This window comes from Eschrichtius robustus, chromosome 10, assembly GCF_028021215.1.
Source record: "Eschrichtius robustus isolate mEscRob2 chromosome 10, mEscRob2.pri, whole genome shotgun sequence".
NCBI lineage: Eukaryota > Metazoa > Chordata > Mammalia > Artiodactyla > Eschrichtiidae > Eschrichtius > Eschrichtius robustus.
The window spans coordinates 60225458-60369636 of record NC_090833.1 but is presented as its reverse complement, the minus strand read 5'-3'; positions in this window follow the sequence as shown (position 1 = coordinate 60369636).

Genomic DNA, 144179 nt, shown 5'->3' with positions numbered 1-144179 from the left:
GAGAAAATGGTGTCAGGGTTTGTGTTCAGAGGGATGTCTCTAACTTCAGTCTTTCCTTTCTATATCTGACAGTCAAAAGGATTCCCATTCTTCTGGGAACCTTTTAATCTGTTTGTAATGCAAGGACCATAGATATAATTAAAAGTCCTCAGTAATCCTGATTGTTACCAAGCACAAACTTTATTGAAACAGAAAGCCATCTCGGGCTAAATTGTTTTTATGCTTTATTCATTTGCCATCCAGTGAAGATTTTAAAACATATACACAGAGATGGCCATCAGCCCGGCAGCAGTAAAAAAATAGATAAAGTCTTGGCTATTTGACAAGCTGGAATAAGTTGGCCCAACTATTAAACAAATATATCTCATTATGTAATTCATATTGTTTATCACCAGGGGAAAGATTCAAAACACTATTAAGCACATTTCGGTAAATCAAAGCCTTACATTATTACTTTTGGATTTTAAATAACTGATTTTATGTTTGGTTACTTATTTTTGCATTTATATAACCCACAAATGATTTACCAGCTTATAGCATGCATCGATTTATAAATGATATAACATAAATAATTGACTATTTAGAATGAGGTGGGGGTGTGGATTGTTATGACTGTGAGTTAGACGTGTTCTCAGCAGACATTATTATGTTATTATGATTACTTAGGACTTTTTTTTTTTTTTTTTTTTTGCTGAGACAAGATGCTTTCTTTAACATTAAAGTCAAATGGCAACATTGTATTATCTTCAACATAATTACATTTCTATAGCTATGTAATTAGGATTAATTTCCCTTATTTCATGTTTTGTTTTTTTTTTCCTTCCGCATTTTTCTTTGGAAAAAAGCCAAATTGCTGGCAAGGGTGGTATTCTGTTTTATAGAGTTATCGTGGACTTCTTTCCTGAGTGAAGAATGGTTTCTCAATGTGAGAGAATAATGAGCCTGTTTCATTCCTTGTGAAAATTACAGGGTTTGCCTTTTAATATATATGTAAAGCCCTATACTCAAGGAGTATTTACCCTTCTTTTTCTCTTCAGTGTATTAATTCAGTGAGCTTCTCTTTTTATAGAAGTCCACTTACGGGGCCTGATACTACCCAAGCAAATGGCACTCTTTGAGAGATTTTTCTTTCTTTGTCCAACAGATTGTTCTTGAAACAGTCAAAGCCTCTAGACTTGATATGTAAAGCTGGGTGATGCAACTGAATTATAATTCAACACTTTGAATTCAGATACCAGTATTATGTTTAAATTGGAAGACAATGATTGGTGTTTCGTTTTATGTGTTGAAAGAGTTGGTTGGTTGCATTTCCCTGAGCATCAGAGCACCTCATGGTTATCTTCAATGTGTCTGGGCAAGTTAGCTGCTATCTGCCTTGTTTTCTTTATCAAGAATCAGAACTCTTTGCATTTGATCCCATAAGAAGGACCCCAAAGTCCTGGCACTGTGGTAGTTGCTCATGGAAATACTCTTCTCTTGACCTTAGGGGGAAGACCTTCGTATGTGTGTTTGTCGTTTTTGTTCACCATCATATGCGAACCTTGCTCAGAGTAAGGATGGATCATCCCTTTCTTTCTGGGTAGCAGAAAATGAAAAATTTCATTAAATCTAGCTGTGACTCTCTATATCTACATGAGATCTATACATTTAGGAGAAAAAGATGCTTCAGCTCAGTAACTAGATTTAAAAAAAAAAATCAAATTCAGGAATGTATTCAATTATCCTATTTTTAGTAATTTATTTTTTCAAAAGAAAACCTGGTGACTGTGCTGGTTATTTATTTCTGTACAACAAAGCACCCGCCAAACGGTGGCTTAGAACAATAATGATTGCTCATTTGTATCTCTCATCATCATGGGGGTGACTGGACTCAGCTTGATGGTTCTTCCTCAGGTTATCTCATGAAAATGGACTGGTGTTATTTCAAAGTCTTTATCACTCACATGTCAGGCAGTTGATGGTGGCTCTTGACTAGAATTTAGCTGGAGGTTTTGGCTGGAATGTGCACACATACTCTACATATATATGACTGGTACTTTCTTACAACCTGGTGACTGGATTCTAACAGCAAGGGTAGAAAGAGAGAAAGAGACAGAGACAGAGGAAGACAAAGTCAGAGACGGAATCAGAGTGACACGGAAACAGAGAGAGGCAGACACACGATCATCCTTTTATGATCTAACCTTGTAAGTCATATAACTTCATTTCCATCAAGTTCTATTGGTTGTGACTGTCACAAAGTTTCACCCAGCTTCAAGAAAAGAGGACAGAGACTCAACCTCTTGATGGAGTAGCGCAAGGTCACATTGTGAGATGAGCGAGTGGTTTATTGTAACGGCCGTTTTAGGAAAATATAATCTGCCAAAGTAACTCCCTAAGGGTCAAAGAGTGAACCCCTAGTAATATTAGATAACATTTATTGTAAACTTACCGTGTGCTCTGTGATGTTCTACATGATGTACATGTATTGACATTCAGATCTCACAACATCTATTCATTTAATATGGATACTATTTTTGCCCCATTTTAAAGGTTAGAGAACAGAGTTAAATAACTTGTTCAAGGTCACACAGCTTGAACTGAAGATACAGAAGACACTAGGTTCTTAACCTCTATCCTATACTGCTTCTCAATAGACAACAGAAATAGATTGGGAAACGTATAATATCTTAATTTAGAGGACCTACTCTTTAACCACATGATCCTGATTTACTTACTTTACATCTGTGCACCTTAGACACTCATGTCTAAAAATTCGAATTAGATATGCTGGACTTTTAGTGTGATTGTCAAGGTTAATTTATACTGTGCTGGAAAAAGTGCCTAGCATTATGTTAGCCACATAATTATTACCCAAAATAGCATGTTTTTAACATTATTTCAACAATTTTTTTTTTACTTAGTTATTTTTTAAATGTTTTTCTTTGAGTTTCAATTCATTTGATACAAATATATGAACAGTACTAAACTCTTCATCTTGTTCAAGGTCTCCTATGTAGTCCTACTAATTGAATTGTTGTTTTATTGATAGATATCATATATAATTATATAAACATTTACATTTCTGGCAAATAAAAAATGTTTTTTAGCACTAAATTGCAGTATATTGTTTTATAATCTGACATTTTTTCAGGAAGGGTATGAGTTTATAAATGGTCAAACATTTTTTGTCTCTTTAAATACTATATATAATTAAATATTTTAATATATAATGTATAATTATGTGTAATAATTGTATGATATATATACATACAGACACACACATAATATACACATAAACAATTTCTTCTTTGACTCTTTTTAAATTCTTGGAACATATGCTCAAGGGAAGTAAACCAGCATATAGCTTATGGTTGCCTGGCAGGCTCTAAGTGACATGAAGATGAAGAATTCTTTTCCCTTTGACTTAGATTTTGTTTTCTCCTGTGTAACTAGAATGTTGTATGTTCAGTAACTGTTGATGGATCAAAGGATTTTAGGACTGAGATTAAGTTTAAAGAGGGATTATTTCTTAATTGTCTCTTGCTAAATATCATTTTGAGAAAAGCTTGAAAGTAACCAAGCTCCATTTGAGGCTCCAATTTTGATCTGATGATAATCTAAACCTTATAAAAACTTTCTAGGCCCTTTGGCTTTACAAAATTTGGTTCCAGAACATCTTGTCTTGGCAGGAGCCCAAAAATATAAAAACTGTTCAGATGACTTATAAAATTATTGAGGTTAATTTAAAATTTGGTTATATAAATGAATGAGGGGTCATACAACATACATGGCATATATTTTATTACCTAAAACTTGAAACTTGAAGGAAATTACTTGCTTTTTCACTTTTTTATAGTCTCAGAATCTTCATAGAATCTTTGTAGAGTCAGAATCTTCATTTCCCATCTCTTCGTGTAAATGCTTTAGAACAATAAATTTTCACTTTATGCTGTGCCAAAGCTATCATAATCCTCAGATAATACATACTAAGTACTTTCATTCAAATAGAGTTTGACAAGTGCAGTAACTAGAATAAAAACCCAGGTTTGTTTTTCTTTTTTTCCCCAGCAATATTCTTTTTAGACAAATATATGAAATATTTAGATATGGCCATTTTTTCTGACAATACACATTAATAATCAAAATAAACATTTTTTCTGAATTTCCAAATGTAAGCCTATGTCTCTAATTGTGTTTAAAGGGAAATATTTAAGCATTTATTTTTTTCAAGTGTGGCAACCAATTTCCATAGTTTATTGTAGGCCATATCATCTATAGATTTTGCTGCTAATACCTAAACTTACATGAATCTGTAAGTGGCTAACTATAATATTTGTTACCAGTCTCTAAACTACAAGAAAACAGCGTTTATGGTAGCACTATTTAAATATTGCCTAACTGTAGAAGCAAAAGTCCTTCATTTTAGTACTTATAAAACAAACAAATGGGAAACTATGTTTGAAATAATGTGATGAAAATTTAAAAATAAAATGTTAATTTCTACATCTGGTCATGAATTAGATTTTAGGTAAGTTCCTCTACCTACTTTGTAAGTAGCCAAACGTCCAACTTTCAAGAGGCCTTTTCTCTTGACAGATGGAGTAATTACCTAGACAGCTTGTTCTTCCCTAATGGTGTCAAACCAGCCACAAGAAAAGGACATTTTGAGGTCCAGTCTTGGCTATCACCAGGTCAAAATTTCAACTCTTTCTCATGGCTCCTGCGGGTCTTGGAACAAAAGAAAATCTGAGAGTTACCATAAGTGTTAGTCACAGAAAAAAATCGAGTATGATCATGTCTTTTTTGTTGTAAAGAGCATATGCTGACCAAAACAGGAAAAGAGAACTAGTTTACTTTTCACAAGGGGGACAATCGCTTGATCTTTTCTTCAGGGACTAATAGCTGTAAAGTTTCCCCATGCTACTCACAGAGCAAACATTGCAAGGGAGATAAAAGTAGAGATGTCTTGAAATAGCTTTTAATCACTTATCTGGTGGTGAATATTTTCAAATGCAGGTTGAATTTGCTGACTTCAGATTTGTAAGATTTACAGAAGTAACATCTTGACTTGAAAAAGAAGGCACACAAAAGCAGTAGGGATGCGTTACATGATTCAGTGGACCAAGTTTCTAGGCTACCACACATTACTACCCCCTTAGGAGTATAAATTTCCTGTAATAGACTACAAAATTGAACTTGAGTGGAAATTGTCAGTATTGCTAAAGAAGATCATACACTTCTCATGAATAAAGGTCATGTTTTAGTCATGTTTTTTATCCCCTGACATAAGATTTCTGACCTAACCCAGACTCTCCAAAACCATCTCACTCCATGGGAGAGGTACATGCCCTTAGTTTAATGAAATGTCTAAGAGCATATTCCAGAGAACTCAGGCCCCTCAGGAAATCCCATGGAGATTTAGAGTGCCTCAATTCTTATCCGAAAACGATGCTCTTCAATCTGATTTGTTAGGGCAGTCTCTTTTTCTCTTTTTGTTCCTTTTGTTTTAGTTTTTTTGGATTTTTTTCTATAAGCTTCTCTTCGAAGCTATATAAAACTAATGATAATCGTGACCCACACTGGAAAAATAGAATTTCTTGCTTTGGTGAGCAGCTCATTTTTGCACAATTCCCTACATTTTTTCCCAAGGAGTTCTTCAATCCGTGCTTTGTCTGCCCAACTTAGGGTTAGTAATATCCCAACTTCATGCCAGAGGCTGTAGTAGGTTATGAGCTTAATTTTCTATCTATGTTCCTAAGTGTGGGACAGAATTGTTTAAAAATTACCTAGGACCACCCCAGAAAACACTGACTCAGAGCCTCAGTCCCCTCTCTGCCTCCTCTTGACACTATTAACCCTTACTGTTTGTCTCCACTCTCTACCACTCCCCATCACTTCCTAGAGTTTTATGTGGTTGCTGTATCCCTTCCTCTGTTGTCTGGAACACAATCCTCTTCGTTCTCTTGCCCTATTCTCCCTCTCCTCTGGCTTCCAGGGAAAGCATCCAAGACAGAATACAAATAAATACGAAAAACAGTGAGATATGTGAATTTTTTAATTTCTGCAAGCCTATAAACCAACATTAAATGCACAAATAATGTTAGGTCATTTAGGGGGAAACATCTGTGGAAATGACACAAATGTGACAGCAACTATAACTGGGAATAATGCTAAATCCATGAAACGTTGCCTCATAAAATGTTCACAGTACATGGTAATGTGTGTGTAAATTATGCAAATAAACATTTTGCTAAAACATTGCTTAAACGTTACTCTAAAGAAATAGATGTTGTGCCCAACTTATTACTGTTTGGGGATTAACTTTTCAGGGAATTAATAGAGTTTTAATAGGGATCTTATTATTTTAATTTATCTAGGAGGAAAATATGCATGGCATTCCTTTCAATTTTCTAAAACATGGATCTTAATCAGAAATGATTAAGTTCAAGTTGCAACTTCATGAAGTCTAACTCAGAAAATACCATTTAGGCATGGAAATTTGAGATGCTATTGTCCCTCTAGGTATATAGGTTTCTCATTAATAAGACCAATTAACAATAATGACTAATGAAACTACTTTTAATTTCTGTAACACCTTTTAATCAAAGATGAAAAATGTTTAATCTTCTAATAAAGTTTCAGTTACATTCTATGCATGCAAAAAAATCTTTCCCCTTAGTACAGTTTTAGGTGTCTACAGAGTATCCCTTAAGTTAATGAGTATTTATTTTGTGCTCACAGTACATCTACCAGTATTAACTGTCTAAAGGTATATATCTTAAATAGTTCTTGGAACTTCCCTGGTGGTCCAGTGATTAAGACTCCGCACTTCCACTGCAGGGGGTGCAGGTTTGATCCCTGGTTGGGGAGCTAAGATCCCGCATGCTGCACCGTGCTGCCAAAAAAATTAAAAAAAAAACAAAAAAAACCCACCTCTAATTCTTTCAGAGTGCAACTAAATAACCTACAGCAGAAATATTGTTAAATGATGATGATAGAGACGAAGAAGAAAATGAAAAGTAGCTACACTTTCTTGAGGTTTAAGTCTGTGCCTGTTATTATTTATGCATTTTGCAGAAGATCCTTTAAACAATCAAGTCAGTTTAAATGTTAATCTTCCACTTTATAGATAAGGAGACTTATGCTTAGAAAGACTAAATAAACTTCCAAAGCGTATATACCTAGTGATTTGCATAGTTGTGTTTCAAACTTAGGTTATTCTTTTAACTACTACTGTGGCCACATGATTGTTCATAGATTTAGAGGACAGGATCCGTGAGAAAGATGCTCACTAGACCAAAGGAAATATAAAATAGGGAGTATCCATTTCCTAACGTGGTTCATATTGCTTTAATGTTCAACGCTTGCTTTATGATAGAAAGTGTTGTATCACTGAATTGGCTTGTAATATCTATTAAAATTTAATTCTTCAAAATATCTCATTCTTGAAGCCTTTTTTGATTTTCTGACTTGATCTTATCTCTGCCTTATTTGAGTTCACTTAACTTTGGATCCTTTATATACTGCCTCATCTACTTGATCAATCTCACGGGCTCATCCAAGTCCCTGCCACACCCCACATCCCTCCTCAACACACACACACACACACACCCCACCAGATTAAATGCCTTGGTAGAAGGACTATTTCTTTTCTTTTTTTTTTTTACTTTTTATTTTATATTGGAGTATAGCCGATTAACAATGTTGTGATAGTTTCAGGTGCACAGCAAAGGGACTCAGCCATACATATACATGTATCCATTCTCCCCCAAACTCCCCTCCCATCCAGGCTGCCACATAACATTGAGAAGAGTTCCCTGTGCTATACAGTAGGTCCTTGTTGGTTATCCATTTTAAATATGGCAGTGTGTACACGTCGATCCCAAACTCCCTAATTATCCCTTCCCCCCACTCTTCCCCCCCCAATAACCATAAGTTCGTTCTCTGAGTCTGTGAGTCTGTTTCTGTTTTGTAAATAAGTTCATTTAGAAGGACTATCTCTTACTCCATGTTTTGTTTATCTCATCGTTCATGCATTCATTCACACATCTAACAAAACTGTACTAACCACATACCTTTAGAAAACAAGCCACTCTGGGCTTCCCTGGTGGCGCAGTGGTTGAGAATCCGCCTGCCAATGCAGGGGACACGGGTTCGAGCCCTGGTCTGGGAAGATCTCACATGCCGCGGAGCAACTAGGCCCGTGAGCCACGACTACTGAGCCTGCGCGTCTGGAGCCTGTGCTCCGCAACGGGAGAGGCCGCGATGGTGAGAGGCCCGCGCACCGCGATGAGGAGTGGCCCCCACTTGCCGCAACTAGAGGAAGCCCTCGCACAGAAACGAAGACCCAACACAGCCAAAAATAAATAACTAAATAAAATTTAAAAAAACAAAAAAAAACAAGCCACTCCTTTTTCTATCAAAGTGTGTAATGCAAGAAAAGAGCTAGTATATATATATATATATATATATATATATATATATATATATATATATATATATATATATATATATGTATATATATATATATATATATATATAGTTCAGTGTCTGTGAGGTCACCTAGCTTATCTTACACATACTAGGCTATTAGTGAATATTAACTGAGCAGGCAGTTATGCTCTTTGTAAGGAATAATTTTACTGAAAGTATTATTATGATTATATTTAGGAAATCATAGGTAACATGATTGTTTAAATATTTCAAATTATTCATTATTTTGATTATCCTATTAAATATGTACCGTATGACTTTACATCAAAACCTCAAGTTATCTGTACTTAAAGGGATATATATTTATTATCGTTAATGATATCTCTGCTGAACACAGGGTTCTACAACATACAACTAATGTATCCTAGGAGGAAAACTGGTCCAGAATTTATAGGAATCTATTTTTTTCTCAGCTGGGTTATGATGGAATCCCATTTTATTTTTCACTATGTTTAGGGTAGTATGTTTTTCAATAAAGTGGAAAACGTCAAACCTTAAATTAGGACATAATTATAAATAACATTTCTTTGGACAGTCAGGTATACTGTGTTAATGTTCTAACAGGCTTTCATTGATAAATTGTTTCACTTTTATTATTAATTATTAAGAAATAGGAGGATGAGAAGAGTTTCCCAATATACTGATAATCAAAACAAATTGTGTAATGAACTGTCAAGCAGACTTATAGCACATGTCTGGAGTCTAAAAGATTATGCCTTGGGCTTAGACAAGTCAATATAGAATCACCTAGAAAGCAGAATGCTTATAAAAGTAGAGCCCTGATAAGAGGGGAAAGCATTCTAAAATCATTGTGCAATTTAGACGCAGCAAACAGTTTTTCTCCCTGTTTTAAACATTGTTTGAACTTCTATCACTTCCACTAACCTTATCCATATGGACCACTGCATTTTCAACAGAGGCTCTACAGTTTGAACTAGTTTGAAACAAACTTTTAATTTTTCCTTTTGATGGGATGATTCGTTATTCATATCCAGAATTCAAGGGGGATTTTTATTCCTGTTCAATCTCATAACCAGCTTTGGTTTGAAAAAGAAAATCTATATTGACCATAAACTCAGATCTCTGTGCTCATATCTCTTTAACGTCCACAGAAACTTGCTCGGCTGTCCTCTCTTGCCATGCACATCACTGTATTTGTAAAGATGCATCCAGAATCCTGTATCTAAAAATATTTATTAACTACTTACTGTGTACAGGGCATGGTGATGGGCACAGGGATGCAGAATTGCATTAATCAATATCTCTGCTCTGAGGGAGATCACAGCTTAATGAGGATGCTTTGAAACAAATATGAGAGCTCATTGAAGGCACAGTGGACATGAAAGATTGATGTACTTTGAGAATGCAAGAATAGAATGACTAACCCTCTAAGGAGGGCCAAGTAGTGATTCACAGAGAGGTTGCTCTTCATCGAGAGCTCAAAGTGTGAATGGGATACCAAGATCGCAACAATGAAAAAAAGTCGTTAGTAGTAAATGATGATTGAGGGCTCTCTGTATGTCAGAAATTAGTGGTGGGGACCAGATTGTGAAGGGTTTATATGCCAGGTATTTGTAGTTATTACTACTACTATGTGTATGTGCATTGATGAAGAAAATATATATATCTTTTTTTTTTTTTGGTACCTTACGGGATTTCTGAAGGGAATTGTGGTGGCAGCAGTCTGAAGAGTAGATCTTACAGGGAAGAGAGTAGAGAGTGTTGGTTGAAAATCAGTTAAGTGGAGCTATTGAAATTGTACAGGTGGGAGGATATTGTTGAGGACTCAAATTAAAACAGTAAACCTAAGTCTGGGCTATTATGGAATATGAGATCTGACTAATAAAATGCATTTTATGATCAAACCTCCACAGCCAAGAGTAGATTTTGTGATACACTAAGTAAACAAAGTAATAAACATAAAAACATTACCATTTAACATGAAAAGAAAATTAAACTTGTCTCAAAAGCACTAGCCATTACAGCTGTGGCCAAATGCTTATACAAGGCAGAATATAAATGTGGAAACCATTCAGTTTTCATAATCAAAGAAAACTATTATCCTCAAAGCAGTAACTTCAGGGAGAAATAAGCATGACGTTAAAGAAGATTCTCTTTGAATAACTTCCTTCCCAAGAGTGAATATCCTTGGGTTTTTGAAAGGTATCAGGCAAAACTGTTCATAAGGTATAAAGGGACAGTGGAAACTGAATTGCCTCAGGCTGTGAAAACAGAAGCCCTAGTTTAGAGTCAGAGATTTGTATCAACTATTAAACTTTACATTTTTGAAACATAACCATTTTCTGACTCTATTTTTTTAATCCAGCATAGACATGGTGACATTTTGCATATTCTGTCTATTTTCTGCTTGAGAAATGTTATGTCAGTCTGTTGATCACATCCAGAGAGAAGTAGCAACTTTATAAAATATGTAGTCATCAGCTCACCTAATTAGAGGTAAATTGTACTGTTTCTTCAATACCAGAGAGAAAAATATCCATTGATTCTATCCAAGCCGTAGAATTCTTCTTTTAAATCAGGTAAGTCCTCAAGCTGATTGATTGTACATAATACTAAAGAAGCAGCATGTTATAATCAGCAATACAAAGATAAATTTTGATTCAATTCCTATCACTAACATTCAAATAAAACTGCACTCATCATTATATCCTTGGATCTAGCATAGTGCCTGGCACATAGTAGGAACTCATATATTTCTGTTGCATGAATAAATGAATATTTTTTTGTAGATTTGATCCATCTAAATCACCATATCGTAATCTATTATGAGAATTGATTGATTATACAGAAATGTATCTCAAATGAGATACTGCTCTATTCTAATCTCTCACTAGGCCTAGTATAGTCAAATGGCTTCAGCATTTCAACCTAACGTTTTTGGCCAAGATGAAATTTTTTATGGGAGTTAAAAGAAATCAAGCAAATGAAGAGCAACACTTCTGTTTTTGAAAAGAGGATAGAGAATTAAAAATAATCCTGCTCCTTGCCCCAATTCCGCCACACCAGGCAGAGGGGATCTTTAAAAAAAAAAAAAGCAATTTGAAAGCTAATGATAGAACAATATTTATTATAAATCAATCATATTATTTTTAAACTGGCTCATGTTTTCAGATTTTCTCCTTCACAGATCGTAGTCCCAAGTCCAGAGCCTCATTTTTCCTCTCTCATTAGTTTCTTTAGTCTTACAGTTCAGTGCAAACGTGAAAACAGTGTTTAAATAAACTTTCAACAAGGTGAGTCAATTTGCAAATGAGAAATACAACCATGGTTTCATTCACCATTAGTTATGATAAATAGCTGACCTCTTACCAATTTACCTTCATAGATAATCAGTTTTATAGCTTTATTGTAGTATACTTGACACACAATAAAATGCCTCTATTTAAAGTGTACAGTTTGGATAAATTTTAACATATGTATTCACCTGTGAACCATGCACATTAAAATAATGAATATACCCATCATCCCCCAAAATTCCTTTGTGCTCTCTTATAATCTTACTTCCTCCCAAATTGTGGTTATCCGGCAAACACTGATCTGCCTTCTCTTACTATAAAGTAGTTGCATTTTCTAGAATTTTATGTGAATCAGAATATGCAGTATGCACTGCCTTTTTGCACAGCTACTTTTGCTCATCATCATTTTGAGGTATTCCTATGTTGTTGTATATAGAAAAGTCTGTTACTTTTTATTTTTGAGTAGTAGTCCATTATATAGGTATACTGTGATGTGCATAATTTTTGTTAGTTATCTCTGGGCATTTCATTTTTCATTCTTTCTTTAATTATATTGTTTTGTAGTTTCAATTCTGATTGTTCATTGCTAGCATAGAGAAATAAAGTTGATTTTTGTATATCAATCTCGTATCCTGAAACCTTTCTAAACTCACTTCCTAGATCTAGATTTCTTCTGTATTCTTTAGTTTCTTTTTTGTTTTTAATTTTTTTATGTAGATGATCATATTGTCTGCACATAAAGACAGTTTTATGTGTTCCTTTTCAATCTGTGTGTCTTCTACTTTCTTTTGCCTTATTACTTTGGCTGGGACACCAGTACAATGTTTAGTATAAGTAGTGAAAACAGACATCCTTCATTTGTTTTTGACCTTAGAGTGTAAAGATTTGTCTTTCTTTGTTAAGTATGCTGTTAAGTAAAGTTTTTTCATAGATTCCTTTTTGAGTTTGAGTTTCTTTGTTTATATTTTGCTGAGAGTTTTTATCATGAGTGGATTTTGAATTTTTGTTATACTTTTAATGCATCTTTTGAGACAATCATATTTCTTTTTTCTTTTTTTTCTGTTAACATGATGAATTATATTGGTAGATTTTTGCATGCCAAACCTATCTTAAATTCCATAAACCATAAACCCACCAGGTCATGTTTTATTATCTTTTTCACATTTTTTGTACTGTTATAGCATTGTTAAATGATATTGTTAATTTTATGTCTATTCTCATGAGAGATGTAGGTCTGTAGTTTACTTTTCTTGTATCATAGAGAAGCTAATTTCTTACCTACTTAACACCATAAATAATCTTTCATTATGTGCTCTTCTGTCGCAGCTTTTATTCTCTTCTTCTACACTTTTACATATTTACTCTCACATTTCTATCCTGGAGCTCTTGTTTTCATAGCATTTTAACTGTTATTTTCAACATTCTCTGGACTCAAAAGTCATCCCATTTCCTATGGACTCACACCACTAAAGTCTCAGCCATGATAATGCATAATAAGGTGTCCAAACTTTTATTACTATTCTGCTATAACAGCTATTCTCAACCCTACTAGAACTGATGCATTTTCTTTTTTTTTTTTTTTTTAACATCTTTATTGGAGTATAATTGCTTTACAATGGTGTGTTAGTTTCTGCTTTATAACAAAGTGAATCAGCTATACATATACCTATATCCCCATATCTCCTCCCTCTCGCATCTCCCTCCCACCCTCCCTATCCCACCCCTCTAGGTGGTCACAAAGCACCTAGCAGATCTCCCTGTGCTATGCGGCTGCTTCCCACTAGCTGTCTATTTTACAGTTGGTAGTATATATAAGTCCGTGCCACTCTCTCACTTCATCCCAGCTTACCCTTCCCCCTCCCCGTGTCCTCAAGTCCATTCTCTACATCTGCATCTTTATTCCTGTCCTGCCCCTAGGTTCTTCATAACCATTTTTTTTTTTTTAGATTGCATTTTATTTTTTAGCACATATTTTATAATTCTCTTTCACTATCTGGAAATGAAACATAAAATTACTACATGAATAGAATTCTACAATGATAACATAAAGGAGAAATAAAGGGTGAGAAATTTATAATAAAATAATTACGTTGATTTTATTTTATTAATGTTTGGGCTATGCTAGTATGACAACCTAATAAAATAATCAGATGCCTACATCTATGCATAGAATGTCTTTAATAAATACAGATTTATTTTATTGCAATTCAAACATCATGAGCAGATTCCCATGTAGGTAATGTGATTATGTCTAATGGAAAAAAATATTGGTTCAAAGAAAGCTTTCTTAAGTTTAATCTTTCCTTAATTTAGATAGAGATTACTTTGTGGAGATTCAGTGTGCAAAAATTCTTTATGCTTATATGCCAAAGAGTGTTAAGGTTTAGGCTCAAGTAACTATATATATTTTCTTCCTCTTGATGCCAGGCCAGAAGTTCAAAACCATACAGGATGTGACAGCCTTCTTTGTTGCGCAGGACTGTCCTACACATTGCAAGACTTCCCTGGCTCTCCCTACTAAAGTTCCTGTATTGCCCTAAATCATTCTGACAGAACAAAAACAAAAACAAAAACACACTGCCACCCAGATTTTCAAAATCCTCTGTAGGAGGATGTACTGCTTCTGTAGATAGTCACCAGAATAAAGTTTAAAGAATAATTACATTTGAACCTACACTACTGAATTATCCCATTTTAATTGTTCCTTCAAAGCTCACAATTCACACAGTAAGTTAGAAGAGTATTTCTAGATGTAAGATAGTTGGCTATATATTGTTATCCACTATTTTTAGATAATAATTTTTTTTCTACCTTCATATTAATCCCATAAATGTAAGTGAATTGGCCTCTTTGGGGATCCTGATGAATTTTTCTACATTTAAAGAAAAGTACACGTTTTTGATACTTAATGTTAAAACAACTCTGTGTCTCATGTGAAGTAATACAAAATTGCTCCACTGCCAGTTGTTCTTATTTGAGAATCAGAGACTAGATCTTAAAAATAGCAAAAGAGTACTTGGTTTCTTCCCTATAATTAATATACAACAATGTTGTAAGTGCATATTTTTAAAATATATTTTAAAAATCAAGCTTTTTTAATATGGTGAGCCCTCTTCAGAAATGTCTTAAGGTAAGATCTTTATTTATTTAGAAGTATTTTGTACTTAGAAGACTGGTCCCACATGCAAACTAAAATCATAATGGTAATGACATATCATTTCGCTTCCCCCCTTAATGGCAGTATGACTTTTCTTGGCTCTCTTTTGGATCTTTTTTTTAAATTTCTGGGTTGAAAAACAATTAAGTTTCTAATGATGAATGGTCTAGGCATTTGTTAGAGATTGACAATAGATTTTAAGACAAAATTAACATTAAAAATTGAAATACTGTACACAGCTACTGAATTATGTAATATTCTGACATAAAAATATATTTTGAAAAATATATATATATATTTTGACATATTTTTAACTAAAATGTGAAGGCTTATAACAAAATAGACATATTAAATACTTTTGAGAGATGTTACAGTTGAGCTTAAAGTATGGTAATAGATTTTCAATGTATCCTAAGTGCCTAAATCTTCCAAGTGCTAGATTTTGCAAGGAGGTCTACTATGTAGGAAATATGATAACTTAATATATGTTGTGTATGATTTTCAAAGTGAAATTCTAAGGGAAACCTAATAAACTGCAAATATAATAGAGTATGCTGGGAAAATGCAATTAAGAAAACTGTGGTAGTCAAATATGCAAATTATGTCCATCTGTTGAACAAACCCTTGGGATAACATGGAATTGATGGAGAGAAGTGAATGATTATTTTCCAAGCATTCCTGTCAGAAGCCATACATTTTAAATCTAGCTGTGAAGATAGGGACCCCTTCTAAAAATTCTTAGTAAGTCAGAATCTTTCCCAGGTCTGAATGACTTAGCAAGCCCAAAAGATAGACCAAGAACTAGAATACAGTCAGGCTGATTTGTTACATTAAATCTGCATCCAGCTGGAGCCAATTCAACCTCTCAAATGGCCTTGGCAATGACTTAGTTCCCTGGAATTCTTTGTAGAGTGCAGACATATCTATCTCCTAGATAGACAGAGGTGGGGACATAAAATGGGTTGCAGAAAGAAACCTCGGAGTTTTGAAAATGCTCTGTTTTAAAAATGACTTCCGGGCCTTCCCTGGTGGCGCAGTGGTTGAGAATCTGCCTGCCAATGCAGGGGACACGGGTTCGAGCCCCGGTCTGGGAAGATCCCATATGCCGCGGAGCAACTAGGCCCGTGAGCCACGATTACTGAGCCTGCGCGTCTGGAGCCTGTGCTCCGCAACGAGAGAGGCCGCGATGATGAGAGGCCCGCGCACCGCAATGAAGAGTGGCCCCCGCTCGCCGCAACTAGAGAAAGCCCTCGCACAGAAACGAAGACCCAACACACCCATAAATAATAAATAAATTAAAAAAAAAAAAAAAAAAAAAAGACTTCCAAGGCACTATTGGTGGTAAGAAAGTTTTCGTGATTGTTTAGTAGAAACTCACATTTAATTACAACACTCCTTTTCCAGTTCCAAGTAGACTATTTGCTGCAGCCATTATGCTTGAGAACAAATATAGACTCTGAGAGACTGGAATGCACTAGAATAATAAACATACTAGAATAATATCAAAGATATATGTCAGTCTACTAACATGAGGTTTAATCTACTTATCTTTTAAGTGGCCTTGCTGTGGTCATTTTCATATTAAATGTTCAAGAGCAATAACTCATTAATTATTTAGGTATGCATATATTGTTGGAAAGCATTTATTTTTATATAATCTACAAAGTGAAGTCACCTGTGGATATGAGAGTTTAATGACAATTTATTTTTCTCCCATGTAAGACATGTTATGAAACTAAGAGCTCATGAATGTTGGCTTTCAGACCAGCTGGTGTTTGTCTCATTTGGCAGTTCTGTATTGTGCCTGCATTTGTTTTCCTGCCGGAGTCCAGAAATAGGCTTAAGTGATATCACCAAGTGTCTTCTAATTTTAGTTTTCTCCACATGTACTGCTTAATGGTCAAATGGGTTTCCATAACCACCCGTTTTGCAATGAGCAGCAAGCTGTACTCATTAATGCACTGAATCTTTCTGCTGTGCAACATGGGGATTTTTGTTAGGAAATGGAGTCCAGTGATGATTGTTTATAAGTAGTCCTAGTACATTTTGGCTCACCCAAATTATTTCACACAGGACTTTTTGTTGCCTTGTACACTGCATTATTAAAGTAAGGTCATGGAAATTTAGAGGCTTTTTAAAAGAAAAATGCAATCTAGTGAAGTATAATGCTTAATAATAATCTACAATTAAATCAATTATCACACATATTTAAACTGTTTCCCATTGAAGTAACACATGTTCATTGTTAAATAAAGAAAACAAGAGAGAGAAAGCAAGGGATAGATAGAAAATTAGTCACTGATAATATAAAAGATATATTTAAAATAGTTTAATTATTAATTTAAATGTTTCTATACTTATATATATATACCCATATATCTATATCTATATACACACATAATAATGTATGTTGCCTTAAAATAGTTTTAATGAACTGACTCAACTATTATAATCTTGTTTTCACAAATTAGAAAAACACAGTAAAGGTCCTATATAATGAAACTTTCTGACTTTCCATAGTAAGTTATTGATCCTCCAAACTAGGAAATCTGTTGTGATAATTAATATGTATTTCAGTTTGACTCTTATTATTGCTGTGATATAAACATTAGTATTCACTCCTTCTCCACTCAACTACATCTTGATCCAAGAAATAAAAGATTTTGATCTTAAACAACAGTTAAGCACGTATTAAAACATTTATCAAAATATTCAGAAGAACTATTATTTCACAGCAAATACAGGTTTGAAATTCAGTGGTGCATTTCCAGCAGTTTTCATGTCTTCACTTAAATTTCTTGAGTGATTGTATTAAATATTAATTTTTCCTGCTTATATTTTTTTCTTAAATTTTTAGCAACTTTGATAATTTCTTAAACTGATTTTAGGTGTACATATAAACAATCCCTGCCTTCTAAGGACTTAATTCTCGAGATCGATGAACTAAAAATATATGTCACTTATAATCTGGAAGGTGGGAGAAGATATATATGTCAAGAAAAAGAAATCAAACTTGTACGCTTTGGGACCAGCAAATGCTATCGGATTATTCTTACAATATGTTCTTGATATCCCTAAATGTGTTCTTTATAGATTCTTTTAAAAAGTGGTTGTGTAAGATAATTATTCTAAGAGTGAGGGGGATCTTCATGTATTTTAGAGTTAATACCTGTTCTTAATGGAAACACGTACTGTCTTTAACAAAGACATGCAGAGCCAGATGTTAGCATTTAGAAGTTACCATTTGGTACTTTACTAGCAAGACACATCCCACTGTAGAGATTCAGTGAAGATTCCTAGCAAGGGAAAAGCTTCAGCTTTACGTGCAGTCTTTTTCCTCAAGAGAGTTACTCTTCCTTAGGTCTTTTAAAATAATGGTGCATACTTTCATTCAGCTTCTCTTAATTACTATGATTATTACTATCAAATAATTCAGCACCATATTTACTTTTGATTTCATCCATTCTTGTACATATAAATATTGAGAACCTTCTGTGTCTCAGAGCTACACTGGAGTATAGTTCTTAGCAAGATAGAAAAGACCATTATGCTACAGTGATTTTGCTTTTTTGTCCTGTGCTAACCTCTAGGTTTCAAATATTTGGTGCAAGTGGAAGCTGAGGGAACCTGATGGTAAAGGGTGCTAGGTGGGACACCTCAGTTATATTTGCCCATTTGATGCTGGTTTTACCTTATAGGTCCAGTCGACTTCATCAGCCTTAATTAACACACATGTACCAAGAATTATAATAATGTGTACCATCTTTTTTGCTTAGTCTAGACTAGTGCTTCTCCAAGTGAAGTCCCTGCAGCATCAACATCAACTGGGGATTTGCAAAATATTCAAAATTTTGAGGCCCCATTATAGACCTATTGAATCAGAAACCCTGGAGGTGGGGCCTCGTAATCTGGGTGTTAACAGTCTTCCAAGACAGATGATTCTGATGAATGCTAAAGTTTGAGAACCACTAGTCTATACTAACTATTAACATTGTCTTGACCACAGTGTATAATGAATGCTAATATCGCAGTGGATATTTCATAATTGTCCAATCAATTGAGTCTTGAGGCTCTAGAACACTTTCATTCCAATGAAGAAATTATGTTGCTGTCTACGTTATTTTTGCTGCACTGGTAATGATTGCATCAACAAAATCATGTAATATTAACCAGTACCTCTCACTCCTTAGGTACCGAGAAAGTGTTACGTTCACTCCCATCAAGCTTAGCTTAAATAATCTAAAAATTGTAAGTGGCAAAACTCTTGCTATATTCACACTGACATTAATAGGTAACCTTTAAGTACAAAATGACAATGTAAAAATAGATCATATTTTAATTAAATATTTTAATGCCTGATATAAACATTGAGCTTCATTCTGTGGAAGATAAGTGGTTAGATTAATTTAATAATTCAATAATTAAGCCCCTGCTATAAGCAGGTCTATACGCAAGAGCTGGAAAGTTGAGTGTACGGCATCATTAGTGTCCTCAAGAATTTTGAGTGTAGTAACAGATACGGAATATACAAGCGAAGTTCTATAATGTGGGGCAGGATATGATAAATTTCATAAGGGAAGTATATAAATTATGCTAATTCAAAGGCAGAAGAAACGTCTAATCAGGACCTTCTGAGATGCTTTATGGTGAAGGAGCCATTTGAACTAAGGTCATTAAGCCTAAAGACTGAATTATATTTTCAGAGGAATAACAGAGTGGAGAAGGGTTTTCAGGAAGAGGAAAGGGCAAAAGCAAAGGAAGAGAGAGAAGAAAGCCTGGCATCTTGTGTTTGGGGAGTATCAAGGAATGAGGCTCATTACAAATAGAAATATATGCCTTAAAACAGTTGGATATATGCCTCAACACTTGTCTTGAGGCCTTAGATAGCATGCTAAGGAATACAGTAGAAATGTATGTACTCTTGAGAGTTTTGAGAGGGAAAGCAAGTAAGACAATTAAATGTATAAATACACACATACTCACACAAACATCCGTTCTTCTTATATAGAATGGATTGGAAGAGAAGAAAGTTTGAGGTAGGTAAGATTCTTAGAAATTGTGTTTAATCCTGACCTAAGGAAGAAGAAATTAAACTCTGAGCAAGAGAAGGAAGGGGCCTGGGTAAGGGGACATGGAGGACAGCATGCCTGAAAGTCACTGAGGTAGCCTTCAAAGTTAAGGCAGATATTCAGAGCATCAAAAAATAATGAAGGAAGAGTGTTTATATTAAGTGATAGAAGGACAATGTTCAGGGTAGGAGAGATGCTAAATTTATTTGGAGACATACTGATGTGACTTTGTTAGAGGGACTAGCATGTCTGGTGCAGCTGACAAAGTGTAACTGGAACTTGGGAGAATGGTTAAAGCTAAAGGACATACGGGAACCACCTCCTTGGTGTCCATTAATGCTATGTGTTCAAAAATGGAAGCTCTTTCCAGGTCGGCTTTTAGTCATTAACCTATTCCTATATTCAACAACTATTTATTAAGTTCCCACTATATGCCGGGTACTATTCTAGGCACTGCTGATACAGCAGTGAAGAGAACATTACATCCTGCCTTCATGGTGCTTACATTCTAGATGGTTATTTATGAATAAAGAGAAATTTGAAGAATGCATATAGGCCTTATTTCAGTTAAAGGTAAAACATTTGATTTGTCCCTGAGACCTTTTTCTAGTACCACCCATTTTATCACCCATGATATTGCCAATATCACCCATGAGATATGGATTCAAATTGTGCCCTTCCTTAATTTTAAGGATTTAAAAATAGCCCATGTATTAGGTTTTCTACCACACTGATTCCCAGACTGAATTATGATATCATCTGAAAAGTTATCATAAGGTTTCCCAATGTTCTTTCACATTTATGACAGAACTAATAATGTCTATACCGAACTGTAGATTTTTATGGATAGCAAAATTCTTTTTGGCAAGTGAAATATAATAAGAAAAAAATCTGTCCATTTCTTGGTAAACTATTGCTCATAACTTGGCTTTCTTGAACAAAAATGTTCATATTTTATTTAATTTGATTTTTTAAAAAAAGAAGTGAAACCAAAAAGGAAAAGAGACAGAGATTTCAAGCTGTTGGGCTTTGAAATTTTGGCAGAGAATTATTTTCTCTGAAAAAAAATCGTTGGCTGGGAATTCAAAACATCCTCATCTTTAGCCCTATTCAGACACCCATAATGCTGCCTCAGAGGACACAAAACAGTGAAGGACCCATCTTATCCTACCGGGAAAATCATTTGAAATGTTGGCATGCAAGCAGAGAGAATTCTGTTGACCACTGTGTATATCCAAACCACTCACTTTCATTCCTAGACCTCAATCACTATCATTTCTATGAAACCAACAGAATTCTCGGCATTGATATGCAAATGAAGGCACCCACAGTAGCCACACTATTCATTTTCCTTGTGCTTTGCAAGCCAGAATTCTGAAAAGCTTCCAACAATTTAATACACAACACCTTCAATGAATTTGACTAAAAACAGTCAACCAGCTTCACATACACTAGAGTAGTCTGTAGAGACCTTGACATATTCCTGAGGACTGTTTTGTTTTAAGTTTGTTAAATGTCACTGAGGATTTTTTTTTAATGGATAAAATGATAGTGAGGCAGAATGGAATGTTTAAAGTCTTTGTTTCCATTTATGCTCTTTCAAATAACATACAACGTATGGCATACCTGACATTTGAGCTGTAAGATCAAATGGAAAAGGTTGGCCCTGTTCTGTGTGAACTGAATTTCTTTCTTAACAGAGCAATTAAATTGTCTCTCCACTACAGACGTCTCTCATTGCCTATTGTCCTGTTGTACTCTTCTGAAAGTAATGGAAATTGAAATGGGATACAGATTATGATAATGAAACTAAAAAGGAGGGGAAACAGAAGGAATTTATTCCTTTTTTTTCTATTTTCCTTTTCCTAATTCTTAAGGTAATTACAAGACACTGGAGATGTGAACATCTTTATTAACTCTGCAAAACGCCATCTGCTGGAAGCATATTTTGCAAACCTTCAGGGTTTGAATATGAGACAAACAGATTTAGTAAAAGTGATGCTTTGTTGTACTGTTTTACTCAAGTGCCAGACTTTTCTTTGGTGGCCCAGGAGCTCTGTTTCTAAGAAACTAAAAGGGAAATGGGAGACATCGAGAAAGAGATTTGATTTCATCCAGCCCCCAGTGTCATATTCTCTTTTTGCTAATGCTCTAGAGCAGAGTATTATTTCTGGATTAGTGGATCCTTCCAGATACCTCATTAAGAACATTTCTTCTAATGATTTGCAAATCAGAACAAAATAAATAACTATGAATTGCTAACCAAAGCTGACTCATTCAACAAGAATTTATTAAGCACTTCTGTATGTCAGGCAATTTGCCTAAAGGCTAAGGCTACAAAGAGGAAAATAGGCACACACGCATAAATGTACACGTCTGCATGTGCTCCCATCCACATGCACACACCAATTCTGCTCTCCAAGAAGAACTCACTACCTAGGTTAATAGAGAGTATATAATTCTCTAAATGTACAAGAGTGATATGTACAAGAGTGATAACACTTGAAATGTACAAGAGTGATAACAGGATTCCTTTTATATACTTAGCTTGATTTTTTAAGTAATTGGATTTTGCTCTTTCTACCTTACTCAACCTCCGTTTATTCAATAATTACCCCTTCCTATGAACTCTTCCATTTTTTTCTTTCTTCACTGAGTGTTTGTTCCTTCACAGGCTCTCTCTAGTCTACTTGCTATTAATCTTGCTTCCTTTCCTGCTTTCTTTTCCTTTATCCCTTCTTACCTCAACTTTATATTTTTTCCTTTTTCATCTTATGTGAGACCATTCATTTGTAAGTCACACTTGTAGGAAATCCAAAATTCAGTTTAGAGTCAACTGCTCTTTTGGTTTGTAATTTCTCTTCATCAGGGACTCTGGAACTTACCAGATTTAGCTTTTGAAGCTTCTCTGTCTCAGGTAGTGTCCTCCATCGTCTTCCACGGGCATTGTGTAAGGTACATGACCGGCAGCCCCAATGCCTCCTCATAATCATCCTAGGGAATCAAGGGCACCTCAAGCAGATAAGATCTCTTGATGATCTACCAAGATTTATGGTAGCCTAGAGTTATTATCATAAATATGTAAAGTAAGCTTTAATACTAGAATCACTCCAGGCTACACAGTCCTTTCCACACTGACTCAAATAAGTAACAATGCTAGGAAACTGAAAGTGTCTGTTACATTTTGATATCCATATTGAATATTACTTTTATATCATATTCTTAAACAAAATGAAACAAAACAAAGATGAACCTTTAAAGAACAACCAAAACAATTAACTTTGATTTCAAAAATGAAAATAATCTGGCTTAACTCGATGTTTAGGACATACTAGTAATGTAGAAAAGTTGAAACCTTAAGCCCCAAGGAACTACATATCTCTCTCAGATCCCAATGCTTCATGAAGGTTTAGATGAGTAGAACCATGTTACCATCAGGAAGGGCCAAGATCAGGGAGTTCGCAAAGTTACACATCATATTAGTTTGCTGGGTCTGCCATAACCAAGTATCACAAACTGAGCGTTGTAAACAATAGGAAATTTATTGTCACATAATTCTGGAAGCTAGAAGTCTGAGATCAAGGTGTTGGCAGGATTGCTTCCTTCTCATTACTATGAGGGAGAATCTGTTCCATTCTTACCTCCTAGCTCTGGTGGTTTGCTAGCATCTTTCACATTCCTTGGCATTACCTTGATTTCTGCCTTCATCTTCACATGGGGTCCTCTCTGTGTGCATACCTATGTCCAAATTTCCCCTTTTAAAATATCAGTCATATTGGATGACTTCAACTTAACTAATTACATCCACAGCAACTAAGTTTCAAATAAGGTCACACATCCTGAGGTACTAGAGGTTAGGACTTCACCATATGAATTTTGGAGGACATAATTCAAACCATGACACACATAGATCCCCCTACAATCATTAGAAAGTCCATCATGGTAGGCTTGAGTAACACTGAAGACTTAATCCCTTAGCGGAGAGTGAAGGAAGCTAAGGGCTTGTATCTGTAGCTGAAAACACTGACTATTCTCACCTGGAAAGTACCATTCATCAGGTCTTTGACTAATGCTTCAGTTTGTAAATGAAAGGTATTAGTATCAAGAGCATAATTTGAGAAATAAAATGCATTATTCAGGTACAAAATGGGTCACCAACCACAGGCAAACTCAAAATGTACATCAGGAAATTAATTAGACAATATTAAAGCTTGTGGAGTGCAATTAGGAATTATCTTTGTTTTTTCTGATATCACAATCATTGCTGGAAACTGGTTAGTAGTGATCTCATGTATCTGCAAAATATCAAGCTTTGTTCTTAGTCCTTCTGAAATATCAACTACTGAGGAGCTCTGTAAGAAACAATGTCTCTGTTAGTGTTCACATTCCTAGTTAGTCCCTCTTTTGTAATTACAATTTGAAAGTATTCTGATGTAAATATAAAGTTCATTTGAATTTTAAAAATATGTATATTTGAGGTTAAGTTTTATATATAATATAATATACACATCTGTGTAATATATGTATATGTATATTATGTATGTATATATATACATATAGTTCGATATGTGTTTATATATAGACAATATATCTATTATATCTCTTTATATATAACATATTTATACATACAATATATAAAATTTATAATGTATAACATGAATATATATGATACATAATATATAAAATATATAATATAGTTATATTTATATTATAATTTTATGAAAGTATATAATTTGTATAGAGATAATATATATTCTCTTTAGATTTATTTGCTTTTAATTTTTTAAAAAAATTGTATAGAGATAATACATATTCTCTTTAGTTTCATTTGCTTTTAATTGTTAAAAAATTGCCCCTTTTTTATCAAAAAGAAAACAGAATTAATTACATGGCAGATGAGAAATTCTACCTTTACTAAAATTGTGAAGAGTAGGTATGGAATGGCAAATATTTACTGTGCTCTGGGAGTAGCTCTGATAGATTTTCTTACATTGAAAAAGTCACTTTCTACCAAATATGGTTAGCTTCATGGTTAGAGCTAGTTACAGTTGTTGAAATTCTAGTATGTATTAGACATATTAATAAACACAGATGATACAGAAACTAGCAAGCAAACAAAGAACACAGATTCATCTTTTTCAGAAATTGTTGAGAGCTACGAGGAGGAGAGAGGTTGAAGATCATTTAACACCGGATTGCTAAATGAAGGCTGTGTAAAGGACTCCCAGGAAGCACTGGGAAGCAGCACTTACCTAGTCTGCATGTGGAGAAAGGTGGTTAGCCAATGTAAATAAGAGAAGGTGATATTTGAGCCAAGTCTCATATAGCTTTACCACTGAGAGATTGCATAGGAAAGTTAAAAGTTCATTGGGGAAAAGTATTTTTAAAATCATAAGATTAAAACAATTTTCATATAAATGTGAAATCGAACATAGAAATTATTTAAATTATTTCTGTCATGCTCTTCTGAGGAATATTTGACCATTGATTTGTGTATTTGTTTAATGCCTTTCAACCTGTTTTTAATCCAACATCGTTTTTGAGCTTTCCTTATTTCAGTGGCTTTGTAGAAACTGTAATTCTCTACTTATCATACTATTTTCTGTGGAGTGCTTCTAGACATGTGATTTCACTTCTTTTTGAATCATACTAGACCAGAGATGATGATAATAGTAAACTAAGTCTGAATAAGTGATTTCCACATGAAAACATATATGCAGGTATAATGAAAAATCTTTTTGAGAAGTTAAAATATTAGCTTCCATTTTATAACTTTTCCTGTGAACTGCATATGGTAGTCAACATTGAGCTTGATAACTTGAGAAAAAAAAATATATTTATACTTATATATTTATATAGATTTATCATTGCCTATTTGCTGATAGAAGAGAGTTTTGTTAGGTAGGCCAAAGGTATTTATATTTTATCAGTCTTCCAAAATAAACTCTATATTCTTTATATCTATTTCTTTTCCTAACTCCTTTATATTTACTCCAAAAAGATGAAATATAATGAGTATACTGTAAAATATCTTCATTAATTTTAGAAGTGGTAAATATATAGGAGCAATTAGACATAGTGAAAAAAACTAAAATTAGTACTGATTCCACCCTTATTCATACACAACCACACACACACACGCACACACGCGCATTTTTTCTCATGCTGACAAACAGGACTTTGGGCACTTTTTCCATCTGCACAATGGAAACTGGGCTGACTACATGGGCGTGTGAACAGTGTAGTCACACAAGGTCCTGTGCTTAGCATTTAGGATTTGATGATCTGTGGTTGTGATCTTGATATTCATAATAATTTTATCTTTGAATTTGTTTAGTAAGTAAAGTCTTAAGGGAAGCAAAGCATTCTCTGGGTGCTTAGAGCCTCACCCAGGCCCTGTTCCACCTCCCACTTCCTGTCTCCCTGGGATCTGCATGGCTTTTCATCTGCCTCCTCTCGACTCACCTTTTCCTTCTATGGACCCTACTATATGACTGCTGCCACCCTCCACCGGGGGTGACAGTTGCAGGGAGGTCCCTGTTCCACTACTGCCCTCTTTTCTCATTGGGGATCTAGGTATGGGTGCAGCGTGGGAGGGGATTGAACATGTGCTACATGGAGCCGGCAGAGCAGTGGCCATACCACACCTAGGCTGGCAGCAACACTCCACAGTCGGCAGATGATTTAACAGGGACCTCTCACCCACCCTCATCCAGGTAGTGAGTGCATTCCAATGAGAAGGTTGCAATCCCCTTGAGTCATCAGTCCACTGTGGATTGGAGTGGCAAGCCAGTGGGAAGGGGACATTGACTTTCCTTCCCCGGTTGGGGCCCTGCATCTTCATTTTGCACTAGAACCCACAAATTATAGAGCAGACCCTGAATGGAAATCATGCAAAACTTAAACTGTGGTAGGAATTGAGTAAGATACATGCACAGTACCTAGCATAATACCTGGCATAAAAGAGGTTCTCAGTGAAGTTGTTCTTCCCAATGACTCATTCCTTTTCTTATTTGCCTTCATTAACCGCATTATCCAGATCTGTGTTAAATAGGCATACATCTCTTATTCCATTCTACCCAAACTTATTTCCAGGTGCTACCTAAATTGAAAACCATGAATACTAGCTCTTAAAAGGGACATTACCTTATTTATTGGATTTAGTTAATACTTAAGAAATGTTCTTGCCAAAGAAGCATTTATCCTCAGTATTAATGTGACCATTAATGGATGGGATGGTGTTACTCTCAGACCATGTTTTTCACTGCTTTTAGACTCCCATTTTAAATAACTTTTGCAAAAGGGATAAGCAAAGAATTGAATCAAGTCTCAATGCAACCAGGCTTTTACTTCTTTCTCTCTGGCCAGGCATACAACCCTGACACTTCCTTTTCAACATGCAATGCCTCCCTCCCCCTCACAGCCCTGCCACCAGGATGGAACAACACTTTTTCACCTTTCTTGGAGCTTTTGCAAAATTTGGTGAATAGGAATCTAATGGAATTAAGTGCCCTTCCTTGTTTTTTTTTCTTTTCTTTTTTTCTTAAACTGCTTTATTGTCATTACAGAGTGCAAAATTACCAATTATTTTGTATATTTCAGAAGTACACCTACTAGGAACTGAATGAAGTCATTTTACTTTGTTCTTTTTCAACTCATGTCTCTTTTATGCCTCTTTTTGCCTCAGTGAGCCCTTTAGGCAAATCACTTGTGGTTTCTGTGCCTTGGGTTACTACAAAACAAATTAGAGGTATTGATACCGTTTTGGAAAGGATGATATGCCATAGTGAATAGGAAAAATATATTCTAAATCATAAGATGTTTTCAAATGTCCATTGGTATCGTTTCACTACATTAAACTGGCTTGACAGCCAGGTTTATTGAAATGAAAAGACTGATAACAAATACATAGAACGCTAAGAAAACTTAGGTAAAGTTGGCCAAAAATATTGTTTGGTTTGTTTTTGTTTTACAAATATGTGGGGAATTTCTAGTAATGTTCTGTTTCACAGAGATTAAGATTACTGCATTTTCATAATAAAAAAGGCTAATACAATAAAACAAGCGTATTAGCCTTGTATTAGCAAATACCCTTATACAAGAGTAATCCTGTATGATATCTGAACTTTCCATAGCAGAATAAGTTGTCAAAAATGAGAGGAAAAGGTCTGAGTTAAAAATGACTTCATAAAATTATTTTCTCATCTATTTAACTCTCAAAATATTAAATATCAGTAATAAGTGAAAAGTGGACAATTTTGCAGGCTGTGGTTTTATGCATTGTGATAATGGGTAATTTACACTGCTGTAACCTGAAAGTTTAGCAGGTATTTTTTTCCTCACAATTTTCTGTCTCTGCTATAAGTAATAAGTTTGGTCCATTAGAGAACGTTGTTTTTAACATCTCTAATTGTGTTTATTATAAGATTTTTCCAAGTTTAATAATTATAAGAAGAACATTTATACATCAAGATAATAGAAAACATTTATGGTCTTACAGCTCAATATTTGCTTTCAAAATAACTTGTTTTATAATACTAATATACCAGGTGGGAAGTGAGAGGAAAATAACTGTATAGTGACCATGAATACTGGTCTAATAACTTAGTTGCTTATATATTATAATATATTAATTAATTAATTAATTAATTAATTAATATTATAATATTTATATATTAGACAAATGTATTAAAAAGGACTATAGATGTACTTAATGCTTCTTAAAAATACATCTACATAAACATACCAGAAGGGAACAATCCCTTAACTCTTATGTAAAGAAATTGTATGCAGTATTAGTCTTAATGCATTCATAAAAATAAATACCTATACCTATGGGCTCAAGGACCATAAGGAATAGTGGATTATAAATAAATTTTTTATTACTATTTCAGAACTGTAGAGAACCTTTCAAACATTGTGTTCAACATATTCATTTTTACTGACACTGAGAATGAAAACCAGGAGCTTAAAAAATTCCCTAGATGAAAGGGTAGTTCTAGAATCCATGTTTTATAGATTTCTAGTCTTAATACTTTTTCCTACAATATAAAAATGATATTGAGTATACAGTACAATTCGTTCCTTTTCTTTGAATGTTTGTGAAATTTATATTCACGGGTCATGCATATAGTATGGGTTTACTAGGAAGAAATTAATTATTCTACCTGAGTACAAGAAACAGAAGTAATGGAGACTAAAATCGAAGAGACAAGAAGCACAATGCAAATAAATATAGAATACTGATATGGCTAAGATTGCTTTAAAAGCAGTAAATATAGAAGTTTCAAATATTACTGTCAACTCTCTTAAAAGGAAAAATTATTATTAAAATTTCCAATAAACTATATTATCAAAGTGATGAAGGTTTTTTCCATTAATTAATTTTTTTTTTTTTTATTGAAGTACAGTTGATTTACAATGTTGTGTTAGTTTCAGGTATACAGCAAAGTGATTCAGATATATATATTTCAGATATATATATTTCAGATTCTTTTCCATTATAGGTTATTATAAGATATTGAATATAGTTCCCTGTGCTATATACAATAGGTTGTTGTTGTTCATCTGTTTTATGTATAGTAGTGTGTATCTGTTAATACCAGCCTCCTAATTTATCTCTCCCCAGCCCCTTTTCCCTTTAGTAACCATAAGATTGTTTTCTATGTCTGTGAGTCTGTTTCTGTTTTGTAAATAAGTTCATTTGTATCATATTTTTAGATTCCACAAATAAGTGCTATCATATGGTATTTGTCTTTATCTGACTTACTTCATTTAGTATGATAATCTCTAGGTCCATCCATGTTGCTGGCAATGTCATCATTTCATTCATTTTTATGGCTAAGTAATATTCCATTGTGTGTGTGTGTGTGTGTGTGTGTGTGTGTGTGTATATATATATATGTATATGTATGTATATATATACACACCTCATCTTCTTTATCCATTCCTCTGTCCATGGACACTTAGGTTGCTTCCATGTCTTGGCTATTGTAAATAAGTGCTGCTATGAACACTGGGGTGCATGTAAAAATGATGAAGTTTTAAATGTAAACTTTATCATCGATGCCTAAGTCCCAAAAGTCTCTCAAATTTAAATGAATTAAAGCTTCCATAGAAATCATCTGACCATATATAGAAAAATCATCTTTAGAGAAAGACTGGAGTTGAAATATTTCCCTGCGATAAGAATAAACTTAAATATGGCTTTCAATACAATTTCAATAAATCTTATGTCACACAATTTTTAATTAGTTTACCTTAAAAAATGAGGAGAATATGAGGTGATTTGTGTTATTATAACTTTTTGGGTGATCTTTTGGGAGTTTCCCCATTTATTAATTTTATTTCAACAAAATATAGTCAGTACAAAACATAAAATAGGACAAACTGCTAGGAGCCTATAATAAAAAGGACTGAATCCCTCAAGGGATTCCCAATTCACAATCACAATGGATAAGAACTGGACTCTAGAGTCATATATATGTGTGTGTGTGTGTATGTATATGTATATATATGTGTATATTATGTATATGTATAAATGCATATGTGTATATGTATATTTTTATATATATCAGGTATGTATAAATATATATGTATACACACACACGCACATATATATATATACATATATGTATATGTATGTAGGTGTGTATGTGTGTGAGAGAGAGAGAGAGACCTCCCTTTCAGGCCCCAAATTCTGTGATTTATATCTGTACACCAATGAGTGGGAGAAAAAAAACAAAAACAAAGGAAAAGAGTATTCTTCAGAGTATGTTTGTGTCCCACAAAGGAAGGCAACGATAGGGAAATATTTTACCAATTTCTTTTCCTGGTGAGTTTGGGCTCTGTGATTGCAGAGGCTTCCGTATCTTACTGAATCAATGTGGAGGAGAAGAAAACAGCATCTTAGCAGCTCACGAAGACTCTTCTTATGTTTGGCATTGTTCCTGCTCTTCAGAGTGCCCTTCTGTGTACTTTTTTTTTTTCTCTCTTAATATGTTCAAGAAAGACATTGTTTTATTTATTTCTTTCTTTTGTCCACTCTTTCCTTGTTCTCTTGAACCTTCTCCCTCCTTTTCTGAGTGCTTACCGGTGCCTTCAAAATTATAAAAATCTAAATGCCCTTTTACTATTTCTGTATTCAGCAAGAAGGAAACTCAAAGCATCAGATAATAAATTAATACGTGCATATACACACACAAATAAATATAACTATACGTGTGTATATTCACACACATATGTAAATATAATTACATATGAGTGTATATATAACACATACTTATATATTACATAATAATGTATAAATTATATATTTAATAACAAGATAAATAAAAGTGTATTATACAAATATATATACACATATAATTTTTTAGAATGTATCATTATTGTTTCCATGAAGTTCTAGAATATTTTATATGTCTTAGGCAGATGAAAGATATATCCTCTTATATAAATTTTTTTTTAGAACTCTTTTTTGCTGTTTATTTATTTATTTTATTTATTTTTGGCTGTGTTGGGTCTTTGTTGCTGCACGTGGGCTTTTCTCTAGTTGCAGTGAGCAGGGGCTTCTCTTGTTGTGGAGCACGGGCTCTAGGCGCGCGGGCTTCAGTAGTTGTGGTGCGTGGACTCAGTAGTTGTGGCTCGCGGGCTCCAGAGCACAGGCTCAGTAGTTGTGGCACATGAGCTTAGTTGCTCCGCGGCATGTGGGATCTTCCTGGATCAGGGCTTGAACCCGTGTCCCCTGCATTGGCAGGCAGATTCTTAACCACTGTGCCATCAGGGAAGTCGAAAATTTTAAAATAATTATTGCAGGACAGTTGTCCATTAACATTTCTAGTCTGTAACCACAACTTGTGATTTGTTAATCATTTGGCCAAAATGTCAGTGTTTACATTTTGACAGTATAGTTCAGTGGATAAAGCTAAATTCTAGAGTCACACTGTCCGAGTGCTTTTTTCAGATTCTACCAATTACTACTTAAGTAAGCTTAGGTGAATGACTTAAAGTATTTGGCTCTTAATTTTTCTGTCTTTAAAATGGGCATAATTTCAGCAGGTAATTAGTGCTACACTGAGGGGTTCAGTTATTAACATATTTAAAATTAATAATCATTCTTGGTATGTAGTAAGCATTCAATAAATGCTAGTAATAATCATTTTTTTACTTAGAATGTGATAGTATACTATATTGTTGTATTGCAATTTATTATTCAGTCCGTTTATAAGTGGAAGAAATCATAAGGCTAATATTTAAATGAATGATTGTTAATGCTAAAGTGGTCGTTTTTCTTTAAATTGAGATACTATTTAAATAAATACAGGTCAATAAGGATGCATGTAGGTTTTCTAAAATCACATTCCAATCAAATGTCCAGTGGCTATGAACCTTTTTGCTTTGATTTTGATTTATTTCTCCTTTCTTCAATTTTTTAAACATTATAGAATACAACTAGAATAGGATTTTACAGTTAATGGAGAGAAATGTATTATATAATTGCAAGTGTCTTCGTAAGTATTGTTGATAGTATTCAATTCATGTGGCCAGTGGCTTTAAGTTACCTACACTGCAAAATCTGTAAAGTTTCCCTCAACTCTAGAATTGTGTGCTTTCTTTCAAATAATAGGAGGTGTGAAATCTTCAGGATCTAAAGCAAGATTACTGAATGCAAATATCTTCAAAGTCTAATGGGCAAAACAAAGAATAAGGAGAGTAAGAAAATAGAGAAAATGTGGCAAGGGATAACTAGAGAATGTAGGCAGGGTACATCATGCCTATCAGCGTGGAAACTATTCATGTGATGTTTTAGATGCCAGACACTGGCAGCCTAGAATTAGTAATTCTAAGTATGGAGAAAGTATGAAAGTACCATGTTATCTGTTCAAACCACAACAAAAATATTAGTTGTTCATATTTTGTTCAACTAAAACATTTTATTATGAATGATATGAAAAGTAAACATTCTAATGTATAAAAAACAGCTTTTCTATCTAAATAGAGATTAAAGAAAAATGTGGATCAAATAAAGATGAAATGCCCTTCAGCTTATCTTCACACATTTTTACTGATAATTCATTAAAAACCATTGGGAATTTTTCTGTTCTATGTGATATGTTTGATAATTATGGAAATCATTTATGATACTTTATAAGTAACCAGAAGGCTTTTACTATAAATCTAGTATATTGAATTCATACTCTTAAAAGGTTTTGCCTTGTTTTCTGTTTAGCACATTTTCAGTAGTAGTCATCCAATAATTTTTTTGGAAAAAGGCCAGATTTTTGTTTCTTTGAGTTCCTAATGGAGACCTGAAATGTATCAATAGGTATAATCCATAGTTATCCACAAAGCCTTCTAATTTTAGTGCATAGTTTTACCACACAGTTCCATCAAAGTTTAAGAAAAAATAAAAATGCTGCCAGAAGACTCAAATCTAATATTTTAAACTTAATCACTGCCAATATAGTATGGAGTAAAGTTGTAGTGATTTTATAGTGTCTAAACTAAGGTATCTAAATAGAAGAACCCAAGACATGGAAAATCCAAACAATATTAATTAGTTCATGAATGCTCTAGAATTGAGTGTGTTAAATCAAATTGTCCTATTTAGAATAAAGACATTTATGCTAAATGGTGTGTCCTGGAAAAAAATAGAAATAAAAATATGAATAATTGAATAAAAATATGAATAATTGAATAATTGAATAAAAATATGAATAATTCGAAGACTGTGTCGGCACTCCTAAAACGAATACCCAACTTAACTTTAGTAAATGTTAAATTAATTAATGTTGAACATTTCTGTGGATTTCTTTTTCCTCCTTTGAAATTGAATTGCTTTTGTATATTTCTTTTTTTTTTTTATTTATGGCTGTGTTGGGTCTTTGTTTCTGTGCGAGGACTTTCTCTAGTTGTGGCAAGCGGGGGCCACTCTTCATTGCGGTGCGCGGCGGGCCTCTCACTATCGCGGCCTCTCTTGTTGCGGAGCTCAGGCTCCAGACGCGCAGGCTCAGTAATTGTGGCTGACGGGCCCAGTTGCTCCGCGGCATGTGGGATCTTCCCAGACCAGGGCTCGAACCCGTGTTCCCTGCATTGGCAGGCAGATTCTCAACCACTGCGCCACCAGGGAAGCCCTGTATATTTCTTTTTTATTCTTTCAAGAAAAATAGTTTTGGATATCTTTTGGAAGACTTTTTCAACATGTGGTTTTAGAGACTAGATTGATTTGTGTTTCAAATTCTAAGGTGATAAACGTGTCACACTTCTTACATTTACTGTTGGAGTCTCATTTTAAATGCTGAAGTTTATTAACAGTGCACATCTCATCTGATTTGGAATAGTGACATTGTTGAGAAAATGGAGAAATGAACCTCAAGACTAATAACATATGGTCTTCCAGCCCTATAATGTTCTGCCTTGGGCCAACCTATACTAAAATACTAGGCCCTAGCAATGGCAATCTTGCTGCTGGTAAAGGATAACTTTTGAGTGATGGGGGTGAACCTAGCTAAAGAGAAGTCATTATAGTATGTCTAGCCTTCTGAGTCCTTGAAGTCAACCAAATATACTCGATTGATTAAGTGGTTATGCTGTTCATTCATTCATTCATTCATTCGTATATTCAGTTATTCTAGAAACATTGATTTAGTGCTTACTATGTGACCTTCCTTATGCTAAAATTAAGGATTCAGGGTGATAAATACAGTGCCTCCTCTCAAGGAGCTTAAAATCTGGTGTGGGAGATATATAGAAAAAAATTACAGAATGTTAAGTGCTTCTTCTAAGGCCCTGTGAGATCACAGTAAAGGAGAAGTTCAATTTTGAGGGTGGGTGAAGTGGCAAAAAGCAGGGTATGGGAAAACAAGATGGTGTTTGTAAAGCTTTCTAAGAGGAATTTAAATCTCTTAGAAAACTAGTAAATTGGCAAGGAGGACTTGCATAATATTATTAATCCTATTAGCCATTAGTCTCTTTATAATAATGTAATATATTGTGTCTTTTTCTATGCAGATCCAATCAACCATAAAATAAATAAACGTAAGTTCTTTCTGTGTAAATCCTAAGTAGTGGTGCCTACTTAGCTCATGGGGCATACTTCTACCCAGATTTTATATTAAGATAATGTTATTTTACCACATTCAAATGTCTCATTTTCTTTTTAATGAAAAAGAGCTTTCTGGTTTTGCTTACCATTTTGTCACTCCTGTGTGGCAGATAATTATTAGTCACAAAAGGATAAAACAAGAGAAGTAAAGTGTAATTTTTTAAAAGTCAATTTAATAAAAGTTCTCTAAAAAGTATATTAAGGACATTAAACTACTACTAGATAGAGATTTAGAATTACTTGTGATTTTTATATATGGAAAAACTAGAAGATTTTTAAATTAATTTTTATTGGAGTATAGTTAATTTATAATGTTGTGTTAGTTTCTGCTGTACAGCACAATGAATCAGTTATACATATATATATATATCCACCCTTTTTTAGATTCTATTCCCATATAGATCATTACAGAGTATTGAGCAGAGTTCCCTATGCTATACAGTAGGTTCTTATTAGTTATTTATTTTATATATAGTACTGTGTATATGTCAATGCCAATCTCCCAATTTATCCCTCCCCCCACTCTCCCCCTTGGTAACCGTAAGTTTGTTTTCTACATCAGTGACTCTATTTCTGTTTTTTAGATAGATTCATTTGTACCAATTTTTTTCTTAGATTTCACATATAAGCAATATCATATATTACTTTTTTTAATTAAAGTTTTAAAAATTCATCTGATTAATAAGAAATCTAGAACCGATTTAGGTTCTAAATCTTTACTAAAACTTGCTATACAATTTACAGACAACTTTTCTCCCAACTATTTACCCTGAAGGAATTAACTCTAGACAAATAGGCCTCTCATTCCTCCTGGAATTTAAGTTATATTCCTTTGCTGACACAGAAATCAGAAGGAGGTAAACCCAATTAATTCCAATGATTTCAGCATAAATACAAATTAGCTACCAAATCTGAGGCTGGGAAAAGTCTTCAGACACACCCATGTTTAAGGAATATTCCTGCAAGACCAGGCACCGAGAACTATTTACATACACGAACTCATAATGCTAATGCTAAAAAAAAATGTGCTGCAACATTGGAGATAGACTATTTGAAATAACTTTTCTTCTTAAATTACCTTAACTATGGATCTTTACACAATACTAAGAGTTTTATTTGTTGGAGAATTCACTTGGACAGCATAAATCAAGTTTTCTTACATCTCAGTCCATTTTTTTCACCTGAGAGATAAATGAAGATGCCTATTGGACCTCCCTTCACTTCTTTCTAATATATCATTATTTGGAAACATCTTTGATTAAGTAGTTTGACTCCTGGTACAGCTTTTAATTTGGGCTTTAATCTTTCATCTGGTGCACCAGTTTGTTATTCAGCACAAGGTTACTAGGAAAATGAAATGCAGCAATGATTTTTTTGTTTTATTTTTAATGTTCTCCCCGTATATAATTAACTGTGTCAAATGCAGTATTCTTACTATATTGTTTAACTTCAAGATTTGTCTGTTAACACATTTTATTTTATTTTGATTCAAGTAACAATCAATGTTTTAATAATGAATATATGATTATTGTTAAGCAATTCAAGCAATGTAGAAAAGAACAAGAAAAATGTTATAAATCTCCAAGAATCTTTATCCATATATAACCCTCATGTTTGATGAATATCATTCCAGACAATCCTGTATGCATATAGATAGATTAAACACTCTAATTATTATGTGAATGGATTCAGGTTAAATACTCTGGTGTGTTTCTAGTGATTCACTTCAATCCCAGGTTGTATAAACTATATCTCTAACATTGAAAGGTGATTGAGTGACCTTGTTTATGAAGCCCCTTAGATCTTGACATTTATAGTAAATAAAGTTTATCAAATTCACTGCCTAATTAAAAAAATAAAAGCTAGAAATTTAATAGTGAAAAATTAAATAGCTCCCCCAAGACACATACCACATTTTAAAATATTTTATCGTATAACCAAAATTTTTTAAAAATAGATGTAACAACTACTTCTTTCAAAATTCTTGAGTAGTGACAACTAAGAGAACAGTAGGTACAGGTTAAGATAGGGAGGTACAGAGAAGATATAGCTTACTGTTTGGGTTTTTGTTTATTTATTCATTTGTTTTAAATATCTATTAAATTGTTAGTATTTTTAAAAGTCAATTTTTACAAAGGTCTTATATATAAACAAGTGTCCAGAAATATGTAAAGGTTACTTTCAGAAGCACTAGCTCTCTGTTTTCCTTCTTGTTTAATGAAAAAAAAAAAAAAAAATTCTGGCCACAATAGAAGCTCCTTAATAAGTGTAATACCTCAATCACTAAATTTATGTTACAGTATCAAAAAATATAAGTAACCAAACAAAGAAACAATAAACCTTATAAACATGAGTGTCTATGAATAGAGTTGGTGTTTCAAACCACTTGACTACTGCTAGGGAACCATTTCTGCTAAGAAAGTTTCCAAAGGGCCAGTTAAGCATCTTAGAAGTTCTTTAAACTGCTCCACTTTCTTAGTCATAGCATTTTTGTACTATCAATATTTCCCTTGCATTTCTTTCTTAAATGAAGATCTATGTTGTCTAACCACCCACGGCCTGGACACATAATAGATCATGATTATATGCATGTGGTTTGATTTCCCACATTATGACTACTTAGGAAGATTTGACTTGATCTGACAGGGAGACTTAAGATGTTGCCACTTTTCTCATTGGTCAGAGGAGACAATTAGACTCATATATCAAATACCAATTCAGATGAATCGGTGGTGACCTCCTCTTGGTTTTTTTTTTTTTTTAAGAAATATTCTGATTTATGTTCGTGATTAAATGGAAAGCCTGCTGTGACCAATTCGCAATGTCTGCTTTGCTGAAAAAAGGTTAACTGATATATATTTACTTGACCTCTGTTTACATCCCTCTTCCACATCTTCAGCTTTGGGAGGCTCACACAACACTCACTAACCTGCTTTGAGGTTTGGAGGATGAGATTGGGTTGAGTTTCTAATTAGCTTTCAGATCTCAGAAGTTAACTTTTGTGGAGCGTGTGTGTGTGTGTATGTGCGGGCACACATGTGTGTTCACGTATATATGATGGCCTGCAATAGAACAGTGAAATACAGTGCCAACACCAGACATGTCAATAGCAGAGTATAACTTAAATCCAGCTTGTCTGCATTTTTTAAAAGGAAAAACAATTTGTATTGACATTTGGGATAAAGCAAAGAAAAATCTGGTGGAAAGCCAGTTTTAGTAATGAAAACTCTTTCAATGCCACTTGAGCATTTAATGGAAATAAGAAACAAGACAGTCAAGTAAATGAGAAGGAAAAAGGTTATACTTTGTTGTAACAGTTGTTTTTCTAATTGTAAGATTACAAGTTCATGGCCATTAATTATAAAGAAGAAATAATCATGTAATGAATATGTAGTTGATTTTCATTTTCTACCTAGTGGGGGAAAGAATGGAAAACAATTGCGTGAGTGAACATCCTCATGGAAGTCAGAAATGGATTAATGAAACACTTCTATCTCTCTAATGAACAAGGTAGTTGGAGAATTTTGATAATGAAATAGAGGAAGAGATAGAAATGTTACATTTGCATGTCGAGTCACTGCTTTCTAGCATTTAGGAATTAATAAACCACAGTTGGAGTAAATGCCTCCCTTATATTTCTAATTATAAGAAAAAATTCAAGGAAGCTCTGTTGTGTGCAGAAGTAAGTTGAATATTTGAATATATTTTATAAGCATTTACAACAGTTGTGCATTTAAAGGGGAAACATCATATGCCTTTATTTTAGTGTCCCCTTAATATTGACCCAAATAAATGTATATTTGATTTGTTAAATAGTAGTTTATACTAGTTAATGTATACATAATAAATAGCATATTTCTAACAATTGATATATAGATAATAAAGATTTGTCTTTATAGCATAACCAAATCTTTTAAATTTGTTTTAATTTTAATTATGCATGAAAAATAATGAATGTGAGCTCTATGTATAATTCAAAGAAAAATAATAAAACAAATCCTGTAACTATGACTCAGCTTGAGAAATAGAATATCAATATTTTTGAAGCTCTATATGCCCGTCCTTCTACCTGCACCCCTCCCCAGGGCTGGGACTAATGTGAAGCAAATGAGGCACATTCTTCAGGCCTAAAATTTAAGGAGGCACCAAAAAAACTCAGTAATCAAGATAAATATTTTTTTTTGCAGTATTTTAAATTAATAAAAATTGATGAAAAAAAATCCAAGATGAAATAGATACCAGGAGTTTAAAGACAGTATCTGTAAAAAGGAAAATTAAAAGGGAAAGATTGTAATGCTGATCCTTTATTTACAAGTTTTCCTGAAATTTGTATTAATTATGCTTTTCTTTAGCGGATTCTCAGTGTTGGTACTATTGACTTTTGGGCTGGAAAATTCTTTGTGGTAGGGGCTTGTAGGATGTTTAGCAGTATCCCTGACCTCTATCGCTTTTGAATCTTATATAAATAGGACCACAGTATATGTATTTTTTTTTCAATTTTCTCTTTATTACTTCAAATGATACTTTTTAAAGTCATGTTGTTGATATATGCAGTATAAAACATATATACCTCAATTCAATGAGACCCTCTAATATTGATGTACAATTAGATTGTCTCCAGTGTATACTATCAACAAGGCTACTTTGAACATTCTTACATGCCTCTTGATGCATATATGCAAAACCTCTCTAGGGTTTATACCTAGGTGTGTAGTTCCTGGGTAATAGTATGAGTCCATGTTGTAAATAGCAAATAATATCAAGTTATTTTCCAAAGCTGTTATTGCAGTTTTCATTCTCACCAGCACTATATGAATCACTTATTCTGTATTCTTGACTTAATGTTATCAGACTTTGCAAAAGTATGCCAATCTGGTGGATTTTAAAATGACTCTCAGTGGGTTAAGTTTACATTTCGGTGATATCTAATGAGGTTGAATATCTTTTCATATTTCAGTGCCCATCCCAGTTTCTTTTTCTGTGAACTATCTAATGTGATAAATGTTTAACTCATTTATTGAGTTTGTTGTTTAATTATTTTTTCATTAAGATTTTTGGCTTTTTTAAAAAAAAATACACCTTGTCAATTTTTATGGTTTCCTGTTCTTTTATCATATATTCTGACTGGGTTGGTTTGATTCTGTAGTTTTGTTTTGTTTTGCTTTTTCTCCTGACTCTTATTTGTGGTTCTCTATTTCCTCAACTGTTTTGTGATTTTTGATGATAATACTAACTCTCTTAGAGTTACTGTGAGGATAAAACGAGATGATTTATGTATAGACGATGACACTACATTTACATAGTAGATGCTCTCCTTCCATCCAACTTCCTCAATACTACCTCAAAAACATAGGCTTTCTATCATGAATATTGTACATACATACTTAAGACATTTAAAAAATGTCTATATTGTACAGATTTCTAGAAATCTCATTTGTATAATTTTTCACTGGATTTATTCTCTGTTTTAATGAATACAGATTACCTTTTATTTACTTATATGACATTGACAAATATCTGATTAAAGTTTCGGAAGAAAAGATGAGGTTAAAGTATAAAAGTTTCATACATAAGGGGATGTTTTTAGAAGTAATTTTTATTTATGGTGCATGCACTGTTTACATCTAAACCTTTAATGCAGATCTACATTGAAATTTTGAGGAAGAAAAGATTGTTGTTTTCAGAGGCAATAAACCATTTGGAGAAAGGGCAGGGCATTCCTTAACCTTAGAGTATGAAATCAGCTTCTTCTGACATGGTACAACTTAAGATTCCACCTGCCTGTCCAAAATATCTCATCCAGCACTTGGCCATTTTCCTACAGTGGCTGTAAGCTGAAATGTCCACAGATATTCCTGGGGTTAAATAACCAAATGGGAGTCCTCTTAGAGGGAGTCCTCTGACCAGGGACCTTTCGTGTTCAGTGTAAGAATATCTACACTAGTCTTGCCCCAGCAGCAAAAGACTCAATTTAATGTCTTAGCTAAATGTTGGCAAAGAGACTAATTGGAAAAGGGTAAGGAGGGAAATCTTGGTACAGAAATGCTGCATTTTGGCAGCTCCATCTGATTTGTGATTCTTCATAAAAGCTGCTTTGTTGCAGTAGAATTGAACTATGTTTTATAGGCTGGCTTTGTGTTAGGGAGCAATGTGTTATTGGAGAGCCACACCTACAGCCAATTTCCCTAATGGAAGAAAATTTTCCAATAAGAACTAATAGAGACTATTAGTTCTAAATGAGGGAGGTAGCAGGATGTCACTGATAACTGTTGATGGGACTTTCTGTATATTTCTAGCCTTTAACAGTATAATTAACCACTTAAATATAATGATTACATAAGTTAAAATAGAAATAAAAGCAAAGTATGCTAATAAAATTTCTTCACATTAAAAACACTTGAAGATAAAGTTTTGACTATATACATTTTAACAAAGAGGAAATGAAGTTATAAGAGATTATAAATACCATTCAACTTTTATTAGTAGTGGAGATTAAATTTGAAGTCAGTAGACACTAAACTCTGTTTTATCCCAAATTAATCGATTGAAGCCTCAAAATAATGTTAAATATTTTCTAAAGTATTACTTCTCTCCCCCTAAGGCTCTCTATTCTCCCTCACCTCTCACTAAGCTACCTTAACCTGTTAGGAAAGAAACAGTCAGCAACAGCAACAGTATTTTGAATCTCCCTTCTCTGATGGTGTTGTTAACCTTACAAGATGTATGCATATAGCTTTGCCCATTGAAGGTGTATTTGAAATTCTTTAAAAGATTGTCTTTAAAAGCTGAAGAAGGAAAGAATGACTATTTTAAAATATACCATACTCAGTCTCAGGAGTTGCAGTTTCAGAAGCTAATTTGGGACATCTTGGTTGTTTTGATGACATTTTTAAAGTCTACTTTCAAAGACAATTTTAGTGTTATATATTTTTCTAAGTACATAGAAACCTAAATTCTATTTTTTAATATCAGAAAGTATTGTTGAGAAGCTTATGGATTTAGAAGTACTTTGATAGTGCCATCTAGTGAATACAATACAGAAATCCAAGTAAAAATACATTTGTTTTGTTAAAAATGTGCAGTAGCATATTTCATGATGTTGAGAATTTACTGCTCTATGACACCAAAGGTGTATTATCACTTGGAAATACATGTAGCTTTAACATGCCTTTCTTTGTTATGCATTTAATAGATTTTTAATAGCCAAACAACAATATAAAGGGTACTATTATAAAATGGCGGTTGAGCTAACACTTTGTGGAAAATTTTAATAATAACTTCATTGCATTCCTGAGAGAGCTGTCTGAGATAAATAGCTCTGTCATACACATCTGTTGGCATTCCTTAATATTCTCAGACATGCAGTCACTCAAGCCATGTGGGAATGGAAGTGTAGGTTAGAAAAGTAGGCTTGGTGATACTGTGGGTGCAGCCTCATAAGACTATGGCAAGTTCAGCTGTGAAAGTACTGTCTGCCTCTTGACAAGAAGAAGATTGTAAAGTGCTTTGAACAGAGGCTATCAGTGGTGACCCAGATTATAGGGAAAGGACTACAGTACATATCCAGAGAATGATTAAGGGATTACAAATACTTATTTTGCATGCCATAATGAATACTAGTATGTCTAATTATTGTTTTTGATTAAAGATTTGAAGCGTTTAAGCTAAAGAAAATTATTTTTATTATCATGAGTAGTAAAACTCTCCTGGTGGAATTAGAGACTCCCTATAAAAAAATAAATAGCACAATCAGTTTAAATTTTATTTTTATTATTGTCTTAATACCAGTCTGCTCATGTGGAATGTATATATTTTGCTTTTTTTGGTCTAATGGCCATTTTTTTCATCATCATTTACTTCTCATATTAGACCTTTGGCCATACATTTATGCTCAGCTGTTACCAACTGATAAATTGAGATACCTTGATATCAATTTCCATGTGTTCTATTCTTTCATGGTCTCTTTCCCCAGCCTACTGTTGCATTTGCCTATGCAGACAAGTTACTGTTATATTAATCTACAAAGGCTACTTGATCAATCGCTTGACCATGTTAAGCGAGTATCAGGGCTGTCAAAACCTCTCAAGTTATCACTGAGTGAATAGTACCAGGTACAGATTTCACACTGGCTACTATGTTGAATAGAAAAGGTCATGCCATGGGTTACTATCCTTTAAATTGTATTTAGCCTTGCTTAGCAACATCTACTCCTTAAATTTTATCCTAAGATGCAAAAGTACATACCAAAGGTGGCCTGCTGCATCTTTAATGAGTTGGTCTGGTATGTTCTGCATCATCTCTATCAGTAGAGAGAGAGCAGCCAAAGATCTGATGGAGTTTTTCCTTTCAGCTTATTTATTGACACTTTTGACATTTGTCTATGTGATGCCTCTCTGCTTCGTCCAGGATCCTCTGCTCAAGAAATTCAGGCCCAGGTCAGCTCTACATGACCAACTGCATGTTTTGAATTTAGAAAACCATCTTTGAAAGACAGGTTTAGTCTAAGTCATGCATGAAATTTTTCATCATTATAGATTTGTCCTCTGATGCATTTGCCCTTGAAGATGCATTATTTTTCTTTGTTTGGGAAGTTTAGGTTTTTGCCTTCAAAGCACTCTTCAGGCACTTAATCAAAGGCTTTTATTTCTGTTACTCTGAACTTCTATTTCTTCCACAGACAGCAGTATAATAAAAATAAAAGAAATAAAGAAATTACTTACCCCAGGGCATCAGCCGTTTCCTGTTTTCACTTTTACTGTTCTAGCATTTTCCTTAGGTATATTAGGTATAAAGATAATTGTATTCATATAGTAACTACAAAATTGTCTTCTGTAGCTTTCAAATAAATTATATCATTAAATTTTGCCATGTGCACACTTCTTGTCATTTTTCTGTTTGCTGTGGACATAGAGATCAGTTTTATGGAATCATCTGCTTTGTTTAACATTAGCTCTGAACTTGTACGTATGGAAAAATGTATCACAACAACAGTTCAACAGTTCATATATATATGTGTATACATATATATGTATATATATATATATTTATATATATATAAAACTTTAGATTACCTGTTAAGATTCAGAGTCTCTAAATATCACCTTATTGTTACATGAGTAGCTCCACTGATACTCCTTAGATTTTGAAAATGAATGAAAAAAATACAGTAAGCCCTCCTTGGCATATTTTTCCCATTCTTCAAGAACTGGACAGTATTGATTTCATCTTCCAGCTGGTTGATAGAGTGTCTATAAAATGCTACCTTAATTTATGGATAATCAGTAGTTTGTTTCCAGAGATTCTGGATTCCTACTAAAATGCATCGCCCATATTTGTATATTATCTTTCTGTCTCTTCTCACTTTTATCTGAGCTCTTCAACTATTTTTTCCCCCTTCTCTGTATACCTTTGGGAAGCAACCTATATAGACGGGCTTTACCAATGGCTTTACCAATGGGTATCACTTTCTTAAATGGCAATTAATAAGTTCCCAATAATGTAAGTTGTAAAGCATATCCCATAGTGTCCACAATTATATTTTTAATGGCTGATGTAAAAATCATCTGAACAGGTAATTTATTTGAAATTTATTTAAATTTTTAGACACTGATACTGTTCCTTATTCTTTACTCTAGGTTTTGCATACTCTTTCACCTTTTGTGATTTGTTCTTTTGGTACATATTTACTGACTAAGGATTTGAATGGTACGTTGATTCTTGATACTGATGGTTGAATTGCTTTCCAGAGAAACTGTACTTATTTGTCTTAAAGAACCCAAAAGTGCCAGATTTACCTCAGCATTTCTGATCTTTAATATTCTTTAATTTGGAAGTAACAAACTTACAGATCATATTTTATTGATATTTTTATCACTTAGGTAGAAAACATTCTTTTTCATTTAGTTCCTAATTGCATTTCTGCATTTTTTGTTGTTGTCAGTTGCTTTTGAAGGACATTTATTTTGTTTTATTATTTTCTTTTAAGTAAGTAAAATAATTGAAATATATGAGATCAAGTACTCTGTGTACTACTGCAAAATTAAATCCAAATAAAATCACATAGTACAAAAAATACAAAAGTTATCACAACTTAAATATCTAAAAAAAGCTAAGGGTCAACCGTCAATGTTACTGAATTCATTTCTATGTGAGAGTGCAGGGGCACAAGGGGAAAAATAGTTTCAATTGATTAGACTAACTTAATGGCCCATTATCAAATTGCTGAAATGAAATTTGATTGCCGCTAATCTGAGCAGAAGTGGAAATTGAAAATGGAATGGATTGCTCATCACAGTGTCTCACAAGAAGCCTTTTAAATTTTATTTTCAAAAATTTAATTTTATATAAATTGAGTATAAACAGCTGATAAGTGGATCTGTATTTTCAGAGTTTCCTCTGTCTAGATCTTTTACTTTGTTTCTTAATACTGCCTATTATTCTGGACTCTTTGAAAAAGTAGACTCCATACTTAAAGCGGTGCTGCCTCTCTTCTTGGCATATTGTATACAACAGAATGTCATAAATAATGTTTTAGTCATACAGTTTCCAGTGGAAGGAAATACAATGAACGGGAACATCCTTAAAACTTTTAAACAGGAAAGTCAGATTATCCCTTAGGCAAGTAGGTAAAACCAAGTAATGTTCAAAGTTTGGAAAGCTGAAATCTTAGCTCTTCGTATTGTTTTGTTTTGACTTCTAGTGCACGAGGTGTCTGTTGCATAAGAAATAAATGGTCTGGTAAGATAAAAGCTGTCTACATTCTTCGCAGCTGGTGCGATGTGCCATGAAGCCTTGTCATCACCTGCCCACACTAATTAATAAGCATCTGTTTCATTTTTATATTTACTCAAGGTTGTAGCTTAATTTTGTATTCTTGATTTTCTACTTGTTTCTGGTAATAAAAGAATATTTTCTCTTTCCTATTCCTCCTCAAACAGCTTATATTGACAAAAATTCAAGGCATGTTTGTTAAACCAATATGGGGAAACAGACAATGCTAAAGAGATTTGCAGTTCTCGAAATTAAAAGATGAAATACCTTGTAGATAAAATAAGTTATATGGGTTGCATTTTAGCTGTTCACAGTTTCTGCTCCTGTTCAAGTAAGTGGTTTAGTTTTTGTTTTTTTTTTATTACACTAACAGGTGCAATATATATCTGTGGTAAATTATAAGATAACACAGTTGTTTCCCAGAGAAGACTTTAATAGCAAAAGCCCCCATTAGATAGGTTTTGTGGTTGTTACTCCTGGGAACCAGAGACTTGACAGCCTAGAGCTATATTTAAGTTAATAATTGACAAGTTCTGATTCTTTATTTATATTGTGTACGTGCAGGTCCAATAGGGTAAATGTTAATAATACAAAGTGTCTCCAAGGAAACAATTCCAAATGTGTGGAGATTGATGTAGTGTTGATTATAGCAACGTAGGTAAATTATTATTTTTTAAATGAATTTTTTTGTCTCCATACTAGAAATTACATATCCCTTTTGTTAATGTTTCCTATCTTTGGAATATTTTAAAATTTGTACCCACTCTTCTACAGTGGATTCAAGTAATTGTCAGTCATTAAATTAAGTACAAATTATTGTTATTACAGAGCAAAAAAAAAAGATATAAATGATAAGATGGTTGTTCTTTATCAAAAACTGAATTTGTAAAATGGTATTTTAAAACTACTACAAACATACATTATCCAGTAGTGTTTTAATTGAGCTAATACTTTTATTAGAGCACCATTACTATTTAGTTACAAAATGAACTTTTATGATATTGCTTATAGCTGAATAATATGAAACTCTGATAAAATTTTACATTCTTAAAATGTAATGACATGTTCCAGTCTGTACTTGTGGGAGTTTCCTGAGTTTCTAGTCTGTATTACCCTCAATCTGACTACTTTTTCTATCTCCATTATCTCATTCAACATCTATATATCAACTAATGACATAAAAGTCTATGTATCCAACTATAACTCTCTACTGTGACCAGGATCTGAACATACCAAACTACCTAGTAGATAATACTCTCTGGATATTACACACTACACTTAAACCTGTGCACCTAAAACTTGGATCATTATTTCTGCCTTATAAAATTTACTTTTGTCTCTGCCCTGGTTAATTGGTTTATAATTCTCCATGGCCCTGAACAAGAAAATTTAGAGCCATTCCTATAGCTTCACTTCCTTACCTGATACATCCAGTGGTTTTCCAAATTCTATTAATTTTTAACTTCAAAAACATGTTGTCTTCATTCTTTTCTTACTATTCTGTTCATTCTCATGAGGATTATTTCTGTAGCCTCAAACATAGATCTGGTCCTACTTCCTTCTAATCTGCTGTATGTGTTACCAATAGTGTAGTTTTCTAAAAGGTAAGTCTACTGTGAGGTGGATTTGCTTGAGAATTACAGATGACTACCCAGTGACTTCAGGATAAAAAAGGCAGATTTCTTAACATGTGGTATGAGACCAACATTTTATGTCTGGCATTTACTAATATCTCCTGTGCCCTTTCTTATTACTTGGCTTCCGTGAAACTTGAACCACTGAAAAAAACAAACCCCTTCCAGTTTCCCAAACATGCTGTGGTATTTCATTCCTCTTTGACTTCACATATGCTATTTCTCCTCCCAGGAGTGCTGCTGTCTCCTGTCTGCTTGCAAACATTTACTTTCTCTTTAAGCCACAGTTAAAGCTTTGTATGCCCTGTGATGCCCTCCCTGGTGTCTCTGAGTCACTAAAGCTTTTTTTTTTTTTTTCATAAAGATATTAGTGGAAGTGTTGATTTCTATACATATGACTTCCCTACTAGATTAGAAGCTCACTATGAGCAGGCCAGTATCTAATTCATCTTTGTTTTCCCAGTACTTAGGACAGGAAAGGCTCACGTAATTCAGTTGACACCGTTGAGTAAACAAAGGAAAGGATGGAACAGAACATGAATAATGCAATTAACCTTTTTTTATAAATTAAATAAATACATGTTACTTAAGAGTATTATAAAATAGTTTGTTTTAAAAATTCTAGATATGTACTGTTTCAAAATAAACACCAATGATTATATATAACCATAATTTGTGCTGAAACATGAGTTTTGTTTCACTTTTAAAAATGAAGCCAAAATGTGACCACAGAAAGTAATGTTTCACAATAGTAAACTATCTGAACTTTCTAATTCTCAGTGTTCACTTATACTACTTAAAGTTCTTACATTTTGAAATTTTAGAAAATAACTTTTGAAAAAAACAAAAAATTTTAAGGATAATTCCTAGGCCATAGAGGAGCAAAATTTAATATTAAAAAATGCTATAAATTTGATAAAAGTTGTAGTTACAGTTACAGAGGGTATAAATAAGTACCATAAAACATGAATAAATAAATATAGCATGTGGGTAATGGGCTCTGTTAAACAAGTACAAAACTTCTTGACAATAATGCAAAGCTTTGCAGAGCTTTTTAGAAGAAACATAATTGTGTCATTCAAAATAATGATTTATACCCAACTGTCCATTATTAAAAACATCATTCAGTAAAGGAACTACATTAGGGCTGGTACTTCACAAATTCCAGCTTTAATAACAAATAATTTTGAAGACAAGTCCTGGATTTGTCAAGTAATTGTATGCATTCACTACTTTGGGGAGAGAAAATAGTTTATTTGGTATCTATAGACTTGCTTATAATTTGATGATAGATTTTCTGATAAAATTAAATGTATTAAATGTTAGTTTTGCTGAATATACACTTTGTTCTTTCTTAGGTTGCAGAAATTTTTGCAGCCAATTCTTCCTCCAGTAAGACAGTCTTGAACAGTCATGTCTTTTAGGATATCATCAATCTTGCCTATGTCATAGTCATGCACAAGATTACTTGGTTGGGAAAAAAAAAATGAGTCTAAACTTATGAATCAGAACAAATGATATATTCTCTGTATTTATTGTACCAAAACTATCATCTCGATTTATCTGCTTATTAAACAAATACTAATGTTAGCTAGCTAGATGACAGACTCCAGTTGAGGCACTAGAAACAGCAGGGAATGAGATCCTTTCTCGAATGGAAATGATGAAACTTAATTTGTAATATCTGGCTTTTTTTCTAGTATTTTAAAGTGTCATGGGCAGGTTGGGATACTCTGAGACTGAGTTGACCAGGACTGGGTTGGTTCTGTAGAACATATGCAATGGGACAAGCAGTAAACCCAAACAGATGTTCACATAGAAGGAGAAATCACTACGTAGCTGTTGTATATTCTGGAAAAGAAGGGGAGATTCAGAAAAGCAGGGAAGAGCATTCCAATGTCATAGAGATCAAATCTTGCAAAATCAAGACATGGGAAGAGATTCAACAGCAATGGCACAAGCTGGCAAATTGTAAATATGCTTCCCCTAACCTAGAAAATGTTTTTGTTTCTTCACTATTTTATTGGGGGTTGGGGAAGGAAGGGGATGCATTTGGTTTCACAAATTTTGCCACCAAATTCACAACGTAGGCAGGGATAGAAATGATGGGATTCACTTCGACTTCACCCCCGTAAATTTGTTTTCTGTGCTCTTTATAATTTATGAGTTAGCAAAATAGCAGTGTGATCTAATAACTTAAGGTGAAAATATCTATTTTAATTATATGTTATTACCTGACTAGGCTGAGACATTTATAATATGGAACGGTTCTGTAATGTCATAGACATACACTGAAGCATTTATTTTTCCATTTTAAGTATGTACATACACTAAAGGTAATTGTTGATCCTAAGAGGCAGAATCTGTCCCCAGTTAGGGATATGTATTTTTAATATAATAGAATAAATGATAGAGTCATATTCATAGGGAATGTCTAGCTCCTTGTCTAGGAACAAATGGTTATCAATAAAAGTGGTTCTTAAATTGCAAAATTATAAGAATCATTGATAAAGTATATTAAAATATGGATGCCTTAACCTCTACATTGGAGTTTCTGTTTCAGAATGTAGTTGTGGCCTTTTCATCATTGATATTTTACCGAAACCTTTACCAAGTGTCCTGGTATATAGCCAGAGTTGACAGCCATAGCATGAAATACCTATAAAACTGGCATTAGCTGATGTTGGGTTCCTTTCTTTGTGAATTCCAGGAAAGCTAATTACTTTTAAGCAGCTTTCAATTTATTCATGAGTGATTTATTGAGTACTTCCTTTTGTGCTGGCCACCAAGCTATTAGTCAAAACCTAACAGTACACAGACTCTTCTTTCCAAAGCTCACAATCCACATATAGAAAAATGGAAGATTATAAATAGGAACTAGATTTCTCAGGAACTCATTTGGATTTGAATAAACAGTATCCTTCTACCCTGGTATATTAAGCAAATCATAAGTCACCATCCAAAATATGAAATATATATTGAGAGGTAAATGTACAGATTTCATTTCACGAGGTTGAAAACTATTGCTCTCTCTTTTAGGTTTTAGGTTAGATTGCCTGTGGAAGATTAAAATGTGTCATATATTAACATATAATTAACACATAGTAACTCTTCACTGGAGTGCACATATATCCATATTAATTCTTATAAGTAGACAGCCAGGTGCTATAGGATTTGAAGCACCCCTCAGTGTAGCCACTTTAACTCCCTAAATAACAATTTGAATCATGTAATCAAAGGATAAATTGAAAAAGTGTACATGTTGTAAAAAAGAAATATATCATCTTAGGAGCTAAATAAAAAGATGCTAAATTGTCTCTTCTTTTTAAAATTGCTATTTAGCATCATTTCTAAAGTCAGCACTGGAAGTGGAAAGGGGACCTTTGAGGTTACCTAGATTCAACTCCCACCCAAAGCTGGAATCTGTTTAATAACATGATTCACATATAGTCAGCAGCATCTGTTTGGAACTTCTGGTGGTAAGGAGGCTCCTACTTTCTAAGGAAGTTGAAGTTTATGTGGCTAGATTACTAGAACATTCTTTTTATAGTAAACCAAAGCTCTTTGTGTGAACTCTACATTTGGAGGCTGTGGTCTTGTCCTCGGAAGAGGCATATATTTCACGAAATTCCTTTGCATATAAAAACACTGCAGAAATTTGAAGACATTATTATTTTCCCCATGCATCTTCTCTTTCCAAGTCTAAACATTCTTCCTTTGTTTGGAAGAACATCTACTATCCTCACTGTCTTGGTTTCTCTCATCTGGGTGCTTATCTTTTGGTCAAAATCTGTCAGAAAACGTGCTGCCCAGAATATGAATTTCAGTATTGCTTCTTACTGGCTTCCACACTGAAGGAAAGCTATTTACTCTCCATGATTAAGTATTAAATAGTGTATTATCCACATCTGAACAGGGAGGAGAATACGATATTTATCTTCTAAGGTGGTTGTGAGAATCAAATGAGATGACCTGTGAAGAGACGCTACCTATTACCTGATACTTAGAGGCTCTCACTATTTCTATCCCCTGCATCCTGTCCGTGACTAAAAGATAAAATAATAATGGTTGGTGTCTAAAGCTTTCCTGACAGAACAGAGAACAGAGGTGGGCAAGATCATGAGTAATGTCAGACCTTCCTTAAACATTCATCTCTCAATGTTGATTGTTTATAAGGTTTTGCTATCATTATGTATAGATTGATTGTGAGGGGTGAGCATATTAAAAATCTGACTTACAGGTGATAAATATATTTTATGTTAGAAGCAACTAATTATATACTAAATACATTATGGTAAGAAATAGAGTGCCTGAGACTGTATGTTCGTTTTAACAAATATACTTGGAGATATGTATTTAATATAGGATAAATAAGAACCAGTTCAAATATAGCATACAGTGAGTAGTGCATCTGCCCTTAAGAAGTTCCAGAACCTGACCTCTGCTATAAAATGGAAGATTTGAAAGGCTAAAGGAAAAGGAAAAGGAAAAGAAGAAGTTGAAAATAATGGAAAAAAGGAAGTCTGCGTAGGTATCTTTTTTCAACATAATGGATTGTCTTCTCTTGACTCTGTGAACTTTATTTAGCTAAATTTGAACCAATCAAATTTCAGAGTGACAAATGTGAAGAATAGTGACCCTTAAGATTCTGCAACATTCATCTTTTTATTTCCAACTTATATACAATAATCAATTGAACATAAATCTCACATTGCATGTTGCATTTACAATTATAACATCCAAGCCAATTATGGAAAGAGACATATTGTCATAGGATAGAAGAAGTTGTCATTGGACATAATGAAGTCATATAATTTACTTTTGCTATCTCAACATCCATTTTTCTACTTTTGAGAACTAAAGACGCATATTAATCTACTGGAGAATAGATGTATTATTAAGTAGGCCTCTCCAGTTGTTTACCTGTTCCAAAGTTTTGATTAAGCACCATCAGTGAAAATGAAATTTCATTTTATCTTTTCAGTGTTTCCTTTGTCCTTGCCTCTAACAGTCCTGTAATGGATCCTGCCTGTCGTTTTTTCCAGTTATACCCATAATGTTAATGCCTTTAGGCATCAAATGTCCTGGAATGTTTTTTGACCCACCTCTTCAGGCAATCATTACAACTTTCAGCTGCTATTACTGTACTCCATTTGTTAGAGCCGATCATACTTGGCCATGGGTTGTAAGGGTCTGTTTAACTCTGTCTTCCTTTCAGGCACTATCATTCATGCCTGACCACTTATTCCTTTTGTTCACAGCATGTAATCCGATCAATCAGCATTACCATGCTCAAAATTATCATACTATACCTATTCTTTCCCTCAGCTATACAGTAATACATCCCTGGAAGATGCTTTCTTACTTTCATTAGTTCATTTTATTGGTTTTATCTACATAAAGTTAATTCTTTTAAATATTTTAATATTTAAGATATATATCAAGACAATATGAGGGTAAGTGATAATTTTAAAGTATGGATAGAGGTTACAAATAATTTCAAAAGATGAATTATCTATAGGTGGGGAATAAAAAAAATTCCAATCTTCAACGTTTTTTGAGGTTATGAAGCATGGCTTATATTTCATAGAAATGTTAAGTCCTATTTTATTGATACTCTGAGATGTCTTAAAGCTTCTCTGTATGTCTTTTTTTTTTTTTTTTTTTTTTGACCTTTGCTTATCTGTGTTCTTCTCTCCTCTCTATTGCTTCTCTATCCACTTTCTTTTCTATGCCTTCCTTACAGACCCATTCCTACCATGGCCCATTAGGACTCTGATGAAAAGTTATTCTCTATGTCTCAGCTTACTACTTGGTCTACCCCACAAACATTTAGAACTCTACTCCTTCTGAAGCTTCTCCCAAAGCAAAGACTATCTACTGGTGAAATGCATTCTTAGATCCCTGTATTTGTCTGTGTCTAATTGTGTCGTACAGAAAGATGATTAACCCTTTCAAGGGGCTGATATATTCAGTGTAACAACAAAGCCATAACATATCCCTTTTTCTTACAGAGATAAATGCCCCTTTAAGAAGTGGAACATGAACTTGTCTAGAGGAAAACTAGGATGAAATTATGGAGAAAGTAATGCCTCCTATGGAAATAATTGTTCAAACCAAGTTTTTAATGTCTTCTAAGGGAGAAGGATGCAATTCTGTTACAGGGAATAATCTCATGGTTCTTTTCTGTCAGAATCCATTCATATCCTCAATTTACACAGCTGCTATCATGTCTTAAACCTGATTTGATTCCCACTCAGTTTTTTCAATGACTAGATTTGTAATTAGATCCCTTGTTTTATCCAAAGTGAAAATAAGTCACCCAAGGTGGAATGTACCAAAGGAAATAAGGTCAGCCTAGACCAAATGGTGGTTATGGGGTAGGGGGAAGAGTGGCAGTCTTTCAACTTCAAACTCTTGGCTGTTTGGCAACACAACACAGGTTTTGTTTCTGTTCCTCTGTGTGTGTGTGTGTGCGCTTTCTTACATTTTAACCGTAATGTAAACGTGCCTCCCATAATGTGTTATATTCAGATTGTTGGGTTTAATTTTCTAATTTTTTAAATGTATTTTCCCCTAAGGGATTTAGTTTGTATGTAGTACAGGCTTAATACTAATATGTCACATTATTACCATGGGATTAACATTTTTATTCTTTTCTAATGGGAGATGATAAGACTTTAAAAGGTTACACAGAATCTATACAAAGAGGTACTAAATAAAATTTTGTATTTTGAGGAATGTTCAGGTCATGTAGGATTTAAGAGTGATAGTAGCAGCAACTAAAATAATGCTTGCTTTGTGTCAGGCATGCTCTAAGCATTTTACATATACTGACTAATTTAACTCTCAACATAGAACTTTATGAGTGAGCTGTTCTTATTAGCTCCACTTTCCTGTGAGGTCATTGAGGCACAGAAGGGTTAAAGTGCCTTTTCCAAGGTTCCAGGTTGTAAATGAGGGAGCCAGTGTGAATGAATGTTTCTAAAATGAATGTTTTCCAGAATCCTGAACAAAATAATGTGATTCTAATATGTGGATTTTTTTTTCTAAATTGTTACTAGAAGAAATGATAAATAGCATAAGTTCTCTACAGAAAGACTAAGTAAGGTATTAGCTTGTGAAAAAAATGATTTGGCAAAAAAAGTACATAGAAACTAGAATGAATTTACAAAGTGGTACCTGACAAAATTCATGTTGACAAGACCTAGCTGGCAATAAGAACTTTGAATGGCCCTTGAATAGATTAGTTTATATGTATTTTCTTGTGCACTCAAACAAAGGATGAAGCTCTCTAGAATTCTGAGTACATCTAAGTATATAATTTTAGACTCTGAGTGTTAATGAGTAGACTACTCAGGCATGAGTTAATCCTGCTTGAATGCTGTACCTGAAATTTGTAATCTATATACTGGTATTATGAAATAGTTTTTTAATTGCAAAATTACCAACCTGTAATATATGAAAACAAACTGTATTTAAGCAAAAAAAAAAAAAAAAAAAAGCAAAAAAAAAGTTTTACCACCTCATTTCATCCTTGCCCAGATTATTTATCTTAATATTACTTTTAAAGACATTGATGATTTTATAACTGATTATATTTTAATCTCTACACTGGGTTTACAGAATTCAGAGGCAAATTGTAATCCTCAGCTAACTAAGGCTACCCAATAGCTTATATAGCTTATGTATTTGTATGAGCCATGATTATTGAAGTATCATTTATATATAGTAAAATTGATCCTTTTTAGCTATATATTTCAATTATTTTTGATGAATGTTTACAGTCAAAAAACTACTACAATATAAAGATATTTTTGTCTCCCCATAGAGTTCTTTCTTGCCGTTCTGCAGTCAGTCTCCTTGCTCCACTCCCAGCCTTTGGCAACCACTGATCTGATTTCTATCACTGATATGCCTTTTCAAAAGTGTCATAAAAATGGAAGCATATGGTAGGGAGCCTTTTGTGTCTGGCTACTTTTATTTAACAGAGTGCTTTTAAGATTCATTCATGTTACTGCATGCATCAGTAGTTTGTCCCTTTTCATTTCTGAGGAGAATTTTTTGTGTAGAATCTACCTTAATTTTGATAAATAATTAGTCTTGGCTTCATCTTTTTTTCCTCTTTCCCCTTGGCTTTTTCACTGTTTTATCTTTTCTCTTTTTTGTACCATATCTATCTTTGCAAATGACAGATAGATATGGTTTTTGGTGCAAGGCAAAACATAGATGTTTGGTGATGGAGGGATAAATTAGAACTTACAGTAAAATTGACCTTGTAACAAGCATTTGCAACACGATGAATAAAAACTGAAGGGGACAAGTTACTGTGTGACCTTAGGCATGTTACTTAACATCTCTATGCCTTACTTTCCTCATTTGGAAAAGAAGGATAATAATTATGGCTACTTATTTATAGAATGCTTGTAGTTTTTCTTAATATCCTTTGTCTTCTCCCTTTCTGATAGAGCCCCCCAATTTTAATCAGTTAAATGGCCTTCCATAATGCAGATTGTATTTCCCAGCCCTTTGCTGCTGCATTTGTCCATGTGACTATTTTATGGCCAATGAAATGTGAGGAGTATCATATGCCAGCTTCTGGGAGCTTGGGTCTTTGACATCATACCATTCCTAGATCACCTACCCATATATTTACTTAAAAGAGAAATAATGTCCACATCGTAAAAGCCTGTTATTTCCATTCTTTGAGTCACTCACTACTGAACTTAATTCTAACTAATATGACACCTCATTAGAGTTGTGACTGTTGAGGGAAATGGTACATATAATGTGTGAAAGAATGGCTGCTGTACTGTAAGCCCTTAATAAGTGTCAGGTATTATTATCAATGGAACTGGAAAAAATTAAAATATAGAATACTTTAATGTTCTCTTTAATGTTCAAATTATTTTGAACATAATAGTCAATATAAAATATAATGGTGTAGAGAGTATTTTTAGAACTAGATTTACATAGGAGAAATGATTTATAATGCTTATTTTAAGATACGTGACGTGGCTGAAGTGGATATGAGTTGATTCACATGTTAACAGATTGAACCAGAATAAATTAGTCCAAGGGTATACCAGCTGCACAATTTTGACAAAGAATCTAGTATCTCTCAGCCTTAGTTTCCTGATCAATAATCAATTCTGATTTTGCAATGGTGCTATTGAAAATTACATAAATATTACATATATATATGTATATACACATACATACACACACACATACACACTTGTATCTCATTAACTGGTAGTTAATCTTGTTGCTGTGTATTGATTTATTTGATATTTTGAAAAATAGTGTAGATAGTTAACTAGGGAAAATTTTATAGCAGTCCAGAATAAAGAGGATAAATTGAGAAGCACTAGGAAGAGGCAACAATGACAATAACAGTGTGGAGAAATGATATCGATAGGGCTTTTATCCCTCCAAAATTATATTTTGGCTAAGCTCTTACTTTGAATACTGATTGTGTGTTGACATTTTGTTTTAGAGGTGTTTTGGAGAAAGAAGAAAAATTTTTAAAAATTAGGTGAATAGGAGAATATTCAGCTTGTTTGCCTTTCTTCTAAATTTGGGCACAGCAATAATTGGTCACTTTAACAATAATAATGAGAAATATTCTGGAGCATCTGATTAAGCATGTGATTCTATGACTTTTTAGTTTAATTTTTTAAATTTAGCTTTCTTTTCTTCTATAGTGCTTATAGTAGTGCCAAACTATTGATTATTTTAAAGTAGTAGAAAAAGATTTTTTTTGTCTAAAAAATTTCTATAAATTTTTCCCCAAATTTATTCAGATACCTTGTGTATTATCTAAAATAAGAGACTCTCTGCTACAAGAAGAAATACTAATAGAATTTTAAAAAGCAATCCTATATGAGATTTTTGGCATCCTGAAAAGGACTCTTTTCAAATGTATTCATAAACACAGTTTCTTGACATTTTAAAGCTGATAACAACCCCCATTCCCGTATCCTTTTACAAAATACTGCCAATAATCAAATGTGTCGATATTTTCCCCTGCTTTACATTTGTTTGCCTTACTATAATTATTATGTTCACATGGTAGTACTTTAGCTAATTTTCTACCTCTTTTTGGTAATCTCCAAGTATACAGATCCTACCCTACATCCCTCTTCCCAACCCCAATACATACATAGCCCTTATATTTTAGAAATAATCTAGGTGGGATGTTTGAGTGGATTTTTTCCACAGATCAAATTTTAAAAGGAGTAAGTGAAGTTAAAAATGTGGCCACCCAAATCGTATAAATTATGTCAGAGTTTTTAAAAAAATAAAATAGAGTCTCTGAAAAATGGAGATCATTTCCAGTGGAGGGGCTTAGTAGAGGAGGGAGTGAGAGATTAAAGAATATTTCTAAAAATAGCCAAAGCTATTTTTGGTGGAATATAACTTCTGAATAAGAAACAAAAACTGACCTATACTTGTAATGAGAGGAATTTGGATTTTATATAAGGAAAAGGGAAAGTGATACTAGAAAAGGGTTTTCATGATGCTTTTGGAGTCCAATTCCATGGAGCTCTTGAGAAATAAGGTAGACATCTCCCTGCTTAGGAAGGTTTAGGCTCTTATTCTTCCTGGAATCATAAGTGTAGACTTATACCTAATGTACCATTTTGCTCTCGTGATTCTGAAATCCTCTGTAACATTGCTTTCAGGCCAAGCTTATTTCTGTCTACAGGGATCCACAGAAAGTGGTTATCTCCCTGTAGCTTAGCTGTTTCTTCCCAAGCATGTGTTTTCATGATCTGAGAGCAAGGTTAAGATTTGGAAGCTGGTGAGAAGTAAAGAATACCAGGTTCAATGTCTCAGGTTGTTTTATGTAAATCTTACCTAGTTTGAAGCACATGTCATTTTAATAATACAGAAAATATTTTGCTCTAAGCAGTATTACTTTCTTCCTACTGAAACCATTAAGTTGTTGGTCTGTGCCTTTGTTGGTTTTGTATCATTATATGGGGAGGAAACATGGCTTATGTGATAATTTTTAAAAAAATTTTTTTCTAAATCATGACCTTGCCAACACCTTTATTTCATCCCAGTGATACTGATTTAAGTTCTAGCCCCCAGAACTGTGAAAGAATAAATTTCTTTTGTACTAAGCCATCTAGGTTGTGGTAAATTGTTACAGCAGCCATAAGAAACTAATACAGAGCGCGTATATAGTAACATTACAGGCAATTACATGAGCTGTGTTTATCCAATGAGACAGTCCATAAATCTTCAATTCCTTTCAGAATATATACCTACCTATTAAAAAACAAAGACAAAAACCGACTTAACCTAAAGATCATCATTACTCTTGATACTTTTCACAAAGCCTATCTTTAGCAAGAAACTGTCTTTCTTCTCAAATCCACAAAAGTTACAGTTATAATGAAATATGTATTACAAGACCTCACCTAGGTAAGATAATGGTTTAAGTTGTTTAAACACTCTTGCTTCTAGTATTCATTTTGTTACCCTCAAAATAATTTATACTAACTCAACAAAGAACTGACTAGCCTAACCGCCACCATCAGCACTGTGGACACATAGTTTAGTGTATCTTGGTTGACTTGCACTTGGATATTTTTACTAGAAAACAATTACAAGAAAGAATTTAAGAGTCTTGAGGAAGTCACGTTGAGTGAAAAAGCAAAGTAAGCAAATAGTTATAAAACGATGTGAAAAATGTTACTGCAGTTGTATATGAAAATGCTATGGGCACACTGAGGAAGCTTCTAAGGGCCTGGGGAAATCAGAGAAGGACTCTCAGAGGAAGTTCCATTGGAGGTAGAATTAGAAGGGTGACTAAGCATCCCTCCCATTAAGCACGTCGTTATGGGCGTTTCAGGGAGAGAGAGTACCTTGGGCAAGGTACAAAGATTTGTGAAAGTTGGCGTTGTGTAGGGAATTGTTTTCTTTTCCTGGAAAACTAGATCTTAAAGAGTGTGTAGCAGAAATGTAAGGAGGATTAGAAGTTGCCGGGGTTTTGGTTTTGGTTTTTGGTTTGTTTCACTGAGCTCAATTACCTTTATAATTACTTCTTTCAAGTTTTAAATGTATAAAATAGCATTTGTTTCTCTAAGAACCATTTAAGCTCTACATGTTTATTAGTAGCTACGGTGGTAGTCATTAATAGTCAAAATGATCTCTATTGTTTGTATCAAAGTATTATAATAATTGTTTTGTAAGAAAGAATAATAAGATATGTTTTTTCCTTTGTTTTTAAGACTACAGATTTTCTAATATTAAAAGATTTATGAAAGAGTAGTCATTAGATAAAAATCACATTTTCATTCACCCCCGGACTTCTCCTTTTGTCTCAATTCCCCAAATGAGTGAGGCGTCTCCCACCCTCCAAATGAGCATAGCTTATGAAAAATAGTCACGTAAATCATCAGCCTGATGTTGTTAATAATCTGAGTCCTAGATTTTCTTAGTATTACCAGCACCCCAAAAATCGAGAGGTCAATTATTACTCAAATGGTCCAATCTCCTTTGACACATTTCTCTAACATGGATCTTTACTTAACTTTTCTGTCAACTAAATAAAGGAACCTGATACTGTGTTACTGCTTTTCCCATTCCCAGTGATAAAAGTGAGCTGGTTCCTTAATTAGACCAATATTTACTCAGTGCCTACTCAATGGCAGGCTGCTGGCCACAGGTAAACCTATGCCCTCTGCGTTGCTTAAGGAGTCTCCTTACATTGCCTCTAGACCCGTAAACTTCACTCTCTGCTCCATACTAAACCCTGAGGAGTTTTCCTGAAGAGCTGATCTGAATACCACTTTGATTTTTCTAATCTGTTAGTAGCTTCTCATTGTACTCAGAAGTAAACTCTAACAGAATTGTCATTGCTCTTGAGATTCTGGCATCCTCCTTATTTTCCCTACCTACATTTTGTGATCCTCCTCACAGTGGACATTCTCTTCTCTCCTCCACGCTCTCCTTTGCTTCCAGGCCTTTGTGCCTGCCCTGCTATTCCTTTACCTCAAAAGTGTCTCACGCCCATTCCCTCATTTTTTTACCTGATAACTCCTACTCATTCCTGGAGTCTCAGTTTACATTTTACATTTCTATTTACTGATTTTCTACTGGTCTAGAGACGTACTCCTGCTATATATTCCTACAGTTTCGTATATAATTGCCCCCTTCTTAGATTTTTTTTTTTTTTTAATAGCAGTTGCTTCTTTGCTTGCCTTTTTTCTCACTGCTCTCTCTGAAGATTCTATTTGCTTTGTTACTTGTTTTGGAAGGTTGCAAAACATGCTACACCTTTCTCCTGTGTAAACTCCCTTTCAAAGTGACGTTATATCTTCTGCCTCAATAGTTGAAATCTGTTTCTTCACTCCATGAATCTGGGCTGGACTTATGACTTGATTTAACTTATAAAATACTGCAGAGATTATAGCCATAGCCTTAAGAGCATCCAGTCTTGACTCTTTCTACTCTGAGGCCTCCATGTCAAAAAACCTGGGTTAGCTTCCTTGAGGATGAAAGATGCATGGAGAGAGAGACTCAGGCAGCAGAAACTCCACATGTGTGTAAATAAGAATGTGAATGAGACCCTCTAAGACTATTCAGCCACCGTCTAGCTGCCGAGTAATTACAGCAGCCGGAGTGATCAGTTCAAATTGCTGAACAACAGAATGCATAAATACAATTATTGCTATTTTAAGCCTCTAAGTTGCTGGGTTATTTGTTTTGCATCAATAGATAACTGATACAACTGTTGTATTAATAGTGCCTGTCACAGTTCCCTGGCATATAGTAGTATAAAAATTAATCAACCTGCTGTTTACTTATGATGCACTTTCTGTCTTCATTCTCTGAATAATCATACCAGCAATGCCAAAGACATTACGCCTGATGAGATATACGCTTTCCAAAATCAGTTGTAATGTTCTCAAATTTGTAGATGGCAATTTTACTTCTGAAAATATATGATATCTCTGTATATTATATAAAATGAAAAAACTTAAGTGTGAAAGAACTATTTCTTTCTAAAAAAACTATGTTGAATGATTTGAAAAGTAAAAACAAAAGGTAAAATATTTTAAAGATGCTATTAATTAGGTGTGGGCAGACAACTACAAAGGATTGGGAGAAAATCACCAAAATTGTGAAGGATTCTACATTCAGATCACTTTACAAGTTCCCACTACTCTTTAAAATGGAACTCTTAGAAGATACATTATTGGGTGGTGTTTATGTGAGAAAAACAACTCAAAAGCCTTATTCAAAAAGAAGTTTGGCCTCACATGAAAATATTCTGAAGTGAATGTAGATGTATAGACTTTAAAATTAAACAAAATGTTTGTTATGCTAGTATCATGCATTTATGAGTTCTACTTTAATAAAAATTTCCAATTAATCAACAATTACGATCCTAATCATATCATCTAAGACACTTGACTTAATACATATTCATAAAATGAATGAATATAGGTAGAGATGATCAAGAAGGGAAGAATAAACATTCCTGGTTGGGAAAAACTGCATAAATGAATAAACATGAACAGAAATGCCATGGGAGTCCCAAGTGATGGTAAATAATGTTGGTCAGCAGGATAGAGTAATGAAGTATTGTAGGGAAGATATATTGGTACTCTACTGCAGAGATCTCTCAAGGTCAAACTAAGGAGTTTGATATTGATTGCCTAGAAATGGAAAGCCTTTGCTGATTTTTGAGAAAAAGACCAAAATGGCCCAACTGCATTCTAGGAAGATAAGTCTAGTGATATTGTAGAGGACAAATAGGAGAGTCATGAGAGACCAGTTTGGAGACTTTTGCTATAATAGAAGAGAGAGATGACGAGGTCCTGGGGTCCTCTACAGATAACTGTTTCCACAAATGTATCAGATGATACATGCGAATGAAGGAACATCTTTCTAAAGTTGCCCTTGGCCCGAAACCCAGGAGAAGAGCTTCAATACTGGAGATAAGTGTAACGGCTGCTTTTACTATATCTTTTGGAAATCTGAAGTTAGCAACCCTGCAGAATTGGAGACTCACTGCAAGTTAAAACTGGAGGGGATTTGAAAGATCAAACCCATGGCTTTCAATTTACTTTTTGTTAAGTCTTTGTGCAAATGCCTAATTGATGATATTTTTGAAACTCCCAATAGAATACAAAATCAGGATCTTAAAGATATTCAGGCATTAATCAGAAAATTAAGTAATATTGCTTAAATCCAAATACTTGATGAACTATGTAGAAATTAAAAGCTATGTTATATTATTAGATTGAAAGAAGAGTGATAGAACTGACTCATATATTCAGTGAGTATATATATATAAATATATATATATATATATATATATATATATATATATATATATATATATATATATATACATACATATATACATATATATATAATTCCACACATGGTGCTGTGCTGTATTCTACGGGAGAGAAGAAGATGTAGAAAAATACATTTTCTACCATGAAAGAGAGGTTAAAAAAAATCAATGTATAAATTTAATCAAACATATTAGAATTTTCTTTGTATTGATCACTAAAAAAATAGTATCTCTTCTTTCCTGGTATGAGATAGGGATAGTAGGATTGTTACTGCTCTCAGGAATGTTAACAGTGGAGAGTCTTAAATATAGCAAGAAGTCAGTGCATTTTCTAATGATAGAATTGTTTAACATGGATGTGAGTAGCTTTGAGTTTTCTTGAGCAGTAGTTTTTGCCAGATATCAAAATAATCCGAAAAGTTAATTGTCTTTGTCTTGTGGCAATAGTCTGAGTACTGTCATACAGAAAAATGATTTGCACACTTGAGCATACCATTTTGAGCAGTGTACTTAATGTCCACACTCCAGTGGTTCCTGCTACTGCATTTTTATAACATTTAGTGATTTTATTTTTTCTACCAATGTTATTTATGAGCCAAAAACCTATCTTGGCAAGGCTAGTCATTTTAGAAACCTCACTGGAAATGGTTCAGTGTTAATTTTGTTTAGGCGAGGATTCGTAAAAGATGATAAATGCATTGTGATATAATAACCTCATCCTTTCATCTATCATATTGTTAAATCAAATTGCAAGTGTTGCATTAATGTGATAAAATGCTTTCTGCTTACATTTTCTTTTAGTCAGTTAAGACTGAGGTCAAATGAGAAAATTGGACCTGAGTAAACAAGATTGCAAAATGTTTAATCTATAGACCAATAAATTAAAAGCAAAAGGATTGATTATATATCATTGAAGTCACAAATTATGCAGAGAATACTAATGCTACCTTGCATCCAGGTCAAGTGCAAGAGAATAATTGACTCTTAGGCTGAATTTAGTTATGCTGAACTTTTCTGAACGTCTAGACTGTATGATAAGCAGATTGAGGTTTGGGTCTCACTCCCACACCTTAATCATTAACAAGGGCTTACTTCTGGTACATCGTATATGATCTGGTATACAAATGCAGTAGTTATTACTACCTTGAAAACCTGAGCCATCAGTTTGGGGAAGCCGTCTTCAAATGTTGATAAAAGGATCTGGTAGAAATTCCTCTGGAAATTCTCACCCCTTGTACCAAAGCCATTTTATTAAACACTTGCCTTCCCTACAGGGAACAGATATGGCAGGTTTTATTATCTACTCTTGCATCGTATCCTGATAAGATGTTATGATGCTTCACAGGAAATGAATTAGGTCATAACCCACATATGTAGATTCCACAAGCAGCAACAACAGGGTTCCACGATGAATTCATTTTAAAACATTAATTAGAATCTGCAATGCAGATAAGAAAAGATGAGAACTGACATTTAAAAAGCATGAGTTTTAGAGTCAAATTAGCCTGTTTTCTAACCGATGTCATGAACATATTCGCCATATAACTTTAGGCAAGTTATCAAATTACCCTGAGGTGTTTGTAAAACTCAAATAACTGCAATTTCACAAGGTTTATAGTAGTATTAACTGAGATAATTAATATATATGAAGTGCCTAGCATGCAGTTTACACAAAGGAGGGAAGATGTAAATGCTAATTCTCTTTCTCTCTCCCCTTTTCTTCAAAATGCGTCACAAGATTTCTCAAAGCAGAAAGTAAATTTCCTATAGCGATGAAAAATTATGCATTATGTTTCAAACTGGAAAATATCATTAAAATTACTGCTTTACATGTTCAATGACTTTTTTTTTCTTCTTTTGGTCTGAAGTGTATTCTGACAATTGAAAACCATCTTGTGTACTCTTTCATTAAATGGAGTAGATTGTAATAAATCAAGAGTTCACAGACAGCTAGGACATCATATAGAAACATTTTTCAATTCTATAAAGATTAACAGTGAGATCATCTTTAATGCTGCCTGGTAGTAGTGTTACAAAAGAGCTAGTAGAGATACAAAATGAAATATTTTACCACTTTCAATCTGTATAACATGAGTCTCCTTGTTTAGGAAATATGGTCTCTATTTTTACAAACGATCTTAAAAGTTATGAATGAAGAAACCACTTTCAAAATTGCTGCTGTGGTTGGACACTTTTATTATATACACTTTAAACCTTACTACCCTTCAGGTGTGTTACCTAGAAAGGAATGAAAAGAGCTATCTCAAATTACAAAGCATGTACTCTTATGTCACATAGGATGCCAAGGGTCTCACATGCATTCTCTTATTTGATCCTCTGAAAACCTCCCATTTTTCACTTTGACTGATTGAAGAGAGATGCCTGGCCTTGCCCCCCGTATATCAGTTCTTTGATAAAGCAGAAAAGAAGTGTGGAGAATGGGGAGAGAAACTGAGAGTATTCTCCAGAAGAAGGAATGGACATAATTACACTATAGGACCCAACACCTTTCGTTTAAATACTTGTGTTGCTATCAAAGTTTAGCAAACATTCACCAAGCCTACACTATGGTCTAGGCACAGTGCTGAGTACCTGCAGAAACTCTCAATACTTTAAAAATCTATCTTTCTACATATTTAAAAAAGAGGGAGGTTTGAAAGAGGTGTACACCTGAATGTAACTAGATGTGTTAAATTGTTTAAAATGTGACTGTTTCCTTATGAACACTCAGTGGGAGCACAGTTATAACAGTTATCTCTCCCTTGCTGTTTACAATTTATCTACTTTTTAATATATTGTGCAGTTCATTCTTTGCTGACTAGTTTATTTATAGTAAAACAAGATTTTGGTTTTCTTGGAGCTTTTTCTCTGACATTTACTTTTTTCTTAAAAAATAACTTCACAGTTGTTTCCTGTGTCCTTCCTTTATCCTCTTCACTTACTCTTTCATTTTTTATCTCTCCTCTTTTCCTTTTGTCTTTTCATAGGACCCCCAAATGCTGGCTGCTTTGAGTCCTTGAGGACAGGCCTAGAAACAAATGAATACACTAAAACAGCTGCAACAACATTTTCTTTGCTTATATTAACCCTCTCTCTTTTAAATAATTCCTAATGCTGATTTAGTAATTTTATCTTGAACACTATATAGAAGGATACGTTTTTAAAACCTTGAGAGTACCTGTAGTTGCTCAGCACTGTGATCATTCAAAGATAAGCAATCCTCATTTTCTTTTCTTTTTTTTTACTGAAATACTTCAGTTACACAAAGGTTATATATATGAACTGATCATAATCTTGATTCGTGAAACATTGTCATTAGCTGTCCATGCAAGACAATTCTTGTTATTATTGTTGTTTGTTTTTTCTCTTCCCTTTTTCCCTTATTTTTCCTTTACTCTCAATCTTGTACCTCACAGGTACCCACTCTAGTGTATTTAGTACATCTCCTCTCTGTGTCAGGGTTGATAAAATGTGAGTTATTTTATCAATAAAATGGCAACCATGAATTGTGCACTTGCTGTACGCTAGGATCTGACCTGAGAAGTTGTAATGGCTAAAACCCATAACAACCCTAACAGGCAAATATTATAGTTATTATTTTTGTCATTGCTGTTATTTCCGTTTACCAATTTTAATATTGACACCAAGAGTTTAAAAATTTTGGCCAAGCTCAAAGGCTAACGTATGGAAGATACAGCATATGAGCCCAAATCATTTGGTTGAGAGCCTGTGTTTTTAACCAATTGTGTTGTATCTTCTTCATATTTCACTGTGTAACAGCCCCAAGAATGGAATTGCTGGGCGATATACATACATATATACTGTCAAGAAGTATTACCAGGTTGTTTCTAGGATGGCTATACAAATTTATAGTCCCCTTTGCAATGCATGAGTCCTCATCACATTCATACCCAGAACTTAGTATTTCCCTACTTTACATTTTTTTGCCAAACCGATGTGTATAAAGTAGAAATCAGTAGTTTTAACTTGCATTTATCTATTTTCTAATGTGTTTGAATATCTCTTCAAAATACATATTAGTCACTTTGGTTTCCCCTTCTGTGAATTTTCTTTAATGTTATTGAATAAATAAATAAATATAAAACACTTACAGGCATTACTGATAAATAGTAAGGTCTTGGCATCTGTTATTGTGTTTGATATTATTATACTGTGTCTATCATATTTTCTATATGATTTTCTATATTTTCCAGAAGATTTGGAAGAGTCGCCAATCCTGTATAATTTTAAGACATTACAAATATATTCTCCTAATCTTTCACCCATCCATTATTTTTCCCATGATGCCCTTTGATTAAAATATCTGTAATTTTGTTGCAGTAAATACATATTTTTCTTTTTAGTATTTATGATATACAGTCATATTTTAGAAAGCTTTCCTAACTCAGAGTTCCAATAATATTGTCTTATATTATTTTCTATCATTATAAGTTTTCCTTTTCATATTTTGATATTTCACCCACTAAGAGTTAATTTTTATGTATGGCCTAGGAAGGGGAATTTTCTTCCATGTAATGAGACTTTTTCTGACACCATTTATTAAACAATTCATTTTTTTTGCATTATAGATTGTATGTTTCTAAGCCATCATTTATGCTACTCTACTCTATTTAACAGTAACTGCAAGAGTACAGGCTTTATTAATTACTGTGGCTTTTTAATGTGCTTTAGTATCTGGCAAGGTCAGTAGTTTTCCGTTTTTGCTCTTCTACTTCATAGCTGTTTACCTATTCATAATATTTAATTAATTAATTTAAATTGATAATGATTGTGAGGTGTCCTAAAAATTCTTGAGGTTTAGATTGGAATTGCCTAAATGTATAAATAAATATAGGGAGAACTGAGATCTTTATAATGTTAGATCGTTTTATATATCAACATAGAATTTCTCTATATTTGGTGAGTGTTTTTATGTCATTTAGTAGAGTTTTAAACTTCTATATATGCAATTCATATTCTTTATTAGGTTAATATATTTTTTAAAAAAGATTGGTTGTAGTTTCTCTTTGTATTGTAAATGGTATCTTCCATTTTTTGGTTATTAATTGTTCATATAAAGAATGATATTAACGTTAAGTAACCTCCTCTATTTAAGTATAATGATTAGGTGGTTATCTTGAATTGTCTATATAAATAAACATATTAACTAGTGAAAGCTACAGTTATATCTCTTAGTTCCCAAAATATATGCTGCATTATTTTTCTTGACTTATGTGCATTATCTAGGACTTTTAGTTCTGTGCTAAACAGTAGTAATGATAGAGGACAATCCTTATGCTGTTGTTGATCTTAGAAAGACTCCCTCTAAAGTTTATCCATTGAATGTGATATTTACTTAGCTTTTTAGCAGCAATATTTATCAAGTTATGAAAGTCTAATTCTAACCCTTGTTTCTAATTTTCTTTTCAAATAATGAATATATTTTATATATCATTTATATATCATATCACAGAAATCATGTGATTTCTGTCCTTTGACTCTGATGTAAATATTTGTACTTATAAGTTATCTAAGTTTGAGTTATCCTTGCATTTCTGGTATAAAATATACATCACACTATAGTGTAGTTTATAAAATTGCACAATGGTATTCAATTAGTCAATCTTTTATTTAGAGTTTTTATTTTGTGTGTGTTTGTGTTGTATTTTTTATTTCAGCTGTTCTGAAAGGTTTTTAATTGAAGTATAGTTGATTTACAGTATTATATTAGTTTCAGGTGTACAGCATAATTATTCAGTGTTTTTACAAAATATACTCCATTAAAAGTTATTACAAAATAATGGCTATAATTCCCTTTTCTATACAAGATATCCTTGTCGCTTATCTATTTTATAATAGTAGTTTCCACCTTTTAATCCCATACCCCTAACTTGCCCCTCCCCCCCAATAACCACTAGTTTGTTTCTATATCTGTCAGTCTGTTTTTGTTTTGCTAAATACATTTGTTTGTATTATTTTTTAGATTCCACATACAAGTGTTATCATATAGTATTTGTCTTTCTCTCTCAGACTTATTTCACTTAGTGTAATATTCTCTAGGTCTATCCGTGTTGCTACAAATGGCAGAATTTCATTCTTTTTATGGCTGAGTAATATTCCATTGCACGTGTGTGTGTGTGTGTGTGTGTGTGTATGTATATATCCCACATCTTCTCTATCCTTTAGTCTATTGATGGACACATGGGTTGCTTCCATGCCTTGGCTATTGTAAATAGCGCTGCTGTGAACATTGGCGTGCACGTGTCTTTTCAAATTTGTGTTTTCATGTTTTGCAGATATATACCTAGGAATGGAATTGCTGGATCATATGGTAGTTCTCTTCTTAGTTTTTTGAATTTTAACATCTCAGCCCATAAATTAAATTGGTCTGTGGTTTACTTCTTCTACTTTATCTAGTTTGGGTGTCAATTTTGTACTATTGTCTTTTTTTTTTTTTTTTTTTAAGTGCTTCACTTCTTTCAGACTTCTGGAACAACTTGAGATATTATCTTAAAGAGTTTTTTGGCATTTATCAGTAAAATTATCCAGCCAGAAATCCGTTTTATCCCAAACAAAGTAAGAACCTACTTACTGTCTAACCCCTCTTCCTCAAAATGTACCTCTCTCCATGCAATATACACATACCAGATTGGTATGTTTTGAAATCTTCACTCTGGATTTTTAGGGATATACTTTATTTAAGTCTTGCTCACTTAGACGTAGCAAACTTGGTAACACCTTTATCCCCCTTACTTCCCATATTTCATTTCTATGTCTTGGATTTATTGCTCTTGATGCTGGCAATATCTACTAAATGTTATTTCAAAAGGATCTCTATTGTGTATGCCTTCTAAGACTTTTTATACCAGAGCACACATATGTTTTGGCCTCAGATTTAATTGTTTTTCAGCTGAAAATAACATCCCTAGCTCAAAGTCCTTTTCCTTTAACAGTGAAAGTATTATTTTATTGTCTTCTTACTTCCGCTGCTTGATATGAATGATGCCTAACACTTGCTAATTTTTAGGTGATCTGCTTTTACTTTTTGAAAGCTATTATAATTTAAATTTTGATTTGATATTTAAAATTTTAACCATAATATCAAAATAATGTATATATGGATTTTTTAAAAATCATTATTATTTGGTAGTCCATGAACAATTTCTATAATGTTTATAAATTTTTTTAATTCTTTACTTCCTCACCTCTATTTTTTTCACTGCTTGAGACTCATAAGAGACAGTTATGTCCACTTGTACTTCTCTTATCCAAATATTTCAGTGGTTCTCCATTAGAGCATTTTGTCGCTCGGGGACATTTGGAAATGTCTGAAGATTTTTGGTTGTTGGAACATAAGGAGTATTGGCATCTAGCGAGGAGAGACCAAGGATGTTGGTAAACATCCTATAATGCACAAGAAAGCCCCTCACAGCAAAAACATTATCCAGTACAAACGTACATAGTACCAAAGTTGAGAAATTTTTATGTCTTAGCTCTTCGCTTATTATTTCCATCCTTTGATCTCATTCTGTGAGAGATCTAAATTTGATCTTCCAACTTAAGTTTGTTTTTATACTGAGTACATTCTTCCATCTATCCAACTATTGAAATCTGTACTTCATAAATTATATTTTTCATATCCAGTTTTCTTTTTATCTCCCTGATGGAATTTACTATGCCTTTAAAATTTTTTGTTCTACCTTATTAATTGTGGCTCCCCTCATATACATGTTTTTCTTTTTTTTTTATTTAACCAAAGTTCTCACACCCCTCAGATGCTTCATATTTCTTCTCTGTGATTTCATCTTTTATCCCCTTAAGAATATCAGATATCTGACTTAGCAGTATGTAAGTGAGGAAGGTGGGAGAGGGACAAAGTCCAGGCGCCTAGCTTCTATTCGTCCACGTGAGTGTGGAGGCTTGGAGATTACTCTAGCCTTCTTTTGCTGACACAGTCCTTCCTCATACCCCACCCCCACTCCAAGGCAAGTGTCTCTTGCACTTTGGAAACTCACAATATCTCCATCCCAGCCACTTATCTGAGGACTAGCCAGTCTTTACTATAATTGTTCACCAATGGAATCAAAGAACAAAATAGGGGAAGTATGAGGAGGGAACAGTTAGGGGCTAGACAGCCCCATGATGGCCAAAGGATGAGAAATGATGCACTAGAGTAGAAAGAAAACAATCACTAGAAACTGGAAAGGTCTCCTCCATTTCAGCTCATACTATTCACCTAGCTCTGCTCCTTTCCCATTTTTATTTCCAGTATTGGCATTTCTGGTACCTCAGATGTAAGAGAGGTAATAATTTTCTTAAGCATAAAATAAACTGGATAGTAGACAATAACTACTTTCAAAATGTTCACCAATTAGATCTACTCACTTGAAATTTACAGTGAACCACATTTAAATTTGACCCTCAGTACAACAGGCAGAGTTAAGGGAAGAAAGAATCATGGTCAGCAAAATCACAGCACAATCTTAAAAAAAGTTAACAATCAATTATGAAGTCCTGTTAATTCCAACCTTTAAAATATATCTCTGGCCCATTCACATATTTCCATTTCCATTAACATTGGGTTAATTTAGGCCACTATTATATTTTACCTGAAATATGGGATGGCCTCCTAAATTATCTTTTTTTCTCTGGCATTTCCAATTATTTTCCACACAGCTACCAGTGAGACCTCTCAAATTTGCAGGTTTCATCATATCACTTTCTTTTTTAAAAACTTTTAATAGCTTTTCTTTGTCCTGAAGTACAAACTCATAGTTCCAGCATGCAATGCCACTTGTTACAGTCCTTTGGTTTTCTGCCTCTTTTACCTCTCTTTGCCCTCTTCACCCTTGCCAATCTGGATTTATTAGGCTTCCCCAATTTTTCATTTTCTCTGTTTCTTCCCCAGACTCTCATTTTATCTTCTTTTCCTTAAACACTTTGCTTCTCACTCACCTCCCCTGGTGATTTCTTACTCATCCCTCAGGTCTTAGTTTAAATGCAGAAAGCACTCCATGATGAGAACCTTTATAATATTCATCACAGTGTGAAGCAACTTTCTATTTCCATTTATTTTTCTCTGTCCCCTCTTAGAATATACAATTTGTGAAGACAGGGACTCAATCTTAGTATATCCTAAGCACCTAGCATGGTGGCCACAATATGGCTAGGTTATGTGAATGTTGGGGAAGGGAAGCTTTCCCCATGACCCCTCTTGAGTTCTTGTGGCTGGAATAGTAATAAAATTGACACAAGACAGATTAGCAGGAGAAAAAGAAAAGGAAAAAAATTAATTTGTGCACATAGAGGTCTCATAAAAATGGGAGGGACCTAAGAAGTGGCCAAAGCAGGCAGCTTTTATGCTTTTTAGACAAAGAAATAATAAACTTGTGAGGAATTGACAGGACAAAGAAACTTAAGTTGTGGGTGCTCAATTAGTGAAGAATCTAAACAGAGTTTGAGCTTGGGGTAGTAAATTAAAGAAGTAACAAGGTTGTTCATAGGGGCTTCTTGGCCTGAATTCCTTATCTCTGGCGATAGGGGTATGCTTCGACTGTCAGATGCAGGGAGTGCACCTTTCACATGGGAGATTTATTTCTTGCCTTCAGGGAAACATAAAGGAGGGTCAGAGTATCCTCCATGCATTGGCCACTTCTTGAGTAACTGTAATTCAAAATAATCAATATGCCATTGTGTCATATTCTGGGGTAGCCCACCTTGAGCTCCAACCTGAAAAAAATGAAACCAACAACAACACTTCAGAAGAGTGCTACCATCCAATAAACATTCTGTGCTTGCCTGCTTATTTTTCTTTGTAAGAATGTGCTTTAGTGAATAAATCAGAAAAAAAGGGTCCCAAGCAATTTTTGATAAAAACCTAGACATTAAGTATTTATTTCATATCAGTACTACATTATATTAGCCTTTCTGTTCACAGTTCATTTCTTCTTTTGAATACAGCACTTGTATGGTTGACTCAACTAGAGTAACCATCTTGTCTTTTGTAAGAATGATGGTGCAGCTCATAAATGGTTGAGGATCTCTGGAGGCTACTCCTAAAGTAGTTCACTTCCTAAGTCCCTGTCACCATACAGAGATAATTATTTCTATGATTTATGTGCTTCCAAGGAACCTTTGTTCAAGATAACCTTTTCCAATCACATTTATTATGTAGTTGTTACAGTATCTTGAGATTTGGAATCTTTATCTGCTTCCATGGATCCTCTTTGGTTTACTTACAGGTGTGAAAATTGATTTGATTTTTTATATAGAGGTCAAAGTGTTGCCTTTTTTCTTCCCTTGGTTCTAAACAATTTTACGGGTAACCTGACTGGTTTGGTTTGGGTTTTTGAAAGGTAAAATCCCTAAACTTTTTGGTTTTTAAAATGACTAGGCTGTTACATTCTTAAAATGTAGTTTAGACTTCCACCAGATTTTCAATAGAAGAAAAAGAAAAATATATTAACAATCTTTTAACTTTGTGCTTAAAAAATTTTACATAAAAATAGCTATTTATATGAACAAACGATGCTTAAATAAAACATTGTGTCTACACATAATATTCAAAGATTAAACTGTTTTGCTATCTCAAGTAGGAACTATTTAAAGTAGTATAATAATTCATGTTCCTCAAAGGAAACATCTTTGCTTTTATGGCCATTTTCCACCAAATAAAAGAAAGTCTCCCTAGCAAATACTGTTTGTAATACACTGCATTTCAAAGGAATAGTTGGAACAATAACAAGCCATTTGCAGTTTAGTTTTATGTGTTTTATTGCTCTACTTTGTAGCCAAAAGAATAAAAAGATATTGCAAAATGCTATTAAAAATAACCTCCTCTTTATGTTTCACATTATCCATGCTGAGATTTTTTTTTCTTTATTTTATCTTCTTTTTTTTCTTCTAATTACAGATGAAGTTGTGTTAATGTGTTGAGTATAACATGATTTATGACAATCACTTTACATCAAGACCTTACATCATCGTACTTTGCCCCATACTTTAACTAATTCAATGGATTGCTTTTAAAGAAAGTTTTGCAAAAAATAGAAATTAAATCAACAAAAAGTATATTTAAATGAAATATGTAGGATTTTATCCTACTGTGGCATTAGTTTCTTAGTGCACATACGACCTGGATATAAAGAATTGTAAGGTTTTCCACTACATTCAAAGAAAAGAAACAAAAATGTTAAGCTTATACCATACAGCATAGTGCCTATAGCTAGTAATACTATATCTTATACTTAAAAATTCACTAGGGTGGTAGATTTTTGTTGTGTTCTTATCACAAATTATCATCATCATCATCTTCTTCAAAAACATTGAGGATGGAAGGAAACTTTTGGAACTGATGTACATGTTTATGGAACAGAATGTGATAATGGTTTCACATATGTATATTTATCTACAAACTCATCAAGTTGTATACATTAAATTTGTACAGCTATTTGTATGTCAACCATACCTTGATAAAGTGGTTAAAATTCTTTTCAGCCATCACTACCTATGTTTATATTCCTATTATAGAAAGTAATGTGGAATTCTAAATTATTTTATCTTAAGGTGCTTGATGATAGATTATATATACATTTCATTTTTTCTTAGGTTTTTAAATTTATATAAATAATTGCTTTGTTCTCTGATGGGATATGAACTCATATAATAAGAGCTGCCATTCATTGAGAGCCATGGGTAGATCAGATGCTTTATTCAACATAATTTCTAAATCGTACATTTTTCTTCTAATAGTAATAGAATGCTAGTTCTACAAAGAAAGAGACTGACGTTCTGGTGAGGTTAAGTGACCATATCAGGTTAATACAGCTAATAAGTGGTAGTGGTGTGGCAGGGACAACATTTTGATCATGGATTTATTGTCAAAAGAAGAAGAGCTGTTCTTCATCACTAACTGAACAAAGGAGTCTTAGCTTTACTATTGACTTGTTTTAAAAAACAAAAATGATGAGGATAAATAATCTCAAAGTATATAGTATATATTTTCCCAAGTAATTTCAAACATTTATTTTACTGATCTAAATAATTTTACTGATCATCACTAAGCATTCATTTCAGAAAAGCTCCTAATCCAAAAGAAAGAGTAAAATAAATTTAACATAAAAGTTTCTTTCATGTTAGATAAAGATAAATGTAGCTTTTAGTACTTATTTTATTGCTCGTTGTTGATAAATTATACCTCAATTATGATATTTCTGTCAATATTTGTTGTTACCATGGGTACCCTTATAAATGTGTGTTTATGATTAGTTGCTTACACTTCTTTTTGGAAATTAGTATACTGTACTTCAATTAAAAAATGAAAATAACCTCCTGAATATAAATAAATATAAAAATAAAAGTTGTAAAATAATTGATCTCATTCTGTAAATTTCAAGCCATTGAAAAGAAAGCTATACAAAAAGACTTGTGTTGATGTATTATAGCCAAAATAAAACTTTCTGTTAGTGAAATTTTTAACCCCACCTCTGCCACATTAGGAAAATTGTCTTAATTTAGTAAAAAATGCCCAACAAGAGCAAATTACTGCTAAGGCATACAGTTCTAGATAGAGTACTTAGTTTTGTATGCATACACATATGGCTGACAGTTATTTTTGCTACCGGTAGAAAAAAATTTTCCCCAAAATTGAGTACAGTAAGTGCTATCGACACTATTATACTGCCAAATTGAACCTCGGCAATCTTAAAGTTAACATTCAGTGTTTAACTGTTCATGTGAGACCATAAGGCTCGGGACATGTAATTATTTGCAATTTCCTGAGACTCAGCTTTCAATCCAGTTCTCTGAGAGAGTGTTAGGCACGAGCCAGGAATTTACCTAAAGGATGAGAAAAGAGAGCTGCATGCCACAAGCACAGGCATCTCTATGAGTCTTTATTGTTTTCTACTTATCCTGTGGTGTGAGATATTCTCCTGTGAAGGATAAAAATCTTTTTGTGCATGAAGAAATGCCATTGAAAATTTTTAAAGCTGATCTTTATTTGGGAATATTAATATAAAGGAGAACATTCCTACATAAATGACAATGTTTGTTAATTTAAGAATGTGGGAAAGTTTGGAGACATTATCCTTTTGGAATATGCATGACTTTAGTTTTGATAAGATCATAAAAGAACTGTATGTGATAACCTGTCTGGGATGTCTGACCCTGTATCTTACTAGCTATGAGTGACCCCAGGCAAGTCACTTAAACTTTCCTTAACTCAGTTCCTTGCTTTTTAATTAAAAATAAAACAAAACAAAATTCTTGCATATTTTTCAAGTGTTTTTTAAGTTTTAGTGATTTATAATATTTTAACTTTTTCTAATTTCTTTTCTAAGAATCTCGAAGGTCTTATTCTTAACAAGGTAAAAAAAAAAAAAAAAAAAATCCAGAATATGCTGAAGAGCAAGATCCCACACTTCACATTAAATTTCCCCAACACAAATGTATCTAATCATAATAAAATGTTAATGTAAAACTCTGCCATCTGGAGTCATACTCTAATGTGATATTAGAAATAAAGATAGAAAAATGGCCTTACTCTATCGTATAATGTGAATTATTTGGCAGGTAATAAAGACTTACTGATCAGTGGCTTCACATTTATAAGGGGAAAAAAAAGGGACTCTAGTCATATTTATGTGATACCAGAAACTTGACCCTTTCCCAATTGGTTTCATTTAAATTTATATCTTTATTTATAAGTATGTACCAGTATCTCCTCCCTAAGATGCAGTAGTTCCTTGCCACCTGATAAGGGTTGTCTTTGATCCTGTGTAAATATTACTTCATTTCTTCTCACATATACCCCAGAATTCACCATTAAATGCTGTTTGGCCCAGCACTCACTAGCAGGCCTATTACTGGAATTAATTGTGATACAGTTGCATCTCTTTATTATGTACTTTCTTGGAAAAGGTTCCAACATCTGCCATAGCCACTTTCTGCTCTCATCTCCCCAGTTCAGTTCAGCACTAAATGAGGCTGAAGGAGAGTCAGCTATAAACTGGCCAACCAACCTCATCAAAGGTGACCAGAACTAGAATGGCAAGTCCCACCAGGGTATGATTTGGTGGCTCTGAGAATTATGGATGGTGTTAGAAATGATTCAAGTAACAAGGTTACTTTCAAGTAACCCAATAGGTAAGATTTCAACTATTTATTTGTATATTTTATACGTTTGTATTATTAATAACAATAGTAATGTTTTAATTTTAACCATCTTTCAGAAGACTGAAACACTATTTTACTCTTAGAGGCTCTCTGCAAACTAGGTGGTGATGTAAATATATGAACATCTAGGCTACAAGAGATTGTGACTTGTCCTTGAAGTTAGATTTTAAATATTGACAGACTACCAGCAGCTAGATGCTAGTTAATACCACTCCTTATAAAGAAAAATCCACCACTAGAACCAAATAATTTTTTTCAATATGTCATGTTTGGGACTTTGACTCCGTAGTAAGACCACCATATAGGTATTTGGTATCCAAGATAAAAATGTTTTTACCAGTCCAGTGTTGAAATAATTTAGCAACCAGTCTTTGGAACTTGAAACACATTCTTACAAGGCCAGAGTAATATTATTTGTCCCTTGTAATATTGCCCAAGAAAAATATAACACAGTACCGTGTCACATCTAAATAAAAAAATGCCCCTGCCCTTTCCACTGTCTAGTGATCCAGATTGGAAAAATATCTTGAGGGGTAAAATGCATGTTTAAGAAGCAGGGCAATACGTTCCTTAGGTATGGATAAAATTCCCTAAGAACTTACCTACTTTTTTAGCGGAAGGCTTTATACATAATTTGGGGAACTTTACCCTATATTTGTTCAACAGATACTTAAGGACTACTTACTGTGTGGCAGGCACTGAGATGTAACGGTACTAGAGCACACAAGTATTGACTGCATCTCAGTGAAATCAAAGAAGTGAACTTTATGGGAATTTTACTCAATGTGAGGATGTATCCTTGAATTAGTGTCCAGTCCTAGTCTTTTTAAAGTTATTGTTACGAATATTTTCACATCCACAATTTCTATTAGGGTATAGATATACTATTGATATTGGAAAAGAAGCATAAAAAGGAAACTTAAAGATAACATGGGGTTGAAAGTGGCAGTGTCTGTCTTTGGAATAATAAATGTGTGATTCTAGCTATGGTGTTGAAAAATACAATTTCCATGATTTCCAAAACATGATTTTAGTTCTTCTCTCAAAGAATAACTTAGTTGCAGGTGAGAGTCCTCCAAAGTACCTAAATAGTTTTCACAGTAAAATATGTTCATTTGAAGGCATCTCACCACTTGCTTTTAGTGACCACTTTGAGAAGTAAGAGGTCTTTGACCAAGGAGCTAGTTATGCATATGCTCAATGATGCTTCCAACAGCAGCTGAAGATCAGATTCTGGGATCTATCACTGCCACTCCTTCTAGAAGCTGTGACCACTGCTGCCTGCTTAGGATATATACATTGGTACATGGGATCCTCCAAGATTTCCCTGTCATTCTTCCAAACTGTCGATATACAAAGTCCCAACTGAATTCTGTTTTCAGGCCAAATTTGAAGAATAGCTCTCTTTTGTTTTGTAATAGAAGAGTATAATATGGGTAACATTTTTCTCTAACCCTTTGACATATTTTCCTTACTTATTTGAATGTATTTATTATAATAGCTGCTTTGAATACTTTGTCAGCTAAATCCAATACCAAGATCAACTTGGAATATCTGTTCTGTATTCTGAATATGGATCATACTTTCTTATTTCTTTGTATATCTACTAAATTTTACTTGAAAACTGAGCATTATAAATAACACATTTTGGAGATTTCCAACTTGAAATCTGATCTGTGGCACATTTTTACTGGCAAACCAGGCTGTGGAGTTTTGTTCTGGTATCTTCTGCAGCTATAGCCGGGGAGATTGGACAGTGCCCTTAGGCCAGAAAGACACAATTAGATTAGAATTTCCTCTGGATTCTCTTTGTTTAGGACATTTCACAGTACCTTTAAATAGTTGAGTTGCTTTAAAAATTTTTATTCGGTTTATAATTGCTATTTGTGAAAGTCACAACCGCTCACTCTTCTGCCGTTACAATAAATATCCCTGCTCTTTTATTTGTATTCATAGGTTTTTCACTATTAGGACTCAGACATGAATGCATTGTTGGGAATGGAAATATAAAAGGTCAACTATTGGTAACTACTATTTTCAGAATTGTCCCTGCATTCTGAAGGTTATCTGTATATTTGAACCAGGCCTGTTCCCCACTATTTTTTTGATGTATTATTTCCCAGAAGTCACCACTGTTCCTCTGCAATAAACTCCTGACAGGTTGGTTGGCTTCTTCCAGTCTATTAGAAATAGCAAGCCTTAAAGGAAAACAAAATGTAGGTAGTCTACTCTGTTTTCATATCTACCTTCCCTTAAGCCTAGATAAGGGAAGCTTTTTTAGATTTAATTGCTAGGCCAGTAGAATGTTTCTTTTTTCTTTCTTTCTTTCTCCCTTTCTTTCTTTTTCTTTTCTTTTTTTTTTTTTTTCTGAAAGAGAGTTGAAATTTCTAGTTTGTTTTACTTTTGTCTGATACTCATAGAAAAAGTAAGTTTTAAACTTACGTAGTTAGTCACTGAATTAGTGAGTGACAGATCTATTTTCTTTTAATAAATACCCTTTTGGCTAAAAACTTTATATTGGAAAATGAAAGATTAAAACATTTTTCTTTCTTCCTTTTTTAAATACGGGAAGATACACTGCTGCTTTGGTTTTTCCAGAGAAAGAGAAGCACAAAAGATGCTGTTCTTGTGATTTTTTCTGTTAGATCTCTATAGAGATGTTAAAAGGCGAATGTTAGGGATAAGAGCCTTGCAGAGACAAGGTACCATAAAGGGCATGGTTGTCTCCAAGTGTACACCAGCTGTGCGAACATCACTTCTGCTGCAGATAACAGTGTAGATCATTACGTTTGAAACAGCACTGCCTATTATAATGACCATTGGATTTTTCAAAAACAATAAATTAGTAATAAAAGATTTTTTAAATCTCATGATTCACTAAATACACTTCATGATTCAGTAAATACCTCAATGGGAATTAAGTGATTGAATAAAAATATGATTGTAAAATGCAGATTTTATTACATGCAGATTTTATTACATCACTATGTGAGATTTAAGTTTATTTTAACAAAAACAATGCTTATTTTCATATGTTTTATAATAATATTTTAGAGGAGACCACCTCATATAAACACAGATATTTCTTAGACCATCAAAGTGTTCTACCAATTTTTAAAAATATAGTTTCGAAGGGAAACAAAACAAATTTCCTCCTTCAGATCCTCACCCTCCCTTTCAAGGCTAATGGCTACTGAAGTACCAGGAGCTCTGCTCATCCAGATCAGATTGATGCTCAAGTCACAATGCACCTTCTGCAGGCTCCTCACAGGGTTATAGCTCCATGCATCCTGGTCTCCTCCATCACTTACACAGCAGCAACTCTTACAGCTGCTTTGGGAGAAGGTAAGCTTGGACTTTATATATCTTCCCCTGAAGCAAAGATGTTGTTTTGGAGGTAGGCTGAAGATAAGAACTAAGTAGAAAAGTTCATTAACCCATCTTTTTAAAACCCAATGCATTCACTTCAAAAACCCAGTGCATTCACTTCTAACTATAAGATATCCCATACTGTATGAATAATACTTTCCTAAATGTTAAAATTCACAAAGAAGATTCCATTTCCTAACAGCTAAACAGATAAAAGATCTTTATTAGGTCCCACCTCATAGACAAAATCTCCAACAATATATTTCTCACATTTTTTATATATCCTCGAATATTCTTTTCCTTCATAATTGAATATACAATCCAACTATGTGTCCAGTTGAGGTTAAGATTTGCTGCTTTCAGCATGTCAGAAGATTCCATCCTTGTTTGAAGTCTTTTATTTTTATGATTCCTCTACTTTTGATCCCTAGTAACCATAATTTTGAATTAACATTTTGACTTATTATGTGAAGAAATAAACGATAATTGCCATAAAATATTCAAAAATTTCAGACACCTCTGCTTAAAGGTAGTGACTCTGCCAATGCATAGCTGTTGTCTGGTGGGCAGCACTAGCCCATGTATCCATTGGTTATTTCCTTTGTTGATGAAATGGATGTAGGTTCAGGAAGTTTAAGAATTGAGGATCACCTGTGATGTGTGGATTTTTATAGGCTAAATCCAAATATCCCTGAGTCATTAAGAAGAATAAATAAAAGGGAATGGGAGCTTTACTATTTCAATAGTTCCTTTGCTTTTTAATTGACTGATAATTTATTTACACAAGTATACATGGACCCAAAACTCTCCAGCTACAGATATAACCTTATACTGGCATGGTGCACAAAAATAGATGGAATTTAGTTCCATTATTAGTAGAGAAGAGTCTCTAAAGGACTGTCTCTGAGATCTTCCCTCAAAATCACGTAAGCCTCAATTCTACTCCATAGACCACTTTTAGTCATATGTTTATTATGAAAAATGTCTGATTTTAAAAGGATAAGCATCCATAAAATCCAAACAGGTAGATACTGAACTTTAGATTTATAGGACTGTGAGATTTGAATACTTAATAAAAATTCTGAAAGTGAATACTTTATTTTAATCACAAATTCCATTGATATGTAAAATGTTTTAAAAGGAAAGGAATACGTTAATAATTTTGTAGATTTTTTGCATATCTTGGGGTACTGAACATAACTGATTTTTTTTATACCTACGAGGTGTAAAAGAAATCAACATTATATGATGAACATAAAACTAATAAAAGGCTATTTTAGAAGTGGGTAGTGCATGGAAAAAACATCTGATATAGTGGAAATGCCTGATGCCTTGCCATGTCTGTTTTATTTCAGTTAAACATATTAGTATCCAGAGTTTCTTGAAAATGTGTTATTTTTATCTCCTTCCAAGTGTTAGGGAAGAAGAGCAATTTTGTTTACTCCCAGGTGGCTTGAATTTGATTTGAACTCACAGCAGAGTTTACGCTGATGAATAGCTTTTCATTGAACATGAATAAATTGAGAAATTCAGATTAGTCAGCCACTCTTTCTTTATAATTTAAATTCCAGAAAAAAGCATTTAGCAAAAATAGAACACAAAGTGTTGTGCAGTTGATGAATTGCACCTGATTACTCGTTGAATTAATAAAATTATTAATGAACAATACACTAAAGCTTTTTTCAGAGCATCTATGAAAATGATTGTTTCAAGTAAACAAACAAAAAAAAAGCATCAGCATGAAAAAGAGCAAATGTTTTGTTCAATTAATATGCAGACTGACATGATGTTAAAGACAGATGTAAGCTGTCAAACATTTTTTCTCATTATGTAAGTGTTTTCTTTTTTTGCTTTTTGAGTGCCTTAATTACTAAATATCTCTAACAATTAAAATTAAAAACTCAGATATTCTCTCTTTCTGTATATATATATATGTATATATATATGTTTAAATGTCCTCCACTTTTTATAGAGGTCATCTCTAAAAGTTTCAGTTTTCTACAACTACGTAAGCATGATATTATATTTAGGTAGGGGTAATTATTTAGGGTGTTTTAATTCTCCTTTAGAGAAAATATTTCAATAAGTGTCCCAAACTACAGAAAATCTGTATCTGTAACAAACATTTGAATTTATCTTCTATTTTTTAAATTATATTTATTTACTATTCATTAACTATACTAAGGCTTTATTATTGTGACACTAAATTTGGCAATAATATATTTTTAATTTGAAAACACTGAATCTTTTTGACTTCAATTTTTTACTGTTTGGCAACTAAACAAAACATTTTACTAGCCACACTTTTATGTATAAAAATAAGAGGTCATTATAAAACAAAGCCACTTATTTACTTTCCACACAGGGCAAAGTATTTTCTATATTTGACAGTTTATTAATTATTTTCCCATATTTAATTCTATTTTAACATAGAAATCTTACAAGTTATTATGTTTTAGTGATTTTTAAGTTATGGTTTTTATAATTACTAAAATCCATGATGTCAGACCCTCATCGAAGACGAAAATTGATTTAAAACTCTTGAAGATGACTCTTAGCAAATAAAAGTAGAATCTTAAATGTGAAAGGATTAACTCAATGTTACTCTCGAGCAAATACAAGACATAATAGTCCAGTCGCAGTGTGGTAATCTTTTGAGCTGTGTAACTAAAGCCTCCAGGTCAGGACTGTGGGCTCTTCCATTGAGATTCCCAAACTGAGTTTCTATTTCTGTAGGTACCAGACCCTGAGAATCCTTTTAGCACTGTGATATATGCCATGGCTTCTAGCTGTACATGTTATTCAGACCTTCAAAGATGAGAAGATTTTATTCCTTCTTTTCTTATCCTTTGTCAGTTTTAACCAATTCAGCTTAAATTGTAGATCCAGTAGTGTAAATTCATAATTCAGATGCATGTTAATAAGTATGTATTCTTTCTTATTCAACCTAATCCCATGGTCCCTTCCAAGCTCAGTGTACTTTACCAGGTTTTCTGTTATCCTTTACATTCCTAAAACCTTTAAATCGTCAGGAATGGTCTGAAGATGAGTGTGTGCGAGTGTGTGTGTGTGTGTGTGTGTGTATACATAATATATGTAACAATATATTACATATTATTTTGAGTACTTCTATTTGAATATCATCTTTCAAGTAAATCTATGATTCTGTGATTCCTCTGTGACCCATCCAGCTAACTGTACAATTACTTCTAGATTTATTAGGACAACACAAATCACACATATTGTTTTCCTTTGTATTTTATACAAGCCACATGAAGAACATCAAAACTGTAATATGAATTTAGATGTATACAGTGGTCCTAGAACATACTCAAATAGACATTCCATAATAGTTCTTTGTAAAATGAGGTTTTTCAGGTAGGCTTGAACAATCTCAGTGGAAGCACATTAAATATAATGCATTGATGACAAACCTAGTGTGATGGGACACAAAACAACCGATTTGGAAAACACTTGGCCTGAAGCAATAAATAAGTTCAGGTGAAGAACCATAAAAGTATATGGTCAAGCTAATTGATTGGTCCACTAAATGGCAGTCATTTTCACACTTAAAGTGTTCAATCTCATGGGCCTCTTGAAGCCATTTAACTTAAGTGGTAAAGTAGATTTGTAGATTTTGTAGAAATGAAAATGAAGGAATGTGATTATAACTGTCCTCTGTTCTGTACTTTATAGACCCTTAAGGTTCTTAAATGATAGTCTGGTCATTTTTATGCACTGAAGGCTAGATATCAGTTGATTATTGCTTTTAAACTGTATTTCCCACTTGAAAGGATAATGATAGCGTTGTTCCATTCTGTGTTTCAGGCCAACCCATCTTTTTAAATTTTGTGTCCTTTCGTGTTAAAAATAGTTAATTTCCATATGAGTTGCAATATATATTTACTGAAGGCTACTATTATGAAAATAATCTGCAAAAAATGAAATAAAAAAGGACTGTTTCAGTTACAAATATGATAATACTCTCAGTAACCCTTTGAAGAAGAATGTCAATAGATTTTCTCTGTCTTATGATTGAGTGTGCTGATGACTGGAATATTTTGGCATTAGCTCACTCCAAAATAACACTCTGCAGACATTCTTGATTTTAGATGTACTTTTGAAAAGGATTACTTTGAAGAATATTCTTCAAGAATATGTTGTGTTTGAGATGTTGACCTTCGTTAGCTCAAGAAAAAATTGTTTTTCTAACTTGCCCATCATTTGAAGTATACTGAGTTGACTTTCAATCTTGTCTTTTACTCTGTATATGAAAAATAAACTATACACCTTGAATTTGGAAATGGAATATGAAATGAAAAATATGTTTCAGGGTATAAAAATAACAGCAACTTTAATGGAATTGTAATGATTGAACCATATTTATTCCAGTCAGTTTAGAAACTCACTTTATAAAAATGAATGTATTCACATAAGAATACGTTTGAATGCAAATATTTTAATTTCTATCATAGTTAAAGGTTGTCTCTGTTTTACAGTTATCTCAAAGGATGACATGATGTTTTCTAAGTAATATGTAATATACATGTTTGAAAATTGTATTTAAAATAAAGTTAAAATGAGGGATGGATTTATGGTCTAGGAAGAGTATAGCAATGGTGGTGAAAACTGGCCCGGATGAGAAATTTACATATTTGGTGGGTCAATTTGAGAGGAATAAAATTTAAATCATTTTTTAATTAGAAAAGTTGGAATTTAAAAATGCATTCAGTAAAATAAGGATGATTTTTTAAAACAATAAAAATAATAAAAATTTAAATTTTATTCCTTTATTCTTTGATCTTTTCTCTCTTGTCTAGATGGATAAATATTGATATATATTTGTACTATATATTCACTTTGGAATCAACCTAGTTTTTAACATTGAGTAATATATTGTGCTTATATTACTTCCTGAAGTAATGGCTAATTAAGAGAAGAAAAATACAAAAATAACAAACAACCAAATTTTTTATATGTAGCATAGCTTAATAAAGTAAAAATATTCAGTATTAAGGGGAGATTAATGTCCCCGGTTCCAGTGCCAGACTACTTGGGTTTGAATAACAACATTCTCACTCAATATGTGACCTTGAGCAAACCATTTCGTCTATCTATGGAGCTTCAGTAGATAGTGATATGATTATATTTATAGTACTTTCTTCAGGGGTTATTTTATTCAATGAGATAATGCATATATTTGGTCTAATATATAGGAAGTACTCAATAAGTGGTAGCTATTAGCAGTTAGACCTAGTTTTAAATGATGAACATGAATTAAGTAATCTTGGGAAAACAATTTTATCTTCTGAACATCAATGTCTATTTTAAACTCAGATCAGTACCTATTTCATAAAAATTATAGGTAGGTAGCTGATTATATTATGTTTTCAAATAGTTTGACTTATTTCTTTTCTTCTCCTCTTCCTCATTCTCATCTTCCTTCTTCTTCATTATTATTTTTATTTGGTTGTCCTCATTATTATTATAAATAGAGAGGATAGAAACTGCCCACAGAAATTGCTGAAAACAGTTCAAAAGGGAAAGAGCTATTTCTAGAAGTTAAAAATAAAGGAGTAAGACTGAATAGGAGGTGAAAAGAGCAGTTGAGTAGAATGATATCTTCTTCAAAATAGATGGGGAAAAGTTCAAAGGACAGTGCAGTTAAGAGTGAGAGATATGGAAAGAAAAAGACTCAAAATAGGGTTTCCAGCAGACAGAGAAAATGGCATCAAGAGAGGTAACATATTAGAATTTGAAGTGGTAATGATAGTTCTTAGAATATAAGCAGAAACTGATCTCATAACCTAGCAGTGGAATGGTCTCTTTAGTCATATCAATCAGCATAAAGATTGAAGATTTATGAGGCTCACATGGAGACTGCTGAAACATTTACAATTTTTTAGCAGCAGGAAGGGAAATTAATAAGCAGTGAAATAGAATGTTTTGTTTGTTTGTTTGTTTTCCAATGACTTACCCCTGGATTGGTTAACCAAGACAAATCAGTTATCTGATTCATGCATATTTGCATAAGTAGACAGGTAATAGTGAATTCTTATTAAACAATTTATGCAAATTTTAAAAATCAACTTGCTTATAAATATGGATTTTTATTGTCTTTACGTTGCATTTTGGATTACTGTAAAGTTTGATTAGTAAAGTTATTCAGCAATATCAAAACCATTTCACGGCCCAAGTTTGTGAGTTGAATTATGATATGTTGAATTGGGATTTTAATTAAATGAATTGTTCTTAGAATAGAGCACATATTACTTTATTTTTATTATTGCAATTAATAATTTCATAAATGTAGAGAGAATGGACCATATAAAAATTGACTGCATTTTCAGATTTTATATGTGGGCAAAGAAACCCCATGAATTTAGCGTTGCCTTTATTAAATATATAAAGATTTTATGTTTCTAATAAGAAAAGGACAATGGATAGCCATGAAGTCAGTAGCAGTTCTAAGAATTTAATGGACTGTCCTAACCCATCTCGTTAGAAAAAGCTTTGCAATTTATACTGAAACTCTTGTCTTCCTCCTTTCCCTCTTTATTCCTTGGGGATGCCTAATAATGATCTCACCTAAATACAGTCTAAATTCTTGTTTAAAATGAACATTGGACAAAAGAGACAGCACTTTGTGAATAACTCAATCATATGTACACTTTTCTTCTCCCTCACTGGATTTTTTATTCCTAGTCCATATATTATGTCTTTTTTGTGTTGTATCAAGAGTATCTATCAAAATGTTTGACACATAGGAGATACTGAATACAAGCTTTTTGGACGGCTTAATGAATAGTTGGAAGAGTAACTGGATGAATAAAAAGCAGAGCAAGGAGAATATCAATAAAATGCCTAATTTCTAGCCAGAATGATCAGGAAAAATTAACAGAAGACACAAATTACCAATATCAGGAATAAAGGACACCACTACAGATCCTACAGACATTAAAAGGATATCAAATGGTATTATGAATAATGTTAGGCTAATAAATTCCATAGCTTATTTGAACTGTGCAAATTCCTTGAAAGGTAAAAGCTACCTAAAGCTCACTAAAGGAGTGCCAGCTCTGGTAAAGAAAACCTCAGACCTAAATGGCTTCACTGATTAATTATATCAAACATTTAAGGGAAGAAATAATACCAAGTCTTTACTAATATTCTTTACAATATTCCTATTGAATATAAATGCAAAAGTTCTTAACAAAATTTTAGCAAACCAAGCCCAACAGTGTATAAAAATGGCAGTACTTTATGACCAAGTGGGGTTTATCTCAATAATGCAAGACTTTAAATATTTAAAGTCAATCATTCTAATTTATCATATCAAAAAACTGAAATAAAATATGTATAATCATCTCAGAAGATGCAGAAATTTTTTTGACAAAATTCAATATCTAGTCCTGATAAAAACTCTCAGCGCTTTAGGACGAGAAGAGAACTTCCTGAAACTGATAAAAGTCATCTATAAAAATTTACTGCCATCACACTTAAAGCTGAAAGACTGTATACTTTCAACCTAAGATTCAAATTAAAGTAACGATGTCTTTTCTTACCACTCTTATTCATAACTGAAAATGAGATCCTACCCTGTGCAATAAGGCAAGAAGATAAATAAATAGAAAGAAAACAAACTGGAAAAGGAGAAATAAGACTTTTTATTTGCAGGTTACATAATGTTCTACTTAGAAAATCCCCTCTCCCCCAAAAATACCCAAAAAACCTATTAGGTCTAATAGCTAAGTTTAGCAATGTCACAGGATACAAGGTCAGTATACGAAAATTAATTGTATCTTTACATACTAGCAATTAACCACTGAAAATAAAATTTTAAAACAGTGTCAATTACATTAGTGATTAAAACACATTAGAAATACATGAAATCCTTGGGTATAAACCTAATAAATTATGTCCAAGATCAAGACGCTAAAATTTTATCTTGAAATCAAAATACACCTAAATAAATGGAGAAACATGCTATGTTCAGGGATTGAAATAACCAATATAATTGAGATGTCACTTCTCCCTAAATTGATCTATAAATTCAATGCAATTCGGATGATAATTCTAGCAGTTTTTTTTTTAAATCAACAAATGAATTCTAAAATTCATATGGAAATACAAATATATTAAAATAGCCTTAACAATTTTTGGGAAAAGAAAGAATAATTTGAGAAATTACACTACCTGATTTCAAGACTTAGTATAATGCAGCACAAATCAAGTCAGTGTGGTATTAACAAAAAGATATAGACATGTAGGACAATTGAACAGAATGGGCCATCCAGAAATAGACCCACAGGCATATGGTCATTTAATTTTGACAAAGGTGACAAAACTCCCATAAAGAATTTTTTTCAAGAAGTGGTACCAAACTCTTGACTATCTATATGTCAACGCCCCCCCGCCACAATTTATATCTCAGATAAAAAAGAAAAAAAAAAATAACATGGATCATATACCTAAATTTCGGAAAGCCTCAATTTTTATTAAACTTCTGGAAGAAAATATAGGGGAAAGTCTTAGTGTCCTTGGGTTAAGTGAATATTTCTTAAGTAGTGCACCAAAAGAATGGCCCAGTAAAGAAAAATAAATAAATAAATAGGACTTCATCAAAATAAAGAACTTTTGCTATTTAAAAAATACTGTTAAGAGAATGCAAGGACAAAACTAAAATATATTTGGAAATCACATATATGATAAATGGCTTGTAAACAATATATATGGAAAAACTCTCAAAACTTAATAAGAACAAATGATCCAATTAAACATGGGCAAAATGTTTGAACAGACACTAAAGTTATACAAATGACATATAAACTTATTTTAAAAAATGATGCACAAGATCATTAGGCAAATGCAAAGTAAAACCTCAGTGAGATAGCTACACATAATTAGAAGAAAAAAGAAAGAAAAATGTTATCATCAAATGCTGCCAGTAGGAATTCTCGTACTCTGCTAGTGGAAATGCAAAAATTTATAGCCACTTTGGGGAGTAGTTGGGGAGTTCCTTTCTAAGTTGAACATAAACCTACCATACCATACAAGAATCCTGGTCCTAGGTGTTTTTCTGTGGGAAACAAAAATATATTCACAGAAACCTCTATGCAAATTTTGTAGCAGCTTTAGTCATAAATGCCCTAAATTTGGGTTGGAAACAACCCAAACATCCTTCTGCTGGTATCCGGATAAGTAAACTGTGATATATCCATAGAACAGAATACTGCAAGGTACTGATAGACACAACAGCAGAGGTGGATTTCAAATGCATTGTGTTAAGTGAAAGAAGGCAGTATATTGTAAGACTCTGGAAGAAGTAAAACCATAGTGACAGAAAATGGACTAGTGGTTGCCTGGGCCTAGGGGTGAGGAGAGGAGTTGACTACAAACAACTTCAGAGGTAAATTTTGGGGGTGTTGGTGCAGTTTATATCTTGATTGTGGTGGTAGTTCCACAGCTATATGAATTTATCAAAACTGTCAATATTTTACATTAAAAATGGTGAACTTTATTTAAATTAAACCTTAATTTAAATAAGAAATAAAGAAAAGTTACCAAAAAAGGTTCATAAATTATACACATATACACAAATATTACATTTGCACAGCCAAGTTTGATTAATTGAATAAGTTTACAGCCACAGCCCACTTTAGATAACATAGTATTGATGAGTGAGTGACATCAAATTAAGCTTTGATCACTTCCTGTGTTCGGAAGCAAATTTTAAAAAACATTGTTTTAAGTACAGACAGTCCACAGGTTACAATGGTCTGACTTATAATTTTTCGAATTTATGATGGTGAAAAAGTGATACACATTCAGTAGAAACTGTACTTCATATTTTGATTTTGATCTTTTCTCAGACTAGAGATATATGGGAGATACTCTCTCATGATGCTGGGCAGTGGCAGGGAGCTGCAGCTCCCAGTTAGCCCCTTGATCACAAGTGTAAACAACCTATAGACTTACAACATTCTGTACCCCTACAACCATTGTGGTTTTTACTTTCAGTACAGTATTCAATACATTACACAAGTTCAATACTTTATTATAAAATAAGCTTTGTGTTAGATGACTTTGCCCCACTGTAGGCTAATGTAAGGGTTCTCTGAGCACATTTAAGGTAGACTAGGCTAAGCTATGATGTTTGGTAGGTTACGTATATTTAAATGCATTTTCGACTTAATGACATTTTCAGTTTACAATGGATTTATCAGTATATAACCCCATTGGAAATTGAGAAAGAGCTGTAATTTCTTTGATCATTATATTTAATGATACATATGTATATACCATATATACATATCATTTATTTTGTTGTTGGCTAGTTAAAACACAAAGGAAAAAAAAAAGCAAATTTAAAACTTGGAAGAAAATGTAGGCCAATAATGTAGTCCAATAAAATTTTTATTGGACTTCATGAATATGTTGACTGACTTTTCTTTTAAACAAATGATCCGACCACCCACAGTCAGTGTTCAGAGGGAACCCAAATCGTGTTTTCTAATGAATACCTTATATTCCATTATGTTGATTTATCAAGATTTATTTAACCATTTTCTACGGGTAAACATTTATGTTGGTTTTCAGTTCCTTAGTATTACAAATAATTTTTGAGAATGTCTTTGAGCACAAATTTGTGAATTTCTCTATTTTTTTTAATTGAAGTATAGTTAATTTACAATGTTGTATTAGTTTCAAGTGTACAGCAAAGTGATTATCTGAAAATAATCTTTTTCAGATTATTTTCCATTATAGGTTATTATAAGATATTGTGTATAGGTCACTGTGCTATACAGTAGGTCCTTGTTGGTTATCTATTTTATATATAGTAGTATGTATATTAATCTCAAACTCCTAATTTATCTAACTTACCCTAATCCCACTATTCCCTTTGGTAACTGTAAGTTTGTTTTCTATGTCTGTGAGTCTATTTCTGTTTTGTAAATAAGTTCATTTGTATCTTTTTTTTTTTTAGATTCCACCTATAAGTGATATCGTATGATATTTGTCTTTCTCTAACTTACTTTACTTAGTATGATAATCTCTAGGTCCATCCATGTTGCTGCAAATGACACTATTTCATTATTTTGTATGGCTGAGTAGTATTCCATTGTATATATATACCACATCTTTATCCATTCATCTGTCGATGGACATTTAAGTTGTTTCCATGTCTTGGCTATTGTAAATAGTGCTGCTATGAATATTGGGGTCCATGTATCTTTTTGAATTAGAGTTTTCTTCAGATCTATGCCCAGGAGTGGGACTGCTGGATCATATGGTAACTCTGTTTTTAATTTTTTTAAGGAACCTCCATAGTGGCTGTACCAATTTACATTCCCACCAACAGTGTAAGAGGGTTCCCTTTTCACCACACCCTCTCCAGTGTTTATTATTTGTAGGTTTTTTAATGATGGCCATTCTGACTTGTGCGAGGTGATACCTTATTGTAGTTTTGATTTTCATTTCCCTAAAAATTAGCAATATTGAGCATCTTTTCATGTGCCTGTTGGCCATCTGTATGTCTTCTTTGGAGAAATGTCTATTGAAGTCTTCTGTCCATTTTTTGATTGGGTTGTTTGTTTGTTTGGTTTTTGACATTTAGCTGTATGAACTGTTTGTATATTTTGGAAACTAATCCCTTGCCAGTAGCATCGTTTGCCATTATTTTCTCCCAGACCATAGGTTGCCTTTTCATTTTGTTTATGGTTTCCTTTGTTGTGCAAAGGTTTTAATTTTAATTCAGTCCTTTTTGTTTATTTTTGGTTTTATTTCTATTACTCTAGGAGACAGACCCCAAAAATTATTGCTGTGATTTATGTCAAAGAGTGTTCTGCCTATGTTTTCCTCTAGGAGTTTGATAGTGTCTTACATTTAGGTCTTTAATCCATTTTGAGTTTATTTTTGTACATGGTATGGGAGAATGTTCTAATTTCATTCCTTTACGTGTAGCTGTCTAGTTTTCTCAGCACCACTTATTGAAGAGACTGTCTTTTCTCCATAATATATTATTGCCTCCTTTGTCGTAGATTAATTGACCATAAACTTGTGAGTTTATTTCTGGGCTTTCTATCCTGTTGCATTGATCTATATAGCAGTTTTTTGTGCCATATTGTTTTGATGACTATAGCTTTGTAATATAGTCTGAAGTCAGGGAGCCTGATTCCTCCAGCTCCTTTTTTTCTTTCTCAAGATTGCTTTGAGTATTTGGGATCTTTTGTGTTTTAAAATTGTTCTAGTTCTGTGGAAAAATGCCATTGGTAATTTGATAGGGATTGCATTGAATCTGTAGATTGCATTGGGTAGTATGGTCATTTTAACAATATTGGTTCTTCCAATCCAAGAGTAAGGTATATCCTTCCATCTCTTTGTGTTGTCTTCAATTTCTTTCATCAGCATCTTATAGTTTTCAAAATACAGGTCTTTTGCCTCCTTACGTAGGTTTTATTCCTAGGTATTTTATTCTTTATGATGGAATGATAATTGGGATTGTTTCCTTAATTTCTCTTTCTGATAGTTCATTGTTAGTGTATAGAAATGCAACAGATTTCTGAACAGTAATTTTATATCCAGCAACCTTATTGAATTCATTGATGAGCTCTAGTAGCTTTCTGGTAGTGTCTTTAGGATTTTCTATGTATAGCATCATATCATCTTGAATTTCTCTATTTCTAAATGCTATAACGAGGAAAAAATGACAAGTGAAATTTGTGTTGCAATGTGACTATCCTAGGATAGATAGCTTCATGGCAGTAATATCTAATTTCCCTTTGGTGTCTGTAAATAATAATACACATATTGCTCCTTACTTGCGCTTGCTACATGGTCATAGGTAGGGATAGCTCTTATTCGTTTGAATGTGATTCACATATTCTCATTCCCTTGTACTATGAATGAAATATTTTCCTGAGCCAGCTGTGGGAAGCACACTGAAATCCCATTAATTTATTGTGAAACCATACATCTGTCCTCACATACCACACTATCTCTGTTACTATTCAGCCTTAGTGGTTTATTGAAAAATTAGACATAGTCCTGATTTTCACCAGGGTATATTCAATAAAGAATGCGTATTTTATTGTATCTAATGTAGTGGTGCTCAAACCTGGCTGCACATTGGAAATACCTGAGGAGAGTTAAAATATACTACTGGGGACTGGTTCCTACCCTAGAGGTTGTGATTAAATTGACCTGGGTGTGGCCTGGACATCAGAGGTATTAAAAGCTCCTCTGGTGATCCTAGAGTGCAGCCAAGGTTGAGACCACTGGACTAATGCATATTTTACAACACAGTATTTGATAAGTTATAAGTTCATTAAATAATGCCTATTTATTGTGATTATTATTAACAACAGTATTTTGATCTCTCCATTTAATCAATATCCTATGCTATTCTTTTTTTTTCCCAATGTTTTTGTGATGTGATACACAGAATACAATGATGCCATTTTTTAATTGAAATATGAAATCTGAGAGTTGCCTAATCAGATCAAAGAGTTGAAGTTCTATTTCCATTAGCTCACTCATTTTCTAGGCAATAATCTCCTTGAAGAAAGGAACTGTGTCCCTGTGTCCTCAACACTTAGCATCATGCCAGATACAGATTATGTTGAACAAATGAGTAGATCTATGCATTTCTCATAAGTAAGAAAAGTAGACTAGATGTATGGTAGACAGAAACAACCTGTGAATGTGTCATTCTTTTCCTGCAAGTTACTGAGAACTAGGGGAGCAGGAGCAGGAATATAAGCAATACCATCTTTGACTTTGACTTTTTTTACACATTGTACAGTTGTCTCATATTTATGCATATTCCTTTCTCTTAAGAGTTAAAAATAAAGGCAAGTGATTGGGGTGGAATAGAATAACTCTAGTTCTAGGAACTACTGTCTGTCTCTTGATTTCAGGTATCTCTGAAGAAATTTTGTGTCAAAGCCTTTGACCATACACTTTAATATTTATAATGAGCTCAGGACTTACTAACACTATATTAAAATATGCAAAGTAAAATGTAGCTTTTAAATCTCTAAAACTCATCTTCCTCCTAGACCTTTCTTTTGACAGAGAAAAATTAAAGTTAGGCTAACAGAACTTATAAATAAAGCTCTGTCTTACTTTTATAAACCTAAGCATTTCACTACGTAACTCAGTCTATTAGAATTAAATTTTTATTAGTTAGATATTCTTCTCCTCCTATGTTCCTCTTTGAGGTGGCTTCTGAGTATATAGGCAGTGTGCTTTCTACTTCCTGCACACCATGGCAGAGGGATAGAAAAGGTACACCTCCATCTGGAATCTTTTGGATCCTTCCTGGCATTGGCTGTAAGTAGTCTAGTTTGCTCCTATATTTGTGACTGTGACAATGTGTATGGTCCCATTTTGCCACTGAGTACAAAAATTCCCTTGGCTGTGGTTCCAGTCATTTGTTTTCAGACTCAAAGTCACCACCGACATCTTTGAACCCCGGATCTCTGCTTGCAACTGGCTCTGTCAGCAGCACCTTCATACTACCAATGCTCTTGGGCTTCCCCAAATATACTAGATACTTGTCAAGACTTCCCAACCCTTTCAAAGCATTGCTCCAAGCTGGGTATGGGGAGGAGGATGGTAACTATAACTTTAGAGTCTCAAACATTCATCTTCCTAAGTCTCTCCTTTTCCTGCCACAGTATAACTAAGCTTGGAGGGTGAAGGATTTTTAATGCTTAACTTCTTATCCTGACTTTTCTCTACCCACTTAATCAGGGCTAAATTGGTCTAGCTCTAGATAGTCTACGTTAATGGACTTTAGAAATCCTCCCCCTTGCACCTCATAAAAATCTAACTTTGAGACTACTTATTTTCTAGAGGTACAAAATTTATCTCTATCATTAACTTCTGGGAAAGACTTGACTTATCCTTCTCTGAGGTCCTAATGCCAACCTCTTCCAGGAATGACCAGTTTCAGAGTAAATATCATTATCTGAAATCATTTCATATATTTCTCTATTTATCAGTTGTCTCTCTCCCCCACAAATTATAAGTTAAAAGAGGACAGATATTTTTTTGTTTTAGTAAACAATTACGTAGAAGAGTGATTTTTTGCAATAGACAGTATCATTAAACTATTTTTTGAGTTTATGTATGTATGTATGGATAGGTGGCTAGAAGGATGGGTGGGTGACTATATGTCTGCATGTGTGTATAGATTGCTGTATAAGTGTATCTATGGATGAATTCATTGATTAACTTTTCAGCTTTGGACTGAGAGGAATCTAAGAAAACATGATATAAGGAGAAAATGAAATGGAATAGAATGCATATACCAAAAATATCATCTCTGTGTATTTTATTTGCTAAATAAAATTGTATTGTGTATTTCTAAACACTTGTACATATATAACTATATAATTGGGGGATATAACAAAAATGTTATAATAATTATATCTGGTGGGATTTTGAATAATTTTTATTTGGTCATTAAGTTTATATCTATTTTACAGATTTTCCTACCATGATCATATTTTAAGTATAACAGAAAAAAAGCAAAACATATTTTATTATAAATATAGACATACTCTTTTACTTAGTGAAGTTTCATCAAGAAATTGAAGTGGTCCTAAATGAATTCCTCTGGAAGTGAAAATGTTAATCACTGACAATGTCTTAATATAACAGTTTTCAAAATATGACCTAAGCCCTTTAATGTTTCTTGTGATAGAGTAAAATCTGTAGACATTTTTTTTTGGAAGATAAAATGTATATAGAGTAGAAAATAAATATTGTTAAAATGTGTGTCTATTTTTCTACTCTCTTTTGATAAAGGAGGATATTTATATTTTTCTGTTTTTTCCAGAGATGGACTAACTCTTTTTTTTTTTTTTTTAATAAATTTATTTATTTGTTTGTTTTTATTTTTGGCTGTGTTGGATCGTCGTTGCTATGCGCCAGCTTTCTCTAGTTGTGGTGAGCAGGGGTTACTTTTCGTTGCGGTGTGTGGGCTTCTCACTGAGGTGGCTTCTCTTGTTGCGGAGCACGGGCTCTAGGCACACAGGCTTCAGTAGTTGTGGCACGTGGGCTCAGTAGTTGTGGCTTGCGGGCTCTAGAGTGTGGGCTCGGTAGTTGCGGCTCACGGGCTCTAGAGTGCAGGCTCAGTAGTCGTGGCGCACGGGCTTAGTTGCTCCGCGGCATGTGGGATCTTCCCAGGCCAGGGCTCGAACCCGTGTCCCTTGCATTGGCAGGCAGATTCTTAACCACTGTGCCACCAGGGAAGCCCTGGACTAACTCTTATTATGTATTTTTCTTGTTATTTTAGTTGTAACACAGTGCTATAGGTTAAGACACTAATTTTTTTTTCTTGCTAGTGAAAGGGAAAAAATTATGATTATCCCAGAAATGTATAACTACATGCCAAATTTCATCCTGAAGTGAATTTTTTGTGAGCATACTGTAGTCTGTTAGAGAAAGAGATTTGTCATGGGGTTGCTGACAGACTGCTCCTGCAGCCATATAGAGACTTCCTTAGCTGATTCATTAATATCTAGCAAAATTAGGCCCATGTCTTTTTACAAATCAAATTCTTCCTCTTCAGTGGAGACAGGTCAAAATATTGAAGAATCCCTGTGCTCTCCAGTAGAAACGAAATAGATGAAGCTAACATCTCCATTGGTTTAATGAAAGTGTGGCAGCAGAGTGCTGCTGGATGGAGTGCTTTGTCAAACTGGACTGAGGTCTATTTTTAGACAATGTAGGTTGCCTTTTGTATTCATCCTTCCTAATAGCGGGGAGAATGCAGCAAGTTCTTGAGTCCTGGAATAGAAAAAGCAGGAATGAAAGCAGCTCAAATTTGATCAGCACCTAAGTCTACCTTAGTGTCACCAATTCTTTGTCTTTGCTTAGAAATTTATTTTACTATTTTCTTCCTTACATTTTGGAGGTTACCATTATCCTTTGTTTAAGATAAATGCAACCCCAGATTGTACCCCATTAAGATGACCTGTTTTGTGACCTTGTTGCTTTTTTCCCTTGGAGTTACAAGTAGCTTGTAGGGAATGCATGTTGGTTTGATTTTTTTTTTTTTTTTTAATGTATCTATTCTGATAGAATTAGGTATGTTGTCTTGAGGAGATTTTAAAATTGTAAAAAATTACACTGCAATTTGATCATATACTAATTTGTATTTAAAGGCAGGAGCATTTTAGGATGTGCACAATCAATATGGCTAGATTAGTCTTGCCTTTAATAAGGCATATGTTAATTTTGAACCAGTGGATGTATGTGTCGTTTTTATGAGCTTTTGTTGCAGATCTTTTGTTATGCGTTAGTGGGAAAACTGGATTCCAGATTGGGACATCAGTATGCTTAAGAATGTACACATTAGAGGGCCTGAGTTCAAGCCCAGTTTACCACTTACTAAATATGTGACCCTGTGAAAGTGATATGACTGGTCTACTTTGTTTTCCTAATTGGTAGAACAGCAGCAATAATTAACAAATACATAAAAGGCATTTAAAGCAAGTGCTTACCTCATACCAAACAATAAACGCTCACTTTTTAAATTAAAAAATGAATTTTGTTACTCCACTAAGTATGTCAATTAATTAACTTACAGTATGAATTTAATGAAATAATTCTCACATAAAACTTAGTTTCTTATTTCTAAGTAAGCTAGCAGTAGTTTATTGTTTTTATTATTTTGAAAAATGGCAGAATGTACCACAAAAATAAGGCACAATTTTATAACTGTAATGATTTCATTCAAAGTATATAAGTAAATATTTTGAGCAAGAATCAAATGTCATATTCCAGGTACAAATATCCTTCTGTGAGATTTCAGCTAAGTAACTGGATTTACAAATGTGCTTTCTTAATCTAGAATTAAGTTTAAACACATACATGTAACAGTCACCAGTGGAAGCTCATAATAATGGCACATCTATTCACAGATTCAGAAATTAACATATGCACCATTAAAAACGAGACTAATGCAGTAATATTGATTGTGTGCATTTTAAATTGCAGTTTTTGTCCTACATAAAAGGTGATCTCTTTTTCCTAATACATCTTTATTGAAGATGGAATATAAAATAATGAGGTGATTATATTAGATTAATTGCTGTATTACAAAGCCCCAAAACACAGTGGCTTAACACAACAATAATTATTATCCTCAGAGATTCTGTGGGTCAAGATTAAGGCATTGCTTAAGTGAGTGGTTCTGCCTCAGGGTCTCTCAAGAGTTTGCAGTCAGTTGTCATCCTGCAGGCTTTTCAGAAGGTGTAGAGTTGTAATTTCAAGGTGTCTCATTCACAGGGCTGGGAAGTTGGTGCTAGTTGTTGGGGGAAGACCTCAGTTCCTCCCCGGAGTCTCTCCTCACACATATTCCTGTGCTCATGATCTGGCTTTTGTCTTCCCTTAGGGTAAGTGGTCCAGAAGAGATCCTCTATGTGTGCGTATATGCTTATTTTCAAAATTCATATACTAACACTTCCGCCACGTTCTATTCATTAGATTTAGAGACTAACTCCAGCCTACATTTCTGGGTAGTAAATTGGGGATCAGTCTTCTCCTTTTGAAGGGAGAAGTATCAAAGAAAGTTTGAACATAGTTTAAAGTGACCACACTGACCTAATTGGGTTAAATATTGCAAAGAGATTCTTAAATCAGGTTGGTTAAAAAGAGAATTTGTGAAAATATTGGAACACTTTTTAAAGAATGTGTGTTAATTATACAGGGAGGACATAGAATAAAAAAATGTCCCAATGTCTTAAACAACCTTAGAATTCAGCAGTGTAACACTTTAAACAACCTTAGAATTCAACAGTGTAACACTTTTAGGTATTGCTACACTATATACAAGTTTTGACAAAACATTACCTAAGTGAAAAAATATATATATATGTATGTGTATATATATAAAATATAGCAACACCCCTCTTTTATACTTTCCTGGAATGTACAGGAAAATATAATTAAATTTGACATCCTTTACTAGCAATAATGGTAACATTATAAGAACTGAATACAGTGATTACGCAAATGCTAATCTTTCCATATTACTCACTTTTCAACTGAAGATTAGTTTAGCATGTATCAGATATAGTTCTGAAAATTTGTGTTCTCTGTATAAATATATAAGAACAGGTATATATTAGTTAACTTTGTTACTGTTTATTGTGGTGAATGTATTACTTGTATTTCTACTTACATATCATTTATTTTTGTTATGTTAGGTGTATGACAGTTATTTTCCATATAATCTTTCATATTACTTATGCTGTATCATACTTTATTAGTTTATGTTATTTTAAGTGATCTATACTGTTTATGCACTTACATATTTATATACTGATATATAATGTACATGAGTACTCTTTTATATTTCATTCTTTTGTTGTAGTCATTTATGTGCCTGCCTTGAAGTTTCTGAAACCATGTGTGAGTTGGGGATACTCTGACCCTCAGAGTTAAATATTGGACACAACTTCGGTTTTTCAGGTGTGAGAGTCAGACTCCGTGTTCGCTGCATTTTCTGTAATTCCCCAATAATTTTTTTCTTCACGTTTCCTTAGTCTTTCTTATACTTGTGAGAGATTTTTAAGTTCTCTATGTCATCTGGACATTCACCCCAGTCCCTTTGGTGATTCAGCCCTCTCCCATCCAAACTGTTCTGTACCTTCCATGTTCCAGTTTATCAACTTGACCAACCCTGGTAGACAGCTGCAATGAAAGCCTCCAATAGCCATGTGCTAGAGACATCAAATTCTTTGCCACATGGACTTCTTCCTGAGGTGCCTGGGTGTCCCCAGACCATGGCAGCTGGCCTCCTCTAGAGCAATTCTTAAGAGAGAGAGAGAATGCCAAAGACAGAAACCAGGAGGGCATAAACACCAGGGCATGAACAGCAGGAGGAAGGGATCACTGGGGGCCATCTTAACAGATGCCTACAACAGTCTGATCTCTGGCCCCAAGGGACCTGGCTCACATGTACAGAATACACTCAGTACCTTCACCTTCTCTCAAAACTACAGAGGAAGAAGCATGACTTACTACAAACCTCCTGCTACAGTTTGGGGTTCCAAGTCCTCTTTTTTCTTACTCATGTACCCCCACCCCGCCACAGACACATTTTCTCTCTAGATCAACCAACACATCACTCCACTTATTTTGAGGATAGTTGAGCCATTCATGTCAGCTGAGGTCTTAACTTCTACTCCAAGTAGACTTACCAAAATTTTTTTCAACACAGCTAGCAATCTTCTTAAGAGGGGTTCCACATCTAGCTATAGAAAGGATTTGTTTCCATCTCAGTACATTTGACTCTTCTCATTCCCGTGTTTAACACAGTGCGCATCATATGGCAGGTAAGGGTTTGCTAAATTAAAATAGCTAATTGTTTTTAAGAGAGAAATATATAGGTAAGTATACACACTCTTAAAAGATTTTTATTAAAGCCTGTTCAACAATCATTCAGGACATATTGAGTCTGCATTAAAAAAAAAAATGATGAGAAGCTAGGAAAACTTTTAACCATAATATTGGTCAATGATACATTAGAATGGAATGGGGCATAGACAACATTTTGTAGCAGGTGTCCTATAATTGCTGAAAAGTCTCATGGAATTTCCATTCTTTTATGTACAGAATATTTCTTTACTTCAATCATCTATTTAAAAAAAGACAACAAATTACAAATGCCTAAGAATAAGCGTTACCAGTGTTAACTGCTGACCACTAACATAAATATTCTCTGTCATGATTGTTGCCTCAATACTTTTTCTTTACTCTCTTTCATTTAGTCTTTTATCGCTACATCACTTTTAGTGTGGAGTTGAGAAGGTGCCAGCCCAGCTTGCAGCAGAATCTTTCCTCATCATCTCTTGTTTTTAAATATGGTCTATATGGTTTCAGTCTATTTCTGATTTTCAGACTATAATTACCTGTATTGTCATGTTACATGAACTATACAAATATCCCCCACAAGGTGGGGATGAGAAGGTTGATGATCAGCTATACTTTACTGCATACTAGAGCCAGCATTAGCAAAATTGTATAGGAATATATCTTCCATTCCTCCCACTAGCATTGTGCTCTTCTCTACCCTTCCCCATATAACCTCTCTACTGACATAAGCACTTCTATTCAGTTACAGGTCAGATATCCAATTATGAAAGATATTAAGGTAAAGACAATGCCTAATATATCACATCCTTCTTTATGTAGAGTTATGAGAGAATGGGATGTGTTTAATGTATAATATACTGACAACCTAAGTATTTGGAAGTCAGTCCTGAATTTCAGGGCAGGAAAGCCTTCCTGGAGTCTCTGAAACATAGCATGCTTTAAAGACTGAAAATAATAGCTAATATTTATTGAGCACTTAACAGTACAGGCTTTATGCTAAGGGTTTAAATGATGTGTCTTATTTTATCTTTCAAAAATGCTTTGAAGTAAGTACTACTATTGTTTCTATTCTACAGAGAAGAAACCCAATGCTTAAGCAACTTATACTAGGCCATCTAGCTCCCAAGGGACAGAACTTGGAGATGAGCCCAGATATCTTTTGCTTCAGAGCTTTGACTCTTTAAACACTGTTAGATACTAACACCAGATGACCAAAATGAAAACACAGCAATTGTTTTTCTTAGAGATATGCTTTATTCCCACTCTCTCTTTTCCTCCCAAATAACACAGCAAGTCTTCTGTGACCTCCTCTGCAGCCCAGCCTCCAACAAACGCAATTTTTCTTCTTGTTTTGTGCTGCTTGACATTACTATCACCTCTTCCTTTTTTCTTACATTTGATGCTAGCTTATAGAGCTTTAAGGGATCTATTCCTGTCTTTCTTTTCTGAATGCTCTGTGCTCTCACCACTTCTCTAAGCAGTGCTGACCTACTTTGTACAATTCTTTATAAAAGAAGGTCTGGGAGTCCTGTTTTCCAGACCACTTCGATTTCCATTTTCAGCTCCTCTGCCTACCTTAAAGTATGATTTGGCTCCAAAGGGATGATATATCTGCTTTCTGTAGTTCCAGTTTACTTTTTTTTTCAGTTTTGCCTTCAGTATAATACCCTTTCTTGTTCAGATGTGTTATTGCTTGCACTATTTCTGTCAATTCAGAAAAGGTTTACTGGATGAGTTTTTATTTATAATCACTTAATATTCTGTCCTATTTTTTTTCATTTTGCAACTCTGTCCACAGAGAAGATGGATCTTTGCAGCCAAATGCAGGACAGTTCTGCAAATATTTCAGTGATGCATCTCTGTTGTGCATTGTGTTTGATAATGTCAGGTACATATTGATACTTGACCTCAAAGAAACCCACAATTAAGTAGGAAATATATATTTCCAATGAACTATAGACACAATGGGCTATTATCAGTGCTATCAAGAGAAGGTAATTCTGACCTATGCTAATGTGGAAAAGGTGATGAAGAAGTGGTCTTTGTGGTAATGATGGGCAAGATTTTTGATGATAGAAACAGAGGGGAGAGGTATTATTTCATGTGGAAGAAACATTTTTGAAAAAAATTATAGACACTGAGGTAGGAATCTCAAATATTTGAGTGGGTGTCAAAGAACTAGCTCAATTGGAATGTAAGCTTTATGGCCCAGTAGAGGAGAAAGAGCTGAAAAGTTAGATTTGGGTCAGTTTGTATAAGGCTATAAGTGCTAGTTTGAAAAGATTAAGATTTATACAAGAAGAATGGAGAGCCATTGAAAGTGTTTGATGTCTACAAATATCCTTATCAAAATCCAAAGCCAAATCAAAATACACTTTTAAATCACCAATTTTAGATTAATTTTTAGCAATAGTATTTGTAAGTGAATATAGCAGAAAAGTCATACTGTAAAAGGAGGGGAGACTTTTTTAAAAATTAATTTTTGTTGGAGTATAGTTGATTTACAATCTTGTGTTAGATTCTGCTATACAGCAAAGTGAATCAGTTATACATGTACATATATCCACTCTTTTTTAGATTCTCTTCCCATATTGGTCATTACAGAGTATTGAGTAGAGTTCCCTGTGCTATACATTAGGTTCTTATTAGTCATCTGTTTTATATACAGTAGTGTGTATGTGTCAATCCCAACCTCCCAGTTTATCCCTCCCTCCCCTTCCCCCCCTTGGTAACCATCAGTTTGTTTTCTACATCTGTGACTCTATTTGTGTTTTGTAAATAAGTTCATTTGTACCATTAAAAAAAAACAACAACAAAATTTTTTATTTCCACTAACAATGGCCAAAGTTATGTTTTTTATATCAAATAATGTTTTCATTTATATGTGTTTTTCTGTGATAGTGGCCTTTTAACCTAGTGAGAAATAATAATGGATAATTATTTATTAACAGTACCAAAATCCAGTCAATTTAGCTAATTCTGGATACTGGAATGGGGTGATAGCGGTGTACAAATGATATTACACATGCAAAATAGTTTAGTTTGCCACTGAAAAGACAGTACTTATGATGTACCAGCTTGCATACAGACCAAGAAACTGTTGTAAATGTGTTTCTGAGACAAAATTGGAACAAGAGGTATAAACATCAGCATTTATTTGATAACTGAGTCCTTGAGAATGGGTGAGATTGTAGACAATAGGGGAGGCAGCCTGTGAGACAAGAAAAAGAGAGAAAAAAATCAAAAGAGACAATAATTTGAGGTGTTTAGAGCTGTCAACCATGTTGATTGCTTTACGTCAGTAGGAACAGCAGTGAAAGTAGAATTTCAGATTTGGGAATTGAGGTCATTGGAGACCTTAAGAAGGACACGAAACACATTTTAATTATTAAAGAAAGGATTCTTAAAGTTCTCTTGAATAATCTGTACATACCATTAGTATGCATGGACTTTGTGAAGTCCTATAATTAGGTCCTTTTGCACTAGTACAACAAAAATAATCCATAAACAAAGCAAGATGAATATCACCAAAATAGTAGTCTTTTAAATTCATGTGAAAACAGAAAGCCCAATCATTCCTAATTCATATCAAGAGAGTTGAAATAGAGTGTTTCTTATATGAGAAAGTGTTTTCTCTATACTTGTTGATACTACCGATTATTTTCACATAACCCTTACCTCTGTGTGTCCTCAAAGCCAATTTATACACTCTTAAGTTACCGCAGATGTCCAATGTTGATAATAGTGGTCACAATGACACTCTAATTTAGCTTTATGTTTAAAGATATGACATTAAATTGTGATTCTGGCTTTTATTTTCAAGTAACCTATAAGATAGCATATAATATTTTTCAAGAGAATTATTAAGTTCTATGAGGTCTTTCAAAAAATTAAAGTTTGCCACAAGCTAAGGCAGCTAAAAAACAGTTTGGGAAGGTTGAGAAACCTGGGCTAGTTCTTAAAGGGGGAGGGAATCTCTGAGGAAGGCATTGCAGGGAGAACGAAGGTGTGGAGATTAAGATGTGCTTAGTATGTTTAGAGCTTGTATTAGTTTGCTAGTGCTGCCATAAAGAAGTACCACAGACTGGGTGGCTTAAACAATAAAGTTTGCTGTCTCACAGTTCAGGTGGCTAGAAGTTTGAGTCAAGGTATTAGCAAAATTGGTTCCTTCTAAGGACTGTGAACTAGAAATTTGTTCCATGCCAATCTCCTAGCTTCTGGTGGTGTGCTGAAATCACTGGAATTCCTTGGCTTCTGCTATATCAACCTGAGCACTGCCTTCACCTTCACGTAGTGCTCTTTCTGTGTGTGTGGCTGCGTCCAAATTTCTCCTTTCTGTACGGACACCAATCACACTAGATTAGGGGCCCACCCCACTCCAGTATAACCTAATCTTAACTAGTTAGATCTGTAACCACCCTATTTCCAAATAAGATCACTTTCTGAAGTATTGATGGTTATTATTGCAACATACCATTTTGAGTGGACACAGTTCAACAGATAACAGAAAGTTTAATGAACAAATCATTTTGACCGAGACAAAGGACTTATGTAGAGAAGATTAGAGTGAAAGTTGGGACGAAAAGTGGAGGATCTGGAGTTTAAAGAGATCAGATTTGATCCTGAGGACAGCTAGCACAGTGCTTTTACAAACTTATTAGCCACCAAGGCCTTTGTCCAAATAGAATGTCAAACAGAAGCACAATATAGGCAATGGATAAAAAACAGAGCATTTCTTGTTGTAGTCGGATGTGAGATCTATTGCTTTCCATACTCCCCTCCTCACTGATCTTTGTGAGAGTTACAGGAAATGTTAGGGCTCCCTGGAGTAGAGTTTGAAAAATTCCACTTCAGAAGATTAATCTAGAAAAACAGGTTAGAGAGGAATAGGAGACCAAAATAGATTATTGTACTTATGTAGAACTGAGAAAAAGAGGCCAGATTGGGGTGGCCCCAGTGAGAAAGGGAAAGTTAATGACTCTACTAATACAAGTCATACAATTTGTATAATATTTGAATGATAGTAGAATGGTAGTAGGAAGAGGGAATAAGAATAACATGATTAATATTGTTAATTAATAACATGATTAATATTGTTAATTAGTAAATAATTACAATGTGCTCAGTTTCCACTCCACCTCAAGCTGGGTCCTACTTGCCCAAGTTCATTAAACTAATACACTGGGATTTAGACATAAAGCTGGGATGGAAATCTTGATTTCATAACCTCTATTCTTTATTATAGATTGCCCTTGCTCTCAAAGATCACTCGTGTTTTTTTTTAATTTATTTATTTTTATTTTTGACTGCATTGGGTCTTCATTGCTACACGCGGGCTTTCTCTAGTTGCGGCGAGCGGAGGCTACTCTTCGTTGTGGTGCATGGGCTTCTCATTGCTGTGGCTTCTCTTGTTGTGGAGCATGGGCTCTAGGCATGCGGGCTTCAGTAGTTGTGGCACGTGGGCTCAGTAGTTGTGGCTCCCGGGCTCTAGAGCACAGGCTCAGTAGTTTTGAGGCGCACGGGCTTAGTTGCTCCGCGACATGTGGGATCTTCCTGGGCCAGGGCTCGAACCCGTGTCCCCTGCATTGGCAGGCGGATTCTCAACCACTGCGCCACCAGGGAAGCCCGATCACTCATATTTTGAATGTAGGTGACTAGACTAAAGAATGTTAATACCATTTGTAGAACTGTGAAGTGTTTGAATTTAAAGTAACAGTAAATTTTCTTTTAATTTGAGACAATGATAAGACAACTAAGAAGAAATGTCCTGGGAGCCATTACAGACATGAGAACTATATTTGAGACAGAAGTCTCGTGCGCCAGCACTTCTAACACCACTTGTGTCAGGGATCCCACTCCCATCAGAGGTTCAGTGCTTTGCTGGAAGGATTCACAGTGCTAAGCATATAGTTGGACTCATGGCTGATAATTATTGCAGCAACACAGTAAGGCCATACAGCTGGATGAGAGAGGGAGAAAGATGTATCAGACTGCTTTGGAGGAATCCATGTTCATTCTTCCTATGCTGTCCCTGAAGGTATCACCCCAAGTGTGCTCCCCCGTAGACATGAAATGAAGTAACATCTGCACAGTTGTTTCTTCCCAAGAAAGCCCATTTGAGACTTAGAGTTTAAGGGATTGGGGGTGGGGTGGGGTGGTGGTGGTTACATGGGCAATCTCTCCCTATCCAAAATTATCAAAATTCTAGAATCCCAGAAGGAAAGCAGATGTTCACCATAAATCACACTGTTTGTACAGTCTAGCTAGGCTTGTATGGTAAAACACCTTATCAGTTAGTGATAGAGGGAACAGTTTAAAAGCCTTGTGGAACAGTTTAAAAGCCGTGTTCCCAGATGCCAGCCAATACCCATCTCTGTAGCAAGCCCTTCCAAAGACCTAGCACACTGTGTTAACGCTTTCCTGCACATCTTGTAAAAAAAGAGTCTGTTGATACTCATGAAAACTAAGTCACATGCAAAATGTAGACTGAGAAAAGTAGAAAAGTGAGAATTAATTATTGGGTTATGACCATATTTATGAGCTCAACTATCTATAAAAATTAGTGATCAATTGATTCTAAAATTTGAGGTGATGAGCAGAGTTGAGGTATATAAAACAGTATTATTTAAGGAATCAAATTTGTCAATGATCAAGCCCCTGAAAATGAGAGAAAGAATGTATGGTATAAAAAAATTTTAAATGACTCTGAAGGTGTTAGGAGGTATCAAATATTAATGGCAAATTGTAATAGGTACAAGATGTGAATGCCACATCCTTGTAAAACAAGTAGAGAAAGAGGTCAGGGAAATTGAATTCAGTTTTCCCCAACTTTCATAACAATATGAATATATACCTACATTTTGCTTCCCAGTCTAATTTTTGAATTGTTAGGCTGATATATGGGCCCCTAATTTTGAATGCATGTCAAAGGCTAAATAAAATATGACTTCTCTGTGTTACTTTAAAAATGAAATTTAAAAATTTAATTTATACTTTTTTCACAAATTGTGTTTTATAGGTTCACTAATAATAGTGTAAAATATTTTACCATTTTACTCTTATGGTTACATTATTTATGCAATTATATTGTTTTTGGTCACAGAGTATTTTATCGTAAGTTTCAAGAATTTAGCATGATAACATCTAAACCTACCTCTGAATCCATATTTATATCTTTATCTTGATCAATACCAACATCAGATTTTCCTGTTTATAACTGATAGTTTTGCTAGAGATAAAAAAGGAAACGATTAACTTGTTTTCCTTTGATCTGCCACATTCTTCCTCATAATCAATAATGGTATAAGATACATGTTTAAAGAGGTATGTATGAGGCAATAATGTTCATTGAGAGAATAGCTAGGGGATATAGCAATAGTATAATAGTGTCCTAGCAAAGATAATTGATTATATTGCCTTTGACAGATTACCACCTGTGGAATTTCAGGAACCCTAGTTTCCTTCAAATCAAATCTGCCTCGGAAAATCCTCAGCATATGTGTCAAATGGGATCCTAAATACAGTATTGAATATAGGCTAACACATAATCACCTTCACTCCCATTGACTTCTCAGGATGTGTATTATACATTATGTTAAAAACTCTGTTTACAGTGTAACACATGATATAACAAATCATGTTTGAAGTCTGTGCTCTGTTTTACTTTGACTTAGTTTTTTAGAATCCTCCTACCTTAAGATCAAAGCACGAATTACAAAGCTGAGCAAGAAACCTATCTAAGGGTCATCTTCAAAATAAACTCTTCCTTTTTGCAAACAATTCTTGTTTCTTTACCAAGTTTTACTCCTCAACCCTTTCTTCCATCAAAAAGTGGCTCCTTGGTCCCTCACATGAGTAAACGGGTTTCAAGTAAGTCTGATCAGCTCTCTAAATGCAACCTGGGTGCATATGAGTTTATAGTAGTTACAGAACACAGACCTTCATTTCTGTGACATTTCTACCCCACATTCAAAATTAGATAGCTCCTCACCCATGGTGTTTGACAAGTTGTTATTAAGAATACATGTTTGCTAGTAACATGGATATCATTTAAGACTGCAAACATTCACCACATAGTTGTTGTGGCCTTGGCACTGTAGATGCCACATTGTATACACACAGCATTATTTTCTAAATAATAATGAATAATTATTTAAGACTGGAAACATTCACCACATAGTTGTTATGGCCTTGGCACTGTAGATGCCACATTGTATACACACAACATTATTTTCTAAATAATAATGGATAATTATTTATTAACAGTACCAAAATCCAGTCAATTTAGCTAATTCTGGATACTGGAATGGGGTGATGGCGGTGCACAAATGACCAACCTAAAACACAGCATTGGGTGTCATGCAGAAACAAACACCATGCATATCAGTTTTTGAGGGGAGATGCATTCACTATTCCAACTTAGAGTGTCATGTGGTCATTTTTCTCCATCCCTGTTCTGCAAAATAATGACATCCTTTTCTTGATCTGCCTTCATTTTTTCCTTCATCTTCTTAAAGTGCAGATGAGTTGTTGATGGATTTCTTTTCACAAGTCACTTTTGACAGTGGTCATATAACAAGATGGTGCATGAGTGACAGGGATGGAGGTCACAGAAAATGATTGGGAGAGGAGTTTTGGGGACTCAGTCCAGGGTCAACTTCTAGGACAACCCTTCACTGGTTTTCCTGTATCAAAGGAAAGGCAAATAAAATCAAATGCTATGTTTTATAATTTGAGACTTCATAGAGATGATGATTGCAGACTAAATACAAAAGAATGAATGTGACAGTCTGGAAAATTTGGTTTCTTCACCTCACAGACTCACACATTGATCATTAATCATTTGATAATTTTTATCATTTAAAGTCTACTTAGTCTAAATGTAGCCATGTCCCCAAGGCAAATTTCAAGTTCAGAAAGGAGCACTTGTATAGCTTCAATTCACTGTGTACCCTTTCTTCATATCCTTTTGCTCTGGGGAACTTCTACTCTCAGCAAAAACATGTCCTACAAGACATAATTCTGCTGTTGCCTAAATGTCCAGCTTTTTACTGTGCTTTACCTGGACCAGGTTATTTAATTTTGTTCTGCTCCTGGGACTTAGACCACCGCAGACAACCACATCAGCAAATGTCTGACTTACGCAAGCATATCTGTTAACAAGAGAGCTGCTTAAAGACGCCAGCTTGATACCTGCCGCAGTTTCTTGTAAACTGCTGTTTTCAGTCCGTCTCTGGCAAGGAAAGTCCTCTCCACCAACAGGTTCTACTTTACAACAGTAGAGTGCATCACAGATGCCAGGTGATGGGTGGGTGGCTGATGGGGCAGTGTGATTTAGGGTATGAGTGTGGCTAGCGAGGCCTAAGGCTATTTCTCTGACTCCTCTTTATTGGCAAAATACCTGGCTTTAGTCCAGTCTTACTGTCTACTTGCTAACTGTAGCTATGGTTTAGATGCAGACATTGTAAAGATGTTCGAGAGAACTAAAGTTTCTCATCAATGTTTAACTGAACTCAAAGGGTCCACTATGTTCCAAGTTTAAACTGATAATCTGATGTTCATTATGGAAACATAATTTCCAGGTGAACATGATATCCACCAAAAGGATATATTTTGGTTGTTCTTTATAACCTCAAGCATCCCACTGTCCTCACTCAAACTTAGTTAAACCTATCATTTCCTTGGTCACCCTTTGATATTTGGTATCAAATATTTTGATATTTGAAATAAAGTCATTTTGATTGGATACCTTATTTTAATTGACCTGCTTAATGTGGTGTTGAAAATACTATAATTGAGTAATTTATGGCCTTGAGCTTAAGCACATAACCTGGGGCTACTCTGAACATCTGATTTTACTGAACCTTTAGGACTAGTGGAGGAAGATGACACCAGATTAAAAAAGAGTATTGGAAGAGTTAGTATCTTTTTCTTGGGAACAGAAACATCTCTCTGCTAGAGACAGATCCAGGTTTTCTGGGACCTGGAGCTTATACAAGTTATGTACCTCTGTAAGAAAAAAGCAAATAAAATTATGAATACAAATTTGACCCCAGTGTGTTGGAAGAGCCTTGTAGATGGGAAGCACTGATGTTTATTTCATTAACTTCTTTCTTTGTTCATCCCTCTCTGCTCTCTACTTATTCTTGCCCTTATCTCTCAATTTCATGGTTCCCTTTCCCCCCATAGATCCAGTTGTAAAGGGCAACTCTAAGATTTCCTTTTCTCTAGTATAAAGAATTATTTAGCACATTTGTCTCAAACTCTCCCATTGAAACCAGTCCTTCCCTTTCATAAGACAAAGAGTTTTCCAAAACAAAGCCCCATCTATTCTTAAGGTACTTCCCCATCCCCATAGTTAAATCACAATATATAGATATGCTCATTTTTTTATTAAATGACATTTAAAAAAATGTGAATTCATTAGCACAGTGTCTGGCATATAGTACATACATGATAAGCAATAAATGCTGGTGTTGATCATGTTGTTGTTAGTAGTTGTAAGAGCAGCTGCAGTAATCATTATTATTTAATATCAATAGTAGTAATTAACATTCCATTTATAGAACAGTACTTAATTTCATTTTTCCCCTATACCTCTATTTCAGAACATAGCTATATCTGCTCTTTTAAAGTTTTTATTGTTCGGCAATAATGGGGAAACAAGAAGCAATATGAACTTTTGTTAACTCCATACCTTTTTCACTATTTCAACCCTAATTAAGAAAAAGCCTGTATTTTCAGGTACACAAACCACTAAAGTAACAAACATAGACACTTCAGAAATGCACCCAGCCTGACATTTACCTTGAGATTTTTGTTGTAAGAGTTGTTTTCGCATGAAGGTCATGGCCTGGGGGTCAGTGTCAGAATGGGACCTGTCTTGGGAGGTGGTAGTAGAGAATGCCATACTTCACCCTCAATCTTTGTGGTTGGAGAGAAAAATAAATAAATCTTGGAGTTCCTGGAACACTTAGGTTTACTTGAGTACTGAGGGATACTCAATACTCTAGTTATAAAGTTATTGTTAATGAAGGATGTGGGACTTGAAGTATACTTTGAACTATTGTACACATATGGATAAGTGAAAATAGAAGATTATTATAGGCAGAAACAACAGCAGCAGGGCAGGAGTTAATGATAAGATACAGTTAACTCTAAATTATGTTATAAATTGGATGTTCTTGAACAGGCTCTAAGTTTCTTCCTCAAGCCTCTTTCATTGTTGATGTTATGTTGTTATTGTTGTTGTTACTTGTTGTTAGCAGTACAACCTATATCCCAGGCTGAAATGCCCTTATCAACCATAACATTTTGGACCATGCTACCTTCTTTGTGAATAATATTTGCCTATTTTAATTTTAGGTCATGCAAAATGAACTTAGGAAACAAATCTGCTTCCAAATTAAAATGCATCCCAAAGTCAATTCTAAATGATTTTGGAATCATTCAGTATTTAGGATTATCCACACCACTACTTCCTTCCAATTATGTGGCTAAACAAAGATAATTTAAATAATTTAAATAATTTAACACACTATCTCTATGAATTTGGCATATTTAATCATTAAGTCAGGAGCTGGATTAATTTATCATTGACAATCAAAACCCTTGTATGTACTACTGTACAAGCTAATCATTTAATAAGACTAATCAAGAATATTGCAAATATTAAAGGCATATTGTAAAACATTTGATCTCTTACAATGATCTATTTTGGCATAAATCATAGCAAAATTCTACATTCCTACTTAGTCAATGAAAAATAACGAATATATTTTATGAAATGTAAATAAATATTTACTGCTGGTAATGTATTTTACCTCTTCTATCTCTATCTGAGCACTATCTATTTTTCCTTTTTTTTTAGAACCTATAGGAATGTTATTTGGAAGAGGATAAGGGAGTGGCAGGAGAGGCGGCTAAGGTTTAATAATGTTTGGTATACAATTATTTTTTATGATAAGTCAGTCAGAGAAAACCCTCCACTTATGGTTTAATCATTGACTCTTTGAGTGGATTTCTTGAAGAAGATACTTCATATTTGGTTATGAATCCTTCTTTAATTCTTATGTTTCTAAGCAAACTATTTTTTTAAAATTAATTAATGAATTTATTTATTTTTGGCTGTGTTGGGTCTTCGTTTACTGTGCGAGGGCTTTCTCTAGTTGCGGCAAGAGGGGGCCACTCTTCATCGCCGTGTGCGGGCCTCTCATTATCGTGGCCTCTCTTGTTGTGGAGCGCAGGCTCAGTAGTTGTGGCTCATGGGCCTAGCTGCTCTGCGGCATGTGGGATCTTCCCAGACCAGGACTCGAACCCATGTCCCCTGCATTAGCAGGCTGATTCTCAACCACTGTGCCACCAGGGAAGCCCTAAGCAAACTATTTTTAAAATACATATAACCATTCATGGTTTTTTAAAACTATAGGAACGTTTCTGAAAACCTAACGTGTTTAATATTCGCCTGTATGATGTCATAAAGAAATAATTTTGTATTCTAATAGGTATACTTCAAAGTGCATTGACATGATCTATGATGGTTTAGCTTAGTAGTATAATAATTACAACCACAAACTTTGTATTCAAAGAGACCTAGATTGGAATATAATTAGTTGTGTGACTTTGGCGAATTGATCAACCTGTCTAATCCTCAACTTCCTCGCCAATAATAATATTATTTAAATCATAGCAGTGGTTGTTAAGATTAAAATCGATAATACTTAGAACAAGTTCTTGCCTTTCAGTAACTGTTTAACTAAACTGAGATACCATTATTATTGCTTTTGTTATTGCTGCTGCTATTGTGTTATCATTATGACCTGTAGGAAAATTATACATAATAATGCACATAAATTAATTAGCACAAAGCCTGGCATACAGAAAGCACTCAGTAATTATTTGTTGCTGTTACTGTTGTCATGAAATATAAAACACTTAGCACTGAATGTGGTATTCAATGAATGTCAGTTTTTCTATGCAACATACAAATATCTCTGGGGAGGCTATATGCCTTAACGCAGAGTGCCATCGTCTTTCATGCTAAACAGATCTAAGTTTCTAAGTTTCTCCTCTGCTACTTCCAATCTATGTGACTTGTACAACATAATTATAAACACTTGAAGGAAACATTGTGAAAGACTTTGAAATGGTCCCAAATGGGTGTCTTCAGTGGACTACTAGGTGCCTTCTAAGCGTGTCCTCCTAGGTTGTCTGATTCTAATGGATCTCTGCACTTCTCATTGTCTTGGAGCTATTTTACAACTCTGTGCATTGTAGAATACTGAAAGCAATGCATATGATTATTTTCCATAGAAATGAAAATAATTTTTTCTAACAAAATAAAATTGATTTCCCTTTCTCCCTTTAGAATACAGTTTTGCATCAATGTAAATGTTTTGTGTGCGTGTGTGTAGCTTTTTGAATTCTCCTTAGAACCGTTTGTAATATCTCCCTGGTTCCTTCATTAATTAGTAAGTTAAATAAAATCTTTGACACATATTCATTTTATATCTGTATAAGCTAGGATTGTATGATTATACTCTCTTCTAAGAATTATCCTTTTTCACACTCAGTACATTTCAAATACTCTTACTACGAGAACTGTTCTAAACATTTTTTCATGTATTAACTTTAGAAGTCAGATATACTATGCTCTGGATGCATGATATCCCTTTAAAAAAATCATAACAGATGCGCTCAATTCTGTGTGCCATAGAAAGCCAAGACTATAAACGTGGTTAAAATAATAAGTTTAGAACCTCTAGTTGTTTGACCATAGACAAATCACTTACATTTCCTTTTCTAGGAAATGGAGATAATAACCTCTGCCTCATAGGATTGTGGTGGAGATTGATTGCAATAGTGGAGAAATGCAGTTAGCTCAGCACCAAGCACTTCAGTGAACAATAGTCATTGTTATGGAAATTCAGTATCTGCCCATTTCACTGCTCAACAGTTCTCATACTTAGCTGGTGTTTCTTACATATTGATATAACTCTCATCTTGCCTGTTGTAACTTTCTTTTTGCTTATCTGCTTTGTTTGGTTTTATTATGTTTTACTATTTTCCACATGTCCATGGTTCAATTTATTTAATGCAAACACTGTTTCTATTCTGAGTATCTTCTTCAAGCTAAATATGCCCTCTTCCTTCATCTGTTTTTAATTTGACATATTTCCCAGATTCTTTATCTTTCTGGTTGTTGAGTAGTTTATAAAGGTCATCCTCCAAATATTATGCCTAGAATTCAACACTAAATCCTAGTTGTAATCTGAATTAAAATTGTAATGCTGAACCACCATTGACTAGGCATATATTTCCAAAAATTTCACTCAAGAATACTTCAGATTTATTAATTGTGATACTATATTTTTCACTCATTTTGAGCTTATTTCCAACTAACATTTTCAACTCTTTTTCCTACTTCTTTTTTTTTTTCACTTTCACATTTGACAGTTTGAATTAAAAGCTAGAAATTTACATGTACCACTTTTGATAATAGTGATAATCAATAATATTAGGTAACACATTAACACAAAAAACAACCCTTTAAAATAAGGTATTCTTATAGACTTAGATCGAGTATATGAGGTATATATTATTTCCTTTTGGCCATTCGGAGGTACTCAATAAAAGTAGAAGTTTCCTTCAGCCATTGAGCACTTAACCTCTAATTTAATGCTTCTCTAATCATAGCTATTGGAAATTTCACAGGTAGGTGAGCTGTGTTTCAGTCTAATCTCCAGCTGGCTAACCATGATTGACCTATTGCATCTATAGAAAGAAGTGGCATACATTCATTAGTCAGTTTCTATCATTTTTTTCCAGTGGGAAAAGTATCAAGTCATAGTTCTTGGTCTGTAGATAGTTTACTTTCAGCTTGGATGCAAAAGGTCAATTTGTATTTAGTCACTTTAACTATGTAGAGCTTTAGAGTCTTGCTTCACAATGCTACTCTTTCTCCCATTTAAACTTTAAAAGCACTTTTATTAACAACAAACCCTTTTTGTTTTCCTCAAAATCAGTTAGAAGATCCTCCAAAATAGTGAGGCATATAATTCTAGAAAAAAATATTAAGAAATCATAAATATCCTTCTCTGCAGACAAAGTGAATTTTAAAAATCTGGTTTCTTTATCCAGAAATTTCTGAATCATTTCTTATCTTCTATAGTAAATTATGTTTTCCAAAAAGATTTGTCCAGGTCCTGACCTCTAGTACCTGTGTATGTAACCTCATTTGGACATAAGGACTTTTCAGATATAATTGATTTAAGAATCTCAGTTGAAATCATCCTTGATTTAGAGTGGGCCCAAAATCCAATGACTGGGGTCCTTATAAAAGAGAGGGAAAGAAGGCCATCTGAAGATGGCAGCAGGTTGGAGTTATACTGCTACAAACCAAGGAACACCGGGGGCACCAGACACTGAAAGAGTCAAGGAGAATTCTCCCCTCGAACCTTCCTCCTTGGGAAGGGCCCTGCCAAACCTTGATTTTGAACTTCTAGCCTCTGGGATTGTGAAGCAATAAATTGTTGTTGTTTTAAGCCAACAAATTGTAGTAACTTGTGTGGCAGCTCTAGGAAACTAATATATTTTCTATAGACACTCTTAGTTAACCAGTATGATAAAGGAATAGCATCAACTTTCTGTCTACCTTCTTAAATTCTACATTTAACAGTTGTAAAAATGGGCTAATTTACAGTGGCATACTGTTTTACAACCATACTGAAAGCGTCATTTACCTTTACAAATTATTTTTTCATGTCACAAGAGTTTACGGAGCACCTCAAATACATTATGATATTATGGGTAACAAAACAGAAAACACACACACACACATACACACACACACACACACACACACACAAATCCCTCCTCCAATGGAGTTTATATTCTAGGGGAGGGTAGATAGAAAATATATAGTAAATTATGGGGTGTAATTAGCATAGTAAGGAAAACAGAGATGTTAAGGAAGTGATGTGATTATAAATAAAATAGCATAGACTTGAATGAGGTGACATTTGAAAAAAAAATCTAGAAGGAGGTGAGTGGAACATGATTAAATCTGAAGGGAAATAATTCTAGGCAGAGGGAACATTCAGTACAAAGGCTCTGAGTTGGGGGTATGCTTAATATTTTGAGAAACATAGTGATGAGGCCAGAACTAGTGGTGGTGGAAATCAAAGGACCACAACAACTTCATTCTAAGTGAAATGCATAGCCATTGGAGGGTTTTCAAGAAAGCAGTGACATGACATGACTCTTGCTTAAAAAACAGGTGTTTTTAATCATTTTGTGCCATGAATTCCTTTGTTGAACGATATGGACTTTTTAGAAGAACGTTTTCATGTGCATAACACTAAATATATGGACATTACAGAGTAAATGATTTTACAAAGTTGTGATAGAGTAGAATATTGATTTCACTAAAAATCTAGCAGCATGTGTATTAAATGCTGTAATTTTGAAATTGTGCTGGATGTAAATGATATTTCAAGATATCTGTGGAAACTTAAATGTGATATGAAAATATCTATAACTTCTTTTGGTGACCAAAACATAGAAACTCTTAATTGTACTGTGGCTTGTTGCCTATATTCATAATCTGTGAAATGACTTCATGAATTGTATCCAAATTAATAGCCATTAGTTTATATGTATATTGTACCAAATCAAGACTAGAAGCAGAAACACTAATGATCCATGTATCATTTGATTTAACTCAGACTGGCATTTTGCAATTTAGAAATAAAGAGATTTTTATGATGATGTGGCTATTTCAATAGCCATCACTTAACTTCATGTTAAGTCTGATGCAATTATAGATACAAATATGGAGAAAGTGAGATATTGTTCCCCAATAATCCATAATATAAATATATCCATATCTGTATCACTCATCTCTATTTTCCCTCTATATTAGGTCATGTGTTGGATGTTTCAATAAATAACCAGTTATTCCAGATTCTAGATGATACATGTTAAAGATGACTACATTTTTACCCAAGACCATATAAATAAATAAATATATATATTACACATATATATGTGTAATATATATATATATATATATATCTTTATTGGGAAGTTACCTACACACACACACATTTTATTTCCCAATTTCTGGTGTACATTTGTTCTCCTATGTTTAAAAGGAATCTAGATAGAAAAAGTCACTGAATTTAAATATTGTCACTATCCCTAGTTGTGTTACATTATTCCAGTTATAATCCAAGCCTAAAAGTAGTTTAGTTTTCAGAAGGAAATACACCTACACAAATTTACACTGAATTTTTCTCCTTAGGTAGAAAGGAAAACTCATTAAATTTTTACAAATATCATTTCATTTTATTTTATTTTATTTTATTTTATTTTATTTTTTATTTATTTATTTATTTATTTTTTTTTTTCTGAGCGCAGCTGAGAGGGGTTAGGGTTTAGGGGTAGGGTTAGGGTTCGGGTTCGGGTCCGGGTTAGGGTTAGGGGGAGTTCATTTCATTTTAAATGCCTTACTTTCACGTAGATGTTAAAACATCAAAGTTGATAGTGAACATAATTCTGGACCTTATAACAAAGAAAGTTTTGGGTTAATTTTCAATGTTTCTTGGCTGAATTGTGAAAAAGTAAAGGGATCTATTATTGAAATTTCATAATGTAACTAATAATCCAAAATTATTTTAGTCACCTAATTATCTTTAGACAATATAATTTTACAGACCTCCTTCAAATGATTCACCCTTTTAGAATGTGCTAGAACAAACTATACTTTAGACTTCATATTATGACCTTATGCAATTCGACAAATATACATCACACCAAAGCATGGTCACCAAAAAGCTCTATGTCAAATGTGTGACATTAGATATATATGAAATATATTCACTTGATTGTGATTTTGATGTTTATACTGTCTGTGTGTGTCTAATCCATGTTTTAAAATGTCTAGATACACCAAAGAGACTATAGTGTGTGTTTTTTTCTTTTTAATCCACATATTTTTGCTGCTTCTGTAATAGGCGTCGACCTAAGCCTTGTCCTTGCCACAGGCAGTGAAAGATAGTACTTTGAAGGTTGTTTTTTTTCTTTTTTCTTTTTTTTAAATCCAATAGGCATGGTCTGAGAAAGAAGCTGAAGACCCTTTCCCTCTGAAAAAGTAATAAACTTTCAAGCAGGGTTAAGATACAGTAATAACAGCAGACCAGTATAGTTCATTAGAAATTTTTATATAAAATTCTGTACTTTCCATATTTCTTTTGATATTCTAAGTAGAACTTGAGATTTAAAAGTTGGGAATGTAACATATGAATCAGTTTAACATTTAAGAACATGCATTATTAAAAAGGTGTTTTTAAAATGCCATATTGTAGCAGCTACATTAGCATTGTTTTAAAGGTTAGCTGTATTACATGTTTTTAGAATCTCCAGAAATCTATAAAATTTAATCATATATGCTTATGTATATGTTGCTTATCTGCAAGCATATATATGTATATATATGTATACACATATATGTGTATATATGTGTGTGTGTATATGCTTGTGGGCATGAAATGCATACACACACACACACACACACAGCGGGAAAGAGAGAGAGAGAGAACCACTATCATTTTATAATAACAGATAGGAATCAGTCCTGCTTAGCTAGTAAATGGATAGAGTGAATGTAGTGATTTTGTAAATTGCCTTTATAGCCTAAGAATCAAGAGAATATAGGAAAGCTTTTCTGCTGTTTGGCTGAAAGTGGTTCCTTCCTGGATCCATATCCTATTTCTGTTGACCCTTTGAATAGGGTGGCTCAGCTGTTCTTTGCTTTCATGTCTTATTTTATCCTAACAACTCTATAAAGGCACATATTATTCTCTCCAGGTTATGGGTGATAAGACCAAGGGGTTGGATGACTTCTATAATGGCACTGCTGTTCCTTCCACCTTTAGAGTGCTTTGATTTCCACGGCATTTACAGTGTTTATCAATGGAACGTAGGATTGAGGACTATCTGCCTGAGAATCAAATCCTTGGTATTATTTGTTTTAAAAAGTCAATTTCTGATAACTAACCATGTCTGTCAAATCAGGATCTATACTCTTATTTGTGTTTTGTACAAACAAGCCAGGTGATGGCTTTGCTTATTAAAAGGCCAAGGTTATGGCTAACAGTAAATGAGCCCACAGATCTTAGACTGCTGAGTCATTGTCTTAGAGCCTTGCTTCTCAGAATCTGGTCTATCTATATATCACTAACACTGGCATAGCCTAGGAGTTTTTTAAAAATACAGAAACACAGGCCCCACAGCTGAACTTTGACATGATCTCCAAGTGATTCGTGTGCATATTAAAGTGTGAGAAGCACTGCCTTAAAGACTTTTTCATTATTCACCCCATTTGGTGTTTCCCAATCTTTCTTTATAATAAGGATAATCACCTGGGAGCGCTTGTCAACCATAGCTACCACCCAGACTTCTCCATGGAGATTGTTTCTCTAGGTCTCGGGAGGTGTCTGGAATCTGTATATTTAGAAAACACCCCAGGTGATCGGTATCACTGGATACTTTTGAAAAACATCGCTTCCATTATCTTTAATACAAAGTCTCTTGTATATGTCCTGTGATTGTGGGAGTTCAGGCTCAGTGTCTGAGTTATTGATCAGTAGTTGTAGCGAATTATCTGTATCTGTGCAGAGGTAACATCGTGGGGGGGATGAGGAGTGTACGTACTCAGGAGCCAGCTGGCCCGAGTGTGAACCTGACAAAGTTACTTCACTTTTCTGTCCCTCAGTTTCCTCATTTGTAAGATGAGGACAACAATCATATATACCTTATAGGGTGAAGAATAAACAAATTTTTTGAGAAGCACTGAAAAAAGTTTCTGTTTACCTGTTATTACTAATCTGTAGCCTTCCTCACAAAAGGCCTTTAATAACTGAGCCCTTGGTTTTGCACTTGTACCCTCTCCAAATGCTGCAGAGTGTCTCTTTGCCATCTCTACCCTTCCTGAGAGCAAAATTAGATTCTGGAATTTGGATTCCTGTGCTCTGAGTTCATTTCCATTTCTTCTTCTTCTCTTCCTATGGAGGTCAAAAAATATGTGCTTGAAATTTTGGATGTGAAAGTGCTCCTTAGACTACCTGTTAGCCTGAACCCCAAACTCACCACAGCTGTTCCAACTCTATACCAGGCCAGTGGGCATTGCTTTCCCCACCATGTGACTGAAAGAAACTTAAAAAAAAAAAAGAGCGAGATATTCAAAGAAGCAGTGGAAGGAACTACCACATACTGAGCAACACTTGATATAAATTCTTTCATTTAGTCTGTACAATGGCCCTGCAAAGACATTTTAAAGATAGCTGACAGAAAGGTTATATATTTTCACCAAGGCCACAAGATTAGGGGATCCCAATTCCAAAACCATGTCTGTTGGTCTCTGAAGCTAGTGCTTTTTCATCAGAGTTATATATTCTCCATATTTCAGAATGGAATTGAGGACATATAGAGAATGAAGTGAAGTGAGATATGAAACATTTTAAGGAAAGGAAAAAGGTGATAAAGTTGTTAATATAATAGCTAACACTTTTGAATGCTGACAGTGAGTCAGGCCTTATGAGTTTTTGTGTATTAACTCATCCAATCTCTGATATAGGTATCATAATCATTGTGGTCCTCTTTCTACCGATGAAGAAAGTGAGGACCAGGTATGCTAAGGAAATAGCTCAAGGGCACACACTAAAAGCTAGAGCTGGCACTGGAAAGCAGGCAGTCCATTTCCAAGTCTGAGTTCTTAACCACTGCACTACACAGCCTCCCCGATTCTGAGCTCCCAAGTGCATTTTTAGCTGTAGTCTTCTGGCCACCTAGAGGCAAAAGGAAATACACTAGAAATTCAACTTTTGATTTTTTGCAAAGAAGAGATATATCAATTCATCTGCAGAAATATTTTGTCTACAGTTCCCTTTAAGCAAGGACTTTTTATGTGTTATGACCCATCCCACCTGATTTATTTCTGCTTCCTATCACTACCACTCATCTATCTCAATTATACCTCCAAGGTTCTGGAAAGGAGTGATGATGTACAGCTAAAGTACTGACACTCATGGACAAACTTTTTTTTAAAGCAGTGAAGTAGACTTCTAACATTTAGGCATTGTATAAGACTACAGTTTCTGCAGGTTTAGTTTGACAAAAGTGGGTATTGAGACTAAAGGAATTTCTAGGGTGTCACAGAGTCTCTCTACACCTCCAAATGACTGTTGGCAAGGGCAGAGTCAACTCTTCCAGTGTTTGGGAAGGATGAATTGCCACCTTTGACAAGCATCCTTTACACCTTCTTTCTAGCTTTTAAAATAAGGCATGTGACTTGGGCACTAAGATACCAGAGAAATGATCTATTCTGATCACACATTGGTGGAGGATTATTTTATTTCAAGAGAAGGTGTTCCCATTGGGCCATCCTTGGGAATCCAGGAAGAGGCAAGGGGAAAAAGACTTGGGAATCATTGTTCTGGTTCTTCCTGTGAACCAGATTATCTTCTACCTCATGCGAATGTTGAAACCTAGCCCATTAGTGCTTTGTTTAATCTTAGCTTTCCTGTTCCCTGACTGTGACTTTTAGAATTTGGATCCAACAATATTAACTTTATGTGAGAAGTCTGCCTCCTCCACAACGTGGGTAGAGTTCATCAAACTCTATTACGCATCCAGGATTTATCATGGCTTTAAAACAGTCAATTGTGTGTCTGCTTCTCTTTCATTCTAAATTTGATATTCCTGGAAAGCAGTGACCGTGATTTACTCATTTAAAAAAAAAAAAGAAAAAATCTTCAGTGCCAAGTATAGGGCTTAACACAAAATTGATAGGTGATTGTTGGTTGAACAGGTATATCATTGAGTAAATCTGTAAACATACTATGCCCATTGTTTTTGGCAAGGTGAACAAGCAGTATCTGTCACTGATGAGCCTCATATTAACATCATGCCTAAGGTCATAAGAAATTACGCTGCTGTGCCAAGTACATGCTCCAGGTCAACCTGGAGCTCAGCTGTGACCTGTTATTTTCCTGGTTATTCTGCTTCTGGCTGCATTGAGCAAGTTAAGCCGTCACAGCTGGTCATTCTGAAAAAGGAACTTGCTTTTCAATTTCAGAAACACCAAAGAGTACGTCGGACAAAGGGAATCTGGCACGTTCCTCTCCTTCAGGGGTACCTATATGTTTATTGCACTATCCATCTTGTTTACTCACAATTGCTTTCAACCACTACAATCAATCAGGCCTGAATATCATAATTACATAGATGAAAGCACATCTGCTGGATTTATAGCTGACATGCAAAACTGATAGAGATAAAGGAAAAGATAGTGCATCAAAAATGAGTATACCATTGTATATACATTATCTTTCTCAATTCTCCTGCTTCCATTTTATAAATGAAGAAGTAAGCTTCAGAGAGGCTGAATGACTTGTCCAAGACCACACAGCTAGGAAGTAGCAGAGATAGTAACTTACTTGCAGAGTTTTTAATCTGAAATTTAGAATCAATGTATCTGCAAAATGACTTGATATTTCTATTACGACAAATTTAGAATGAAAAGTAGAAATGCTGCAAACTGCTGCTCATCCCATTGTCAAATTATACCTGAGAAAGGATTGATTATAGAGGATGAAAACTCAAAAGAATCACTGAAGTGGATGATAGTTGTTACAATAATAAAGTTGAACTTTCTGCTGGTCTGAGAAGCCAATTGGAAGTACACAGGTTATAATCACCATCTTTATTTGCATAGAATTATTCACAAAATGCCATGACCTTAATTATCTAATTCCATCCTCACACAAACCTTAAAACATTGATTCTCTCCATTTTACAGGTAAGTTAAAAGAGTTACAGAAACTCAAAGAATGTGTGTAAGGCCATGTGGGAAGTAAGTAGCATTAGAATCCAGGACTCTCCCGTGAGTTGAGTCCAGAATGACAGTTTATGCTCAAATTGAACATCTGAATATACGTCAAATACAAAATGAATAGCAGTCCAGTTCAAAATTTCATTAAAATTTTGGTTGGTTAAGCTTTAGTTGGATTAACAATCAGCCATATGGGGCATTACAACATTATGTTTTCATAATAAAACGACTTAATATTTAAAGAGAGGAGGTAGTCAATACCTTCTAACTACTTTTTCTTGAAATTAGCTAGGGATTATTCCATATTAAGTGGCTTTCCCACTTTAATTCTTGCCAACCTTATCCCGATTAAACTGGCCAATGCCCATTCAGTATGCTTTCTTTTGGCAAGATATAGCCTCTAATTGACTTTGATTAATTTGGCAAATTGAGACAAAATTTCTCATCTTTATCCTCCACTTAAAAAAAAAAAAAAACCTCAAGCAAGCAATCTTTCTCATGTTTTTTCTTACTTTCTCTTCTTTTCTTTTAAGATTCTTTTCTTTCTCAGATTTACTCTTCCATGTGTCAGTTTCTTTGGGGTTTGTTTGTTTGTTTGTTTGTTTGGTGTGGAGAAGGAGGCAGCGGCACTATGATGGAGAACACATACATTTCAGAGTCAGGCTGACCCAGATATAAAAGCTGTGACACTGCTTCACAGTCATGCAATATTGAACAAGGGACTGAACCTCTGGGATAGCTTTCTCATCCTCCAGAATGTCAACAGTAATAACCTCACAGCAAGTTCTGTACAACTATAGCACAGAGCCTGGCAAATAAAGGTATTCATAATTGGACTTAATGCTGTAGATGAAAGAGTTGTATATGCTTACTTTTCAACTTTGGGTCAATAATTACTTAGAAGAAGGTTTGCGACACGGTTTTCTGACCCTCTTATGTGGAAATTTGATCTGTCCTTAAAGACAAACAATAAAAATACCATCTATATTATTTCTTACCGAAGGCACCAGATATGTTGACGTCATCTTCAGAAAAGAAACTTTTCTTCCTTTTTTTTTTTTTCCTTTTGGCATAAGTCATTCGTGTGTATCAGGAAATCAGCTGAAAGAATGCTAGGATTTTGACAGTTTGGGGTTGCTTGTCCTTGTCTTTTTATTTCCGTCACAATCATTCTCGAAAATAGTCTCCTTGAAACAATGAAAAATATATATATAACCAGGTAGTTCATTTTCCAGCTCCTATGTTTCCCTATGGGTTTCAGAAAATTGGACCCTAGAGGCCTGGCTTTATCAACCACTAGAAGCATTGCCATGGAAATACTATCAGAGACCCCGTCACTCAACCCTTCATCAGGTACCAATAACAGCAGTGAACACATTCACTTAAATATGACTTGGGTCAAAGAAGATGATCATAATAATAGGTACTCAGTACCTCAGTAGAAAATCTTACGTAGTGTTGCTTAAGTAAAGGTAGATTATTTATATCTGCTCTGATTTATGTTTTTCAAACTTGGTCAAGAATTTCTTCAGAAAGAATTCATTTAGAGTAATAAGTAGCTGATAGAATATTTATTGAATGCAATGGGCATTTTGTAATTACAGTAACACATGTGACTGTATTTCATTTTTTAAAATTATTTATTTTTGGCGGTGTTGGGTCTTCGTTGCTGCACATGGGCTTTCCCCTAGTTGCGGTGAGCAGGGGCTACTCTTCGTTGCTGTGCGCGGGCTTCTCACTGCAGTGGCTTCTCTTGTTGTGGAACATGGGATCCAGGCGCGCGGGCTTCAGTAGTTGTGGCTCACGGGCTCTAGAGCGCAGGCTCAGTAGTTGTGGTGCACGGGCTTAGTTGCTCTGTGGCGTGTGGAATCTTCCCGGACCAGGGTTTGAACCCATGTCCCCTACATTGGCAGGTGGATTCTTAACCACTGTGCCAGCAGGGAAGTCCTGTATTTCTTTTTTTTTTTTTTCTGTATTTCATTTTTTATACTGAAAAACTTGATAAATTCTATTAGGAGAACTTATTTTGTCTTCCAAAATATCTATTAGCCGGCCAATTTAACATCAACTGTGCCCTTAATTACCATAAAATCAGCTCATCACCAGCCTTCTCACCAACCCTCTTTCTCCATCCCAATGAGTAACATAACTTTCCAGAGACAAGAAATCAAAATGCAGTAACAGAAAGAAGTTACTTGTAGAAAATCTTTTTTTATCCTCCTGTTTATTTTCTTAAGGGATCAGCTTTGCTGACTTCTTAAAGAATATGGGAACATATTTATGTTCTCCCTTTATTTGTTTTTATACTAGTTGGTTTCTGATACATCAAAGTCTATTGTAGTGCCTTAGCTCATCTTTAAATGATGAAAATGCAAATGCTATGCTAATCTTAGTGGTACTAGAGGTGCTGTGGGTTTTAAGCTAGTGAATCTAGAAGGGACTCTCCCACCATATGGTGAATGTATTAGTCAGGATTGATGAAGTTGTGCTATAGTAAGAACAACAACAAACACAAAACAGAAACTCGTATTGGTTTCAACAGCAAGGTTTATTTCTTGCTCATGGTTCATGTTCATGTCAGGTTGGTTTCACTCCAAGAACTAGACTGACTGAACACCCACAAACGTGACTTCTTCTCACAATGTACTGTCCTAAACTAGTCACACATACTCTCTCAACCTCAAGGAAGCCAAAAAGTAAAATCCTACTATTTGCCTCAAAGTGGGGAAAAAAACCTATATTTGAGTGATCAGACTAATGATGACCACACTAAGAAAATTATTAATAGTGCCAGATATAAAGGGTAATGTTTGTGAGTAGGTTGAACTAAGGAAGTTGAAAGTACATTTAGGCAATTTTTAAAATGTCGTCAGGGATAATCCTGAATTGACAATGACTTTAATCATATTGCAGTTGGCTTTCTAGTCCCAATGCCTATCTTTTCCCAGTGCTAAACGCAACAAATGTTTATTGAGCACATTACTTCATGTAAGTCATTTACCAAACACTGTGTAGGTAAATAGATTAAAAATCCCTGAATCTGGATTCATCTTATGTTTATCAAACCTTTATTTTATTAGGAATGGTGCCAGATACGATATTATGTGCATTAGCTTATGTATCCTCACAACAAATAAAATAAAGTTGATGTTATCTGTTGTTGGAGAAATGAGGACACTGGTTAAGAAAGGAGCATAACCTTGTCCAAGTTTATACTGCTAGTAGATGGCAGAGTTAATACATTCTGGTCATTCTAATGGCAAGTCCAGTGCTCCTACTAGAACATATCTTTCAACAAGAAATGGTCTATGTGAAAATAAAAACTAAACCAAACAGATGCCCACTCTTGCAGAAGGATCTTTTTAACTAATATATTTCATACTCAGATTTGACAGTTTTTCACTTTTATTGTCTCCTTCTCTTCCTCACATCCCCTGTTGTGGGCCTTCATCAGCCTTCTTTTGTTACAGCACTATATTTTTTTTCCTTTAGAGCACGTCATCCATTTATATATCTCTCACATCATATATACATATATATATATATATATATATATATATATACTTGCCCTGGTTATGTTTTTCAAAATTGGTCAAGAATTTCTTCATATATATACATATATATATCTTGCAAGTATTTCCTTTTCCACTTCCATCTGCCAAGTCTACTTTTAGTTCCATTATCCCATTAATCTTAAGTTTTAAAGATAAATTTATATGTTCTCACTAAAACCCACATTTTCCTAATTTAGTTTTAGTTAATCCTCAGAATACTTTCTAGTTCCTCAGGCTCAACCTTTTAGTACATCTGTGATTTCTTCCTCACCCCTACATTCAGTCAGTTAAACGCTTATCCTTCACAGGGGCGCTTGCAGTTTTCCCTTCTCTGTCAACCTCACTACTAAAATTCTGTCCCTCATGACATCAATTCCAAACTTTTGTTGTAGCTTTCATTCTCCTTTTGCTTTCTGCATGTCATTGCCAACACTTTTGATTGTATATACAGATATTTCATATATAATAAGTGACATTCACATTCCTCTATATTCTGGCCTAACACTCTTATTCCTGCTTATTTCCCACTGTGTCTTAAAGCAATACAAAACGAAACAAAAACATTAATTCTACGCCAAATAGTCAATTACTTTTTTCTAAATTTTCCCTCAAATTTTCTTACCACTCTCCCTTTGATCATATTATTTTTATCATCTAGATTGTCCTCTTATACTCCAAATACCTATTGAAAGTCCACCTATTGTGTTAGAATGAGAGAAAATTTAATGATTTTGCTTATTTGTTTTTTAACATTCTTCGTCACATTCACAGCTCAGTAAATTATTATTTTTCTTTGTGTTACTGTACTTCTCACTTCATGCACTAATCAGCAAGCATACCATATTCTGCCTGGGACCCATACTTCTAGACCTTTTAGACTGGCTTCTCATATATAGTAGGTAGACTATAAACATCAGTATCGTCAATAAACTATTAACTTGATAACTTTCTGGAGGCCAACTGAACAGTATTAATGGATTATCTTTGACATCAAAATTTCACTTCAAGGAGCCTTAGAGCATTGTATTACATTATTGAAAAATAGGAACCAACCTAATATTCTACATGAAGTAGTGGTAGAGGAGAAGCCTTGTTAGAACATTTATGATCTATTCATAAATTCAAATTCAAATGAATTGGAAACACTGTAGAATTACATATAATGCCATGGAATAATGTGCACAAGTTAGATTGGAGGAGGAGGAACAGGTTACAAAAAAGGTTTTCTGTTTGTTTGTTTGCTTGTTTTAAGAGTATGTGGTAGACCACAATTCCTGTTTTCCCTCTGGGCACTCACCCCCTTTTAGTTATTTTTGGCTATGAGAATTGATTTGGCTGATAAAATGTGAGTGAAGGTGATGTGGGTCATTTCCAGGTAAAAGTATTTAAGATGTAAGAGTTTCTTTGTGCTGTTTAATGTGGCAACATTAAACAGTGGTGCATCCATCAGATTAGGGCCGTGGATGACTACACTTAATTATTATTTATTTATTTATTTATTTTTTTTGGCTGTGTTGGGTCTTCGTTTCTGTGCGAGGGCTTTCTCTAGTTGCGCCGAGCGGGGGCCACTCTTCATCGCGGTGCGCGGGCCTCTCACTGTCGCGGCCTCTCTTGTTGCGGAGCACAGGCTCCAGACGCGCAGGCTCAGCAGCTGTGGCGCACGGGTTTAGTTGCTCCGCGGCATGTGGGATCTTCCCAGACCAGGGCTCGAACCCGTGTCCCCTGCATTGGCAGGCAGGTTCTCAACCACTGCACCACCAGGGAAGCCCCACTTTGCTTTCTGTTGTACTGTTTTTGTTATGAAAATATGTGCAGGTATTCCAGGAGCTTCTCATGTAAGATAATAATTATGCAACAAACATGTTAATAATTCAGTTTTTTTAATATATTAACAACCTTAAGTTTTAGAAGATAGCGAACGGGCCAGATTCATGTTGGCAGAGGGAGTGAGGGATAGGCAAATCACCAACTGTTAGAATCACAGAACTGCAATTAATATAGGGAGTCATCTAGCTCAAATGCTTTCAGATGAAGAACTAGAAAGTCAAATATAGTGTGGGTAAAAGTGGAGGCAAGAATCTTGTTTTCTTGCCTCCTGATCCCGTATACTTCCTGCCACTGGAGGAATGACATTTCCTCTCTCAATTTAACTTTTATCTAGCTGTCTAGCTAATCTAATTAAAATTGTGTTGCAACCAGCATCAAAACAGAGTAAAATGGACTAGGTAATTAGCAGCATGCTTCAATTATAGATACTTTCACTTCATGATTAATTATAATGTGGTTTGCAAAATATGGGCCATTGACTATTATTAATCTGTCAAGACTATTTGAGTGCCTGGTGTGTAAGATTACTCTGCTAGGCATTAGGAAAAAAACAAAACTAAAGAAAGAAAGAAATAACCCTCTTACTAAAGGAATCCTCAGTCCAATGGAGAATAGAAGAATCATCCTAATAAAGTGTTATATGTTATATTTCAAGCATTTGGGAACACAGGAGGAGAGGCTGGTTCAGGAAAGATATTTCAAAGAAGGCACTAATTGAACAGATATTTGAAGCATGATGAAGAGGAGTTTTCCAGGTACACAAGGGGCGGAAAATGTGTTCTGATGGCCAAGAGTATGCAAAGGCTTTGAAAAGTTGGAATGTATGGTGCAACTACCAGGGAATGAGTATGGCTGGAACCTGTGGCAGGAAATGAGGCAAGGGATTAAAGCAGGAACATAGTCTATACTAAAACCCAGTGTAATCCTTTTGTTTCTTAAAGATTGAATCACCCCAACTACAAATTGGATTTTAAAAAAATTTTGAACAAAGAATTTTGAACATTTTGCTGTATTGACATTGAGTTTAAAAATAAAGATTTTTTGGATAAATAGACAAACTGGCGGATGAGTATCAAAAATTTTGTTATAAAATAATAACTTGTCAATGGCATACATGAACAAGAGTAGATCTTAACTGTTCTTACCACACACAAAACAGTGGTAACAAGGTGAGGTGATAGATGTGTTAATTAACTTGATTGTGGTAATTGTTTCATAATGCACACATATATTAAATCATCATGCTGTACACCTTAAAAAATCTTGTTGTTCAACCCAAATGTATACTTTAAAAATAAACATATAAGTAAATAAATGGCAATCATTAGAACAGAGAAAATATTAGTAAAAATTACATTTATAAAATTGCATATTATATAAACAGCTACTATGGCAAACTGATCTTATTGTAGTTATTTTAATAATTTTGGCTATAATGAACTGCATAAATGGCATTGTGTAGTGTTTATAATTGTCACATACTAGATAAAATTTGTGATATCTGTTATTGTAGATCTTCAATCTGTGTCTGTGTATAGGGACCTGAAATCAATATTTTTAAAGTATTTAGCCATTAAATTGTATAATTCCACTTTTAATTTGAATTCTTGAGCATACCAAGCAAGAACATGATAAACTTCCATGTGGAAGAGGAGCTGACCAATCTTGACTCTTTGCTCCAAGTAAGGATCAGCTTCCCTAGGACCCCAGAGTCCCATTTGGAAGGAGGAAGAAAAGATCTATTAGAACTTAGTGCGGGGGAGGAATCAGGGAGGGACAGTGAACCCTTAGACCTTCCCATTGAATGTCTCAGAATGATGCATAAGACAAAAACACAATGATATAACCACAAAGGGCTTTAAGCAGATTTTATTGTGTAATTCCCTTCCTCTAATGAGTCACTTGGGTAGTTTCCATTTTGCTCTAGATGTCTGGGGTGAACGTTTGTTACTATTTTTTTGCTAATTATACATAATGCAATGGTGTTTTGTTTTGTTTTTTTTCATTTATTTGTTTTTACGCTTTTCTCACTGCAATGCTTTTAAATATTTATACATATTATAATTCAGCTTAAAGTAAGCATCATAATCCAACGGCAATATGTATATCCAACGGCATAATCCAATTGACAATATGTATCCTATTCCTGGTTTTAGGGAAGAAAATCAGGAACAATCAGGAAATGTATAGATATTTATGGAGAAGCAATTCTTAGCTTTACTTAAAAAGGACAAGTTATAAAAAGTAACTAAGAGCATGTGCAGATATTAGTGCTGGGTAAGTAATATTTATTTGAAAAATGTGCTTCTTGTTCAGTCTTTCTCTTCTTCCTCAGCTCTAATAGATCTGTATATTCCCTCAGCACTCTGTAATCCCTTTATCATGGCATTTACATTATTGAATTCTAATTTGTCATTTCATTGGCTTCTAGAAGTCAGGTCTTACTCTTACTCTTCTTGACATCTGACACCAAGTGTTTTGAAAAAAGACTCTTGAAGGAATGTGTGGAAAAAATGAATGTGTAATTATTATTATAATGGATGTGAGATGTTTGGAGTGAATTATCTGAAAAAAAATGATGAATTACCTTATGAGTTGTTTCTTCTTTACATGATTTTGACCAGAATATAAGTATTATATTTTCTCTCTGATATATTGTAAGTATAGTTTTGAAAACTCCTTTTTCACAAAAGAAATTTCTGACGCACTTATAAATAAACAGGGCATATGCCAGGTTGAATTGGTAACTGTTAATAGATGCTACTACTAATACCATAGTACTATATAGCTCATACATATCTATGAGAACACCTCAAATCCTGAGGATGAAATTGTACATAAGTTTTGGACTTTATTAGTATTTTATTAACATTTTATTATTTAAGTATTTTATTAGTATAAGTAATTATGATAATAAGCCAACAAAGACTGTAGTTATTGCAACCTGTTTTGTCTATCTGATTTTTGTTTAAAAACTGAAAGTTTGTACCTCTCATTCCTTTTCACCTATTTCACCCATACCCTCCTCTCTGGCAACTGCCAGACAAATTGTATATCTGATTAAATAAGCATTATAATAATATTGATATTAGTTCTAGGGATTTTTTAAATTAATAATAAGTGTGTTCTTTTAATATTGACACCCTTCTAGCAATAATCTGAAGCTTTCTGTATCTGATTTTCATTTACAATTGTTTTTGTTTTCTACTCACGAGGAATGTTTCATCAAATTCAGTACCCCAGGCAGCAGAATATATTGAAGGATCTATGGAAATTTTTAAATGAAGTAGCTTGATCTAGTGTGAGTTTCAGAAAATAATGGGTTTGTCAAAATGACAAAGAGGGAGAGAGGCTGAGTGAAAATTTTATAAGGAATAAAAAGCAAACTTGTCATGTAATTAGGCTGGGGAAAGTGTCTGATTTTAAATGGCCCTAACATATATTGTTATATGCACTTGTATTTATTACTATATTATTAATTTATAGTTTGATAACAATTAGGTAGATATGATTAAATATGATTAATTAACATTGAGATGTAAATTTAAAAGTGTTCTTTTTTTAGCGTATCTAAAATGTGGCAGGTGCATGGCCAGCTAAGTGATATGTGACCTGCCTTCCTTGGAACTAGGGCGTTGGCAGGGTTTCTTTGACTATATGTGTTCCAAAGCTGTCTCTTATAGCAACTAAAACTATCCCCAGAGTAGATTTGCAATTGTTTCTGGGTGTGACGTGGAGTTACAAATACACTGCAGCCGTGGTTAAGATTTATGATTTTACATAACTCATAAGGGAGTGCACTTGAGGTCATTTTTCCATTGCACAGCAAGTTTTCCAATATAAAATTAGCTTTTATGTTCACGTGATTGCTTTCAACCTTAAAATATGTGGTATTGGAGAGAACAGTAGGCTGTGTGATCTGGAATGGAGGCAAGAAGGAGGTCTATCACGGAAGCTAGTCCTTCTGTGGTTAAAGTCTTGGGTTCACCTGTCAATGTTAAGTTGGCTCCCTATGTCCATAGACGTTTCTCTCTTTTTTTAAAAAATTAATTAATTTATTTATTTTTGGCTGCATTGGGTCTTCATTGCTGCGTGCGGGCTTTCTCTAGTTGCGGCGAGCGGGGGCTGCTCTTCATTGTGGTGTGCAGGTTTCTCATTGCGGTGGCTTCTCTTGTTGCGGAGCACGGGCTCTAGGTGCACGGGCTTCAGTAGTTGTGGCTTGCGGGCTCTAGAGCGCAGGCTCAGTAGTTGTGGCGCATGGGCTTAGTTGCTCCATGACACGTGGGATCTTCCCGGACCAGGGCTCGAACCCGTGTCCCCTGCATTGGCAGGCAGATTCTTAACCGCTGTGCCACCAGGGAAGCCCCTCTCTCTCTTTTTTTTTTAATAGATTTTTATTGGAGTATAATTGCTTCACAATACTGTGTTAGTTTCTGTTGTACAACAAAGTGAATCAGCCATATGCATACATATATCGCCATACCCCCTCCCTCTTGAGCCTCCCTCCCACCCTCCCTATCCCACCCCTCTAGGTCATCGCAAAGCCCTGAGCTGATCTCCCTGTGCTATGCTGCTGTTTCCCACTAGCTAACTATTTTACATTCGGTAGTGTATATATGTCCATGCTACTCTTACTTTGCCCCGGCTTCCCCCTCCCTGCCTGTGTCCTCAAGTCCATTCTCTATGTCTACATCTTTATTCCTGCCCTGCCACTAGGTTCATCATTACCATTTTTCTTTTTTTTTAATAGACATTTCTTGCGGTTGTTCAGGCCGTGCCCCATTCGAAGGCATCTAGCAGAGGAAAGGAGCTGAGATGCCACCCAGCCATGCTGTACATGCCAGGCACTGCCTCCTGGGATGATGCTGCATCAGCTGTAGGAAAGGACTGTCATTCCTCCAGATGATCCTTCAAGCTTGGGTCCCTTTTCGCATTCTATCTGCTTAAGGAGGAGGCTTTTCTTTTTCACATAAATGGTTTTCACATCCGTCTGCCTTACCTTCAGCCGGTCCAGTAGGAAATCTACTTTTGCTCCTTCGATGGCTGCTAACCCTCTGCTTCTTGGGGTACCTCTCACTCATGACTCAAGCGTGATCTCCTACAGGCTCCACTTTCTCAGGCTATGTTATAGGGGAAATCTTTCAGTCAGTCCCATCTGAATTTAAGAGCCATTTCTGCTTCTTCTTTATTATTTGACTCAAGGACAAGTTGCCTACTCATTTTAAGCCTCAATTTCCTCTTCTACAAAATAATCAGGATATTCTCTATCTTATAAAATCATGGGGTAAAGTGAAAAGAATTCATGCCAGTGAGGAGCAGATGTATGGCACTTAGGAGGTGCTCAAAATACATTCATTCTTTCCCCTTCCCCATTTAATACCACCCAAACCTGTACATATTTTTTTTTAATTCTATTGTTCACTAGTATTAAAACTACAAATAATAACAAAAGGAGTCTCGGAGTTCTAAAACTCCTATGAAGTTCTCATGATTCCACGCCCCATGTTTCCTTCCTGACTTCCTTGCAAATAGCCAGCAGTGGCTCTAAGATCATTCTCCTCTTGAATTTTATTCCTGAATATCCACTCCATCAAACCATTTTTTCTCTTATCACTTATCTTCCCTACCTAAGGAAATAATAGCACTCAGAGTCCAAGAGCCCTAGGCTTTGCAGCTAGACTCTAGCCTACGTCAAATATTTCATTTCTTACTAGCCATCCGACCTTAGGATGGATGTTAAAACTTACTGTGTTTCAGTTTCTATGCCCCATGAATTGAGAATAATGATAGTACCTACGCTTTGAGTCATTATGAATATTAAGTGAGGCGATACATGAAAGACAGTTAAATGCCCTGCACTAAGCGAATTCTCAATTTCTTGCTTTTTATCATTTTCTACCTCATTCCTTAGGAAAACCCATCTGCCCAATGGTAGAATTTAACCTAAACTATGGAAAATTTCCAAACTATATCCTTCAGAAGCATAGTTAAAAGTATTGCTGGTTAAACTTTATACACACGCACAACACACACAAACATTTGGGAAAAACTGGCTTAAAAATATCTATACAGGGGCTTCCCTGGTGGTGCAGTGGTTAAGAATCCGCCTGCCAATGCAGGGGACACGGGTTCGAGCCCTGGTCCCAGAAGATTCCACATGCCACAGAGCAACTAAGCCCGTGCGCCACAACTACTGAGCCTGTGCTCTACAGCCCGCAAGCCACAACTACTGAGCCCGCATACCACAACTACTGAAGCCCGCGCACCTGGAGCCCGTGCTCTGCAACAAGAGAAGCTCGTGCACCGCAACAAAGAGTAGCCCCCGCTCGCCGCAACTAGAGAAAGCCCGCGCACAGCAACAAAGGCCCATTGCAGCCAAAGATAAATAAAGTAAATAAATTTATAAAACAAAAAAAATCTATACATGTTTATCATTCATCCTGGGTGAATTCTCAAATCTTTTAAAATGCTAGTGTGCATTAGTAGTTATAGAACACACAGCATCTTTTACTAATTTACCCAAAGTACCTTTTTTTTTTCCCTTATAAATTACTTCTGGTGAAGAGTCTCCAAATCTTTCATTTTTTAATCCTATTTTTACCGATCCTTCCTTTAACAATCAGAAATTGGTAAGATTGGCATCTTTAAGACATTCTATGACAAATTGTCCCAACTCCACAATTTTTTATTGCTAAAAAGACAAGGCTTAACATACTGAGATAACCAAGAACTCCAAGGACTGTGAGCCCATTATAACTTGACCTCCATTGCTGCCTCCTCATTTGCTTAGGACAGCCTTTTCAAGTGGGCATTATAAGGATTATGAAATAAATCCTCCAATGTTTTATTTGTTTATAGGGAGCATGGCCAGAAACTCCAAATAATTTCACTTCACACAGTTGAAAACAATAATAGCAAACTTCTACATGGTATTTACTATATACTGGGGGGTTAACTTACATTAAGTTATTTAATTTCTACCAACCATCTTGGAGGATATTATTTGTATTGCTATTTTATGGATGATAAAACTGAGGCACAGAGAAATTTGCTAAAGTTCACACTACTTTTATGTACTTGTTCTGAAATTTGAACCTGGGAAATAAGTCTGATTTTGGATCCCATGCTCTTAACAATCCTAAAATTAAAACCATAATGAAAACTACTAGCCTCAATGAACTGTCTGTGGAAATCAAGAGTAAAACTGTTTATTAAAGATAATGACACTGATACTATATATTTATGTAACTGAAGACAGTTTGAAATATTCCAATAGATGATTACGTTGAAAGAGAGTGCACCCATCATTCTAGCTCAGTGGCTCTTGCTGTCTATGGAATTCGGCATCTTGACTACAATTTTTAACCTGAAAAAAATGAGTAAGATACAGCATAGTGGTTGCTGAAATAGTAAAGTGGTAGTACGTTGATCTTTACCCACATGATCAGACTTCAGATTTCACATCCCAGTACTGCAGTTTACTGCCTGCATGCCTTTGCATTAGTTATATACTTTTTAAATGTGTAGTTTTTCCATCCATAAAGTTGGGATAATAGCTCAGTTCTTGGACATTTTAAGCATTTAAATTTGGAACATATAACTGGCTGAAAGAGGGAATCTTAAAGTGACCAGTGTCTTTCTCCTAGAACAAAAGTGCATTCTCCCCATTCACTCTGCAAGTCTGAGAAAGGTGTGACCCAGAAAGACACTGACACCTGTTGCTGCTGAGATGTGACAATACATGCCCAGTCAGAAAAGGAGTGCCTTTTGTGAACAGCTTTTTTTCAGTCGGAGCAAAGTACGGGGCATGCTTTTTACCACTTTTGTTGCTTTTTGAATTCAGTAAAAAAGAGAGAGATGAAAGGGAATTGTCAGACAACCCAAGTATCAGTCTACATCTTAGTAACTTTTTCTCTCATCCTATATGTATTTGACCAGTATCTAATTCTAGTGTTGTAACCTAGAAGAGATAACATTGTTGCCTGTATGACATTTTCTCCATTGTTCAAGATGGTGTCTCTGCTGTTCTATGATCAGAATGGTCATTCTACAGCTCTATTGCTGTAAGCCTGCTGAACATCATTGCAGTTCAAGGTCCCCTTGATGAGGACATAGGGAGAGGGATCTACAGAAGGCATACAAGATGGGAAAGATGAGATGACCTTAGATGTTTCAACACTAAGTGTGAGAGGCTGGGCACATTGGGAAGAGAATTACTGACTATTGGATAAGGAAAAGCATGTATGAACTTTCTGCTTTAATATATTCAAATGTCATGTGTATGTGTAGATAAGGACAATGGCTATTAAAAATTACCCCTGCTATCATGTATCCATGTATTGATTAATGAGAGAGAACACATCTTGGTTATGTCAAAATAATACCGTTATAGTAACTCATGTGAACTGCTGACTAATTACCATGCAACATGCAGTCACCATAAATTTGGTTTTTAAGTGTTCCATATTAACACTTCTGTGTTTTATGCATTAGATTAGTGAAGTCTATGCATGTAAGCTCAGTTTTCATTCTTTTATTTTTTAATTTTTTTTTAAATTTATTTTTGGCTGTGTTGGGTCTCCATTGCTGCACGTGGGCTTTCTCTAGTTGCAACGAGCTGGGGCTACTCTTTGTTGCGGTGCGCAGGCTTCTCATTGCAGTGGCTTCTCTTGTTGTGGAACACAGACCCTAAGCACGTGGGCTTCAGTAGTTGTGGCACGCGGGCTCAGTAGTTGTGGCTCGCGGGCTCTAGAGTGCAGGCTCAGTAGTTGTGGCGCACGGGCTTAGTTGCTCCACGGCATGTGGGATCTTCCAGGACCAGGGCTTGAACCCGTGTCCCCTGCATTGGCAGGCAGATTCTTAACCGCTGCACCATCAGGGAAGCCCCTCAGTTTTCATTCTTGCTCAAATATCATGTTTGTTGTTCATTCAGTCTTAATGTGTAGAGAAGGCATCATTGGCTAATTTTTTGTATTAAAATGCAGTGGGTGATCATGAGTAATGAGAAGGGATAAGTCTGTATTCATTTTTCTAATGTTGCATTGCAAGTTTCAGAGGTGACATCCAGGTATGATGTGGATAATACATTCATGGGTTCTGAAGTAAAATATGGGACAATTATAGATTCCTGATGGATATTTCCCAACTTTAGGATCAAGTATTGAAATAGTCTATTATGCTCCATCTCTGGGTTAGCAGACACTTTTACCTTATATTTCACTGCATTTTGCAGATTTTCACTGCAAAAAGAAAGAGAATATATAAATTAAATCCATTAAAGTGAAAGCATTCCTCTACTGTTTGAAGTGTCAGCGTGAGACTTCGTACATGGTTTTATTTAGAACCAGCAAAATGACAGATATCTCACCTACGCCTGTTTCCTCTTTGTAGATTGTGCATAGTTTTCTGTTTTCTTCAAATTTCTATGCTGATACCTTCAGGCTTATAATACTCTGCTCTGAAGTTTATTATTATTGTACTGAATCCTAAACCTGTGTATAGGATACTCTAAAGTGTTAGGAGCCTTTATGTGATAATGGAAAACAAATCAGTAATGCTAATATTCTTGCATTTGAAGAAGCCCATGATTACAAATGCATAAAAACCTGGCAGTTAGTGTAAGAGTGAAATAAGGATGAAAGCTTTTCACTGTTGGTCGTCAAAACATTTTTTGAAATTCTGAAGTCTGGAAAATTAGCTTACTGTCATCACAGCAGTCTTTTGCCGTGAGAGCCATTATTTTAATTTCTTACTTCAATTCCTTTTGAGAAGTCAAGCTCTGCAGCTTCTTGTTTTACATAAACCAAACATGATTATAGATATGGTATGTCTCCATACGACAGCAAGGACTAATGTCAGATACGGGAAGTGAGATAACTTATTTCTATGGTCAATTACCCTGCCCTGTATCAGAAAAAATAAACAGTATCATTTATTTCTTTCTAATGGTTTTATTTTGCTGTGGTCTCTTATATGGATTAGTCTAAGAGATAGATGATTGTTTAGGAAAGAAAAAGCGTGAGATTGATTTTCAAGGCATCTTGAAGTAGTTCTAAGAATTGGGAAAATCATGTCAAATTTATGTTAAGGACCTTCTTCTGTTCTCACTCAACACCCAATGACTCTGCTTTGTGAGTAATTTTACATTAAACCACTATAATATGTCTCTTAGGGGTTGAAATTTATTAAGAATATTGATACATAAAGAAAGAAGAAAAATATTCTTTAAATTATGATAAACAGAAAGATGGAAGGAGTAAAATATTAAAACCAAGTCAGTCGATCTTACAAGTTTGGAAGCTGTACAGAAATACATTTTTTTATAGGACACCTTTTGACAAATAACAATGCTTTCTAAATCACTGAGTACAGGTATCTTAGACAATAGTACTGTGACTTAAACCACTTGCAATATTTTCTTAGCAGAAAATTACTCCAATAATTCTTTCAGAGAAGTGTTTGGGGGAGGTTGTATAACTAATAGACTGGTCTACAATTCCCTGTCATGTTGAGGTCTTTACTTACCTTTTCTGGATTCAAAAGCTGCTTGTGCAATGTCTAAAATTCACCAAACAATATTGAAAACAGACCAGCAGTTATATATCCACATGGACATTCTATTCAGACGTATATGCTGATTTTTGCTTGACACACAGCAAGCCAGTGCTTCTTATGTCAGTGTTTTACATGAGGCATAGGTGGGTGGTAGACATAGCTATTCCCTTAAGCGCCACCATCATCTTCTTGGTCACTTTGTAAGGAACTCTGGCAGAATATGCATTAGATACTTTGTTCCTTTAATCAGCATATTCTTGGTCTTTGACTGTAGACAGGAATCAAGTGTAGGCCAAAACGTATGTCTCATTATAGACCCTAGGTTATGTAGGCCCATACAAACATAATACTGTGTTTTAATTCTGAAACCAAGGTCATTAGGAGTGGTCTTTTAAAGGTTCAGTTAATAATTTCCAGTGTCGATATAAAGGATAGACTCTGCTAACCAACTTCCTTTGAACTTGTTCCTTAATGGTGGTGCTACTTTTGAATAAGCTGAATGCCTTCTCCTGCTTCTCATTTATTCTCTAGATAAATGAGAGATAAATATCCTCTTTTTATGAAGAAGATATAGATTTATGTGATCATAGTCTGTGGCATTCTTAATAATAAATGGCCCTACCTTCTACAAATCAATTATTCTAAAAATAAAGAAATTAGTTTGGTAAACATTTCTATCTTCTAATTGATGTATGGTTGACAATTCCAAACCATAATTATTTTGAATTAACTTGAAAACATTTGGGCTATGTGACTTTATGATATCAGTCAAAATTTTTTAAAAAAATGTTTCTATTTTAAGAAGAAATATTCCCAATCTAATTTTGAAGGTCTACTTTCCATTGTCCACTTATAACTCTAATTATTTGCCACTATATTTAAAACAATTTCAAAATCAATTTCCAGTCCTGAACACTTGGGTACTGAATTGGTCAGTAGAGGGGTATATTTTAAATATAGTAAGTAACATAATTAATGCTCTTCAAAGAAATACTTTCAAATAATTTTCCTTTTACTATTGGGGCATTCTAATCTTGCCAGAGAGACAAAAATAATTACTTCCATTTTATGAAAGAGAGAAGTTGAAAGACTCTCTCAAACTATGTAGTAATTAATAACAGTACCTAAACACCTCCTACAAATCCCAAATTCCAGATAAGTTCTTACATAATGGTTATGATATATGCATTTTTACCATAGTTCATTGAGTTTTTCCAATTGGAAAATCAAACTCTCCTGTCTCTTATTTAATATAAGCCAACATGATTGTAGAAACAATATGACAGCAGTGACTAATGTCAGAAATGAAAAGGGGTTCTCTAGACAGTTATCCTACCCTATTTCAGAAAAAAAAAAAGTACTTATTTTGATGATTTTACTTTTGTGTACTCTTTGTAAGACAGAAATTACTGTTTAGGATAGAACATGGTGATTGTATGATGCAGCAATATTTTATATTCCACTAAGAAAGAAAAAGTCTACCAATCCAAAGATTCCATTGATTGTAAAATGCCACCCAGAGTTGTTAATATGTGGAAAAATTTTCACCTTAAAATCAATTAAATGCAATAGTTCTCAATGGATGGGTTTTGATTCACATGCATATGTTAATCTTTGAGCTGTTTTGTGAATATTTTGGTATTCCTATAACACTGAAACATTTTTTTTGGACAGCAAATTTAATAAGCTAGCTAAAAACAATCAAAAAGTTTTTAATATCTTGTTGCATGGCTTTATTTCCCCAGAGATTTAAAAGATTTGCTATTACAGATTTGGCCCTGAAGACTAAGGTACTTGGTGAACATGCTTTTTTAGTTAATTCCAAATCTTCTTAAGTTCTTGCTATTGGAATGAATAAAGACTAAATTATGTCAACAGAGTTTAGATTTTAAGTCAGTTTTATAAAACAACCCTAATATTTTCCAGCTTTAGAAAGTGAAAAGCAGAATTTAAAGTGTGAAATAAGGATACTGAACTCAAAATCTCTACTATATTTGGCGCACAGGCTCAGATTTAGTCAGAAGCATGGTTCTGAACTGTCCTTGGATTCCTAAATAAGACAACTGAGCAATTTCTTTTACAGTCTTGTAGCTATTGTCCTTCACTCTCTGCATGTGTTGGCATATCCTGTCATGTGAAAAAAAGAGATCTAAATAATGGACTATTTCATCAATCACTTTTAACTTGAAATATTTTTTCAACGTCTTTTAGATTGCATCTTATTTTTGAAATAGAAGGTCACACAGTCAAATGTATGATGGTTCTGCCCTTGAAGTACTAGACTTTACTGAGTTATTTTCCCCCCACCTAGTTCACACTTTATGTGATAGACCAAAGAAGAGCTGCTTTTATTTCCCTTCGAAGTTTCAAAGATATTAAAGACATTCAGACTTCCTTACCTAATGTCCAGGTATAATATGTCTGGGAGACACAGATTAAAACACATGAATTTTCTTTTCTTGTAATTCTTCGTCCCCAATTAAAGTTCTTTTAATACAGAGTAACTTCTGTATCTCTCAAGGGGCACTGTGGGGCGGCAGAATGAACCCTGAACAGAGGTCAGAAAACTTGCTTCTAGTCTTGGAGATTCTGCTTATTATTGGTGTCTGGCACACAAAAATCACTCAGTCAGTATTAATATGGTGCATAGATTAATTAATAACTAATATAGCAATGAGTACCCCAAACTCTGTCCTTGTATCGCTCATAGTGTCATTGGTAAGGTAAACCATTACGATATAAAGCGATTGGCTCTGAACTGGATGTATGGATGCAGTCATCACTGAAGCCATTGCAGAAGAGGGAGGGGAAGAGAATTAGAGTTTACTGAATGCATCTCAAGAAGCACGCAAGCTATAGTCTCCCTTTGACTAATCAGAAAAAGGAGGCATACTGAATAATCTACTTTACCCAAGGCTATTCATTTAATATATGTGGGGAAGTTAGAATTTGGCTGTGGTAAAATCTGAATTCCAGGTAGTTGGAATGATTGAATTATTAACTTTCCAATGACTACTTCTCTAGTGATGGATTAATTGGACTGGGTGTTATGCCATATCCTATTTTATACTCTTCAATGTTGCCCACTTATTTTTAGCCAAGCTTAAGTATATGGATTCATCTAAATCATGATATCTCAGCAATTTTTAAAAACTCATTGACTTCAACATCTTTTATCACTCCATTTTCCAATCCCACATGTTGCTTGCCCCATCCACCATTATTATACCTTATGGTATAAGGAAAAGTTATGGTAAAGCTAAAGGAATTCAAGATAGCTGTTACTGTGTCAAATTGACTTTATAGACTTGGGTTCCATACTATTTCAAGACAGGAAAAAACCCACAAAATATATATGTACAAAATATTTTGTATTTACTAATATGTATTATATCAGTGATAAATACAATCATAGCTAATCTTATTTTTTAGATATAATTCACACAATAAAGCTTTACATAAAATAAAATTCACTGTTTTAAAGTGTACAATTCAGTGGTATTTAATATATTCACAAAGTTTTGCAACTATCATCATTATCCAATTCCAGAACATTTCCATCACTCAGAAAAGAAATGTATTTGTTCACAGCCAAACTTTAATGAGTATATTCTGTGATTAACCTCTGTGCTGAACACTTTATGTATAATATATTATTTGATACTGACAATAATCCAAAGAGGTAGGTAGGTAAAAGTGTCTGATAATTTTATAAATGAGGAAACTAAAATTAAGAGAGATTGATTAACTTTACTAAAGATCAGAAATGCTTAAGTACTATCCCCACCTTGTAGACTTATTGAGTTCAATAACACTGTAGTTCTTTTCCCTTCCTGAAGATGAAGTTGACCTAGAGTTACCTTCTTTCATACAGACAAAAAAGATATGAGAAGCATATCTTCTTTTCTCCATCTTTGTGCTTCAAGAGTGTATAGATTGAATTTTCTAGAGGAACTGGGTTTCTAAATCTTTTTTTCCTATTGTCTGATCATAAATCAGAAGATGTGTACTTGAGGTCTACATGCATGGAAGTATGTATGTCTTATATATTTTAGAATTACTTCTGTTAAAAGCATACTCGTTTCTTGCATCACAGCTGGAAATTCCAGTTACCTTTTCCTGTGGAAACCTTTGGTGCTAGGTAGAGATGAAATTGTCCTACTTAGTGCAATGCACTTTGGTAGGTATAAAGTTCATCTTGTGGATTGTCATGGGGATTTAATCTTGCATAGCACTGTTTCCATGGAAAAAGATGACTGCTTAAGACAGCAAGCTTGTAAATAGTCTTTTTTATTACTACTTACTAGTTACTTGATAAATTTTAGTTGAATAACTAAATTAATAAATTGATTAATATATAAATCATAATTTAGGAATTGCCTGTACTGCCTTAAAGAAATCCATCCTAAAGTATTGCAAACATATTTTGACATATTGAAGTATATTTTATTGTACCTTGGGAAGAATTTATACTTTCCAAAAGAAGTAGACTATACTTATAGTCTTCAAAAGATTACACTTAAATGAGAAGTTGTTATATTGAAATTTCAAATTTATAAACATTTCCACAAAGTTATTCCATAAAGCTTAGATAAAGCTACCATAATAGTTCCTATTTTCCTTCA